The following is a 139679-nucleotide window of genomic DNA, read 5'->3' on the forward strand; positions in this document are numbered from 1 at the left end:
GGAGACAAGAGGTTGAAAAAATGCTGCCGTCTTGTGGTCGTTCCGGGTAACAACAGCCTGAAACCGGTGCTTACCTTCCTGTTCTCAAGGTCAGCTGCATTCTACGTAACCCCTATGCTTAAGAAACGACGTGCTGTAGATCATTGCAAAAGAATTCAGAACAGCGATCCGTTTCGAAAGTCAGTTTTAACATTTCCATACCTAAGGCGCTGCTTTTTTAAAACAATTATAACAAAAATATTTACAAATTGGTTAAATCACGAGCTCTACTTTTTGCCATACACTGTCTCCTCAGGACGTCTAAAATGCCTAGATGTTGCAAAGCAAACGATGAACCTTGTCCAAAGTAAACACAGGTACTTTTAAAAAATGAACAGACAGACAGACAGTTATAACTTAAACTGTCCTCTAGATGTCAGCCAAGCCTCCCTCTCCTCCCCCTTTCTCACATCCCTCCTCCAGCATTTCAGGGATCAGGTCCCGGACTACACGAGACCTAGAAGGACACGTCAAATGGTAAATTGCTTGTGATTATGAATGGGTTATTTTTTGCTTCATATGCTTTTTGGTTTGCTTTTATGCACATGTTAAGTTTTTTTTTAAATGTTGTTTTAAAGACTTTAAAAAGCCAACTTTAAGAGGTAAATTTTACGCATCCTTAAAATAGAAAGATGTACATGAAAAGATATTCACACTCTTAATTCTTAGAGAAATGCAAATCAAAACGACAATGAGGTATCTTCTGACAGCAGTCAGCACAAAGTCTACAAACAGTACATGCTGGAGAAGCCCTGGAGAAAGAGGAAGCCTCCTACGCCGCCGCTGCTGGGAATGTAAGTTGCTAACAGCTTCAATACAGAGGCTCAAAGGTGGATTCAAGAACTCAAACAAGAGTGACCAAACTGTCTGGAAATCCTCCTCGTAGGCATATATCCGGAGAAAACCATCCTTCAAAAGGACACGTGTGCCCCAACGTTCACGGTGGCACTATTTACAATAGCCAAAACATGCAAGCATCCAAAATGTCCATCTACTCACAAAAATGGAACAGAAGGTCAGCTGCGTACAAACAGTGGACTATAACTCACCCACAAAAAAACAAAATAAAATCATGCCATCTGTGGCAACATGCACGGATGTGGAGGTGATCACACTAAGTCTGACACAGACAAATATCCATTGATGTCACTGACAGATGAAACTGAAATATGGCTACAAATGAACTAATTTACCAAACAGAAATAGACTCATCAGCTTCAGAAACAAATTTAGACTCACCAAAGGGAATTGGGGGAAATATAAGTGAAAAGTTTGAAATTAAAGCATACACGGAAATATATCATCTGCATATATATATATATATATAAATCATATGTATGTATATATATAAAATTCTAGTTATATGATGTGTTAGTTGCTCAGCCGTGTTCAGCTCTTTGCAATCTCTTGGGATGTAGCCGGCCAGGCTCCTCTGTCCCTAGCTTTCTCCAGGCAAGAATACTGGAGTGTATAGCCAATCCCTTCTCTAGGGGATCTTCCTGACCTAGGAACTGAACCCGGGTCTCTTGCATTGGAGGCAGATTCTTTACCATCTGAGCCACCAGGGAAGCCCCCTAGTTATATAAACATATTCTTTATATATGATACATATATATAATATCTATGTAAAAATGTTAAGCAACAAGGACCGACTGCATTGTATATGGAAATCTCCTCAACACTCTGTAATGACCTATATGAAAACAGAATCCGAAAAAGAATCGATGTATGTCTATGTATAACTAGATCATGTTCCCTATCTCCCAAACACATACACATTGTAAAGCAACTCTACTGTAATAGAGAACAGAAATTCCTTTAAAAGAAAATAGATGGAAACAAATGCCTAGTCCACCTCCCTCAGGCCACAGTGACCTGGACTGCTGTCACATCCTCACATGAGCAGGCTAGGGTCCCAGGGCTGGACTGCTGGGGGGCTGAGGGAGCTGGGATATATGTGGCAGCCAGCGAGCCCCCCAATGATACTGAAGTGCCTGGTCCTGTCTTCATGGGACCCCAAACTCCAGATCCAATCTGGCACTCCACAGCTCCTGCACCAAACTGGGTGAGCAGAGTGGGCTTGAAGAGCTGTGAAAACTCACCCTTTTATCCGTCCCTGGACGGGGCTCCCAGTCTCAGTCTCCTTCCTTGTAGCCCCTTCACCCAACTATGGCAGCACCCCCAGCAAAGCACCTTTTTGGGGTTAAGATTTGCCTGGCGGATCAAGGGTAAGGACAGGAAATAGTGAGACACAAATCCATGGTTGTTTCTTTGAGCAATCTGCACTCTGATTTACAACCCAGGAACCCAATTTCTTTCACGAAGGCTCTGATTGCCCCAGGGACCTCTGCAGGGTCTGAAGAAATGCTGCCATCTCGTGGCCATTTCTGCTAACGACATCTTGATAACTGGTCCTTAAAAAACAATGCTCTCAAGGCCTGAGGAGCTCAAAAGGACCCGCTCGCTTGAGAACTACCTGCGGTGGTAATAGTGAGAGAATTCCAGAACAGTGATGACTTTCAAAGCCAATTTCAAGAAGTACATTTTGGCATCCTTAAAATATAAAAACGAACATGAGAATTCTTCTTCACCATTTCTAATATTTAAAGAATTGCAAATCAATGAGGAGGTATCATCTGACAGCAGTCAGCATAAAGTCTACAATCAATAAATGCTGGAGAGTCCCTGGAGGAAAGGGAACCGTACCACATTGCTGCTGGGAAAGTAAAGTGCTAACAGCCACTATAAAAAGGCAACAACAACAAAAAGGCAACAGATGTGGCTTCAAGGACTAAAACAAGAGTGACGATATGATCTGGCAATCCGAATCCTAGGCGAACATCCAGGGGAAATCATCCTTCAGAAAGACAGGTGCACCCCACTTTTCACCAGGGCATTGTTTACAACAGCCAAGGCATGCAAATATCAAAAATGTCCATCCACACACCAACGGATACAGAAGGTGTGCTACGTACATACAATGTATGTAGCAATACATACGTAGAAAAGAATGAATCTGTGACAACCTATTTGCATCGGGAGATGATCACACTGAGTAAGTCAGACTGAGAAACGCAAATATCCTGTGATAGGGCATAGAGGTGAAACGGAATAATGGATACAAATGAACTAATTTACCAAACAGAAACTGAATCCCTGACTTAGGAAACAAATTTAGACCCACCAAAGGGAAAGTTGAGGCAGGAGGACATATAAATGTGCAGGTTGAGATTAAAACATACACAGTAACATATCATGTATCTGTATATATGTACATACTGTATCTATATAAACATATTCTTATATATAAGATATGTATACTGAGGGCTTCCCAGGTGGCACTAGTGGTAAAGAGCCTACCTGCCAATGCAGGAGACATAAGAGATGCAGGTTCGATCTTGGGTTGGGAAGATCACCTGCAGGAGGGCATGGCAGCCCTCTCCAGCATTCTTGCCTGGAGAATCCCATAGACAGAGGAGCCTAGCAGGCTACCGTCCACAGGGTGGCAGAGTTGGACATGACTGAAGGGATTTAGCACACACACATATGTGTAATACCCATGTATAAATGATAAGCCACAAGGACCGACTGGGGAGCACATGGAAATCTCAACACTACGACCTATGTGAAAACAGAAGGTGAAAAGAATCTGTATATGTATATGTGAATAGCTGGATCATGTTGCTGTAAATCTCAAACACACACAACATCGTTAAGCATTTCTACTCTAACAGAAAATGGAAATTCCTTTAAAAGAAAATAAATAGAAACACGTGCCTACTCTATTCCCCTCAGGCCTCAGTGACCTGTGCCACTCTCACATCCGTGCAGCCTGAGCAGGTTTGGGTCCCAGGGCTGGAGTGTCGTGGGGCTGAGGGAGCCGGGGTGCATATGGCAGCCAGTGAGCCCCCCATGATACTGCAGTGCCTGGGCCTGTTCCCATGGCACCCCAGACTGCAGATGCAATCCAACCCTCCCACGGCCACTGCAAGCCCACAGCACCCCAAAACTGGTGGACACTCTGGGCTTGAAGAGCTGTGAAAAGTCACCTCTTTTGGACATCTCCTGGGGGTGGGATTCCCGCTTTCAGCCTCCTTTTTGGAGTCTGTCCACCAAGTTATGGCAGCACCCCCAGCAAAGCGCCTTTCTGGAGTTAAGGTTTGGCTGGTGAGTGAAGCTTAAAAGAGAAGTAGTGAGACACAGCCCTTGGGTGTTTCTTCCAGCAATTTGTACCGTAAATTACAACCCAGAAACCCGCCTTTCATTCACTAAGGCTCTGATTGCCCCAGGGACCAGAGCTGGGCCTGGGGAAATGCTGCCATCTTGTGGCTATTTCTGGTAACGACAACTTGAAATCAGTGCTTAAAAATACTTAATACTCTCAAGGCCTGTTGGGCTCAAAATGACCCCTGAGCTTGAGAAATAGCCTGTGGTAGGTAATAATAACAGAATTGCAATCAGTGATGACTTTCAAAAGGCCATTTCAAGAATTAAATTCTAGCATTCTTAAAAAGTAAAAAAACGAACATGAGAAGTCGTCACCATACCTAATATGTAAAGAAATGCAAATCAAAATGATGATGAGGTATCACCCGACAGCAGTCACCACAAAGTACAAGCGGAATGCTGCAGGGTCCGTGGACAAGAGGAACCTCCTATGGTGTTTCTGGGAATATAAACTACTAACATTCACTATACAGAAGGCTACAGAGGTGGCATCAAGAACTAAAACAGGAGTCACCATACGATCTGGCGATCCCACGCTTAGGCAACCTCCAGAGAAAACTATCCGTCAAAGGCATGTGCACTCCAACGTCCCCTGCAGCACTGTTTACAACAGTCCAGGCATGCAAGCACCCAAAGTGTCCACCCACACACCAACAGATACGGAAGGTATGCTGCATACATACAATGGACCATCACTCAGCCATAGAAACAATAAAATCATGCCATCTGTGGCAAACTGGATGGATCTGAAGATCACATTAAGTTAGACAAAGAAAGACACATATCCTTTGATATCACTGATAGAAGAGATTGAAAAATGGATACAAATGAACTAGTTCCCAAACAGAAATAGACTCACTGACTCAGGAAACAAATTTAGACTCACCAAAGGGAAGGAGGGCAAGGGGTGATACAAATGAAAGGTTTTGATTAAAACATACTCAGAAATACATCTTATATATGTGTGTGTGTGTGTGTGTGTGTACACACACACATAGTCTATCTATATAAGATATATAGACATAGTATTAAAGATAAGCGACAACCAGATCAATACCACATGGAAATCTCTTCAACACTCTGTAATAACCTGTATGAAAGCATAATACGAAAAACAATGGATGTATGTGTAGTTTTAACTGTATCACATTGCTGTAGATCTCACATACATATAACATTGTAAACCAACTCTAGTAGAAAACAGAAATTCCTTTAAAAGAAAATAAATAGAATCGCACGCCTACTCTATTCCCCTCAGGCCTCGGTGACCTGGGCTGCTGTAACATCCTTGTAGCCTGAGCAGCCTCGGGTCCCAGGGCTGGAGTGTCATGGGGCTGAGGGAGCCGGGGTGCATATGGCAGCCAGTGAGCCCCCCATGATACTGCAGTGCCTGGGCCTGTTCCCATGGCACCCCAGACTGCAGATGCAATCCAACCCTCCCACGGCCACTGCAAGCCCACAGCACCCCAAAACTGGTGGACACTCTGGGCTTGAAGAGCTGTGAAAAGTCACCTCTTTTGGACATCTCCTGGGGGTGGGATTCCCGCTTTCAGCCTCCTTTTTGGAGTCCGTCCACCAAGTTATGGCAGCACCCCCAGCAAAGCACCTTTCTGGAGTTAAGGTTTGGCTGGCGGGTGAAGCTTAAAAGAGAAGTAGTGAGACACAAGCGCTTGGGTGTTTCTTCCAGCAATTTGCACCGTAAATTACAACCCAGAAACCCGCCTTTCATTCACTAAGGCTCTGATTGCCCCAGGGACCAGAGCTGGGCCTGGGGAAATGCTGCCATCTTGTGGCCATTTCTGGTAACGACAACTTGAAAATCAGCGCTTCACGTGTTAAGTCCCTCAGTCTATTCTACTCTCTGTGACCCCGTGGACTGTAGCCCACCAGGTTCCTCTGTCCATGGAACTCTCCCATCAAGAATACTGGAGTAGGTAGCCATTCCCTTCTCCCAGGGGTCTTCCCTACCCAGGGATCAAACCCGGGTCTCTTGCATTGCAGGCAGATTCTTTACCATTTGAGCCAAAGACAACTTGAAAACCAGTGCTGAAAGGACAGTTAGTATTCACAGGGACTTGGGAGCGCCCAGTGAGCCCCATGCTTGAGAAATAGCCTGACGGAGGTAAGAGTCAGAGAATTCCAATCAGAGATGACTTTCAAAAGCCAATTTCAAGTTAATTTTAGCATCCTTAAAAAGTAATAACACACGAGAAGGTCTTCACTGATCCTAATCCTTAAATAAACGCAAAGCTAAACGACAATCAGGTTATCATCTGACAGCAGTCAGCACAAAGCCTACAAATAATAAATGCTGGCAAGGCCATGGGGAAAAGGGAACCCTTCCTATGCTGCCGATGGAATGTAGATTGCTAACAGCCACTATAAAAAATGCTACAGAGGTGGCATCAAGAACTAAAACATCAACGACCATACCACCCAGTAACCCCACTCTTAAGCGCACAGAGAAACCCATCTTTCAAAAAGATACGTGCACCCCAACATCCACTGTGACACTATTAACGACAGTCAAGGCATGCAAGCATCCAAAATGTTCATCCATCCACCAGTGGATAAAGAAGATGGACTACATACACACAGATGGACGAGTGCTCAGTGACGAAGAAGAACGGTACCATGCCACCTGTGGCAACCTGGATGGATCTGGAGATGATCACTCTAAGTAAGTCAGACTGAAAAAGGCAAATATCCCATGACATCATGTCAAAGTGAAATGGAATAAAGGACATAAATGGACCAGTTTACCAAATAGAAACAGACACTCTCCTTAGAGACTTAAGGTTACCAAAGGGGAAAGCTTGGGTGGAGGGATAAAAGTAGCCTGGGGTTAACATACACACACTACTATATACAAAGCAGATAACCAACAATGACCTTCTGTATATTACAGGAACCTCTACTCAGTATTCTGCGATACGCTATAAGTGAAAAAAATCTGAAATAGAATGCATCTACCTATATATGTAATCAGTCCTTTACCGTATACCTGAAACTAGCAGAAAATTGTATAACTATACTGCAATAAAAATTTAACATTAAGTATGTAAGTAAGCTTACTCCTTGGAAGGAAAGTTATGACCAACCTAGACAGCATATTGAAAAGCAGAGACATTACTTTGTCAACAAAGGTCTGTCTAGTCAAGGCTATGGTTTTTCCAGTAGTCATGTATGGATGTGAGAGTTGGACTATAAAGAAAGCTGAGCACAGAGGAATTGATGCTTTTGAACTGTGGCGTTGGAGAAGACTCTTGAGAGTCCCTTGGACTGCAAGGAGATCCAACCAGTCCATCCTAAAGGAGGTCAGTCCTGAATATTCATTGGAAGGACTGATGCTGAAGCTGAAACTCCAATACTCTGGCCACCTGATGCAAAGAGCTGACTCATTGGAAAAGACCCTGATGCTGGGAAAGATTGAAGGCGGGAGGAGAAGGGGACGACAGGGGATGAAATGGCTGGATGGCATCACTGACTCAATGGACATGGGTTTGGATGAACTCCGGGAGTTGGTGATGGACAGGGAGGCCTGGCATGCTGCGGTTCGTGGGGTTGCAAAGAGTCGGACATGACTGAGCGACTGAACTGAACTGATGTAAGTAAATAAATAAGTCAGCTTACAAACAAACTTCTTTGTACAGCAAAGGCATCCATACATACACTATAGGCAATCTATGGTATAAGGAAAGTATTTGCAAAAGCTGTAACCTACGAAGCATTAATTTCCAAAATATACAAAGATCTCATACAGCTCAACATCAGAAAAAGAATGCAATCAAAAAGTGGGCAGAAGAGGAAGACATCCAGATTACCAACAGGCACATGAAAAGATGGCCAATATTGCTAATTATTAGAGATATGCAAATCAAAACAACTGACATATCACTTCACAGTGATCAGAATGACCAACATCAAAAAGTCTATCAACAATAAAGACGCATATATCCCATTGTTCATTGCAGCACTATTTACAATGGCTAGAACATGGAAGCAACCTAGATGTCCATCGACAGATGAATGGAGAAAGAAGTTGTGGTATATATACACAATGGAATACTACTCAGCCATAAAAAGGAATAGATTTGAGTCGGTTCTGATGAGGTGGATGAACCTAGAACCTATTATACAGAGTGAAGTGAGTCAGAAAGAGAAGAGATAAATATTGTATTCTAACACATATATATGGAATCTAGAAAAATGGTACTGAAGAATTTATTTACAGGGCAGCAGTGGAGAAACAGACATAGAGAATAGACTTATGGACATGGGGAGAGGGGAGGAGAGGGTGAGATGTATAGAAAGAGTAACATGGAAACATACATTACCATATGTAAAATAGATAGCCAACGGGAATTTGCTGTGTGGCTCAGGACACTCAAATAGGGGCTCTGTATCAACCTAGAGGGGTGGGATGGGGAGGCAGACGGGAGGGGAGGCAGGTTCAAAGGGGATATATGAATACCTATGGCTGATTCATGTTCAGGTTTGACAGGAAACAGCAAAATTCTGTAACGCAATTATCCTTCAATTAAAAAATAAATAATATTTTAAAAGTCTATCAACAATAAATGCTGGAGAGGTAATGAGGAAATGGGAACATACCCACCTCATGGGTGGAAATAGAAACTGGCACAGTCACTACAGAGAATGTTATGGAGGTCGATCAAAAAATGAAAAATAAAGTTACCATATGGTCCATCAATCACACTCCTGGGCATTGATCCAGAAAAAATGAAAAATCTAATTCTAAAAGATACACTCACCCTAATGTGCATATGTTCATAACAGCCCAATATACAGTAACCAGCAGTGTAAATGTTCCCGAATGTATGGATGAATGTATACAGAAAATGTGGTGTGTGCACATGTGTGTGTATATATATATACACGTATATATACACATACATACATACACACGGGCTTCCCTGATAGCTCAGTTGGTAAAGAATCCGCCTGCAATGCAAGAGACCCCAGTTCAATTCCTGGGTCAGGAAGATCTGCTGGAAAAGGGATAGGCTACCCACTCCAGTATTCTTGGGCTTCCCTTGTTGCTCAGCCTGCAATGTGGGAGACCTGGGTTGAGAAGATCCCCTGGAGAAGGGAACAGCTACCCTCTCTAGTATTCTGGCCTGGAGAATTCCATGGACTGTATAGTCCATGCGGTGGCAAAGAGATGGACACGAATGAGTGACTTTCACTTTCATACATGCACACACACACTGGAGTATTACTCAGCCATGAAGAATAAAATAATGTCATTTCTAGCAACATGGATGGACCTTGAGATTATCATCCTGAGAAAAGTGAATCAAAGACAAATATCATATGATATCACTTATATGAGGAATTTTTAAGTCATGGAAATGACCCTATTTATAAAATCAAAACAGATTCATAGACATAGAAAACAAAGTTATGGTCACCCAAAGGGAAAGGAGGAAGGGATAAATTAAGACTTGGGGATTAAAAGATACATATTCCTATATATAAAATAAAAAAAGACTTACTGTATAGCATGGGGAACTATATCCTGTATCTCATAAAAACCTATAATGGAAAGAATCTGAATATATATACTCATATATATATCACCTTGCTGTACATATGAAACATTACAAATCAACTATACTTCAACAAAAGAAACACAGTACTCCTGGGCCTTCTAACTGGACAGTTACTCCAATATTTAAGTTGGGGCAAGTTCTTTTAATAAAGTAAGTCACTCCCTAGGCTCCTTAAGGTGTCCCCAGTGATGAGAAATGAAGGTCTCTTACATGCTAACATGTTTGTGGGAAATGTGACATGTGAGGGTAAATGTGTTATCATCCTTTCACAATTTACAAAATAAAAAATACTTAAATGTAATATGTGAGCGCACTTTTGTGAGCTTGATCAGAAAACAACTAGGGAAAGACTGATCAACCTGAATGACGAGTGTCTTACACGGACACTGTGGCCAAGACTCAAGTGGAAATCCTTAAGGTGTGTCAGGTTTAGAATGTCTACCTGCAGCCGTGGTGTTTGAATGAAGGCTTGGAAGCTCCTGTCTTACTGCATAGGTTTTGCGTCCTCTGGATCCTTTATTAGAACATTCCATGAGGGCCGAGACGTCAAAGCATTCCGCGTGCAGGACGTGTTCCTACTTACGGGCTTCCAGGTGTGCAGTTAATGGTTTTCTCCTCCCCACAGCCCTCATCTACCTCGTTGCAGGCCTCCTGGAACCTGCAGAGGTCGGAGCCCCTGACAGAGACACGAGTCTATCGTGGCACCCAAGACGCCTTGACTCAGAAGACAATCCAGTGACCAGGAGCCCCAGAGAATATCATAGGCTACAGGGGTTCAGGGAGTCTAGAAACAACCGAGGCAAGGAACCCTCAGACCCACTCCGCCTGGAGTTCATGACATTGATGCCATCCTCTCCCAGTTCCTTTCAAAACAAACCAACAGGCACAGAGAAGTGTGAACACGCAGACTGCAGACGAGGCAGGTCTGTGTCGAGCCCACAGACCCCTCCACCCGGGGCTTCAGGCCCCCCCAGGCCCATCCTGGGTGGGACCTCACTTCCTTCACAGCAGCTTTGACCCCAGCCACCCAGCCCGCCCTGCAGTCCAGAGCCTTCCACGGGGCCAGAGGCTGCAGACCCCACCTCCCCCTGGCTCCTGCCAGGCATGGGCGCCACCGTCCAACAAAGGGAGGCTGGACCGAGCCCACATCTCAGACACCAGACAGTGTGTTATCCTTTAATGAAGAACCGGGTGAGTGGGGCCCCCATTCTCCTGCAGGCCCCCGCTGCAGCAGACACCGCTCACTCCTGGCGGCCTCGGTGGCAGGGTGGCCCTGAGGCAGCCAGCCCTGCTGAGGGGTGAGTCGGCGGTGGCCTCGAAAGGCTTTCGTCTCTCGGACCCAGGAACGTGGCAGCAGCAAGGCCGGAGGCGGCTGACGAGGTCAGGGCTGATGGAGCGGGAGGGCGGGAGGGGAAGTGGGGCCTCTCCTCCTCTCTCTCTGGATCTCCCTGGGACGGAGGCCAGCGCTCTCAACAGTCCAGTCTCTCCAGGGGCTGGAGGCCCTTCCGGCCCGGCCCTGGAAGCCCTGAGTCCCCGACTCCCTGCAGACTGACGTCACACAGGCCACAGCCCACAGGGTCGCCGGGCGCGGGCGGCCGAGCGGGCACCACGCCGCCAGCCTCAAGGCCCCCGGCCTGCGAGGTGAGTCCAGCGGGGCCCGGGCCAAAGCCACCAGGAGCCCGGGAGGCACCTTCCACTAACTCTGCTGCTCAGGCACTACGGGATCTAAGAAGGCGGTCTCTCCCGCGCGGTCCCGGGGCTGTCCAGGCGGGGCTGGGGCGCTGCTGGTCCGCGCTCTCACAGAGCCTACAGATCCGTGACCTTGTTTTCCACGGCCGCCGCGATCTGCTGGAGCCGATAGCCCAGCTGCATCTTCTGCGCCGTGCCGTCCTCCTCCAGGGCAGTGATGATCTGAAATGCAGAGACCAGCTCGACAGGGGGAGGCAGCCTCCTCAGCTGCTGCAGCAGGTGAGGGCAGGGGCCTGAGAAACCCTGGGCGCTGCCTCACTCACTTCCTCGGGGCCCGGCTGGAGGGAGGGCAGGGAAAATGACGGAAGCGTGGCTGCAGGGTTTTAAGGATTCCCGAGGTGGGCAATGCAGTGCCTGACTCAAGGCCAAGCACTCAGGGCCGAGACGCATCGCCTCCCCTGGTAAAATCGTTCTCAGTGGAGGCCAGCCTCGCCCACCATGCTGGTTCTCCCCGACAAGGCCCCTGGAAGCCCAGCTCCACCCATCCTGGCTCCCCATCCACCAGCCAACTAGCAAATCTGAGTTCCCACGTGCCAGGCGTAGGGCAAGGAGCGGAGACGCGGTGGTGACGACAGATACGATCCCTGGTGTCGTGGGGCTCGTTGGAGGGGAGACAGCTACTGACCAAACACGGACGGGGTGGGCTGGCGGGGGCAGGGACAGGAGGGCTTGCTGGCCACGCCTCCATGGGGGGGGGCGGTCGTGACACAGGCCCGTCTCCCCCACACAAGGCCGCAGCCCTGGAAGTCACGCTTGCACACCACAACTTTGCTCACTGCCTGTCTCCACTCCAGGCCTGGGCCAGGAGGCAGGATCCTCATCTCTCAAGAGCAGCGAGGCCTAGCCCAGAATCCCCCCTAGAGCCCCCTCACTGGCTCCATCGTGCCCTCACCTGCCCCAGACCCTACGTCTGGACCCTCTTCTCTGCATGCACCTGCAGCCCAGACAGGCCCACGCCCACAGAGGTGGCCTACAGAGCACACGGCCACGTGAAGCCTCATGTAGGGGTCTGAGCGGGTACAAGTCAATCAGTTTTAGTCTCTCTGTTGTGTCCAACTTTTTGCAACCCCATGGACTGTAGCCCACCAAGCTCCTCTGTCTGAGGGATTCTGCAGGCAAGAATGCTGGAGCACGTAGCCATTCCCTTCTCCAAGGGATCTTCCCCACCCAGGGTTCAAACCCAGGTCTCCTGCATTGCAGGCAGATTCTTTACTGTCTGAGTCAGCAGGGAATCCTGAACTGAGTGAGTGGTCCATCAGTTGGATTTTTCAATCCTGCAGGGTATGTGAATTCACTTTATATTCATGGGGGAGTCGGGGAGAGGGACTGAGTCCGTGCAGGGTTGGGGCTGACGTGGCTGCAGTGTGTCCCACCCCAGCACGTCCTGCACACCATCTCCAGGCCCTGGAAGACCCCCAGCCACCCCCGTCACCAGGCCCAGGAGCCCTGCCAAGGGGCCCGGATGCGGAGGATGGTAGCAGGTAAGAGTCAGGCCGATACCAGGAAGCGCATGGCAAGAACAAACACTGCCCGAGCCCACTGCTCTGTGCCTGGGGGAGACACGGAGGCCCCACACTTGAGCCACAGAGCCAGTCACCCACTCACATCATTCTGAGCATGCCCAGGTTCTGCTCACCTGGTCGTAGTATTTGTTGATGTACTTGTAGAGCTCATGCAGGGCCACTCGGGCCCCCAGGTCTCCGGAGTAGTTCTAGGAGGAGGAGAGACAAGAGGTTTCAGGGCTCAGCAGTGCTGCTGGCCCCTTGAGGAGGCGCAGGACCCCAGGGACGGGGAGTGGGGAAGAGGGGGTCAGGACGTAGAGGAAGGAACAGAGCCTGGTATCGGGGAACCGGAGCCCCTCTCTCGATGAGGGGATGCCATGCTCAGCTGGGCACAGGATAGAACCAAAAAGGGCCTCCTTGGTGGAGAGACCCCGGCTCTGCAGTTCCACCAGGCCCTGGGGTCTCCACTGGGGCCCTGCATCTCTTTCCCTCCAGGCTCCAGCTGGGACCCTCTGCACCCCAGGGGACCACAGAGCCCAGCAGGATGGACGCTGCTCACAGCTGTGACCCAGCCCCACTCTGCTCCGACCCCACTCGAGTCTGTCCTGAGGTCACACCCGGGGCCCTCCCTGGGGACCTCGCGGAGCCTCAGCCTCCTCTTCAGGACGATGGAATCGATGTCTCCTAACTTGTAGAGCTCTTCTACGAGTGCAGTGAGGGGGAATCGAAGCACCCCACCCACAGCAACACCCCCAACTGTAGCTGCTATTGTTACTGTGGTTGTGATCTTCATCATCTTGGTTTCAGATTTAACATCCTTTATAAATTCCCCAGAGTACATGTCTGGGGGCTCTTTTAGGAGTAGGTGGGGGCACGTCTACGCCCAGGAAGCAGAGCAATAGGATGTGGACAGGCTGGGCCAGACGGTCCTGAGGTTCGATCCCCGCCTCCTCACTGCCTGGGAACCGTGGTCCACAGACCCTGAAGGGCTGCAGACATCTTAACACCCAGCTGGGTCCAGTCAGGTGGTAGCTGCTGGGACAAGACCCTGCCGCTCTCTGATGAGATGCTGGGAGCCCTGGTATTTTACAGAGGCAGCGGGAACACTCTTTGGAGGCCCCAGGACTTCCCTTCAAGGGAGCAGTGTGAAGCAGGCAGGCCCCTTGGGGCAGAAGGCCTGTATTCAACCCAAGAAGCAGAAGGAGGGCCATACCCGAGACAGCTCAGCCAGGATGGAGTTCATTTCTTGATCACTGGCGGGGATGGTCTGTCTGATGTCTGCGTAGTACCTACCAGAGATTACCGGTCCAGAAGTCACTAGGGAAACAAACCCTTCCTCACCCCACCAGGCCCACCCGGGGGGCCTCCATTGTAAACACCCACCCATCCACCCACTGGTTATCTTCCAGACCCAACTCCTTTCCCTCGTACCTTTCCACCATCCGTTTGTACCGGGGAATATCGCGAGCATACAGAAGTTTGTTGATGGGGGAGTCCTGGGTGCCAGCAGGCGAGCAGCGAAAGCAAAGGATGAGAGCCCTGTTAGGGTGACCAGCTGTCCCACTGTTCCCAGCACTGCTTCAGTTTTAAAATTAAGTCCCCCGCCTCCCCTGGTGGTTCAGTGGTAAGGACTCCGCCTGCCAATGCAGGAGACACGGGTTCCATCCCTGATCTGGGAAGATCCCATGTGCCTCCGGGCAACGAAGCCCGTGCTCCACAAGAGAAGCCACCGCAACGAGAGGCCCACACGCTGCACCCCACTCGCTGCAACCAGGGAAAAGCCTGCACAGTGAGGAAGACCCAGCACAGCCGAAAATAAATAAATAAAATGAACACAAATTAAAAGAAAACTAAGTCTTGAATCACAGGAAACCTCCTCCGTCCCAGGCAAGCCAGACGGTTGGTCACCCCAGCTCCTTCCTTCCGTCACCCCTCCCCCGATGTCCCACCTCTGCCGTCATCACCTTGAGCTTCTCCCCCTCTCTCTCCAAGGTCATCTCAGCTCCACGTGCCCCCACCCAGACCCGGCAGGGAACCGGCAAGTCGCATGGAGCCCTAACACTGCTTCTCCATGTGCTGTCCATTCTCCACGGACTCATTTTAAAACTCAGGAAACTAACCCGGAAATTTAATTATATTGCCCCAGACCATCTCACTTGTGCGTGGCTGAGCTGGGATTTGAAGCAGGTCTCTCTCTGACCAGGGCCCACAATCTAACAAGACCAGACACATCCTCTACCACCGCACTGGGCTCCAGTCCCAGTTCTGTCCCGGGGGCCGCGGACAGCATACTTCCGTTCTCGGGACCTGCTGCCTCATCCTACAGCTGCAGGGAGGGCAGGTCAAGACTGCACTGCCCGCTGAGAGCCAGGGTCTGAGACCAGATGCCTGCTTCTCAGCTGCTCTCCGCAGGGGGCCACTTGGCATCCTGGTTTGCACGATTCCTGACTCACCCAGGAAGCACCTGCAGGACTGCCAGGAAGCGGGGGCTGTGTGAAGATCAGACGTCAGAACCCGGACACCAGAGAGGACACAGCCTGGAGGGGACCCCTGGGTCCCGGTGTGGCCCTGTGGGTCTCAGCTCATCGTGGTCAGAGTCATGAGAGCTCACAGACCAAAAAATGGCTCCCAACAGACAACTCTACGGATTGGAGCCTTCCATCTCGTTTCTTCATTCAGGGCTAGAGACAGATCTCTCAAGAGGTCCCAGGCCAACTGCGGCCCAGGGGACCAGGCTAAGCAGAGTCCAATCACAGGCCTGAGGAGCCACGAGGGTCCTCCCCGCTGGGTACCTGTGCAGTCCCAGTGGGGACCCTGTATCAGTCACGGACTCTCTGGGTTCTGACAACTGTGACAACTTGTCTGCACCCTTTGTGGCCCCAGGCAGCCGTGGTCGCCTCCCGCTCCGTGCTTCCCGGCTCCCCTATCCGCACACCCCTGCTCGCCTGGCCCTCCCCGGACTCTCCCCCTGGTACTGCCCTGGTTGGTGGAAACCTCCTCCGCTGCCCTTGGAATCCAGCACCCCAGGCAGCCTGGAGATGCTCGCGATTACAGAATCCACGTCTCCGCCTAGAAACCACCTGATGGCCCCTTCTCCAAGTCTGAGCTCACGACAGCCAGAGGCCCAGGGGTTGGAAGGCACCCCTCCTTCTTCCTCATCCCCCACATCCAACCCACAGCTCCTGCCCACCCTGTACCCTCTCGTTCCAACTTGAACACAGCCACTGCTCGTCCCAGGGACAGCACAGCTTCTGCTGGACGCCAGCTCCAGTCCGTCCACTGGCGACTACCAGAAGGCTCCGCCTAACTCTCAGGTCTGACCCCCCACCCCTGTCCCCAGGCCCTCAGTGGCTCCCCCTCACCCTCAGGGTGACCCTCGCCAAGTGGCCCTGGGCTCCTGCCACACCCACCAGCACCTGCTGCCTTGTCTTGACCTTGTGAATCAGCACACATGGCCCCGGCCCTCGCTACATCACAAGGCTGAGGCACGGCCACCTCCCAGGGAGCCCAGGGACAAAGCCCGGCCTGGAGCCGGGGTCAAAGGCCTCCCATATCCTCCTCCCTGACATCCTCCAGAAAGCCCAGAATCTGAGAGCGCGTACAGCACGGTCCATCCCCGGCCAGGCCGCCCCACCCCCCCCATGCCCTCCTAGCCCACCCCGACCGGCTCACCCGGCCCAGCTTATGGTCAGCCAGGGTGCAGGCGTCCATGAAGGTCTGGGCGATGACCAGGAGCACCGCATCCATGTTGTCGGATGTCTGCACGTCGAAGACAAACTGCGGGTTTTTGATTATGTTGATCCAGAACCTCAGGGGCAAGCTGCAAGGGGCGGGGTGGGGGGGAATGTGAGGGTGGCCGATGAGCAGCATGCCGGGAGGCAGGAGGGGACCCCACCCTGAGCAGGCCCACCCGGCCCGCCCCGCCCCCACCTGTTGGTCTTCCAGATGTGGACGGTGTCCTGGTCCGAGATGCCGTGCTGCTGGGCCTGCTCGTCCAGCAGGTCGAAGAAGTACTTTATGGCGAGCGGCACCGGGCGGCTGGTGCTGAGAATCACCTGGAACAGGTCATCCACGAACTTCTGCAGGGTCCCCTGTGGGGCGGGTGGGGGGACCACAGGAGGTGCGGTCAGCAGGGGACCTCGGCCCAGCCCGGCCTCAGCCGCCCAGTGACACCACGTGAGCCCCGCACAGCCCACCCCCATCCCACTGCCGGTCCCGTCTGCGCCCTGAGCGCCACCTTCATGGACAGCAGGCGTGTCAGGTAGATCTCCGGGATGGCCTTGGCCCGCTCCCGCTCCCCGCCCCGGAGGCTGCCCCTCCGAGGCCTGGGCGGCTCCGGCTCCTCGCTGGGCTTCACCAGGTGCCAGGGCCGGATGCCCCCCTCGTCCACATCCTCCAGCATCGGGGTCCCTGTGCCGAGACCTTACAGCTTGTCACCCCTTGTCTGTGCCCCCTGCCCTAGGCCCCCGGGGTCCTGCCAACACCCAGCACTGCGGGGGCACCAGCCCCCCATCGGGTGGAAGGGAAGTCCACCCTGAGACCCAGAGGACCTCCTCCCATTACTGGACACCGGGCAAACCAAGGGCAGAGGACTGTGATGCGGGGAGGCGGGGCCGGGGGATGGGTACTCACTCTCTCCTGGGACGTAATCCTGGCTTTCCCGGAGGACATGCTTGGTGAGGCAGGGTACCAGGGCTACAGTTGCTCCGTCGGGGACCTGCTGACCACAGTTGGTGACCCCGCCGCCAGCCCGCCCCACCGTGCTCCCCTCCCCCGCTCAGCTCCCGCCCCTCCCACCTTGTAATGCTGCAAAGTGTTCAGGCGCCTCCACAGACCCTGGATCTCAGAGGTCACGTCCTCGTCGGAAAGAATGAGATGCCCGGCCACCCCAGACCGCCACTCTGCAGGGACAAGGCAGGCTCGGTCCAGGGCTTTCAGAACACCCTCCCTGTAGTGGAAGCTGTCCCCTCTTCTGAGAGGCACTGGCCCCTCTGTGAGGAGCAACCTCACCCAACTTCTCGGAAGAGCAGAAACAGGGGTTCCTTACCAGGCAATAGGTCATCCCTGCAGAGATGCTGCAGAGTCACCCTCCCACCCCCGCCCCGGTGATAGAATGACCCTGCAGAGCGGATCGAGGGCCAGCCCTAGCCTTGGGGTACCCAGACCACCCTTCCCCTCCACCCTCACCAACATCCAGGGTGCGGGGATCTGGCCGCTGGGCAAGGGGCACTCCTTTATAAAGCTGATCCAGCATTTTCTCCTTGGCCTGGGAGATGGTGTCACAGTCCAGGACCTTCACGGGCACGCCCTGGGCTTCTCCCGCTCCATGCCCCACAGCCAACAGCGCGTTCAAGGTCTGCGCATGACACGTAGGAACAGTCAGGGCTCACGGCACACACAGGACGACCAAGATGTCAAGGCCAAGGACGGGGACAACCCGTGAGGAAGCCACTGCCTCTGACCGCCGGGCACCACACAGTCATCCACTCATGTCTCTTCACCTGCCTGCCTCCCCACAGACAGCGGCACCCTCCACCCTGCACTCAGCACGCTAGTGTCTGTTGCGTGAATGGCAGAAAAAAAATGGACAGCACCAGTCCCTCTGCACTCGGATCCCCAGGCTCCTCGGCTCAGCCGGTTAGGCCTAAGAAAACCTAAGAAAACTTGCATAAGTGGAGTCCCTGCCAGCTGGCCAGAGGAGCAGGTAGGAGGTGGAGTCTGAATGGGATTTTCCCCAAAGCAACTCCACACAGGGCCCGGAGGGGAAAGCAAACCCAGAGGGAAAGGATGGGCACTTCTGCCAGGGTGACTCCCAGCCTGATGGGCTCAACCGCACCCTTGGCTGAGACATGGGCTGGGCAGATACTCAGGCCCCGACACAGCAAGGACCTGGGCTGACGGCTCCCGAGACCCTGGTTGTGGGTACCCTGACTCCGTTCCAACCCTGGGGAACCTCTGAGCCCCGAATCTTCAAGGTCTGGCCCTTAAGCCTCTATCCTGTAGCCAGCCGGAAGTTAGGCTGGCTCCAATCAGATGCAGACAATCACACGTGGTCGCCCTGCTCATCCTCACGGGAGACTGACTCACCAGCAGGCATGCACGCGCACGCGCGTGCATGTACAAACACACACACACATACCCCACACTCTCTCTCTCACCAGGGGCCGGTACTCCACATCCTCTCGGAGCAGGCGGTTGTCATTCAGGGTGTATTTGGCTTTGCCGGTCACACTGTCTACTGGCCCTTTGTCCACTTGATGTTTAATTCCACGGAAAAGCATGTACAAAGGCTCCCCTACTGCGTCCTGGGGAAGCAGCAGGCAGTTAGGGTTCCCGGGGCGGATGACAAGCACGAGGGAGGGACAGGATGCAGGCCACAGAAGGCTAAAGGTGACTTGGGACGGGCTGGGCAGGGGCGTGCGGGTCAGAGTCCCGACCCTCCCTGGAGGGGACTCCCATCCGCCTCTGCCTCGCTCACCCTCACGAAAGTGTAGAGGCAGATGGACATCCAATTGGTGAGCAGCTTCTCCACTACAGTCTCTGTCCTGGGATGACAAGGAGGGGAAGGCAGTCAGCAGGTGGGAGAGGAGGCCCAGGGTTGTCTATTTGGCAGACCCCAGACCCGGAAGGCCTGACTCAGGTCTTGGCTCCCGCTGTCCCCGGCCGCCCGGCCCCATGGCTGCTGGCGGACACACGGACCTGCGCAGCATCAACTTGGGATTCTTGGCCACGTACTGGGCCACCAGGTCACTGAGCAGGGTGCGTAGGATGTCGGTGAAGTACTCAAGCTTTCCATGCAGCGCCACGGTGAGCAGAGACGCCACGTAGGCGCGGTCCCGGGCTGAGAAAGTGCGCTGGCTCTCCAGGGTGTGGATGAACTGGCGCCAGGGAGAGGGGACAACGGGTGGGCAGGGAGGGCAGATTCAGAAACGGAGGGACTGAGAAGGGGCAGGACCGGAGGGCTTGGGGGCTCCCTCCCCACCCCTGGAGGGTCGGGATGGAGGGGCCAGAGGGGCTGGCACCTTGGTCAAGAAGAGCTTGCTGTTGAGCAGGTTGGACAGCTGCCCCAGCCCCTGCTCCACGGTGGGGCGCCTGCTCTCAGGCACGCCCAGGTCCCGATGCAAGGGTGACTCCTGGTGCCCAGGGAAGAAGACCCTCTCGGCATACACCTTGTAGTCGAGGAAGGGGATGCCGCTGCCCAGAAGGTCACTGGTGAGGTCGGTCATCTCGGTCATCAGGTCTGTGGGGCAGAAGAGGCAGGTGTGGGCGCAGATCCCAGGAGACGGGAGCAGGCTGGGCGCGGAGCCCTGGGGCGCGGGGCCTAGGCAGCCTCACCTGTGAACTCCTTCTTGCAGCGGTCCCGCACGCTGCTCTCCAGGTTCTCCAGTTGGATCTGCACTTTCTTATAGTCCCTCAGGGCCTGCTTGCTCTTCCTCCTGCTCAGCACCAAGGTCAAGGCAGGGAAGGCCAGGGGAGGCCTGACCCCTTGCAGGGTCCCACCAGGCCCGGGCCCACCCCAGTCTAACCCAACCACACCCAGCAAGCCAGGGTCTAGTTAGAATAATTCAGCCTGTCCCATCCCAGGCAAGTCACTCCCACCCGTGACCTAGCTGAACCCAGGGACCAGTAAACTGTAACAGGGCCAAATCTGGCCCCATGGCCGGCTTTTGTAAATAAAGATTTGTTGGAACACAGCCACGCTCGTGTGTTTGTAGACTGTCTATAGCTGCTGCCAGGCTGGAATGGCAGAGCTGAGCCACTGCTTCTGAGACCGCCTGGCCCACAAAGCCCAGAACAGTCTCCTGCCCTTTCCAGGAGGCGTTTGCCACCTCCTAGACCCCTAGGAGGGGTCTAGAGAGGGTTTTGCCTAGAAAGGGGTCTAGTGTGCCCCTTCCCAATCCAACCACCCTGCTACCTGCCCAGCCAGCCACACCTGGCTATACTCACCTGTACATAAGGACAATGATGATGACACCCAGAGCCAGGAGAGAGGTGCCCACTCCCAAGCCCACCTGGGCTGCCATGGGAAAAGCCACGGGGCTCTCGCCATCATACTGCACGTGGCCCAGGGAGAAACGAAGGTTCCCCATCTGCACCTGCAAGGGGAGCCCCCTGTGAGCGCGAATTCAGCGCACGCCCAGGGCCCGCCCCAGCCCAGCGCTTTGCCCACTGACCGTGAACTCGGGCAGGGCGTCAGGCGCCTCCCAGAGGGCACGGTGCCGGGGGAGGGGCTGCTCCATGGGGGGTTCACAGTACAGGTGGTGCCGGGTCAGCGTCTTCACCACGCACAGGCCATCCCCAATCATGGCCACCACCTCCTCCTTGGACATCGCGAGGTCCAGATTCTCCCCCTGGAACACGGGGTCACCGATCGATCACTCAGAACTCTTCCCTAAAGGGAGGAGCTGATGGTCACTCAGATCCTATCTCCCCGAATGCGGGAAGGACGGTCCCGAGACCCACCCGCAGGAGCAGGGTTCACGGTGTCTCGGCGCTTCTTGCCCTGCACATGGGGTGATAACCCCATGATGTTTTCCAAGCTGCCTCCTGACCTTTTCTGCCCCTCCCTAGCCTTCCTTCTTCCTGGAAAAGTCTTAAACTTTTCCAGAGCTAAAAATCTGGAGAATAGGACTTCCCTGGTGGTCCAGAGGATGGGAACCTGCCTGCCAATGCAGGAGACATGGATTTAATCCCTGGTCCAGGAAGATTCCACATGCAGCGGAGCAACTAAAGCCTGTGGACCACAACTACCAAACCCCTGTGCCCCAACTACTGGGGCCCACGTGCCATGCAACAGGGGCCCATGTGCTATGCAACAGGCGTGGGGGGAGCTTGTGATGAGAGGCCTGAGCCCCGCAACCACAAAGAGTGGCCCCCACTATCTGCAACTGGGGGGAGCCTGCACAGAATATAGAAGACCCAGCACAGAAAACTGGTCAACCACTTGTAAAAGAATGAAACTGGAACACTTTCTAACACCATACACAAATATAAACTCAAAATGGATTAAAGATCTAAATGTAAGACCAGAAACTATTAAACTCCTAGAGGAGAACATAGGCAAAACACTCTCCGATATAAATCACAGCAGGATCCTCTATGACCCACCTCCCAGAATATTGGAAATAAAGGCAAAAATAAACAAATGGGACCTAATGAAACTTAAAAGCTTTTGCACAACAAAGGAAACTACAAGCAAGGTGAAAAGACAGCCTTCAGAATGGGAGAAAATAATAGCAAACGAAGCAACAAAGAATTAATCTCAACAATATACAAGCAACTCCTGAAGCTCAATTCCAGAAAAATAAATGACCCAATCAAAAAATGGGCCAAAGAACTAAACAGACATTTCTCCAAAGACATACAGATGGCTAACAAACACATGAAAAGATGCTCAACATCACTCATTATCAGAGAAATGCAAATCAAAAACCACAATGAGGTACCATTACACGCCAGTCAGGATGGCTGCTATCCAAAAGTCTACAAGCAATAAATGCTGGAGAGGGTGTGGAGAAAAGGGAACCCTCTTACACTGTTGGTGGGAATGCAAACTAGTACAGCCACTATGGAGAACAGTGTGGAGATTCCTTAAAAAACTGGAAATAGAACTGCCATATGACCCAGCAAACCCACTGTGGGGCATACACACTGAGGAAACCAGAACTGAAAGAGACGTGTGCACCCCAATGTTCATCGCAGCACTGTTTATAATAGCCAGGACAGGGAAGCAACCTAGATGCCCATCAGCAGACAAATGGATAAGAAAGCTGTGGTACATACACACAATGGAATATTACTCAGCCATTAAAAAGAATACATTTGAATCAGTTCTAATGAGATGGATGAAACTGGAGCCCATAATACAGAGTGAAGTAAGCCAGAAAGAAAAACACCAATACAGTATACTAATGCATATATATGGAATTTAGAAAGATGGTAATGATAACCCTATATGCAAAACAGAAAAAGAGACACAGATGTACAGAACAGACTTTTGGACTCTGTGGGAGAAGGCAAGGGTGGGATGATCTGAGAGAATAGCATTGAAACATGTATATTATCAACTGTGAAACAGATCACCAGTCCAGGTTTGATGCATGAGACAAGTGCTCAGGGCTGGTGCACTGGGGTGACCCAGAGGGATGGGATGGGGAGGGAGGTGGGAGGGGGGTTCAGGATGGGGAACACATGTAAATCCATGACTGATTCACATCAATGTATGGCAAAAACCACTACAATATTGTAAAGTAATTAGCCTCCACTAATATAAATAAATAAATGAAAATAAAATAAAACAAAATATCATTCATGGAATGCCTTGAAAAAAAAAAAAAAGAAAACCCAGCACAATCAAAATAAATATAGGGACTTCCATGATGGTCCAGTGACTGAGATTCCATGCTCCCAATGCCAGGGGCCCGGGTTCCATCCCTGATCAGGGAACTAGATCCCACATACCACAACTAAGAATTCACATGTCGCAACTAAAGAATCTGAATGCTGCAACAAAGACTGAAGATCCTGCCATGCCGCAACTAAGACCAGGTGCAGTCAAATAATTCATAAATATTTTTTAAAAATAAATAAATATAAATGTTTTTAAAAAGGATGCAATGATCTGTGGGGGAAAAAAAAAAAAGAGGAATCCACCTGCCAATGCAGGGGACATGAGTTCAATCCCTGGTCTGGAAAGATTCCACATGCCGTGGAGCAACTAAGCCCATGTGCCACAACTTCTGAGCCCATGAGACCCAGAGTCCGTGCTCTGCAACAAGAGAAGCTACCGCAATGAGAAGCCCACGGACTCCAACTAGACTTGTTGCAACTAGAGAAATCCCAGGAAGCAACGAAGACCCAGCACAACCAAAAAAAAAAAAAAACCACACATTTAAAAAGTCTGGAGAACATAAAGTTGGGCCCAAATCCTGCCCAGGGACCTAAAGAAGCAGAGCCCCTGCTGGCTCACTGGGTGGGCAATGATGGGCTGTCGACCTATGGCTTTTCAGGGTCCCCACCTACTGCATGTGTCAGAACAGGCACCAGGTATCTGTCCGCTCGAGACAGGCTGCCAAATGGCAATCAGCCCAGGCACCTGTTGTGTACCTGGCCGCCACAGCATGCGCCAAGCCATTTACATAATGTCATTTTAATGTCATTCAGACACCTGCCACCGAGCGTGTCGGGACCCAGGCCACGGGACCCAAGCCCCGGCCAGGTGTGTCAACCCAGGCACCCCACCAGCAGTCCCCTCAGCAGCCGCCGGGTCCACGCCCCGGCCCCTGCTCTGCGGTTGTGCCGTCTCTGCCACACACAGCAGTACCGCCCAGCAAAGTGAAGGGTCTTGGAGCCCCACCCAGCCCCATCTGAAGCAGTACCTCCACAGACAGCACACTCCCAGGCTTGTGCCGGAACGGTGCGCTGGGGTCCTCGGGGTTGAGGGGCTGCAGGGTGGGGTCGGCCTCATAGGAGAAGGGTGTGGGGTTCAGGGTCGCAAAGTCAAAGACCAGGTTGTCAAGGATAAATTCCACACGAACCCAGGGCTCCTCGGGCAGGCCTGGGAGGGCCGGTGTGCGGCACGTGATGAGCTGGGAGGAGTTCACATGGCAAGGCTCCTCAAACTAGGGCAGAGGGAGGAAGGATATGTGCTGAGGGCACACGCGAGGGGGGCCAGCAAAGAGGGGGCCACAGCCTCTACTGGTACCCACCCCCCACAGCCATCCGGGGCTGAGCTGGGTGATGGCGAGCCCGGTGCAGGCGGGAGACGCCCATGGAGGTCTTACATGAAGGCCGCCACAGGAGACGCCGGGGGAGCACGCTGTCTCTGGGACCACTCGACGCCTCCGCTCAAGCCCCGGGCCCGGCCTTGATGCTCTTGTGGCCACGGTCACGCGGATTCTTGGTGTCTGTACCACATCTAAATTCTGGCCACAGACCCGGATCTCACGGCCTCCACTGAAAACACAGCCCAGGAACCACTCATGGCTCATGTGAGCCTCGGGCGCAGCCAAGGCCCCGATGTTAGGTCAGCCCCAACCCAAACCCAAAGAAGGGAGTGACCAAGGACCAGATGGTTGGATGGCACCACCAACCCAGTGGACATGAGTTCGAGCAAGCTCTGAGAGATGGCGAAGGACAGGGAAGCCTGGCGTGCTGCAGTCCATAGGGTTGCAAAGAGTCCGACACAACTAAGCAACTGAACGATACACCCAAAGCCCCATGACCCCTCTCCCCACCAGCACCAGGGGAGATGAAGCCCGTACTAGAGCCCTGCAAAGCCCCGAGGACTGGAGCTGCAAAGACCTCGCTGCCACATGCTATGCAGCCGTGCCCTTGGCCCAGCACCTGAGGAAGCTCTTGGTGGGACTGGCAGACGTGACATTGGGGTCCGACGTGTACTCGAACTGGCTGTGCTGAAGCCTCCGCTCGGCGGCCCCAAACCACACAGCCACGGGGAGCGTGGCAGGCGTGGGGTGTGGGCTGGTCTCACATCGCAGCTGCTCGGGCTGCTGCTCCAGCAGCCTGGGGAAGGGAGGGGGCAGGGGTAAGCAGGCCGGGCCAAAGCGGGCACCGGAGTGGGGTGGGGGATTGCAGGACAGACCCGCTTGGGCCTCAGCTCACTCCCCTTCGGAGCTGACTGCCGTCTCCATGGGTGACTCTGGAGACTGCACACCACCACCCCCTGCCCCCCAGCAAGGCTGCATCAGGAGGGGCTGGCTGCCTCCTGACTCAGTCCCCGTCCCCCTTTTTCCTCTCCCCAGCAGGCCACCCCCTCCATCTTCTCCCCGGGGCACAAGGACGGTTGCAGGATGAGGAACCGGCCCTCACAGGTGACAAGGCTGGTCGCCCACCACCACTCGGATGTCCTCCAGCCGCCCGGTCAGAAGCTTGGAGCCGTGCAGGGTGAGGCTGGTGCCCCCAGCTCTGGGCCCTCGGGCCGGGAAGACGGACTGCACCTTGGGGTCCTGTGGGAAGGGGAAAGGGAGAGACAGTCAGGCCAGAGGCCAGAAACGGGGAGGCAGAGGGAGCCGGACATAGACCAGAAGGCCATGGGGTGGGGCGCCCCAGGAAGGCAAACCAGGCGGCAGGGAGGAGCCACGTGAAGGGGTGGCCTGTCAGCAGCGAGTGGGTGGGGACTGGGCAGCCGGGCACCTGGTAGGCAAAGTCGTGCTCTGAGACACCACGTCCTCTTCCTGGTACCTCCACCGTCACAGCACCTGCCACCTCCTCCCTGCTGGCCCCGGTGATACACACGAGGCTGTGGGCACAGGGCAAGCTGAGGTGTTGGGCCACACTGAGGACCCCTCAAGCCGACCCGGCTGCCCCCTCCCTGCCCCACTACATCAGGTGGTCCCCCTGCTCCCGATACTGACAGATTCTTCTCCTGGTTTGGAACAAATTCCTTAACAGCTTGCCAGGAGGCTCTGCCATTAAATCTGAGAATTAATATTCATGGTTCGATCCTTCAAGTTCAACCCCAGACCCCTCTGAGGAGGAGAATTTCTCTTTCCGTGGGGCACAGATTTACCAAGGGACCCTGTAATGCTGGGGGCAGGGGTGAGCTGAGCGTTGAGCGGGCCTGACTGGCGGCCTTCACCGCGGGACACAGCATCAGTTACAAGGTGGTGATACCTTCGGACTTCACTGGTGGTCGAGAGGTAAAAAATCTGTCTTGCAACGGAGGGGATGCCGGTTCAATCCCTGGTTGGGGAACTGAGATCTCACAGGTCTCAGAGCAACTAAACTCGTGCAATGCAACTTCTGAGCCTGCACACCACAACTAAAGAGTCCAAGAGTCCATGAACCACAATGGAAGATTCCAAACACAGCTAAATAAGTGTGTGTGTGTGTGTGTGTGTGGGAGTGTTAGTCATTCAGTCATGGCCAACTCTTTGCAACCCCATGGACCATAGCCCACCAGGCTCCTCTGACCATGGAATTCTCTAGGCAAGAACACTGGAGTGGGTTGCCATGATCCTCCTCCAGGGGATCTTCCAAACCCAGGGCTCGAACCCACAGTTCCAGCATTGCAGGCAGATTCTTTACCATCTGAGCCACTAGGGAAGCCTGTAATATGTATGTATATATATATATATACACATATATTTTAAAAAAAACAAAAAACACCAAGGTAATATAAACTTGACTCCCCCCTAAAAAACTTCCGAATGCCTCTAGTCAGGTCTGGGGTTGGACGTGAAGGGAAAGTGAACAATCTAAGAAATGTAAGTTCTCAGCCAGGAAACAGAAGTAATTGGGCCCAATTACTCTCCAGAATGTGAAGCCTGCAGTGGCTGGACTCTGACATCATCACGGTCACTGCAAACACCCCCAGGGAACAAAACAACTGAAGTGTGAACTCCCCAGGAGAGGCTGGAATGCATTTTGATCACTTTGTACATCAGTTCAGAAACGACTTTAGTCTCGTGGTCCTAGGATCATTAACAGTCACCCCAAGCTGTTAGTCATGGTACATTTAGTACGTTCCGGTGGCAAGGACAAGCTCTAGGAAAGTCTTGTTGAAAATCAGACCACGGGGCCTACAGATGCAGACCTCTGCAGGAAGTGGGGGAGGTGGTCTGAGGATCTGCCCTGGGGGTTTTGGACCCACTCGCCAGGAAACCCTGACATCCGGTGGGCTGGGGACCTGCGGCTTAGAGATGTCTCCTTGGCCTCGTTCTGGGTACCTCTGGGACCCTGTAACTACCAGCCTGTAAGCCACAAGCTCCGGGAAGGTGGCAGGGGTCCTGGAGCCCGGCACTCAGAAGATGTGTCACAAGTCAACCTTCCCACTGAGGAGCCCGCCCGGGGCAGTGCTTGGGGAAGAAGAGCCAGAGGGCGGGAAGGTCAGCCCCGGAGCAGAGCTGTCTGGGATCCGAGGTGCCTGCTGCCACAGCTATGTCCATAGTCACTTGGAAAGCCAGCTAAGAACACCGAGGCTGAGCCGGGAAGCAGAGCCGCCTGTCAGCTCTGGGCAGGGACTGGGCTGCAGGCCAGGAGGCTGCAGGTTCGTGCGCCAAGCCGAGGCCTCCACAGCAACCCCAGCCCTGAGACACTGTGAGCAGAGCCAAGGGAAGCGGGGAGCGGGGAGGGCAGACGCGCTGCGGGTGGACGGCGCTCAGCCGGAAAGCCAGCCGTGGCGCCCACGGGGTGCCCCCTGCCCCTCTTGGTGCAGCCCGCTCACCTGCTGGACACCTCGTACTCCTGGGCGTCCACAGCACAGGGCACTCCAGCCACTCTGACCGTGTCCTGCACGTCCAGCACGTGCTGACCCAGGTTGGAGCCCCTGATGGTGACCCGGGTGCCGCCGTCGACAGGCCCAGTCAGTGGCTCCACCTGTTCCAGGACAGGGACTGGTCACCTCCACGCACCTGGTGACCCCTGGCAGCCTGGAGAGACAGCCCCAGCCTCTCCCACCTTTCCGCCCCCTGAACCCACAGAAGCCCCATCCCCTTGAAGGGATGCACCGGTATTTCAACTCACTGAGTGGATGACGGGTGCTGGGCACTGGGTGACCACAGCCTCGGCCTTGCCACAGGCCTCCCGGGCCATGCACTGGGGACGCTCCCCCTTGCACCACACGCAGCCGTACTGGGGCAGGGCGGTTTGGCAGCGGCTGCAGTCCTCGTGGCCCACGGAACAGTCATAAAGCACCACTGCGGGGTGGAGAGACGAGAGTGACAGGCAGGCCGGGAACAGCCCTGTTGCCTCCAGCCGGCCCCCGCAGCCCCAGGTGTCTCACCGTGCAGCCCGTCCACGCTGTCCACGCGCAGACGGCCGGCCCGGCGCAGGAAGAGCCCCACGCGGAGCTCTGGCTGCAGAGCCTCGTAGCTGAGCTGGAGAAACGGGAGTGGGGTCACAGCTCGGGGTCAGGGGAGCCACCGGGCCCGAGGAGAGGGTGGCCAGAGAAAGGACCAAAGTGTGTGTTCCCTTTGTGGGAACACGAAGGCGGAAGTCAGAGGCGGGGTACAGGATCCCCTGGGGCACAGGGTCAGAGAGCAGAGCTGGGGTACCAGGACTCCCTCGGGGTCACGTGGTCAGAGTGAGCTGGGGTGAGCGTGGCGCAGCCAGCGAGCTCAGTAGCCGGCCTGTGGCCCACGTGCCCTTGCCCACCCAGGACTCGGGGTATGCACCTGGTGAGGCTGGCACGTGACGTGGCACCGGGTATCTGGAGGCGGCTCACACTCGACCCGGGCCTCCACCACCACCTCCCGGCCCTCCAGCTCCATCACACACTCGTGGTCTCCCGGGCTGTCCTGGGGGCAGAGGACACAGCGGCGGGGGCAGCCTCAGGAGCTGGGCCTGGTGAGCCCCGCAGGGCCCCCAGCACGGTCCCTGGGCTGGGATCGAGACTTGAGGTCACGCCTCCCCCTCCTCCCCGGGACTTGTGTTCAGTTCGCCGACAGCCAAGGCGGCCACTGCTTCCTTCTCTGGCGGCTCAGACGGTAAAGAATCTGCCTGCACTCCCGCCACGGCAGCCACTGAAGGACAACAGCCACGGCTCTGCGCTACCCCGTGGCCGTGGGCCGCCAACAAGGGCCACAAGGCGGCCAATGACGTGAGCGAGCCGAGGCACGCTGCTGCCACCGCACGCGCCTCAACAAACACACCCAGTTCACGCAGGACACAGCCCGGGAGGCATGCGGCTGTGCCCCTTATGAGCAGCGGGCCAGGGAGCTGCTCACGGTCTCCAAGGACAAGCGGGCCCTCAAGTTGATCAAGAAAAGGGTGGGGACATGCATCCATGCTACGATGAAGAGAGGGGCTGAGCAACGTCCCAGCCGCGATGAGGATAGCGGCAGCCAGGAAGGACTGAGCCCTGCCTCTCTGTGCGCAGTAAACCGTTCCAAAATAAAAAAAGGATCTGACTGCAACAGCGTAGACCTGGGTTCGATCCCTGGGTGGGGAAGATCCCCTGGAGGATGAAATGACAACCCACTCCTGTATTCTCGCCTGGGAAATGCCATGGACAGAGGAGGGTGGAGGGATGCAGTCCACAGGGTTGCAAAGAGTTGGACACGACGGAGCAACTCACACACACACACACAGGAGGCCATGGCGACACCTGCACACGGGCCACACACACCTGAAAGAGGCGGAGGTTCCGGCCCAGCAGTCGCACTTCTCGCTGCACGTGGACCGGCATCAGGCTGGAGCCCTGCACGCTCTCCACACAAGGGCAGGAGGCTGCCCCCCAGGTCACTTCCTCCTGCGGCCCCAAGCACAAGGCGGTCTATGGCGCCCACCCGCCGTCACAGCACCCCCTCCCCAGGCAGAACCCCGGGGAACCTGGGCCAGCGCGAGGCGGCGGACCCCACCCTCCGCCCCATCCCTGGCCGGCAGAATCACGAGGTGGGCCCCCATCCCCTCCCCTGAGGCCTCCTTCCCGGGCCGGGTCTCACCAGCTCCCAGAGCCCAGGGGAGTCGTACTGGTAGTCAAGGCTGGACGGGAGGATGAGCGGGGCGGGAGGGCCCTCGTGCTCAGCAGAGTCTCCATCACCTGAGAGGAGGCTGGAAGTGGAGAAGGCGGGCATATCACCCCCCGTCCACTCGTCCGCCTCGGGCAGCTCGCCGCCTTCTCTCATGAGCCAGTCCAGAGCGGGCTTCGTGGAGCCAGCGGCCCCTGGGAAAGTGGTGGCGGGGGCAGAGCCGGGGGGGTGGTCCCAGGGGCCCGTCGAGGGGAGGGCCTCGGGGCCAGGCTCCGCGAGGGCAGGGGGCAGGGCCGCTGCCTCAGAGGGTGGTGGGTGCGAGGCCGGCAGGTCCTCGGGGGTGGCCAGGGGTCCTAAGGCCGAGGGAGCGGGCACGGTGGATCCAGGCGTGCTCTGGGGGCTGGATGGGGCAGGAGGAGGGTCCCCGGGGAGAGGCGACTCCATGGGAGCCGAGGCAGGGGTGGGGCCGGTTCCTGCCCATGGCCCCCAGGGGCTGAGCGGGGAAGGCCTGGCCCCGGGGGGGACATCAGAGGCTACGGAAGGAGTGTCCACAGGCAAGGTGTCAGGGGCAGGGGTGACCATGGCCTGGGGGGCTGTGGGTGGGAAGGAGAAGGAGGTGGGTGCATCTCGGGCAGGAGGGGCCGGGGAGAGAAGCGGGCCCTGGACAGGGAGGCAGAGAGGGACAGGAAGGGACAGGAAGGGCCACTCAGCAGGCAGGCGCGGGAGCAGGCAGCAGGCAGGCAAAGGGTGTGTTAAGAGGAAAGGAGACCAAGGAGAAGAGAGACAAAAACAGCCCATTAATTCTCCAGAGGGGATGGGAGGGGGCGGGGGCAGGCTCTGGGGGTGTCTGTGCCGAGGTGGGGCGCGAGGCCCAGACCTCTCCTGCCTCTTAGCCGCTAACGGCCTCTCCCGAAACGGGTGGGATGCTGACAGCCATCCTCCGGGGAGCACCACACAGCCGCTCAGGTGCTCATAACGGAGCACCTGGGGCAGGCAGACACACAGGGAAACCCTCACAACGGGGACCCCCATGCCCCGCCCCACCCCCACCCCCGCACCCAGCACGGCGATGGGCTCACCTGTCTGCCGACCACCATGGGCCCAGCATCACACGAGGCCTTGTGCGTGCAGAGGTGCTGCCAGACACACCAGTTACACCCCCAGTGGCTGCTCACGCAGGCCTGGCACCTGAACAGAGCACAGCCATGGGGGCGCGGGGGCGCCACGGGGCGGCCCAGGGTCGGGGGGAGGCTGGGGGTCGGGCTGAGGGACTCACGGTGCCGACGGGCGGAGCAAGGTGATGGCCACGCAGTCGTAGAAGGAGAGGGCAGCCTCGGCGATCACGACGGCGCCAAACCTAAGCTCCATGCTCACGGACACGTGGTCTGCAGAGAGAGGAGCGGCTGGGCTGAGGGCGGGCGAGGGGCACCCGGACCCCAAGACCACACCAGGTTTGGGATCAGCACTCCAAAGGGGCACCCAGGATCGGGAACACAGTCCACAGGGTAGGAAAGAGGGACTTGAGGGGACCCGGGAGCAGACGGAGGACGCAGAGAAAGGCACCGCCTCAGGGGGTTTTGCCTACATTCACACCTCATCCCCATCACACCCCTTGGAGCAAGATGGGAAGACGGCGGGGCTCCTTCTCTCACCCACCGGCTCCTCTTGGCAGCTCTGGGGCCTCGCTCGGGTCTGGGGAGGGGCACATCACCCCAGAATTGGTCAGCAGGGCAGGAGTCTGGGATTCCCCGAAGTGGCAGGAATAAGACTCCCCCGGCCACAGCAGGGGCAGGTCAGGTACCGACAAGAAAACCTGCCGAGAGAGGCCGGGACACCGTTGGAGCCCCCGGGCAGCAGATCAGGCTCCGTGTACAGGTGCTTGGTGTGGGCAGGCACCTGCGGCCACCAGCCCCCAGGGGTCACAAGCACCGCCCCCCCAGCCTGGGTTAGTAACAGGGCCCCGCGTGCTCTGGTCTTCACCTCCCTCCTCTCCTCACGGCTGATGTTGGCAGGACTCAAGGCTGCCACGCGCAGACATCCCGGCTCAGGCTGGAAACTCCACAGCCACCGCTCTGACCCCCGACCCCGAGAGCACTCGGAACGGCGACTGCACCTGGACGAGAAGGACCAGTGTCCACCCGTGACCCTCATGGGGCCACTGGCAGTTCACGGGGCAGGGACACCTATAATCCTAGGGACCTGGGCAAGATCCTCAAAGGGGCCATGGCATGCCTGGCAAATCAGGGTGGAGGATGGGATTGGCACATCCAAGGGTCAAAGGTGGAGAGTCAACGGCCAAGGACAGGGAACCCTGGAGACAGAGCAAGAGACTAGGAGCATTGCGGGCGGGAGGCTGGGGCTGGGGTGGGGATGGTGGGGGGCACTGACCTCCCGAGGAGCACACACCACCCACAGTATGGGTCCCTGTGAGCAAGGCAGGATGCACAGTCCAGGTGCTGAGCACAGGAGGCCACGGGAACCTTGAGAAGCTACAGCAGCAAAGAAGACTTGAGGCCAGCAATCCAAGTGTCGGCGGCTCCCCCACATACAGGGCCCCAGTTCCCTAAAGGGCCCTCCCAGCAGCCACGCCCTCCCTGACTGGTGCCAGGCACTCACCGTGCTCTGGGTCATGACATACAGGTGCTCGAAGGCCCCATCAAAGATGAGGTCTCTGCTCACCGCAGACCCCTGCTGGACGATCTGCGTGGAGTACGGTTGGCCATCGCTCCCTGGGCCCAAGTAGACCTGAGATCAGAGACCACAGGGTCTGAGGCCCAAGACCCGCCCTGCTCTCCCCAGTAAAGTAATTCACAGGTAGAATTTCCTCCTAGGCAGTACAGGTCATTACCACCCAACCCCGGGGTGGGAGTGGGGGTATCTCGGGTAAACGCCATCCGGCCCCAGAAAGAGGAACACAGGTCATCTCCCTCAGCCTGGGGCCAGAGACACACAATAGATCTCACGTTGTAGCCCCAGGGGGTCCCATGCATAGCTCTGCCCAGGCTGGGTCCCCAGCAGTCCATCCCTTCCAGATCTGAGGCAGGGCCCAGTACCTCCTGTGGACTCACCCTGTGTAGCTGCCCTTGACTGTCACCCAGGAAAGCAATGGTGTGTCCATCTTCTACGGTGATCGCCACGGCTGTCAGCTGGACCCCTGGCCACTCCAGAACCGGCGTGGCTTCCAGGGGGACACGGCTGGCCATGGGGCTGGGCGTGTGGTCTGAGCCACAAGGATATGCATCCAGAGTGTCCTGCAGGCAGCCAGAAGCCCAAGTTAGGCCCTCCCCAGATCCCCTCCATCCTCCCTAAACAACCCCATCCCCTCTCCCAGCATCTCTGCCAGTTCTGGGCTCTCCCACAGCCGCATCCTTGGTCCTGCCCCAGTGGCTTCCCTCCACAGTCTGCAGCAGCTCCATCACCTCTTGTGATCCCCACATGTCTGGGGGCCCCACTTTCTCCCGTCCCTGGCCTGGGAGCTGCTTCCTCCAGTTCATTCACAAGCCTTCCCCCGGACCATTCTTCCAAAACTTCTTCCAGCCTGCATCCTTCTCTCCACGTCCACTAACCTGGGTCCCCTCCCCCCTCTCACTGAGTCAGTCTCCCTATATGCAGCTTCTACCCTTTTCATCCAACCTGCATGCGTGCTAAGTCGCTTCGGTCAGGTCTGTCTCTTTGCAACCCCATGGACTGTAGTCCACCAGGCTCCTCTGTCCATGGGACTTCCCAGGCAAGAATACTGGAGTGGGTCACCATACCTCCTCTAGGACATCTTCCCCACCCAAGGATTGAACCTGCATCTCTTATGTCTCCTGCACTGGCAGGCAGATTCTTTACCACTAACGCCATCTGGGAAGTGTTCACCCATCCTGAGACGAGAGTCAAACAAGTCTCAACAAGTCTGAACCTCACTTGCCTCTCTCTCTCAAGAAACTTTAAACAATAGAGTCCAACCTCGCCACATTCTGGGTCCCTGCCCCATACCCTTGACCCTCAAACACACTTTTAGTCCACCTACACAAATGCCATCCCTTCGGTGCCAGGTCCAAGCACAGCCCTGCACAGTTGGTCTCTGTCCCCGCTGAATGCCACTCTTACCGTAAGGTACCCCTCCATCGCCCAGACACAAAGGAATCACTTAACATCCACCGACCTGACCAGTACATGCCTGCCCAGTGGCCTCAGACAGGGAAGGGCTGGCCAGCTCCAGGACTTACCACGGGCAGCTGAGCACAGTCGGAGTTGACGTCATACTCGATGTAGGCCACCTCAGCCCCATCCTCCGCACGGCCCTCCCGGGTGTAGCAGGCGTCACGGGTGCGATTAGCAAGGTGATCCACCTCATCCAGGGGGAAGGCGCAGAGTGCCGATGCGCCAGTTGTCCCGGCAGCTGCCAATGGGGGTCGGCCCACAGTCGGGGGAGCGGCCGAGGAGAAGGCCACGAAGAGCACCTCGCCCTGGGCCACCTCCGCGGACACGGCCACGGCCGCAGCCTGGATGAGCCCGTAGCGGCCCCCCTGACAGGCCAGGGGCAGCTCCACGTAGGAGTAGTAGTGCTGATCCCGGAGGCACACGCGGGACACGTAGGCGCGGAAGGCTCGAGACTGAGCCTGCAGGTCCCGCCGAAGGAACAGGAAGTAGGCACTGGCCCCGTGCGCGAAGGCGCTCACGAAGTGATGGCTGTACTCCGAGAGGCGGCCCACGGCGAGCTTGGCCGTCTCCTCGTAAGAGAAGGCGGCCTGGGGGTCCGGGGGCTGTAAGGCCCGGGTGGTGATGGGCGGGATGCCGCCCCCCACGCCTCGGCTAGTGTAGCCTCGCCCCACAAACAGGAGGGGCTCCCCAGACGGGCCCTGGGCCACCAGTCCCACTGTGCTGACGGTGGGGTCGTTGGCGGCCACATACTGGGTGTCCCCTGGCCGCTCCGGCCGCAGCAGCAGCTGCCCGAGCTGCCCCAGGCGCCGCTGCTCACAGACCCCCTGGTGCACGCTGCCACACACCACCAGGGCGCCTGGGCTCACCAGGAGCAGCTGGTTCAGGTTGCTGGTGGGCTGCGCCTGGGGGCACTCGTCTGGCATCACAGGGGGCAGGCAGTCCCTGCTGTCCAGCACTGGGCCAGTGGACACGTTGGCCTCCAGCTGCAGTTCGGGGCTCAGCTGGAACAAGAAGTTGGTGGCTCCGAGGTAGAGGGTGCCTGAGGTGGGGTCTCGAGCCAGGTGCTGCAGACGCGTACCGTTGGGGGTGAAAGCCGTCGGTGGTGGGGGCTGGAGGGCGAGGACCCACCCGGCCCAGAGCGCCTGGAGGAGAGCTAGGCCGAGGGCAGGCATGGTCACCTGGCAGGGAGACAGAGAGCTTGAGCAGGGCTTGGGTGGCCGCCTGAGCACCGTGGGACCACTGGTGAGAAAGAGGGCTGTGCCACTGCCAAGATGCCCCTCCCAACCCAGCGAGGACCAGGCTGAGACGGCACCACGGTTACAAGGACCGCAGGACCACACACTAGCAAGGGCTCAGCAGACGCTGTCCTGGAAACGTCAACATTGCCCGTTCTCTGTGTCACTCTCTCAGGAGACCGGCAACCCCCACCCCTCACCTAGCCTGCCCATTGTCAACACAGGGTCCAAGGATGAGGAGCTAGAGAGGCAGAGATGCGGGAAACATCCTGCTCCTGGGGACCAGGGCCTGGAAGCGGCAGGAGAGCCAGGGGATGGGAGGAAGGGACCCAGAAAGCCCCTCTGCATGGATGTCAGTTTCCTGGGCAGGAAATGAGAGGGTGAGATCCCATGGGCCACCTGCATGTTACAGCAGGGCAAGAATTGGGTATTTCAGGAATCCAGAAGGGTAATAAGCAGAGAACCAACAGACCAGTGAGATGAGGGGGTCAAGGCTGCCATGGACAGGGCCTAAATGGCTGGACCCCAGCTTGGAGAGCCCCCAGTAGAGGTGGGAGTCCCACACCTGGGTGAGAGGCCAGGCTCACCTGGCAGGGCCAGCTGGATCAGGAGACAACGGCATGCCCCGAGTGCGAGTCACCTAGCCGGGGAGAGAGCAGAGCATGGAGCTGGGGGCTGGGCGGCAGGCACGTGGGCCCCCCACCATGGAGCCAGCACAAAGGTACCCCTCCCCGCTGCCCAGTCTGCGAGTGGAGCTGGGCCCAGCCTGGCCCTCGGCCACCAAACACATTCCACAGGGGACGCCTCCTCAGAGCCCATGGGAGGGGGAGGGCAGCGGAACCAGGCATTCTCGGGGCCTGGGAAAGGGCAGCTAAGGAGAAGCTGCGTGGCTGGTAAGACCCAGTCCGGCCCCCACTTTGGTCCTGTCCCCCCCTACAGCCCGCCCTCAGCATCTCCCATTCTTGCCCTCTGCCCAAACTCTGCCCTCTCAGGGCGCCCAGGTACATGCCCTGACCACAGGCCTGGGCCGAGCCTCGCCCCAGGCTGCCACCAGCACATAAGCACACTCATGCTCCCACACACCAAGAAGCATACACACCACCCAACCTGCATGCCCACACCGACACCCAAAGACATGGGCGCGAGCACACACCTAGATGCATGCACACACCGCCTGTACATACGAGCCAGAGACACATACCCGGAAGCACACCCCACAAAGACACACTTACCCACCCACCCAAGACATACACACCACCACCCACATCCAGACCCCACACAGACAGACTCACACACACTTCCCTGGTTCGAGCCCTAAGTCCTCGAGGGCTCTGGAAGCCAGGCCATCATCTCTTGCTATTTCCTCTCCTGCAGGTCAGAGCAGAGTGGGAGGTGGAGGGGGCAGGGGGGTGGTCCTAGAGGAAGTCACCAGACGTGTACCCCACATCCCCTGAAACTTCCCAGACCTTAAGGGCCTGCTCTCCTCACAATCCCCCTCCCTGCAGGCTCCATCTGAAGCCTGGGGAGACCAGGAAACCATGACACCACCTTGCTAAAACCTGGCTGGTCTCCAGCCTGGAGCACCAGGGTGGGTAAAGCGCTGGGGACCGGCAAGCTGTGAGACGCTATTCCTGCTTGTTTGTGTCCAGGCCACATGGCCCGGCCCCTCCTGCCACCCGGCTGCCAGTCTGCTGGTGCTCCTCTGAGAGCTTCCCAGGGTCCAGGTTGGCTCCTCCCAGCTGAGGCCCCCCCAGCGGGGTGCTCCTGAGGGTGGCCCAGAGGGAGCAGGGCTGGGCGTAAGGCTTGGAGGAAGGTCCAGCGAGGAGCTGTGGCCACAGCCCGGCTGGGCACTGCTCCCAAAATAGCTTGGGGGTTTCCATTTTTAGTGTGCAGAGAACAGGGCAGCTCTATGGGACCGGGAACAAGGCAGCCACTGTTTGCCACCGAGGGGGCAGGGGGAGGGGGGCGGCAGGGAGAGTCGTGAACCCGGCGAGAAGCCCAGGACTATGGCAAGGCCAGGCTTCCCAGGAGCCCCCCACTTGTTTCCAAGGCATGGAGGGGAAAGTTTCTTCCCCCGGGAAGACGGGGTCTGCCTGAGGATGGGCAAAGGCCGGCTGCTACGCTCAGCTACTGCTCGGTCCCTCCCATCGCCTCCCGCCAAGGGACGCGCCTTGGGCAGAGGGTCTGTCCCACCATTCGCTTACAAACATTTGCTCAGCGCTGACTTCATGCCAGAGTTCTCCAGCCCTCAAGGGGCAGCCACCAAGGCACTCCCTACATGTAAAATCACAACTGGGTCGAGTGGCCCACAGGAAGCCGATGGGCAGGACCCAAACAGCTTCTGACAAAGTCACATCACAGGCTGGAGGCTGACCCCCGCTGGGAAAAGTGTCAGCCTTCTTCAATCACTGCCACGGGGCCGAGCCACCCTCACCCTTCCCTACATACCATGGGTGGGAAGAAAAGAAGGGCGGTGACATTTTTCTCCTTATCGGCCACATATTTCACTTCACCTCGGCCACAGAGCAGCCTCCGGCCCCTTGGGTGCACCTCTCCCCACCTCAGGGGGACTTCAAGCAGAATCTGAGGCTGTCCCTCTCTCCAGTGTCTTTGGAGGCACCCCCCGAGGCCCGGAGGATAAAGGTCAAGCCCTTCCGTCCACACTCTCCTGTGCGATCCTTGCCAGGGCTCCCCCACACATGCTCTTCGTTCCTGCCAGGCAGAACTGCTCATCACACTCCTCCACGCTCACTCCCTATTACATGAGGTGCCCAACCGTCACCTCCCATCAAAGGCCTCGCTGTCCCCCAGGCTCCTGAGAAGCCCACCACGTGTGGTCGGCGGGCATCCCCAGCCACCACCCTGGTGTACATTGCAGCTCTGCCTTGGGTTCTCTAAGCCTCAGATTTCCCATCTGGAGAATGGGAGGCAGGACTGCTCTGATCATTCAACATGATATGGTGTGTGCCTGGCACGCGAGGCACCAAAGGCCACTTTTCTCCCTGTTTCACTCTCCTACTCCTGCAATTCCTTAAAGGCAGAGAATGTGACTTCTAATTCCGAGGCCCCGGTAAGCAGGACAGACAGCATTGAGCAGGTGCTCCTTGAATGTTGGAAAGAACCATCATTTTACAGCCAAGAAAACTCAGCCAGCAGGGGAGATACGGAGCCCACAACCCACTCCAAGCCACTCAGCTTCTCGAAGGACACAGTTGTCAGCCCCACTTTTATTAATGACTACCCCAGAGCAGACTGAAAAGGCTGCTTTGGAGCTCGGCCTTCAGTCCCCAATTTATACAACCAAGAACTCTTCCCCCTCCCCTTCCCCCCACATCTCAAGCTCCAGCTAGAGTCAAAGCCTAGCTCTTCTGGGCCCCCATCTCTGGACCGATTCAGCAGGGCCCAAGGCCGCCTAACTTCTGCCTGCAAAGAACAAGCACAGCCTCCTGGACCTGGGGCTGTCCTCGCCAACCAAAAGGGCATATAAACTCAGCCCTTGAAACTGGGAGAGTGTTCATATCCCAGCCCTCTTCACCGGAGTCGCCGGGATTGGTGCAAAATCGGCCTTTCCTTTCGGCCCTCTCGCTGGGCTCCCAGGGTGCTCCCAGAAGTTATTCATTGACAGCATCAGAGTGCAGAGTGCCTGCCCTGTTGTCCGTGTTGAGCCAGGGTAGGGGCGGGGTGGGGGGCACCATTTACCAGTGAGGACTCAGCGAGCGCTCATCAATCACCCACCGTCTGGGTGCGGGGTGGGGGGCTCCCCCTCTGGGGGTGCGTGGCAGGGGGAATCCCAGTCTGCCTTTTGTCAGTCGCGCCGAGTACCGCCTGGAAGGGCTGTTACTGCGGAGGGGAAGCCTGGACCTCCCCGTTGCTCTTCCCCGACCCTCCTCCCTCCTCCCTGACCAGGGCAAGGACCCCCCCAGTGGTCCTGGGAGGGCGGGGAAGAGGCCGGCCGGTCCCCGGCTGAGGCGGCGGCGGCGAGGAGGGGGCGCGGAGGAGCGGCTCCACCTCCTCTGTCTCCCAATCGCGTTACAGGCGGAGCCGCCAGAGTTTCCCTTCGCGCGGAGAAGTGTGGTCCCAACTCTCCGGATCGAAGCCGCCCACCACTCACCCCGGGCCGACTCGGCCCGGCGGCATCGCGGCTCCAGGCCCGTCCACCCCGGGGACGCGTCGCCCCGGCCCCACCGCCCAGGCCCCGGGCCCCGCACTCACCACCCGGCCGGGCCCCGCGGGACGAGCGCGCCGAGGCGGGCGCCGGCCGCTCCGGGTTCGGGATCTGCGCGCGCGGCGGCCTCCCCGCGTCCCCGGCTGCACCCCCCCCCTGCCCCGCCACCCCCCGGAGGTGGGTCTGGCGGAGCCGCAGCTGTTACCCGGAGACCGAGGGGCGGAAAACTGCGCCCGCCGCCCGCCCCGCCCGCCGCGGCGCTGCCACCGCCGGGAACAAAGGAGACAAAGCTGCGTCGGCCGGGCCCGGCTCCGCTCCTTCCCCCCCCCGCGCCCGCCGGGCCGCCCTCCCCCCGCCCGCCGCCCAGGCCAGGCCGGAAGCAGCCGGGAGAGCCGGGCGCGCGGCCCCGAGCCGCCCGGGACCCCGCATTCCAGCCCTCCCGGCTCTGCACTAGCCGAGGGCGGGGGACTCGACCCCTCGCTCGCTAGGGGGGCGGACGGTGGGGGGAGGGGAGGGAGAAGGCTGGCTGCACCCCGGCGGTTGCCAAGGCAACGTGGATGGCGGCGGGAGGAGCGCGCAGAGCCGAGCCGCGGGACCGGCTGCCCCACCCCGCCCAGTCCCCGCCGGGCCTCACCTGCGCGCCGCGCTGGAGCCGAATTGGGAGCCCTCCGGCACGGGAGGGGCCGGACGGCGGGGGCTGGGGGGTTGGGGTCCCGCTCTGCACCCCGACGTGTGGCGGTGCTTCGCCCGGGCCTCCGCCTGCCTGCATGCCAGCGCCCGGTGGGACCCACGCCCGTCACCTGCCCCACCAACCTCCGCCAGCCACCACCCCCGCTCTCCGGGGCCCCCGAGCTCCCTCTTAACCTGTCCAGTACCTGGCTCCTGTGGTCATCCTGCTCCAACTTTCTTTACCTGAACTCCGGGGCGCCTGGTTTCTGCCCACCGGTCCTACTCCCGGGACTCTCAAACGGCCAAGCTCTCCTTCCGGCCCCCACCTCTGGCTGTGCGGGAAGAGCGCCGGCTTTGGGGTTGGGCCTGGGTTTGAGCCATCACTGAGCCAAGAAACCTGACCCCTGCCCCCCAAACACACATGCTTGTTTGCTCACCGCCAAGCGGAGGTGATGCCACACCTAGCCGCGCTGAGAGAGGAGGGCCCACCGCTGCAAACTTGCACAAGCTAGGGCGCATTTCCTCCCTTTCCTCCCAAACCTGTACCCGGACCCGCCCCAAGCTGAGGTGCCCTGGGCAAGTCTAGACTCCCTCACCTGTAAATACGTCACCCTTCCAGAGGCACACCTGGGTTCTCTCCTGAGGCCCAGGTGTGCCCTCTGCAGGGCCCTTCAGGCTTGGCTCCCTGCAAACTCAGGAGCCAGCACTTAGTCCATCCTCTTAGGACTTCCGGTGGGTTTTGGCTCTCAGCCACTGGGACAGCCGCCTGGGAGGCAAAATTTGTCACACACCCTGAAAGTTCTCAGAGCCTCTGCAGGCTTGGCGGGAGCCTCAATCAGGTTTACATCATCCACACTGGCTACTGTGGAAAGAGCTAAACGTCAGGCACCCTCTCCCCACCCGCCGCCCATGAGTGTGCCTTCACTCTCACATACCTGGCTCTGCCTTCCGAGTTGTCCCTCCCCAGCTCCTCGGCTTGCTCCCCGGACCTCCAACCTCTCTTCCAACATCTGGGTCCAGGATTCAGCACTCTGTCTGCACCAGAATGACACCCTTTCCCCAGTTCCCTCGTCTCTGGACATCACAGACCCCAGGTGCTATCTGGCCTTCTGGGTCGCCCACTCCATTCTCTAACATTATGCTCCACACCCATCACCACCTCAGTCAAACTGGTGTGCCCCAAGGCCCTCAGCCACCTTGCCTCGCCTTCCTGTGCAGCTTGTGGGGGTATTGGGTGGCCCTTCCATGTGCCTGGAATCCTCCCCTCCCCAGACCCATTCACTCAAGTGCACACCCCTTAGGACCCACCTCACCTACCTAGGTTTAGGACCTAGGATTTCCAAACCCCACAACACCCCTCATCTATAGACAGATAGGGTGTCTCCTACCCCACGAGGAGGATGAACATCCCAAGTGCAGAGGTCATTTTATTCCACGCCCTCCGAAGGAATCATTACAAAAAGAAAACAAGGCCACAGATGGAGTGACCAGACGATCAGAGGTTCACTGCATCCATGGGGCCACTGGCCAGGGCTGAGCACAGGCTCCCAAGAAGGGCAGGATCTCATGGAAGCATTTCTGCTTCCACAGGCCTCTGCCGTGCGTCAGCTCTGCTCAACCTGCTGACCCACCTCGTTGCGTCCTGAAAGGAGGGCGGGTTCTTCAGACTCACCGTGCGAGCAGAGCGCCTCCTCGCTGCTCCTGTTTACTCAAGGACACACAAGGCCACCCATGGCCATTCGGCCCAGGAGGTCAAAGGCTGCTGTTCTCCACTGAGAAGGAAGAGGTCAAGGGTTCTCAGTTCAGTACGCCTCCGTGCCCCCCGAGCTGTACCTCCCACCTCTGGGAGGTCCCTCCCCATCACTGCCTTACCGCTCACACTGCTGATGGGCTGAGCTCTGCCCAGGGGTGGAGAGGCCATCCCTAGGCTGTGTGTGAGATGACACCCCGCCTAAGTGGCGCTCCAGCAGGGAACCAGATTGGTCACCAAATCCCTGTAATTCTGTCCCCAGCAGTATTTACCAACCATTCCCCCAATCCCTGTTCCCTGCTCTCCTCTGATCAATCCTCCAGTGTTAGAACCAGGAAGTTCTCTCCAACATGGCAGAGAAAGTGATTCAAAAGACAGGCCGTGACCATGGTCACCAGTGAGTGGCGGCAAGCCAAGTTTTATTCACTGGAAATCATGAGCCATCTGACACAGGTGGGTTGGACAAGTGGAGGACAGGCCCAGAAATCCGAAATGAAAATCAAGGCCTGGGACGGGGGGTGGGGGGGCCAGTGTATCCAAAATGGTCTCGAACCAAGGGCCAGATCAAGAGATGAGAGAGGAACTGTAAGGGGGGTGATTATTATCTTACTTTCAGGCCCAATCCTCGAGTTCCAAATCTGAATGTTCAATGGACAAAACTCAGTCTCACATACACTACTTTAAATAAGACAAAATGAAAGACTTTTAATAAGACAAAATTGAAAGACGTGAGCACAAATATTTGCTAGTTAACGTCAATTAGTGTTGCCTAAAAAGCAAAGGATGTCTGCCGGTGAGGTCAGACTCAGGCCGAGTACACCCCCGGAAGTTCACTTCATTGCTTCATTCTCTAACTAAATCCACATCCATACCCCCTCCCTCTGGAGGAGGGTCCAGGGGGCTAGCTGGCCCTGAACAGCATATAAAGTACAGGCAGGATGGCCACAAACGTCGCACAGGTGACCAGCGTGCCACAGACGGTGTTCCTATTGACCTGGGCTTCCAGCCTCTGCTCCGTGTCCGACAGCGCCATGATCACGCTCCCCTGTTCCAGCAGGGAAACAGGCAGAGCCCCGTCTGCAGACTCCACCAGGCCCGGGTGTGCTGCAGCCTTTGCGAGCTGAACCACCCCAGCCACTTGGCTCATGGTCTTTTCCAGGCCATCAAGCTGCTCTCGTAAACCCTCTAGACGTGAACGGACCTGCCTAGAATGGCTGAGCTGCTCTCTCAAGGCAGCTGAAAGGACATCTGTGTCTCTGTCTCGGGTTGGGGAAGAACCTGCCTGGGACAAAGAGCTCTGCGCGGTCCCAGCTTGCACCAGGCCCTTCAGGTCTGCCACGAGGTCACGGAGGTCCCTCTGCTGGAGCGAGTAGCTGGATGCCTGTTCGCGGATGGCTTCCTGGAGGCTCACAGGCCCCTTCTGGGCCTCCAGGAGCAAAGCCTTCAACTCCTGGAGCCGCACGCGGTTCACGTAGGTGGATCCAGCCACACCGATCAAGGCCCCCAGGACTGACCCGATGAGCGACCAGTTCTTGGTCCTCTCCGCCCGAGTGCGCTCCTTCTCATGGCTTTCCCGCACAGCTGCAGAGAAGAGGGAGAACTTCTCTCGCTCAGAGTCTTCCGCGCGCAGGTAGGTCATACGAAGCCGCTTCTCCTCCTGCGGAAGCAAAACTGTCATGTAGCAGCGACCTGGACCAGCAGCCTCCAGCGGAAGTCCCACGACCACATCCCTGGAGCTTGGCTTCAGGCCTGGCACGGATTACATGCTCCATAAACACACTGAGTGAGGGCAGCGTTAAGTCTGGATGGGTAGGGGGAGCCAAGGAACCGGGGATGGTCCAGGTGAGCGGTGCTATCCTCCCCGGGCAGTCGTGGGTCTGACCGGACATGCAAGGGGGTCTCCAGACTGTGTCGATCAGAAGGGAAGTGTCTGGCGCTCTCCGGGAGGCCCTCTCCATGGTGCTCCCTCCCAATAATCTGGGGCCCAGAGTATACTAGACGGCTGGTCCCAGTTCTCCAGGAGTGGAGAGGGTGGAAGGCACTGGAGCCCTGGAGCCCGGTCTCTCCCCAGGGTCTTCTGGTTTACCTCCTCACCAGGTCTCTGACCCCCAGGCCCATCAGAGCGCCCACCTCGCCCCTCCACACCCTGCAGCCCAGGGTCCCCATCCAGGCGAGGAAGGAGCTACCTGCAGCATCCTGTGCTCCAGAGTGGCCAGCTCCAGGTACTGGTTATCGTCTCTGGAGATGCGGTCCAGGCGGTCCCTCACCTCCTTCAGCTTGGTCTGCTGACCCTCCAAGTCCTCGCGAGCCTCCCGGACAAGCCCTCGAGCCACCATGAACACTTTTTCTGCCTGCAGTGAGAACAACAGAAGTCGCCTGCCCCTTTCTCCACACCCACAACAGGGTCCTCTCCACTCCCAACCAGACGCGGCTGAGAAGAGGTCAGGAGGGGATGTCAGTGCAGAGGCTGGAAAGAGAGTCCCTCGGACACACAATCCTGGTTCACCCAGTGGTCCTCAGGGTGCAGGCCCGGGCCTTTAATTGGCTTCCTGGGTGTTACCTTAGCTACACCTCCCAACATCACCGAACGCCGTGACAGGCATCGCCAGGCCTCCAGTCAACAGGCTGAGAAACCCTGGCTCAGCCAAAGTCATGGCCTCCGAGGGGAGAGACAGCACTGCACCTCAATACCTCCGGCTGAACCCCAGGTTTTTCCCACCCCACTACAGTGGTCTGTGCCAGGGTGGAAAACAAGATTGTTGTTCAGTCGCTCAGTCGTGTCTGACTCTTTGCGACCCCATGGACTGCAGCATGCCAGGCTTCCCTGTTCTTCACTATCTTCTAGAGTTTGCTCAAACTCATGTCCATTGAGTCTATGATGCCAGAGGTGGCGGAACGCAATTCCCCTGCCACAGAGGATTGGACAACCAGAGGCAGTTCTCCCCACCTCACAGTCTGATTAATTCCCAGGGCCTCCACCTTCACGAGGGATGCTTTAATCACAGTCAGGACTCTGAGGACCTTGTAACCCTCCAGGCAACTCTCACCACCAACCCCCAAAACAGTCAACGAAGGAAGTATTTGCTGGCCCAAGATGTTAATGGCCCAGAACCCCCTGGTACACAGCATACACAGCAATTTGTTTCAATGAGGAACAGGGGGCCCTTCACCCTGGTAGTATCAAACCCGGCCGTAATGTGAGAAACAACTCAGCTCCCCCTCCTAGTGGTATGTGTTCAAGGACAGACCAATCTGGACGTGGCTGTGGCTGGTCATTTATTTGGCAGTAGCCTCCAGGCCACACTGCCTGGGTCAGAGGGCAGGGCCAAACCCCAGCTCCCGTCCTCACCTCGGTGACGTTTCCCTGGGCCTCTCGAACCTCATTGAGTCCCACAAACTCTTCATATCTGTCCCACCAAGTCTTGGCCGTGGAGGACGCCCGCTGCCGAATGCTGTGGCCCAGGGCTGCTCCTAGTGCGGTGAGGCGGTGGTACAGCCCCAGGGCTACCTCCTCGGGCCTCTTCTCTCTGGGCTGGCTGGGGCCGTGGCTGCAGAGAGTCCTGGCCAGAAAGAGGTCCCTCCGCACCAGTACGGGAGACACACCCCCGACATGCTGCATGGCCAACACACGGCTGCGCCCTGTCATCCGGAGATCTGTGGGGAGAGGCCAGATAAAGGCAGGGCTCAAGTCGGGTCTCATGCCTGAGAGACAGTTCTGAACTGAAGACTCTCCATTAAAAAGTCCAAACTGGGGACTTCCTGGGTGGTGGCGCTGTGGCTAAGAATCCAACTGCCAATGCAGAAGACACGGGTTCGATCCCTGATTGGGGAAGATTCCACGTGCCATGGAGCAACTAAGCCCGTGTGCCACACAAGTACATGTACACGTGTGCAGCAAATACTGAAGCCCGTGAGCCTAGAGCCTGTGCTCTGCAACAAGAGGAGCCACTGCAATGAGAAGCCCCCAAACTGCAGCAAAGAGTAGCCCTGGCTCTCTGCAACTAGAAAAAGCCTGTGCAAAGCAACAGAGACCCAGGGTGGCCAAAATAAATAAATAAATAAATAAATAAATATATATATATATATATATATATATATTTTTAAAGCCCAAACTGTTGGGCCCGGAGAGGACAGCCACTAGGGTCAGGGTTTGCCAGGTGCTCTCCTGGACGATGGAGCACGTCAGGGAAGAACATACTTAGGAACCCAAGCCTCCCATCTCCCTCCAGGATGCCACGAGCCAGACCCTCCCATCCACCCACCTGCCTGCATCCCCAGGTCTGCAGGAGAAGACTGGTGGCCAGTTTTCAGATAACCTCAAAGATTCTTTTTTTTTTTTTTTCCTGATATGGGCCATTTTAAAGTCTTTATTGAATTTGTGACAATATTCCTTATGCTTTGGTTTTTTGGCCTACTGAATTTGTTACAATATTGCTTCTGTTTTCTGTTTTGCTTTTTTGGCCATGAGGTATGTGGCATCTCAGCTCTGGACCAGGGATCCAACCTGCACCCTGTGCATTGGAAAGCGAGGTCTTAGCCACTGGGCCACCAGGGAAGTCCCTCACAGAAAATTCTGAAACCTGTGTTGTGTCCATGCTAACAGAGCCCCGCAAGGATTCACAAAGACTGCCAGGGAAACTGTGGAATCAACTGAGGGGATTTGGGGAAAGATTTCTGTAAATGACTATCAAAACCAGCTTCCCGAACTCCCTGAGGACTGTCTCCAAACAGGGAAGCAGTTTCATTTCTGTTCCAGGGCACAGGTCATTTATGTCCCAGGGCAGAAAACTCCCCCCTCAAGAGACAATTCCGGGGTAAAAACAAAGCAAAACCAAACCGCTCGGATTGCTTCATAGAGGACAGACAGCTCTTCTGAGGTTCCCAGCAAACCCTCCTGCCCTCCAAGCCCAGACATTCCAGGTGACCAACTCCCAGTCTCACATGTCTCACTTTCCATAAGCTTTCTTCCTCCTCCCCAACCCCGGGAACTGCCCAACAGGTTAGGTTTCTTTAATCTTTCCCTTTTCAGCCTTGCTCTGATGTTTGGGCCCCCCACAACGCCTACTCGTCTGGTACCTGAACGGCACAAGGAGTCTCCCATCAGCCAGGCAGGCCTGGCCTGGGCCCTAGGGCAGGAATGATGCTGAGGACCCAGAAGAGAGAGCCAGGGGACCCTCGCTCTCAGCAAACCCTGCCCCCAGAGCACCCTGCCCCCAAGTACTGACTGTGGCTGTCCGAGTGACACCTGAGACTCAAAGGACCGGACCAGAGAGAGGAGAGCTGAGGGAGCGGGGGACATGAAGACAAACTAGCAGAGCTCCGATTACAGAGAAAAGTGCTTCCGGATGTAAGGTGATCTCAGCCTCTCACCCCAGGGCCCCCTCCCCACGGTGCCATAGAGAAGCTCAGAGCCTCTTGGAAACACAGTTGGTTGGGTCGGGGCGTGTGTCCTGGCAAAAGCCCGAGCTGAGAGCCACAGAAAGGGAACATCCCTATGACAGTGGCTCCAAGCTGGTGCTGCACCCGAACCCCAAATGCCCCAGGGAGTACAGGCCATCCATGCCCCAGGGGTCGGGCAAGCCTCCAGGGCCTCAAGGCCAGCGCTCACTGCTCACAAACTGTGGCCCACAACATTCCTGCAGGTGCGCCCCCATCAAAACAAAGCGTGCAGCCTTGTGGACCTGGCCACTGCCGCACTGGCTGTCGCTACTTCCTAGCCCTCTTCTCTCTTGATCCCACCTGACCAACAAGCCTGCTCTCCTGAAAGCCTGCAGAACCTCCCCCTTGTTGCATCCAGCAGCTGCTACTCAGATTTCTCCTCCAGCACCTCTGCAGCTTTCAGCACCTTCTCAATCTGAAATCACTGCCCCATCTCCTCAGATCCCTCCAACCTTCTCAACCTCCCCTCCTGGCTCCTCTTCTATCAGCAGCACATTCCTGGATCCCAGGAAGGTCACTCATCCCGGGCAGAGAAGACAGCTCCAGCCTCCTACGCGGTCTTGGCTTCCTTCCCTGCCCCTCACAGCTGACTTCACAGGGGAGGCTCTGTTAACTTGTAAGTCAGATCACACCCCTCGGGTAAAAACCCTGAGAGTTCCCCAGTCAGCTGGCGTGAATGCCAGTCCTGCCAATGGCCAACAAGGCCCGGTCCTCTCAGCCCGATCCCCTTTCTTCTCTCCATCACTGTAAGAACCCCACCACACTGAACGTGATCCCGCCCCAGGGTCTGTTCCCCGCCACTTCCTCTGCCTGGACCACTTCTCCTCCACCAGTCCAGCCCCTTCACGCCTACATCTGCTCAAACATCACCTCTTGATAAGGCCTTTCCTGACAACTCCCTCCTTCACCACCATCAGACTCCTTCGTTTTCTCCATCAGACACACACGTTGCCTTCTTCCTGTGTGCCTCGCCCCTCACCCGAACAGAACCCTGGAGAGAGCAGGGACGCGGCTTCAGGAGGGGACACACCAATGACTCCCAAGTGGCTCCCCGACGCCAGGCCTCCTCTCAGCCTCCCACCACCACCCCCGCCCCTGTCTCCCAGCTCCTCCCCACTGAGATGTCTCATAGGCCCCTCGACCAGCAAAGGGAAGACATTCCTGGCAGAGAGAAAAAGTGGAACAGGGCTTGACGTCGTCTAAAATCTGCAGGGCTACCTGTGCAGCCGGAAAGCAGTAGAGGAGAGGAGAGTGGGGAAAGCTGGACAGGCAGACAGAGGCCAAAGCAAGCAGGGTCTGGGTCAGGTTCAGAAACTTGCCTCTCCAAATCCATTCTCCTGCTCCATCCAGACGACTGTCTCCTACCAACTGCCCTCTCCTCAAACCTCCATCAGCAGCACCTCATGCTCACCTGCAGCTGATGGTTGGTTTCACTTCTCACCCAGAAAATGTTTTAAAATTGGAAGAGAATGTCCATTAACTCCTACCGCATCTTCGCACCTGCCCGTGTCTGTCTCATCCCCACCTTCTCTTACTCCTCAGGATGAAAACTTCCTGCTTAGGGAAGGCCATGCCGTGCTCCAGGTCCCATATCCTCTCCCCTCCTCAGACACAGCTCGGCTCGGGAATTGATGCGACCACCCCACCCCCACCCCAGCAACTGCCCCGCTTCTCTGCTCCTCTTTACTCTCTGACAGAGCGCCTGCACCAGCTCTCTGCAGGTCCTCTTCTCTTGTTCTCACTTAACCCCCTCTCTGATCTGGCCTTCACTCCCACCGGGCCAGTGGCACTGCTCTTGTTCCGGTCATTCCCACATGCCTAAAACCAATGATCAGTTTCCTCCTCATCTCACTTGCCCTGTGCCTTATGATAGCTTCCTCCTTCTTAAACCACCTTCTCTTCTTGGCTTCCAGTCCCCACTCATTTCCACAACCTCTCCACATGGTGTCCCAGGGCTCTGTCCTCAGTCTCCTCTTTCATCCAGTCTTGTGACTTGAAAAACCAGCTACAAAAATATTCTCTGATTGTAGGGATGGTTGCGCAAGACTGTAAATACACTAAAACCACTGAACTGTAAGCATTAGGTAGGTGAATTGTACGGCTGCATGCCTGCTGAGTCACTTCGGTCCTGTCCTACTCTTTGTGACCCCATGGACTGTAGCCCGCCAGGCTCCTCTGTCCATGAGATTCTCTAGTCAAGAAAACTGGAGTGGGTTGCCATGCCCTTCTCCAGGAGATCTTCCCAACCTCAGGATCAAGCCTGCGGCTCCTGCACTGCAGGCAGATTCTTTACCACTGAGCCACCGGGGAAGCCGGAAGTATAGGGTTATGTAAATCTTATCTCAATAAAGCTGTCACTGGAAAACAAACAGGGCTTTCCTGGTGGCTCAGTGGTGAGGAATCCGCCTGCCGATGCAGGAGACACAAGTTTGATCCCTAGTCCGGGAAGATCCCGAGGCGCAAGTAGGCCTACACACCACAACTACTAAGCCAGTGCTCTAGAGCCCCGGAGCCACAACTACTGAAACCCACAAACCCGCTGGCACTAGAGCCCACACACTGCAACTAGAGAGTAGCCCCCACTCGCCTCAACAGAGAAAAGCCCACGCAGCAAGGAAGATCCAGCACAGCCAAAAAAAACACAGAACTCCCTGTTAGACCAGTGCTTAGGACTTGGAAGCTTTCACTGTCAGGGCCTGTGTTCAATCCCTGGCTGGGGAACCTCAATCCAAAAAGCTACATGGTGTGGCCAAAAATAAATTAAAAAAAAACATACAAGCAAACTGTATTCAGGCCTCTCTAGTCCACATCTCTCTTTTGAATCCCAGGCTCATTTACTAAACTGCCCAATCCAGCTCTCTGCTAGGAAGGCTGATGGGAATCTTCCTCTCCCAAAGCTGCCTTTACCACAGCTCAGAGATGGAAACTCCAAGTCCCATTCAGGCTCAAACTCTCACGTCATTGCTCACTTTGCTTTCTCTCCCTCCTCACAGCCAGTCCGTTAGCAAATGTCACCTCCACCTCTGAAACTAAATTCAGATTCCCTCTTCCTCTTGCCCCTGCCCCTGCCCCCCCAAGTGCCCAAGTGAAAGTTGCTCAGTCATGCCCAACTCTTTGCGACCCCATGGACTATACAGTCCATGGAATTCTCCAGGCCAGAATACTGGAGTGGGTAGCCTTTCCCTTCTCCAGGGGATCTTCCCAACCAGGGATCGAACCCAGGTCTCCCGCATTGCAGGTGGATTCTTTACCAGCTGAGCCACAAGGGAAGCCCTAGTCCCAAAGGTCAACGTCTTTTGCCTGGGTTATCCTAAGAGCCTCTGACAGATGCCTGTGCTTCTACTCTGGCCCCTACTGTCAGAGCAGGCAGTGGTCCTTTCAAAACACAGGTCAGACCATCTCTCTCTCTGCTCAAGTCCTGCAGTGGTTTCCCCCTTTCTCTCAAGGTAAAAGCCAAAATCCTTTCCAAGGCCTACATGGCATCCACCTCCTGGCCCTCATCATTCTGTCCTCTCACCTCATCTCCAATCAGTCTCCCTTTCCCCACTCTGTTCCAGTTACGTGGACCTTTTCTCCCAGTTTTTGTGAGATAAAACTGACATACACCATCACATAAATTTAAGATATACAATGTGATGACGTGACAAATGTACAGATAGCTAGATGTCTACCACATTAAGCTTAGCTGACACATCTTTCACTTCACAAAGTTCCCATATAATTCCAGGCTTTCTGACGCTGCTCCTACACACTAAGCTACTCCCACCTCAGGACCCTGACGCCTCCTGGTCGCTATCTGCGCGCTTGCTCTCTTCTCTTTTTTCAAGTCCTGCTCAAATGTCACAGCCGTGCACTCCCACTCCAGGACGCCTTACCCACTCTGTTTTATTTTTCCCCAGACAACTATCACAGGATCCGTGCTTTGCATTTCACGTATTCACCGATAGTCTGTCTTACTCAACAGAATGGCAGCTCTGCCAGGGCAGGCACTGTTTTGTTCATTAATGCAGCTTAAGTGCCTAAAGTACTACCTGCGTCTGCTACACGCTCAACAAAAAAAAGTACTGGATGAATAAACAGAATTTGCAAAATGTCGCACTCCGAGCTATATTATAAAACTCCTTCTGGGAGCCTCCAAAGCTCTAGAACCGGTGATCTAGCCGCCCCCACCCCCCACCTACTTCCCTCACATCTCCCTCCACTGTGCTTTCCTAGGTTCCAGCGATGCACCTAGCTTCAAGGCCTTTGCACAAGCCCATCCCTCTACCTGCAGTGCTTTCCCTGTGCTTTTCCAGGCTTAGCGCTTGCAACTTAAGCATCCCTCGCGGCTTCCGGACTCTCCCCGGGAAGGACATCCCCCGGCCCCAGTACCTGACGCGCTTTGCGCCGCTACCCCCAAGAAGCGCCCGCCACTCAGTTGATCGCCGACCCTTTAGGGCCCGCCTCCCGGAGGACCGCTTCCGGCAGGAGCTCAACTTCCGCGTCAGGAGCCAATCAGCGAGCCCGCGTGGAGGTATAGGCGCAGGCGGCTGGAACGGGGAGCTCCGCTTCCGGTGGCAGGGTCTGGGGAAGGGGCGGCAGGCGCCATGTCGGGCCGCGAAGGTAAGTATGTAGGGACGATGGAGTGGGTCAGGGCGCAGAGGGTCGAGAGCCGGCGGGGGGCAGGTTGAGCGGGCTTGTGTCTCACGCAGGTGGCAAGAAGAAGCCCCTGAAGCAGCCCAAGAAGCAAGCCAAGGAGATGGACGAGGTGAGGGCGGGCGCAGAGGCGTGGGCGGGCGCGGAGGGACTGGGTAATCCGCTTGCAATGAACCCGCTTTGCCCTCTCCCTAGGAAGATAAGGCATTCAAGCAGAAGCAGAAGGAGGAGCAGAAGAAACTCGAGGAGCTAAAAGCAAAGGCCGCGGGGAAAGGCCCCCTGGGTAAGTGAGGGCGGGATAGACATCAAACCGGACAAACGCGTGAGCATCAGTCTGGATACGGTCCCGAGCAGAGCAGGTCAGTGTCCTGCCTCGTGGATGAGCTGCAAGTTCTCTGCTCCTGTCCACTGCGGTGGATGGTCCCAGCCAGGCTTGGATTCGCAGCAGCGGGACGGGCTGAGAGCCAGACCCAGTATGGGCTTCTCTTGCTTAGGGAAGTGGCAGAAATGGAAATACAGAAATATACCTCACACAAGTTAGTGTAGTTGAGTTTCCAGATATTCTCTACAGTTTCTTGCTCCAAATCCGTACTTCATTACTACTTTGTTGCTTATAACATTTCTTGACTACTCATATAATTAAAAGTCTAGCAAATACTTTTGCACCCTGAGTTTTCACTGCTGGATGTGCCTAGGCTAATGGATAAAGTCCAGGCTTCTTGGCGTGCTGTTGGTGTGGTTTTTTTTTTGTTTTTTGTTTTTAATTTTTTATTAGTTGGAGGCTAATTACTTCACAACATTTCAGTGGGTTTTGTCATACATTGATATGAATCAGCCATAGATTTACACGTATTCCCCATCCCGATTCCCCCTCCCTGTTGGTGTGTTTTTAAACTTAATTCTCTACCATTCTGTCTCTTCTCCCTTTGTGTAAGAGGAGTTGATTACATATCAAAATATTTTTCCAAACTCATCAGTCGTTGTATTTTATGCTTTTTAAATCCTGTTTACACTCATCAAAATAGGGATTGTTTTCTCAGCAGTTGTCTATACCCTACAGCATCATTGGGGTTCCCTAGATGGCCCAGTGGTAAAGAATCCTCTTACCAATACAGGTGATGAAAGAGAGGAGAATTCAATCCTTGGGCCAGGAATATCCCCTGGAGTAGGAAATGGCAACCCACTCCAGTATTCTTGCCTGGAAAATCCCATGGACAGAGGAAACTGTCGGGCTACAGTCCATGGGGTCGCAGAGTGTGACAGGACTAAACACGAGCAGCATGCACATTTAAAGTTTATTGTGAAAAAAAAAAAATAAAGTTTATTTTGTCACAGCCCATTGGACTTTCATTCCTATATTAGGTATGCTTAATTCTATAACTGTTTGTTAAATTACCTACCGTGTGTTACTTGTAAATTGGGTAAAATAAAGGTATTGAGTAAATCACATCCCAGGATCATAATATATATGGTAGTGTGGTATGTGACAGGTAACAATATGGACTTAGGAAGTCACGCTTCCTAGGTTGGAATCTTGGCTTTGTTGCATACCAGTTTATAACTTTGAACAGTATCTAACACTGAGACTTTGTTATCTGTAAAATGGGTTGAGGGGATGCGGATTAAGTGAGCCAGTCTGAAATACCCAACACAGTTGAGATTCAGATCAGTGCACAGCCATTACTTGTGCTCTGTCTTTATTCTCATTCACCACCTTATTCATTTTTGCTCGGAAATAACTGGTAAAGCCCTGTGCATGCTTGTGTCACAAAAATGCCCAGTACAAGAGCTGGTCCTTATTATTTAATAGGATCCATGGTAGGCCCCTGAGGCTTCAACCATAGAGATTGTGTTTTTCATTGGTTGAGACTTTTTTTTCCTTTTGCAGCCACTGGTGGAATTAAGAAATCTGGCAAAAAGTAAGCTGTTCCCTTGCGCCTGAGGCAGTGATGACCCTTAGTTCCATTCCTGTTTAAACACCTGGATTCCCTACCATGATATCTGTTGCCGCCTATAGCTAGAATGATGTGTTGTCTTGGAACCTATTGTACATTTAACAATAAACTTTTGTAAAAAAAAAACAAAACACTTGGTTCATCTTGTCTTTAGATCTTCTCAGCCATTTCTACCTTAGCTATGAGATCTATATAAGCCCAGTCCAGAGTCCTGCCAAAGTGTGTTCTTAAGTCTGTGTTCTCTCCTGATTTCTCTACCACCTTAATAAGGTTGTGCATCTGTTCATGTAAGGAACCTGCTGTGTGCAAGCTGGACATCCGCCAGTGAACAGTTCCTCTTGTCAAGGCACTTCTCTGTTGTTAGAGGGGAGTGAATCTGTAAGGACTAAGCTTACTCTGAAGCACCCAGGTCTGCATTTCCACTAGGGCTTTAAAAGATCCTTGTTAGATTCCCATCTCTTATCTCCCCCACCCCTAACTCAATCCATCGGCAAAATTAAATCTGGACTCTTCATACTTAATACTAATGCCACCACATCTTCCTTCTAACCCTAAAATCCCTCACCTGAATATTATAGTCACATCAAAGTTTGTCTTTCTCTCCCTACCCTTGCTTCCCAACAGCTAGTGCTTACTCAGAACCTAGAGTAATCTCTGAACCGTAAAGTTATACTTTGTTTCTCCTTGACTGAGAATTCCTCTGTAGCTTCTTAGAGCCAAAAAAAAAAAAAAAAAAAGTCCCCACAATGACCAGAGAGGCATTAAGGGGTCTGGGTGCAGCTCTCTACCCTCTGTTATCTACTAGATTAATCCCTGTGATCCATCTTGAGCCATGGAGACCTACATTCCAAGCAAGTTTTCTCTTTACTGTTTTCACCTATTAGAAACTCTTCCTTAGTCCTCCTGTCTCTCAACCCTGTTTCCTTTTTTTACTCCTGACACTTGTTGATTATCTACCACTTTTGACTCCCAAGAAGGGTAGATTGCTGGAGGACAGAGACCATAATGTGCTAAATGCATATGTATTGAAACAGTTTAGATGCACAAGTCTAGACTTCACTTCTAGGATCTAGACACAACTATGGGAATAATGCTAATATCACTAATGTGTTTTCCAGAAGGGCCCTGAGATTTTGCTGAGTCAAAACTGGAGAAGATTTTCATAGATTGAAACTTGTATTACAGCTCTAATGTACTTGATACTAGTCGTAAAAGAGAAACGTCCCCCTTTGGTTGTCTCCCGGAAAGGTACACGGCCAGCAGCGTCCTCTTTGGACTTCAGGGATTCCCTGTGGGACTTGCCAGCTGGAACCCCTCCCTGTGCTGCTGCGAATAACGCTTCGGAGAGCCAGAACTAGGACACTGCTGCTGAGATGAGGCTACTGCTCTTTTATTTGGTGGAACTCAGTCTGCACTTAACGAAGTATAATCTTGTGTTTTTACGAGACCAGAGACTTGGAGCAATTAAGATAAGCATCCAATATTTGGGTGACTATCTGAGGGAACCTACCAGTTACCTCAAAAAAATTAAAGCCAGGTACTGAAGACCCTCTAGGCCCTGACAACTATCTCCCTTTCATTTACTGCCCTCCCAAACATTCATAGGATACTCATAGGTTAAGTTAGAATTCCATGGACAGAGGAGCCTAACAGGATACAGTCCATGGGACTGCAAAGTGTCGGACACGATTGAGCGACACACACGGATGAAAAATCTTGCCCCTGTTACTTTGCAACACCTTGTTCCTGCTAAATGTCCTGCACATCACAGTGCCATGCTTAGTCGTCCAGTCGTGTCCAGCACTTTGTGACCCCATGGACTGCAGCCTGCCAGTAAAATCCTATCAGCCACTCAAGCCCAGCATGAATCCCTGCTCCTCTCTAAAACCTTACCTTCCTATTTTGCCATTGATAACGCCTACCTGGCAATTATGTGGCCTCCATTTCAGTATTGTATTCTTGTCTGAGTAATCTTGATGCCATCCTCCTTAGCACTTCTTGATAACTCCCACTTAACCTGTAGGACAGCCCAGTTGCTACTTCCATGGGACCTTCGTTGACTTCTTGAGTCTCATTCATTTCCATATGATCAGCGCTTGGAACAAAAACACTTAAGAGCTCCCAGAGAAATGAACGAATAAATATTAACAGCCTGAGCAGTTCCTAAGCCCTTCAACACAAGCACACCCTTCTCAGACTTTCACCAAATGTACACATTCAAAACATTTACTGTACTCAAAGATGTGTGCTCATAACAGTTCTATTCTTAACTCCTAGCCCAACCCCATTCTTCCACACTCCTCCTTAAGAGCCTGGGGTATTTGAGAAGTGGGTCTGGCTGGACAGCGAGGTCACAAAAACCAAAAGTCTGAATGCTGCTGCCTACCCTAGATTACAATGCACGGGTGAATACCTATCTGGGCGAACTCCAGCAAGCGCTGCCCCAGGGCATGTCAAGAAGCGGGCACACTACTTGCGTGGTGGGGCTGGTGAGTTTGCCTAGGTAACTCAGTTCGCTGCGCTTAGACCACCGCAGTGGCCTACCGAGTCCTAACAGTCGGTACCAAAGCGCCGGGTGAGGTTGGGCCCAAGAAGGGCGGGAAGCAACAGGTCTCAGCGGGCAGTCAGTGGAGCACAGAGGCGCGCTCTGATGATGTCATTCTTCCGCGCCCGGCAGCTGGCAGGTGATTGGCTCGTTGGTTCGGGGGCGTGTCCCAGCGGCTGAGGCGAGCAGCGGCGCGCGGGCGGTTGGTCCATTCCGCCTTCCTCGCGAGTATAGGCCGGGCTCAGTGTCTTTAGAGATCATCGGGCAGCAGGCATGGCTGGAATCTCCGCGTCAGGCAGCAGGAGGCGGAGCGGGCCCCCGGCACCTAGTCCTGGCCCTCCGCCCAACACCGGGCACCCTCCGAGCAAGCGGGCCCGGGGCATCCCCGCCGCCCCGGACCCCGAAGACCCATTCGGCCTGCATGAGGATTTCACCGCCGACGACCTGGAGGAGCTCGACACGCTAGCGTCCCAGGCCCTGAGCCAGTGCCCGACCACGGCTCGGGACGTGTCCAGTGAGTTCGCCTTTTCCCCTTAAGAGTGGTGCAGACTTCCCTCGACCCCTTAGATGGTTCTGCCTTCGGAACCCCGCGGCGACCGTTCCGGTGTCTTGCACCCACACTGCCCCTTCATAGGAACAGTTTGATTTAAGCAGCGATTGTATCCAAGAGGTCCTTTGATTTGAGGGGAGAAATGTATCAGAAATGTCGAACAGCCGTTTTGAAATATAGAAAGCTAGGTTAACATTTTACTTGGGTTTCTATACTTTGGACCACTGGGTTCTTAGTTCTCAGCAGAGATCCTTGCAACACAACTACTACAGCCATAAGAACCATCATTACCTACACATGGGGACCCATCCTTATAACATGTTTGGGAGGCTTTAGATCGAATGAAGACCACCTTTTCCTTTGGACCGCCTGAGCACAAGAGGGATCTGGCAGAGGCAAGAGATAAGATAGACTTATTGTTTTTATACAACCAATAAATTGTACTAGGTGCCCAAACTTTAGAAGCTGCAGACACTTAGCAACAAACAAAAGCCCCCACCTTCTTAGAGCTTACACTCATTCTAGTGACGTCTTATGGGGCTCCCTGGAAGAGAAAGGTTTTGAGGGTACCTTGAATCTCTACTTGGATGTGTTATAGACATGTTAAATTCCACACAGTCATTTCCTGGAAATCCAGTCATCTGCCAGCATCTCCAGCATGGTGCTTGGCAAAGCAGACATTCAGAAAAGACACGTTGATGAACACATTTTGCATGGCAGAGATTAGCACCACTCTCCATCATGTAGCACAAGCCAGCATCCCCCTTGCTCCTTTCCAAATCCTGTACCTTTACCTTTTTCTTCCATCTCAAGAATCCATCCTCTCTGCATCATCTCTGCCATCTCCCTGATCTGTGTTACCATCACCCCTCCCCTGGACAAAAGTCCACTAAATTGTGTCCACATTTCCAGTTGTGACTGCTACAAGTCAGACTTCACACCACAGCCAGAGTGATCATTTTAAAACTAAAATCTGTCACACACAGAACACAATGAACATCCCTGCTGAAAGCCTTTAATGACTTCACACTTCTTCTAGTATAAAGATTCATTCCTTGAATTCTCCCTGCTTCCCTACAATACAGAAACTGCACATCACTGTCTTTTTTTTTTTTTGGCTGCACTGCATGTGGGATTTTAGTTCCCAAGGATCAAACCCACACTCCCTGCAGTGCAAGTGTGAAGTTTTAACCACTGGACCACCAGGGAAGTCCATATTGCTGTTTCTTACACATTGAGTGTTCTTTCCATCCATTCCCCATTGCCACTCCTCTGGTTAATTCCTGCTTGTTCTTCAGCTCTCCATTCAGTTATCACTTACCTGGGGAAGGCTTCCAGTCATCCATGTGGATTAAATCCCCTGTTACAGGCATTCCTCTATTTGTTCTTCTCTGCAGCTCTTGTAACAGTTGTAATTTTATGTTTATTCTTATATTTTTTATTGCCATGTAAGCTCCATGAGCGTAAGGACTGTATCCATTTTGCTCACCACTGTAGCTTTCTTTAGAGGCTAAATTGTGCCTGACATATTATAGGTGCTGAGTAAATATTATTGAATAATGGATCACTAGATTCGAACAGTGAGATTCCCACAGCACCTTTCAGCCTTTAGCTGAGACCCTTAAAACTGGGTGCAGGGGGAAAAAAAAAAACAAGAAACTGAGTGCGGAATGGGGAGAGGGAGGCAGAATTTGTTATTTCATAAGGATTGAATCGTGTTCTTATGTTGGAAATACCTATTCTACTTAGTAGATCTTTCTTTAATTTGCTTTCAAAAGTGATTGTTTTCAGCACTGGCTGGTGAAAGTGGGAAAATACTGAGTCCTAAAAAGTATATGGGAACTGGTTTTTTTTGGTTGTTGTGTTTTACAGATGTTCATAAGGTCACCATATTAGATGGGATGTCAAAATATCCTGCAGGGAAAAACAGAGAAAGTGTTGCAGTTAAAGATAATTTTGAATTAGAGGTACTTCAGGCACAATACAAAGAACTTAAAGAAAAGGTAAGGGATTTAACTTGTGGGTTTTGTAGTTAATTCATTCACTTATGCATGTGTTAGAAAGCATTATACAATAAAATATAGAAAAGTTTTAAAACAAGAGTCCAGATTCATCCCCATGAATTGGGAGAAAACTGGGGAAAGAAAGCCAGAAAATTTTGGTTGCAACTAAATCCTGAGATTCCTAACAGCCAAGGCAAGAAAAGAGACACTTTGTAAACCCTATACAAAAAGAGATACAAACTTTCTGTTATAGTACTGAGATAAATTTATAGCATGTGTCTTATAGAAGAAACACATCATCATAATGGTTGCTATTTTCATTAACAGTTTTGCAAAAAGCAGACATCTTTCATATGACTATCTGTAGGTTCGTAGGACCTTTGGAATGTACATGCAGAAGTGACAAGTATGTCTTTAAGCTATTTGCTGAAAACCTGCTGTCCCAGGAATGGACCTAGCAGGTCATGATCTGGTTGGCATGGATGTATTCTGAGCACTTATTGATCCTTTGGACATGTTTTAAATGTGTTTCTTCATCTCCCCAGCTACATGTTGAAATAAGTGCATATATAATTTTCCCTTACAAACTTTTCACAAGATGAATTTGGAATTTCCAGATGAAGGCAATGGAAGAAGAAGTGCTCATTAAAAATGGAGAAATTAAAATTTTGCGGGACTCACTGCATCAGACAGAATCCATTCTAGAGGAACAAAGAAGATCTCATTTCCTTCTTGAACAAGAGAAAACTCAAGCACTCAGTGAAAAAGAAAAGGAATTCTCCAAAAAGGTGACCCAGAGATATGTTTTGCTTGTATGGACATCAGCTTTGCCTGCTTAATGAGTTCCTTTAGAAGCAATGCCTAAAGTTGATTATAAATCTCCCAGGAAGATTTCAGCAGTTGTTTGTTGGAAATACTTTTGCTACCAACAAATTACATGTACTTTTCTTTGAGGCTCTGTGGTTTGGAAAAGGACGTAGATGAAATTCTGCTTTGCTGTGGTTGCCTAAGTCACTGGCTAACACTTTGCAGAAACAGGCTTAAATTATGCTGGGTTTTGTTTTTTTTTTTTGGCAGATCAGAAACTCAACTGGTCTAGCTTAGGCCAAACAAACAAACAAAAAAACGTATTGCCTTCCGTAACTAAGTCTGGGGAAAGCAGATGTACTGCAGTCTCAAATGACTTGAGATTTGCCAGGACTCATCTTTATTCTCTATACTGTTGATAAGTTCCATCCTTATGGCTGAGGATGTTTTCTCCAGGGCTCATATTTCACAGCTCCGAAACAGACTGAAGTCTTAGGGGTCCTCATCTCAAGTTTTAAAATTCTGGGGAAGGCTCTAATTGGTCTAACCTGAGTCAGGTGCCTTCCCCGGAACTAGTCACTGGAACCAAAGAGATAATAGCTCCCATTCAAATCATATATTCAGAGGCAGGAAAATGATGTTTCTTAGGGGAGGGAGACACTGTTGTGGGGAGAAAAACTGGGTGCCAGGTAGATGTTACTTTCCTTCACTTCCCAAATAAGGACATGGGTTTTACTCCGCTATTACTTCATTCAGCAAACTTGGCAATCTTTGAAGAAGTGCTGACCTGCGCCTAACACTAGCAGCAGTAGTTGCTTTTCCATATGCATAGTGAGGACCAAGGGATGTACCGACAAGCCAGAGATTGAAGCCAGGCTTTATCACATTCAAGCAGTGACCTCAGGGCGATCAGTCATGCTCTATGACTCATCTCCTTTATCTGTTCCCGAAAATAACCAGAAGGGTTGTTGTGAGACTTAAATGGTCCTGCACTTGTGTCTGGTGCTATGCCTGGCATGGACTGTGCTTAGGGAATGGCAGCAGTTACTGTTGGCCAGAGCAGCAGGTCTCCCCACACTGCTCAGGGTTTTGGTAAAACTATTCCAGATCCTCAGCCCAGACCTTCAGGAAGACCTGGAGTGTGCACCACTGTGTTCCCTGGTGGCTCAAGGGTAAAGAACCCACCTGCCAATGCAGGAGCCGTGAGTTCGATCCCTGGATCGGGAAGATCCCCGGAGGAGGAAATGGCAACCCATTTCAGTATTCTTGCCTGGGAAATCCCATGGACAGAGGAGCCTGGGGGGCTCCAGTCCATGGGGTTGCAAAGAGTCAGACACAACTGAGTGACTAAACAACAACATGTTCACTACAAGGTCTACATGTTACTGTGAGATATTGCACCTTGTCAAGCTTTGTGCTGGGCATTTTACATTTACCATTCTTACTTAATCCCCCCAATCAGGAAGACAGGTATTTATCTTACACATAAGCTGAAGTTCAGAGAGGCCGAGTAAATGGTGTTTGAATCCTCACAAACTACTTAGCAATAAGCAGGTCAAAATATCTTTCTAGAATACCATGCCATCTTTCGGTAAGAAAGCTAAAACTTGATATTTTAAGACAATTATGTCACAGCAGACTTTTATACTATTTCTCATTGTTTGTTTTTCTTTTACTAGCTTGAGATTTTTGAAACCCAGAACTATTTTTGATTGTTGGTGGTGGGATCTTTGTTCCCAGACCAGGGATCAAACCTGGACCACTTGCACTGGAAACATGGAATCTTAACCACTGGGCTGCCAGGGTAGTCCCCCAGAGCTATTTCTGCATATGTGATGAGACCTCTATAAGTATATTTCTTTTGCCTTCCAGCTCCAGTCCTTGCAGTCTGAACTCCAGTTTAAAGATGCAGAGATGAATGAATTAAGAACGAAGCTTCAGAACAGTGAACGAGCTAATAAACTAGCTGTACCCACCGTTTCCCATGTCAGGTAATGATGGCGCTAGAGGGAGGGAACTGTTTTGTTATCGTTTCATAAAAAGTCTGAATGACAGTGTCAGACTAGTTGTAAACGAAGGTCGTTTAGACTCTGCCACTGGGGCACAGATCCTCTTTTCCGGAGACCTCAAAGGTGGTTCAGATGAGGCTGCAATGGTTTGGGGGATCATAGCATAAAGGCCCCACACTCTCTGAAAGTGCCTTCTTCCTGTAGGACTTTATAAACACAGCTCCTCAGGATGAGAAAAGGCTGGAAGGATGATCTCTAGAGTTTTAGAGTTGACCAGTCTTCACTTTTATGTAATTTTTTTCAAATAAGTGATTTTGTCCCAACTGTATGTCAGTCCCAACTGCTTAGAACATTTTTTCTCATTTGCTGCCCAGCGGCCCCCACCTTTGCCGCAGACGTAATCAGTTAATGGTCTGTCCTGTGAGAAGTCTGTCAGTATCAGCCTTGAAACTTGAACAGTGTGGGTCAGGTCATCTTTTTCTGGTATTCAGCATTCTGCTGCCTTTGCTTATAATGGACAGGGTATGAAACTGAACTCTTCAGGCCTTGCATAGTCCAGGTAAGACAGGGGACAGCAGAAGGAATCCATCCTTTCCTCTTCACACTCCTCACAGGATGGCCTCAGCATTGTGTAATCTAATCAGAGGGTTAATTAAGACTGCTTCTCTAACATAAAAACTCTGACACCAAGGAACCGGCCGTTTCCTAGTTGCAAGAAACAACATACCTCTTACTAGATGCTCTTTCTACTGAAAATCTTTTGACTCAGGCCCTGGCTATTAAAAAAGAGGTTGTTGTAAACTAGTGGTTGTCAGTGGCGAGAGGGAAAGGGAGAGGGACAATATAAGGATAGGGGAGTAAGAGGTACAAACTAGTAGGTATAAAATAAGCTACAAGTATATACTGCAAAACAAGGGGATGTAGCCATTATTTTATACTAGCTATAAATGGAGTATAACTTTTAAAAATTATGAATCACTATATATCATATGCTTATAACTTAGATAATATTGTATAGAACTATATTTCAATTTAAAAAAGAGGTTGCTGCAAATCAAAACTACAATGAGGTATCACCTAACACCAGTCAGAATGGCCATCATCAAAAAAATCTACAAATAATAAATGCTGGAGAGGGTGTGGAGAAAAGGGAAACCTCTCACACTGTTGGTGGGAATATAAACTGATACAGCCACTATGGAGAGCAGTGTGGCGAGTCCTTAAAAAACCAGGAATAAAACCACCACATGACCCAGCAATGCCATTACGAGGCATATACCCTCAGAAAACCATAACTGAAGCAGACACAAGTACCCCAGTGTTCACTGCAGCTATTTACAATAGCCAAGATACGGAAGTAACCTAGATGTCCATCCACCGATGAATGGATAAAGAAGTTGTGGTCCATATATACAATGGAATATTACTCAGCCATAAAAAGGGATGAATTTGAGTCAGTTCTAGTGAGGTGGATGAACTAGAGCCTGTTATACAGAGTGAAGTAATTCATGGGCAAACAAGTATCGTGTGTGTATGTATATACACACACACACATATATATATACATATATATGGAATTTTGAAAAATAGTACTGATGAACCTATTTGCAGGGCAACAGTAGAGACATGGACATGGAGAACAGATTTGTGGACACAGGGAAGGAGAGCGTGGGGCAAATTGAGAGGGGCACTGAGACATACCACCAGTGCTACATAACACAGGGAGCTCAACCCAGGGCTCTGTGACAACCTAGAAGGGTGGGATGGGGCGGGCGGTGGGAGGCAGGTTCAAGAGGGAGGGGGCATATGTATACTTATGGCTGATTTGCATTGTATGGCAGAAACCAATACAACATTGTAAAGCAATTATTCTCCAATTAAAAGTAAATTTTCTTAAAAAGGTTGCAAATTGAAAATATGTTTTGGTGGAATTGGAAATAGTACTTGAATTCTGCCCAATACTTTTGAAGGTGGAAACAAATGAAAGATTTTTTTCCTACCATTTGGATGAAGGTGCCTTGAATTTTACACTGCTATCCTGCCAAAGACTAACAAATGTGGAGTAGATGAATCTTTTGGTCAAATCACCTAGACATGAAAAGTTTAAAGCCTGTTAGAAGTTTTTTTTTTTTTTTTTTGGATTTTTTTTTTTGGTTTATTATTTTTTTTTATTTTGATTATTTATTTTATTTATTAGTTGTGAGGCTAATTACTTCACAACATTTCAGTGGGTTTTGTCATACATTGATATGAATCAGCCATAGATTTACATGTATTCCCCATCCCGATCCCCCCTCCCACCTCCCTCTCCACCCGATTCCTCTGGGTCTTCCCAGTGCACCAGGCCCGAGCACTTGTCTCATGCATCCCACCTGGGCTGGTGATCTGTTTCACCATAGATAGTATACATGCTGTTCTTTGAAACATCCCACCCTCACCTTCTCCCACAGAGTTCAAAAGTCTGTTCTGTATTTCTGTGTCTCTTTTTCTGTTTTGCATATAGGGTTATCGTTACCATCTTTCTAAATTCCATATATATGTGTTAGTATGCTGTAATGTTCTTTATCTTTCTGGCTTACTTCACTCTGTATAAGGGGCTCCAGGTTCATCCATCTCATTAGGACTGGTTCAAATGAATTCTTTTTAACGGCTGAGTAATATTCCATGGTGTATATGTACCACAGCTTCCTTATCCATTCATCTGCTGATGGGCATCTAGGTTGCTTCCATGTCCTGGCTATTATAAACAGTGCTGCGATGAACATTGGGGTGCACGTGTCTCTTTCAGATCTGGTTTCCTCAGTGTGTATGCCCAGAAGTGGGATTGCTGGGTCATATGGCAGTTCTATTTCCAGTTTTTTAAGAAATCTCCACACTGTTTTCCATAGCGGCTGTACTAGTTTGCATTCCCACCAACAGTGTAAGAGGGTTCCCTTTTCTCCACACCCTCTCCAGCATTTATTGCTTGTAGACTTTTGGATAGCAGCCATCCTGACTGGCGTGTTGTTAGAAGTTTTATAACCAGGTATTTAACATGGGGTTAGAATCATTACTCTGCTTTCATAGTTAATTTTTTTCAGTCCTAGGAAAAGCCCTTCTGTGGTTATAAAGCCAGAAGCATGTTCTCCACAATTTGGAAAACCATCTTTCCCTACAAAGGAGTCTTTTAGTGCTAACAAGTCCCTTCCCCAGCCCTGCCAGACAGAGCCAGCATACAAGTCCCCGATGGGCAGGGAGGGTAAGTCCATCTCTCTATCATCTACAACTCAATATCAGACTACTTGACCTTGAGCTTTGAAACAATTGAGTGTTTATTTTCTCCTCCTTTCTGTGGGTCCACAGTTCTGACAGCATAGTGGGGATGGTTTGTCTCTAAGGGCGCTGGAATCACTGAAGTCTTGTCAGGGGCTGGAGGATCTATTTCAAGGTGGTGCGTTCACATGTCTAACAGTGGAATTTCTTTTCACATGTGGACCTCTCCCCAGGGCTACTTGGCCGACCTCCTCACCCCATACATGGCTTCCTAAAGAGCTAGCAAACCCAGAGAGCCTGGTGGAAGCAGAATCTATCCTTTCTGTGTCTGAACCTTTAAGTCACATGGCATCAGTTCTGTCACTCAGCCTAAGTTCTGTTCATTAGAACTGAGTCCCTGAGTCTGGGCTGTGTTCAAGGGGAGGGAGACAAGGCTGCACCCTTTGAGTGCAAGCGTGTCAAAGAACTTGCAGGCGTATTTTAAAACCTCCACAGTCAGCATCCATCGACAGGCCAGAAGCACAACTAGGATGCAGGAATATGTGCTCCTTTCATAGCCAGGCTGAGTCCAGACTGAGGCAATGCTACTGCTTTCTAGAGAGAAGCAATCAGCATTAGTAGGTTTTCACTGTGCTGTGCCAGTTTATCCTGCCATTCAGATACCCTGCCTCTGTCCTACCGCCATCAGCTCTTTCAAATCATTAGCATCACGGCACCCCTGAGAACTGCAGCTACTCACATTTTGGGAGCAAGTTCAGAAGTGGTTATAGTTGAGAAGACTTCCCTGGAGAAGGAAATGGCAACCTGCTCCAGTATCCTTACCTGGAAAATTCCATGGACAGAGGAGCCTCGTGCGGGCTACAGTCCATGGGGTTGCAAAGAGTCAGACATGACTGAGCGACTAAGCACACACACACACTGAACACACACACACACACACACTGAACACACACACTGAACACACACATACACACACACTGAACACACACACACACTGAACACATACACATACACACAGAACACACACACACTGAACACATACACACAGAACACACACACTGAACACACACACACACACAACCCAAACCTCTGTGCTTCAGTTTTCCTATATATAGAACAAAGCCACTGATAACACCTCCTGGGAGGGCTGGTGTGAAGAACAAGAGAGTTGACAGGTGTAAAGCTCTTAGAACAGAGTCTGGCATGTAATAAGAATCACATAAATGTTAAGGTTACAGCTTTTATGTTATTGCCTGACTTTGGAGTGGGACACACAATTTAATTTTCTTTTCTTTTCTTTATGCAAATTCCTATTTTATATGAGGAAGGCAAAGATGCGAAAGTTCTTGAGATGCTTTGGCTCTTGATTTGATCCAGAGTTGAAAAAAATAGAACAATGTATGTTTGAAACTCATCACGTTTAAAGAGTTTCTGATACACGTGTGCTTTCATATTCTAATTTTTATTAACATTTTATCTAGTTGCAGAGAATAAGGCTCACAGTCTGGGAGGTGGCCCCATAAAGCAGGAAGAGCCCCAGAAAGGTCTTGTTGACAGCTGGATGCAAAGATCAAACAATCAAGGTACCAGAACGCATGCTTCTTCTGCCAGATGCCTGCCTGGGTCTGATCGTGCTCTGTGATGCTGCACTGGAATTGCCTAACTGTCCTGGGCTGTGGGAACCAGGCAGTGCTTTAGAGGGTCAGTGGGAATAGGAGTCTGTGATTGAAGTATGTGACTATAAACTGGGAGAGGCCAAGAGCAAGTATGCCCCCGAGCCTTCAGTACCCACAGGTGTCTCAGGGGGCCTCAGTGACCGTTGAGAGCAGAGTTGGCATCATAGAAAAGCACTCTCATGTCACCTTGTCTTTCCGCAGGCTCCATTTTGATAAACCTTCTCCTGAAGCAGCCTTTGATCCCCGGGTCGCCCCTGGGTCTGTGCCACCTCCTGAGCAGTTGTCCTGAGGCTCCTGCCGGCACCCAGTTCCAGCTACCAGGGCTTGGCAGGTAAGCACAAGACTCCTAAAAAGCTTGTCTGGAAGGAGTTTTCAGGAAGCAAGTCCCCATCTGGTCCTGACCAGCCTCAGACATCTGCTCTGGGCAGGGAGATGAGAGAATTTGCCAGCAGGTTTTCTGGGTTCCTTGACCATATCTGCCTCTCACACTTGTGTCTTTTCTTTTGTGTTTGTTGCTAGTACCTTGCCTGGGATTTCAAGCCTGAGGACCACAGGTCCTCGCGATGGGTCCTGCCCCCTCTCGGCCCTGAGAGAAGCACAGCACCTGGCACTCACTGGACTGAACCTGGTGGCCAGGAATGAAGAAGGCGCCAGTGACAGAGACCCAGCAGAGGGAGGCAGGAGGGCCTTCCCGCTCCGCAGGCTCCCTGGGGCTGTGCATCTCCTCCCCCTGGTACAGTTCTTCATCGGCTTACACTGCCAGGCTCTGCAGGACTTGGCAGCAGCCAAGAGAAGCGGCGCGCCTGCGGACTCACCGACACGCCCCTCCCGTGTGAGCCCTGGGGCAGAGGCCAGCCCCGAGGACCCCCTCTGTAACCTGGAAGGCTTCTCGGTGGCGGCACTCAGCGTCCTCCAGCACCTGGTGTGCCACAGCGGAGCGGTCGTCCGCCTGTTACTGTCGGGAGCGAGCGCTGAGTCTGCTGCGGGGGAAGGAGGCCAGAGCCAGGTTCGCGGACATTGTCATGGGGATGCGACCTCAGCCCCAGAGGGGCTTGCCGAGGACCAAGGCCAGCATCCACTCTTGAAGATGCTCCTTCACCTTCTGGCTTCCTCTTCTGCAGCAACAGGTCACCTTCAAGCCAGTGTCCTCAGCCAGTGCCTTAAGGTTTTGGTGAAACTAGCTGAAAATGCTTCCTTTGATTTCCTGCCCAGGTATCCTGCAGCGTGGGAGTCATGATTCCTTGTGGGTCTTACCTGACCTCTTGAGGTCTGTCCTGTGGCCCCTGAGCTTGCTCCCATCTTGACGCGTTCATACTGCTCAGCTCTAAGCCTTGGTTTAGGTTCTTAGCTCAGGGAGTTCTGAAGTCATGGGAAATGGGGCCAGGTGTTAGAAGAACCAAGGAAGTGGCTTATTTGGCTTAGTTCTGCCTCTAGGCAGTAGGTAAGCAAAACACACATGTTAAAAGAAGGCTGCTAGTCACTATGGAAGAGCGTCCTGACCCCAAGACAGAGACCAAACCCAGAGGCCTTTGGACCTGGGACATGCATCAGGTGAAGACTGCATATCACAGGCATGTTGAGGTTGAGTTTGCTGGGGTTCCCTGAGGAAGCAGGGGGTGTGCAGGTACAAGCTGATTGCTGGGAATCTGCCCATCTTCAAGGTGCCCACCACTGGCATGAGCCACAGGTTACTTGTTCCTCTTATAGTTTGTTGCGAAACAGCATTGTCAGAAATTCCTAGCTTGGGATTCCAGACCTTGAACACTTGGGAAGGTAAACCTCACCAAGCCAGTCCTCTAGTTAGTCCTAGAATCTCATCACCCCCTCAGCACTCCACCCAGAGGCCAGTTCCTGTATTGGAATGACTCCACTGGCTGCACAGATCTTAAGTCTTTTGTCTCTGAGCCCAGAATACCTGTTTACTAAACACATTTCTGGATCCTGGTCACCATATGAATATATTCCCGCCTGTCTGGTCCATCCTAGAGGTGGTGCTCAGAGCTCGACACAGTGTAGTGCAGAGAAGTGTGGACAGCAAGGTGGGCTCAGCACCCCTGCCCAGGTCACAGTGGCTGGTTGCTTGGATTTTGTTTTGAGTCTTCTCTTTCCTTTTTTTCCTTTAAAATTCCATAGTGCTTTACAATTTTCAGAAGTTTCACACGCATGATTTCATATAATCCCATAACAATGCTTTTTTAATCTTCTACTCCTATTTTGCCCCTCCCTCCTTCCTTCTCTGTCCCCAAAGGTAACCACTAGTTGGTTGTGTGTGAGTCTTTATCTTTTTTTAATTCACTAGTTTCCTGTAATACTTAGATTCTAAGTATACATGATATCATACAGTTTTTGCCTTTCTCTGTCTTATTTCATTTATCATAATGCCCTCCAAGGCCATCCATGTTGTTGCAGATGGCAAAATTTTGTTCTTTTTTATGGCTGAGTAATATTCCATTGAAGATTGAAGGCAAAAGGAGAAGGGGGTGGCATTGGATGAGATGGTTATTAGATAGCATCACTGACTCAATGGACATGAATTTGAGCAAACTCCAGGAGATAGTGAAGGATAGGGAAGCCTGGCATGCTGCAGTCCACAGGGTTGCAAAGAGTCAGACATGACTTAGCGACTGAACAACAACAGTATTCCATTGTGTGTGTGTATGCACCACAACTTCTTTATCCATTCATCTGTTGATGGACAGTTGCTTCAGTACCTTGGCAATTGTAGATAATAATGCTTCTATGAACATCAGGGTGCATGTTTCCAAATTAGTGTTTTGGTTTTTTTTTTTTTTTAGTGTTTTGGTTTTTTATTCTTCCCAGATATAACCCAGAAGTAGAATTGCTGGATCATATGGTACTCCCATTTTATTTTTTTGAGAAACTCCCATACTGTTTGCCACAGTGGCTGCACTAATTTACATTCCCACTGATAGCATAGGAGGATTCCCTTTTCTTCACATCCTTGCCAACATTTGTTGTTGGTGTTCTTGATGGTGGTAGCCATTCGACTAGTTTGAGGTGATATTTCATTGCGGTTTTGATTTGCGTTTCCGTGGTGATGAGTGATAACTGAGCATCTTTTCATGTGTCTGTTGGCCATCTGGCTATCCTCTTTAGAAAAATGTCTATTCAGTTCTGCTCATCTTTTGATTGGGTTGTTTGTTTGATGTTGAGTTGTATGAGCTGTTTATATATGCTGAATATATGACCCCCTTATCGGTCATATCACTTGCAGTTATCTTCTCCCACAATAATGGGTTCTCTTTTCACTCTGTCCACCATTTCCTTTGTTGTGCAAAAGCTTTTAAATTATATTAGGTAGATCCCATTGGCATTTTTTTCTTCCACTTTTGTTTACTTTTGCTTTAAGAAATGGATCCAAAAAACAGCTGCTGTAATTTTATGTCAAAGAGTGTTCTGCCTGTTTAAATTTTTTTCTTCTAGTTCTGTGAAAAATGCCATTGGTAATTTGATAATGACTGCGCTGAGTCTGTAGATTGCCTTGGGTAGTCACTTGGACAATATCGATTCTTCCAAGAACAGAGTCTATCATTTCATCTGTTTGTGTCATGTTATTTCATCAGCATCTTACAGTTATTGGAGTATAGGCCTTTTTGCCTGCTTAGGTAGGCATATTCTTAGGTGTTTTATTCTTTTTGATGCAATGGTAAGTGGGATTGTTTCCTTAATTTCTCTGATAGCTCATTGTTAGTGTATAGAAATCCAACAGACTTCCATGTATTAATTTTGTATCCTGCAACTTTACCAGATGGGTTCTAGTCATTTTCTGGTGGCATCTTAGATTTTCTGTGTACAGTATGTCATCTGCAAACAGTGAAATTTTTCTCTTCCTTGCCAGTTTGGATTCCTTTTTACTTTTTTCTTCTCTGATTGCTGTGGTTAGGACTTCAAAAACTATCTGAATAAAAATGGTGAGAGTGGGCATCCTTGTCTTGTTCCTGATCTTAGAGAAAATGCTTTCAGCTTTTCACCAATGCATCTGATGTCAGCTGTAGGTTTTTCACATGTGGCCTTTATTATTAATATGTTGACCTAAGTTTCCTCTATGCCTACTTTCCGAAGTTTTTATCATAAATGGATGCTGAACTTTAGCAGAAGTTCTGCATCTGTTGAGATGATCATATGGTTTTTAGTCACTTTGTTAATGCAGCTTGTCACATTGATCTGTGGATAACTGAAAAATCCTTGCATCTTGGTTTCTTATTTTTTAAATGAATGAATTCCAGGAAGCACATTTTTACCAGTTATCTTGGTAGACAGATCACCATTCTATTCCTGTTGACCTTATCTGTGACATGAAAAAACAGCCGTTTCATGGGTGCTTACTGCAGGCCAGACAAGTGCCTTCTGTTCACAAGCCCAGGTGGCACCCTCAGAGCCCTGCGTCCTCCCGCCCAGCACAGAGCCTGGCTCACTCTGAGCCCTCAGTGTTTGCTGAGTGAATAAACTCCGTGTTGAGTTAGGGAGTCTTGTTTGAAACGCCAGAGGGAGTGTATTAGATGGTTTCAAGCCAGTTAGGCTCCTGAGTGACTATTTTTTTTTTCTTTCAAACGTTTATTTAGTATCAAGCAAGAGGAGACTTTGCTTAACACTACAGAACATTTCAAGACTTGAGTTACAAAAGAATACCACATTATTTGCACTTGTAATTGACTTCCCTTTTTACGCATGTTGGCAAGAGAAAAAAAAAATAGCACATGGCTGAAAGATAAAATAACTAAATTTCTATGGAAACCTTTAAAATGAAAGGTGAGGCTTATGTTAAAAGGATAGATTAACATATTTAGTAAACCTCTTTTTTGTTTAACACTAGTTAATCGAAGTTATTTTTTTTCCTTTAGATGACCTATTTTTCATATACAGACTGGAAATAACAAAATTTTACATGTCTTTTTTTTTTTTTTTTTTCTGCCCAGCTTGCTGTTTCAACAAAGTACTTTTAAATTCCATCCATTCAGATTTTAAGCATTTTGATTTATTTAAAATGGGATTGTTCATAGAAAAAAATTACTTTGAGCAGCATACAGGACTGGTGGAGACTGGCTATGTCACAACAGCAGACAGTACAATCAGTATCTGCCACATGGCTGGTCTCTGTAGACGCCCTTCGCTGATGCCACTTCCCCGCAGCACTTCCCTTCCGAATTCCTTCATGCTGACAAGCTGAACCCCATTACCACACAGCTTCCTGTTCATCTTGGAGTAAAAGCAAAAGCCAGGGCCAGGTGCTGTGCTGTACTTAGCCGCTCAGTCCGACTCTTTGTGACCCCATGGACTGTAGCCTGCCAGGCTCCTCTGTTCATGGGGATTCTCCAGGCAAGAATACTGGAGTGGATTGCCATGCCCACGCCAACCCGGGGATCAAACCACACTGCGGGTGGGTTCTTTACCATCTGAGCCAGGGAGGCCTAGGACAGGTGGTACCAAGGCTCTAAAGCACATGTACGGCACGAGTGGCCAGGCAGGCTGTGGCCTCTTACGAAGCGTACCACTGCCCACTAGGCTTGGGAGCACGTCTTCCCGAGTTTTATCTTCCTACCCCGTCTGGTGTAGCAGTTAGGTCGTCCAGGGTTGCTCTCCACGTACTGGCATGGCAGGGGCTTTTTTCTTTTTTTTTTCTGGCAGGTGCTTTTGAACAAAAAGACTCATCCCCAACTCAAGCAGAGTAGCACGACTGTTATTTACTGTGCATTTGGGGGGCTCTGGAGAAAAAAACATTTAAAATAAGTAGGCTCTGATGCCATCAAAAACTAATTTGGAAATAACTGTGTTGTATATATAGACAGGTTTTTTTTGTTTCAGTTTCAGTGGGCCACTTCTAGCCTAATAATGAAATTAGGTGACTCGTTAGTGGATACTTGGGAATTCCAGTTTTCCACCAAGTTCCATACTCCCTGGTGACTAGAAACATTCAGCTTGTCTGTCGTACAGGATTTGCTCTCAAATGAGTTTGCCCCAAATAGACCTTGCTCCTTAATGGTACACAGGGAATATTCTTAAACCTCCTTGTATGAAAGGGGACACACCCATAGAACTCCCCCGCCACCTAGGAGGTTGTGTGGGTTGAGCCAACAGTAGTGCTTATCTTGGGACTTGGTTCCCTGGTAATGAATGGGCCAGCTCTTTGCCCCTGAGACTGGGGGGAAGAGTGCCCGAGCCTCAAGTGCCCGAGCCATGCACACCTCAAGTGAATACCTTCACATACGTGGCTGCAGAGGAGCTAGTGTTTCCTGACAAGCGGAGAAAATGAAGTCTTCCTTGCTTGGCAAGTGATGTCAGGAGATCGGACCAGAGTCTAGCCAGTCCTTTGGTGGTGGGTTCAGGACTCTCCTCTCACACTCAGCTCAAGACCTGGCTCCCTATTTGGGAGCAAAGGCAGGAAGGAGCTGGGAGCAGTGTGGAGGCTGGCTTGCCAGGTCCAGGGAGGCGTCTCGTATTTTCGAGGTGGCACTGGGCCAGGCAAGGACCTGTCCTCTTTCAGCCACAGCAGCCCCGCAGTGAAGGGTAACCCACTTGTTCCCAGGCTAGCATTTGAAGCCAGGTCTATCTGAATCCAGTCTCCTCTTCCCTGGCCTCTTCAATTTCCTTTTACCGACAGTGAAAAAGAAGGGTGAGTTACAGAGTTGGGTTGGAGGCATCACGTCTTTCTGGGCCCCTGTGTTTCAGGTTCCAGTGCGTGTTCAGGGTGCTGCCGCAATGCCTGTGCCCAGAGACGCCCCTGCCCAGCGTGCTGCTGACGATTGAGCTCCTGTCCCTCCTGGTGGACCATGAGAAGCTCGCACCTCAGCTCTGCTCCCACTCAGGTAAAGCAGGCCAGGGGGCGGGGGGCCCGCACCCGGACAGCTCCGGCTGGTTGAGGGGAAGGAGGTGGCAGGGACGGGCCAGGCACCTCCTGAGGGCTCCCGCAGCTTGTACCTCAGGCGGTGGGTGGGAGGGCAGAGCCTGAGCGTGAGCTGGGGCGTCCCTTCCAGAAGGCTGCCTCCTGCTGCTGCTGTACACGTACATCACGTCAAGACCTAACAGAGCCGCCTCCGAGGCGCAGTGGCTGCAGCTGGAGCAAGAGGTAGAAGCACCAGAGCCCTTTGTGGACGGCTCGCCTCCCCACCCCACCCCGCCCCACCGGAGGGGCGCCTTTCCTCCTTCTCAGGGGACAAAGGGGGCTTTCATTCACATCGGTGACGCGTTTAGAGACTAACAAGGAAGACTCGTTTTTGGGGGCCCCCACTATACAGATATAACACACGTGGACCCAGGGTATCCTGGGACTTGGCAGGGTAGCCTGGTAGCTGGAGGTGGGCCTGGAGGCAGGGGTCATTGGTGAGACACAGGTCTTGGTCCTGAGCATCTCCTGGGAAGGCCCAGGATGCCATCACCTCTTGGATTCCATCAATGCAGACAGTTTGGTTTAGTTGCTCAGTCGTGTCCGACTCTCTGCGACCCCAAGTTCTGTAGCATGCCAGGCTTCCCTGTCCATCACCAACTCTGGGAGTATACTCAAACTCATGTCCATCGAGTCAGTGATGCCATCCAACCATCTCATCCTCTGTCGTCCCCTTCTCCTCCTGCCTCCAATCTTTCCCAGCATCAGGGTCTTTTTTCAGGAGTCAGCTCTTCGAATCAGTGACCAAAGTATTGGAGTTTCAGCTTCGGCATCAGTCCTTCCAGTGAATATCCAGGACTGATTTCCTGTAAGAACTCCTTGCAGTCCAAGGGCCTCTCCAGACAGGCAGTTGCTTAGGCAACTGGAGCTCTGCAAGAAGCCTGAGAAAGCCCTCGCCGTGACTGGAACTGGGGTGGCGTTCTGGCGCGGATGGAACCAAGTCTGTTCTTGTTCTAGGCTGTGTGGCTCCTGGCCAAGCTGAGTGTGCAGAGCCCCTCCTCCCCAGTCACTGGCTCCAGCTGCCAGTGCAACGTGGAGGTGAGTGCTGGGCGCAGAAGGGGGCTGGCGGCGGGCAGCCCTGCTGGTGGCTGACAGGGCCGTCTGAGAGCATCCCATGCTCCTTCATCAGGGCTGGACCCTGGTGCCACCGCTCAGAACCCTCCTCACCCCGGGGGGAGGCTAGGACTGGGGCCGCCCCGCCCAGCCGGTGGTCCAGGTGCAGAGAGCACATGCCCTGACCTCCGCCCGCGCCCTCCCGCAGGTGGTCAGAGCACTCACGGTGATGCTGCACAGACAGTGGCTGACGGTGCGGCGGGCAGGGGGGCCCCCGCGGACCGAGCGGCAGAGGCGGACGGTGCGGTGTCTGCGGGACACGGTGCTCCTGCTGCACGGCCTGTCCCAGAAGGACAAGCTCTTCACGGTGCACTGCGTGGAGGTCCTGCACCAGTATGACCAGGTCATGCCTGGCGTCAGCACGCTGATTCGAGGGCTTCCAGACGTGACCGACTGTGAAGGTGAGCCCGCAGGAGGGCCCCACCCGCCCGCCCCAGCCCCGACGCGGGGTCGGCCCTGAAGTCCCCGGGCCAGTCAGACCCCCTGGCCTTAAGTCCACACAGCCTTTGCCAGCACTGGGCCACCCTTTCCTTCCTGCTCTGGCTCCTCGCTCAGTATATCAGCCTGCCTTTGGCTCGTATCTACTGAGTCAGCCTGGCAGAGCCGTGGCTTTTCCAGAAGCATCCCTGTCTGAACTGCCTTTGTATCACTTTGCTTGCAGTAGCTGAGGGAGCGAGGCCTGGGCGTGGAAGGGACTGGTTAGTTCCTGTGGGCCTGGGGGGCGGGCGGAGTGGTGGGGCCACCCCCAGTCCCGGCGCCTTTGGGCCGTCACCACAGAACCTTCTGGTTTTTGCCTCAGAGGCGGCCCTGGAGGATCTCTGTGCCGTGGAGACCGATGTGGATGAGCCTGAGATGGACTGTGGCTGAGGCCTGTGAGCACCGGGCCACACGGTGGCACCAGAGCCACTCTCGCCCGCCCTTCCCTCCGCTGATTAAAAGCACTGACTGGCTGAGAACGCGCCAGCCTTCTGTTTCCTGAGTTTGCTCAGTGTCGGCAGAGCGGGAAGGACAGAGGAGCGGGACCCGGGAAAGGCTGAGATCCCTGCTGGGCCTTGCCGGAGCTGAGCTCCAGCCCCACGGGGATGAATCTGCCCTGGGGAAGGAGCCCTGCCCGCTTGTGGATTTGCCCTGAGTCATCCCTCTCTCCTGAGGCCACAGGAAGAAACCATTGTGCGCAGGGGTGGAGGCGGCCCTCAGCCCAGGCCTAAACCAGGGAGGCCTGGGAAAGTGGGGCCATGGACTGGGTGCAAAATGGCCACGGCAGGGGGGCTCCCGGCAGGCTGAGTCATGGAGCCAGCCTCCCCCCATAGCCTGGTCCTCCCACCATGAGCGTGCGAGGGCCCGGTACACCGTGCTAGCCAGTGGGCCTACAGCCAGAGATCTGAGGCCTTTGGGGCAGCCCTGCGGGTGCCTGGGGAGGGACGGGTGCTGGTAGGAGGGACAGCCCAGGCCAGCTGACAAGCGGGGCGGGCCATGCTCACACCAGCCCTTGGGCGGGCTCAGACCAAGTTTCACTTCCCGCCACTGCTGCTGCCGGCAGCAAGAACCAGGCAGAGTGTGCACCCTGAGTCATTGCTGCCTGCCGGCTCCTCGGTAAGTGAGAACCCCCAGGGGAATGAGGCAGGGTGGGAGGGCCGTGGGCACCCCCCCACACTAAGAGGCCACCAGGGGAGGAGCTGAGCCTGCACCTGAACAGACAGCCGAGTGAGCGGGTCCCACTAAGGAAGCCACCCTGCCTTCTGTCCTCCTGCCTGAAAGTGGGTGCTGGAGCTCAGCAACAGGCCCGAATGGGGCAGGGAAGGCCAGAGAGGCGTTCCCACCCCACCCGCCCTACCGCCCGTCAGCGGGCACTCACCCTCCCACCCCGACCCCCTGCTCCTCCGCAGGCTCAGCAGCGGACACCCACCATGGGCTCGCGGGCCCTGCCCCCAGGGCCTGTGCAGACCCTCATCTTCCTGGACCTGGAGGCCACCGGCCTGCCCTTCTCCCAGCCCAAGATCACTGAGCTGTGCCTGCTGGCCGTCCACAGATCCGCCCTGGCGGGCCTTTCCGCCCCTCAGGGGCCTGCGCCGACAGCGCCCCCGCCGCCCCGGGTGCTGGACAAGCTCTCCCTGTGCGTGGCTCCAGGGAAGGCGTGCAGCCCCGCGGCCAGTGAGATCACGGGCCTGAGCACCGCCGTGCTGGCTGCCCACGGGCGTCGGGCCTTTGACGCCGACCTGGTCAACCTGATCCGTGCCTTCCTGCAGCGCCAGCCACAGCCCTGGTGCCTCGTGGCCCACAATGGTGACCGCTACGACTTCCCCCTGCTCCGGGCCGAGCTGGCGCTGCTGGGCCTGGCCAGTGCTCTGGACGACGCCTTCTGTGTGGACAGCATCGCTGCCCTGAAGGCCCTGGAGCCGGCTGGCAGCTCCTCGGAGCACGGCCCAAGGAAGAGCTACAGCCTGGGCAGCATCTACACACGCCTGTACGGGCAGGCCCCGCCAGACTCGCACACGGCCGAGGGGGACGTGCTCGCCCTGCTGAGCATCTGTCAGTGGAGGCCGCGGGCCCTGCTACGGTGGGTGGATGCTCATGCCAAGCCCTTCAGCACCGTCAAGCCAATGTACGTGGTCACAACCTCTACTGGAACCGACCCAAGGCCATCTGCTGTCACAGCCACAGTGCCCCTGGCCAGAGCCAGCGACACCGGCCCCAACCTTCGTGGAGACAGGAGCCCCAAGCCAACCCCTTCCCCAGTGAAGCATCCTGGAGCGCCACCCGGGGAGGGGCTGCTGGCCCCCCTGGGCCTGCTGGCCTTCCTGACTTTGGCGGTAGCCACGCTGTATGGGCTGTCACTGGCCATACCCGGGCAGTAGGCCAGGAAGGGAAGTCTGACTAATAAAAAACCCCCACAGCACTGAGTGATCACTCACCTCTACCCTCCGTGGTGGCCTTACAGCCTCTTGCCCACACTCAAGAGACCTGGGGCCAGGGGCACAGAAAATGACAGTCTTTGTCCAGCACCATTCCTACCAGGACGGTCAGACTTCTGAGTCCAAGAGAAGTAGGAGACCATGAACTTCAAATATTGGAGGGAAAAGATAGCTAGCCTCACCCCCAATCCCAGCAGCCAGGGCTACAGTGAAAGGAGGCAACAGCTCGAAATATCTGCATTTATTACAAACAAGGGTGCAGACCCGAGACTCCAAAACACATTAAGAGGTCCCGACCTACGACGTGGTAAGACACGAACAGAGGGGTGGGGAACACCGAGGTATGTGTCTAGGTCACAGGAGCCCCCTCAGGGTCCCCTCCACCTTTGGTCCAGACGACACCTTGGCCCAGGTGTCCCCGCTGCCAGGACATACCTAGGCCTGGGGTCCAGCAGCCGGGTAGTCTGTGAGGCTGGTGATGGGGAAGCAGGGACTCTGAGTCCCTCTCCTCTCTGGGGAAGTCTCCCTCTAGGACCCAACGGTTTCAGCCTCGCAGCAACCATTACACACATTTTGAAACAGAAAACAAGGTAAAATATTTAGCTAAAAGTAAAATAAAAACACTGCAGGGAGGACACCTGAGTGGATAAGTGGTCAGAGGCTGCCCTGTCCACCTGTGAAAGGGGCCAGGGCCAACCAGGGCAACCAGAACCATGGGTAAGTGTGGGCCTCCAGGTGGTCCCAGGAAGGGTGCAAGAAGGATCCAGGAAGATAGTTTTCAGGAAGGGTGGGGCTCCACCTGAGGCGTTCAGATAATCAGGCGGCCACCCACCCTCCACGGGGCACAGCCCAGGCTGTAGGAGCCACGGGAAAGGTCGAGACCCACCTGTAGCCAGGTCCTCGGCCTCACCCACTAGCCCGCACCGTGGCTCTGGTGCTTCAAAGACAAACCTGGGGACAAGCCCCGGCCTCGTGCCATGGCTAGTCATGCCACAGAAACCGGAGGACGGGGGCATCCTGCCCGCACAAAAGCTGTGCTGTCCCAGCACGACAAGCATCCCTGCTCCGGCCCCAGGTCTCGCTGGGGTGGCTGGAAAAGAACCGTTCTTTGGGGTTCCAGGCAGCATAATCTCAAGTGAGGAGGGGAGCACAGCATGGTCCCGGCAACTCTGACATGGACTGCTTCCCGCACCCCTCGTCACCATCACCAGAAGCCTCAGGTACAAACGGGACACACACACCACGTCCGGGGAGAAGAGGCCCGCACCCGCACACCCATTCACACACACAGGACAGATGAGCTGGTAGCCAGAGATGCCAGGGCGTGCTCAGGGGACTGCCTTCGGGGGCTCCATGTAGGCTGGATTATAAGGAGGCTGGCTGGCAGGGTAGGGCAGGGCTGCACCTCCTGAAAACGGAGAGGACACCAGTTAGCTGTGGTCATGGCTGCAGGCGGTCAGGCACGGCGGGAGTCGGCAGGCATACTCACCAGCCATCGTCTCGTGGTAGGCGGGGGGGCCCATGGGCTGGGTCGGGTAGGGTGCTGTTGGCATCCCCGGCTGGGGGACCACAGAGTGGTAGCCCTGGTATGTTGGTCCAGGGTAGCTGGGCGGTTGCAAGTAAGGGGCGTGCATCACCGTGGTGGCCGTGGTGGTGGTCACAACCGCTGCAAAGAAAGCCCCAGTCAGGACCGCCAGGCTGGCCACCGCTCCCTCCATCCCAGGCCAGTCAGGGCCCTGGTAAACCCATCACCACCACCCGGGGTCTGTACCTGACCCCAAGGGGTCACCGTGGGGCAGAGGGGAGATGCTTACGACTCGGTCGGCGGCACATCTTGTACAAACAGCAGCAGGAGCAGGTGCAGCAGACGATGACGGTGACCACGGCGATCACAAAGAGGGTCACCCCAATGGCGATCACTGTGCCAAACCTGACAGAAAGCCAGTCAATGCTCCAGTGGCTGAGACTCCACACTTCCGCTACCGGAGGCATGGGTTCGATCCCTAGTCAGGGAACGAAGATCCCACATGCCGCACACGGCCAAAAAAAGAGAACCTAAATAAAGCCAGTCAAGATCCAGGGCCTCTCGCCCCTACCCAGGACCAGCAGCCCACACCACACCCACTCCCAGACAGCACCCCTCTAGCCGGAGGAGACTGGGCAACACAGATAAAGCCACTTCTGGGGTGTGGAGCTTGAACCTGTTTCACCCTCAAGTGTTTCCTCAAGTATATGGGGTTGACCGTGGCTGCCCCTGGGATGCCCCTCAGGAGCTTGGGAAAGGGCTCTTCAGGTGTCTTCCCCCATACACACGTCTTGTCCGCCGCCACCGAGCCAGCAGCACATGCACACCCAGTACCCACCACCAGCCAGGCCTTATGTGGCTTGAATGCAAAACGCAGACGTGGGCGAGACAGACCAACTCATGGCCTCTGGGAGCCCACAGACCATTACAGGAGGCAAGGGTTGAAGGGAAAATGACTCAGGAAGCACAGGTAATGAATCACAGGGAGAAGTTTCCAGGATCAGGGAGGCCAGTATGGCCAGGACGGTGGGGAGTGGTATGGCTGCAGGCCCCCGGAGTGACGGTGAGCCTGCAGGATGCCAATCACCGTGCCAGATGTCCTCATACACCCTCGCTCCAACCAGAGGGGCAGGCAGGTGGGTCAACCAAGAGCCAGGCGAGAGGAGGCCTCCCTGCCTACGCAAGGCCCAGGCCTGAGTGGAGAGTCTGCCACCTGAGAAGGCTGGCCCTGGGCGGGAAGTTCACCGAAGCCGACTCTCAAGAGCAGTCACAGCCCCCTGGTGTCCTCCCTTGTTCCCAGAGGCCAAGCAGTATTCCTTCCAGTAAAAGGGAGCTGCACCAACCAGTTGTTCCATTAAAACATGGAAGGGGCTTGGTGAGCTGTGAGCTGTAGGCTCCCCTGAGGCCTGGGGGAAAGGCTGAGGGGAAGGTCCCCCCACTTCCCCGCCCTGCGTGGAGGGCCTTCCATCTCATAGGCCAGCTGACGTCACAGCTTTGGGATGGACTAAGACCCTCCACACCCCAGACTCAAAATACCCAACTGCATTCATAAAACAGGAGCCACTGACCACCGTGAGACCCAGACCAAGGCCCCAAGACAGGAACCGTGGGAGTCAGGAGGTGCCGCCTGCCTAAGCAGAGGGGCCTGTAACTGCCCTTCACCGCAAGCTCCTCCCAGGCCCTCTGCTGACCAAGGATGCAGACGCAGACACAGACACACACGCAGAAGCGCAATCAATGGCACATGACTGCAGAGCCACCACCACCAATCTCTAATCTCTCTCTCTCCCACTCTCTGCCTCTCTTTAGTCTGTCTCTGATGCACAGTACAGCACCCAAGCTCACCCCATGTTAGTCTCCGCCTTCAATCAGGGGCCTCCAGCACCCCGGGGGCTTCCCCATTCCATCCTGAGGCCACTCAGTTTCAATCTCCTCCCCTTTCCAGGAAAAGTAAAGCGAATCTCCTCGGCACTCCCTGGCCCTGACGTCAGAGGCAGGAAGGACAGACGCGGAGCCTCTTAAAGACACAGTGCGGTGGATGCCCCAGCTGCTCTCCAAACTGGGGCCAGGACTGGGGAGGGAAGAGCTCGGCTGTCTCCCGGAGCAGCCTCCCCACCCCACTGTCCACGGGGTCCCCAACCACACTCCTGCTCCGCCTGGCTCAGCCCACCAGCCCCGTTCCAGCCGTCCACTCAGTGGGTACCTTCAGCCGTCAGCCCATCAGCAGACCCAGAGCCTGCTGGCCAGTCCCCTCAGCTCCTCTTCTCCCACCAGTGCGTGCTCCAGGCCTCAAATCTGCCAGAACCTGAACCTACCTACCCAGGTCCCCTTGGCCAGCCTGTCATGTCTGATCTTGTCGTTCCTGCTCAAGAGACTAATATGGCTCCTGGAGCTCCTGGGATCATGCAGCAATTTGCTTTATAATTTCTTTGTAAACTCTGTGTAATGTGTGTGTATGTATACATACATATACATATATATATAATGGACTTCCCTGGTGAATCAGATGGTAAAGAATCTGCCTGCAATGCAGGAGACCTGGGTTCGATCCCTGGGTCAGGAAGATCCCCCGGAGGCGGGTATGGCAACCCACTCCAGTATTTTTGCCTGGCGAACCCCATGGACAGAGGAGCCTGGTGGGCTACAGTCCACGGGGTCACAAAGAGTCAGACACGACTGAGCGACTAACCCTAATAACTAATATATAAAATAGTGTGATAAGAGAGGAAAAAAAATCTAGCATTTGTCTCATCAGAGAGTAACACAATAAAGCAAATGTGAATCTTTAAAAGTCTAAATAAAGGGCTTTCCTGGTGGCTCAGTGGTAAAGAATCTGCCTGCCGATGCAGGAGACACAGGTTGGATCCCTGATCCAGGAAGACCCCACATGCCGTGGAGCAACGAAGCCCATGCACCACAACTATTGAGCCTGTGCCCTAGAGCCCAGGAGCCACTACTGAAGCCCATGTGCCCCAGAGCCCGTGCTCCACAACAAGAGAAGCCACTGCGATGAGAAGCCTGTGCACCGCAACTAGAGAAAAGCCTGAGCAGCAACGAAGACCAGGCACAGCCAGAAATAAATAAATAAATAAAATTAATTTTTTAAAAATCTAAATAAAATGCAACTCCCTGTGTGGCCCGGGGGACTCCCACCCTCCCTCCTGTATGCTCCAGCCACATCACTCTCCTTTTAGCTTTTTCTTTTTGGCTGTGCCACATAGCAGGTGGGATCTTAGTTCCCTGATGAGGGATTGAACCTGTGCCCCCTGCACTGGACGCGCAGTCTTTACCACTAGGCTGCCAGGAAGTCCTCCTGTTAGCTTTTGGAAGCACTGTGGGCTCTGTCCTCCCTCAGGGCCTTCATACAGGCAGTTCCTCCTACAAAACCACCCCGTCTGCTCTTCTCTTCCTCCCACCCCTATACAATTCATTCTTGGCCACTTTTCACATCTCAGATCAAAACATCACTGCCTCCAGGACACCGCCCCTGACCATGCAGAAAAGGTCAGACTCCTTGATAAATGCTCTTCTAGAATCAATTGCCTGTCTACTTCAGTTTATCAACACACACTTCTTTGTGTGAGCACTGGATTACCGTGCAACTTGTCCCCAGCCTATGGATTCATGGAGGCACAGACTGCACCAGCCCTGGACCATCACTGTGTCTCCAGTGCCTGGCCGAGACAGCAGGTGCTCAGAAAGTATCTGACAAGTGAGTCAACTCACTCAGGGATCCCGTGGGCAGCACCGAGTAGGACAGCAGGCCGGATGCCGGGAGGAACAGCAATATATGAGGGGCGGCTGCACAGTGGGGCAGGGATCTGTGGCCCCAACAGGCCACCATTCAAACAGAATCACACCTCCAAAAGGCTGGGGCTACCCCCCAGGTCAAGGAGTCCAAAGGTCAAGTTCAGAAGGCAAGAGTCGGCCTAGGCAGGAGGGACAGAAGGTCAGAGAAGCAACAGCCCAGGCAAGGAGCTTGCAGCAGGGCTGAACAGGACGGTCCCTAGGAGGCCAAAGACCCCCATCGTCCCGGCAGCGAAAGGGCCGTCTCTGGAGCGGGACGCCAGCATTCCCACCGCCACACTGGCCAGGCAGCACGTGGCCGTGACCCGGTGGGTGGAAGAACTGCAGGGACGGTGCGCTGAGGGCCAAGAACTAACACAGGCTGGCCATGCCCACGCCTCAGCGACCAGACCTCCCTGCCTTCCCGCTGCATTGTCACGGCAGAGCCGGCATGGAGGGTCAGCAGTGAACCAGGCCTGGGGCCGCAGCCAAAGTTTCCACCGCTCCGGTGCTTCAAAACACACCATTCCTGCCGGATGATGCTGTGAGTGAAAGGAGCTGGGAAGTGACAATGACATCGGGACCCAAAAGGACCGTGGCGGGGAACCAAGAAAGCTCAGGGGTCGGGGGGACCATATGGACCAGCCACCGAGCATCAGCAGGGCAGGATGGGAGTCACCTGCTAAAGTGGCAGGAAGACCCGCTGATAACGTCCGCTCTGTGGGGAACACCAAGAGCCTAGGTTCTGAAGGCAGATGGAGTCCCAAACGCTCTGCTGTGCTCTGACCTGCTGCCTTGTTCTTGGGGAACCCAGGAAGTCACCCAGAGGAAGAGCCGGGGTGGGGACAGTCCAAGAATGAAGAAGGAGGGGGCAGAGGTGGGGAGAGGGTGGAGTTGGCCCAGAACCCCTCAGCACATCGGATCCTTCCACTATGGAGCATTCGCGGAAGCTTCCAAACAGGGCTGGACCCCAGCAAGGAACCATCGCGCCAGTGGATGATCAACGGTGTCCCCAGCCGAGGAGGCAGCACACCAATGCTCACCCGAGAGGGTGGCCCCCTGGGGCCCTGATGGGTGGTCAAGGGGACACCCAAAGGAGACGTGACTCCATCCCTCCATCTCCCAGTACCCGCTCCTAGAGCCTCAACCCTATAAGGCAGGCGCTGGACGCCACGCTGGGGCTCCGCTCAGAAGCAGAGGAGAGACAGGGCAGGATGGAAGAAGGCCCACAGAGGGGAGAAGGGTCCACACTCCCAGCGGACGGGCAAGATGGCCCAGTGGGGAGGCTGCAGGGCTCCGGCACCTCGAGGAGGGCAGGGAGGGTGCCCCCAAGCTGCCCCCAGGAACCTACATCTCCTCTGCTCCCGGGGAGACCTTGACTTGCAATGTGGAATCCACGTTTCTCACACAGAGCCCAGTGCTCACTCACCAACCAGGCCACCTTAGTCTCTACTGCCCTTCTCTGAACCCGCTCTCTCAGCGCCTCCTATAGCCATTCCTCAAATGTCACTGACCCTCAACACACTCGATCCCACCCAAACCCGAGCCCTTCATGCGAACCCCATTCGTGCTCTGTGCTGGATCCCCGAGCAGGGCAGAGAGCAGGGCCCATCCTGGTCCCTCCCCCAGCTGCTCCCCCCAGCAGGCAGCCTCACCCCACCCCGCCAGCCCAGCCTCCCTCTGGCCAGACCAGGAAACCACGGCTGCCTCCCACACTGCCTGCCACACCCGCCCCACCTGTTCCTGCTGTCCTCCAGGAAGTGATGGTCTTCATCGTGAAACGCCATTCAGACCCCAGCACTGCCCGGAGCCCTCCCTGGTGCCCCCCCAGGAAGAGGCCCACACTGGCTGGATGTCAGACCGAGACGTGACGTGGCGCACTACCCGTTATCGCAGCATCTTCACCAAACTTTATCACCCCATTGCTATGCACCCTGCACCATCACTGCCCCTCACCATCACCACTGCCACCATGACGCCAACACCTCCCTGCCACTGTCCCCCATCACCACCATCATGTCCAACTATCATACATCTGCCTGTCACCCCACTACACGCCACCATAGCGCCCATTACCGTCAACCTCTCCACCATCAACACGAACACGCACGCCTGCCCCAGTACCACATGGCCACCATCGTTCATCATCACTCTATCCCCACCACCACGGTACCATTACCACACACTCAGCCTTGTAGCCCCCAACACCTCTTCCCTGCCGCCACCACCTGATCACTATCACCTTTTGCCACTATCATCCCCATCACAGTCACCCCCTTCCCATCACTTACACCTACAGCCCAAACTATCACCAAGGTCAATGTGAACCTCCACCCTCAGCATTTCAATTGTCAACCAGTCACCCCAATCCCCAGCACAATGATGAAGACAACTTCCCGACACAAGGATCAAAGGTCCTGGAGCTCAGACATGGCGACAGCTTCTCCGGGGCCATAACCCAACGACTCTGTGCCACCCCAGTCCCCGCAGCCCTCTTGAGCCCCCCACCCCGTCACCTCTGCCAGGAAGATGTACCGAGCCTGCAGGTTACGTACTTGGGCATGGGGTCGTTGTTGAAGCTGGAGTCGAACTCATTGGTGAGGACACTGCAAAGAGGAAATCTCACAATTAACCACCTGCACCCCACCCAACACATCAGGAACAAACACAACCTTAGCACACACACAGAACATGCACGAAAGCCAACCCCATAATGGGCCAGAAAGGTGGGGCCCTGGTGGCCTCCAGAGGACAGATACCACACATACCAGGATTTCAGGCTACAAAGCCACACATCCCTCTAAAGCACACATGGGACATTCTCTAGGAGAGACCACCCAAGTGGCTCAGACAGTAAAAACATCCGTCCTGCAATCCAGGAGACCCAGGTTCAATCCCCGGGTTGGGAAGAACCCCTGGAGAAGGAAATGCCAACCCACTCTAGTATTCTTGCCTGGAGAATCCCCATGGACAGAGGAGCCTGGTGGGCTACCGCCCATGGGATCCCAAAGAGTTGGACATCACTGAGTGACTAAATACTAACACATTAAAGGCCACAAAACCAGTCTCAAGAGATCTGAAAAGATAGCTATCATACAAATTATTTTCTCCAACTACAATGGGATGAAGTTATAAATCAGTAACAAAAGACCCACGTCATAAAGTTAAAAACAAAATGCTAAAAATAAAACAAAAACTCTCATACCTTGAGAAACCAACACATTACAACAGAAGAGCTGTAGCTTAAATAAGAAATCATAGACGATATTGAGAAATCTGTAAAACCAAATGAAAATAAAAACACCACTGATCAAAATTGGTGAAACACAGATAAAGAATTCTTAGAAGGAAGTGTATAGCTTTGATAGTGATATAGTAGGAAACTAAAGAAGACAGGGAAAACGTAACAGAACAAACTCCCAAAATAAGGAAGGAATTAATAAAGATAAGTGCGAAATCAAAGAGAATAGTAGCCACAGAAAATAACAGAGAAGATGAACAGAACCAAAGCTGGTGGACCTCTGGCAAGACTAAGAAAAGGAGAAAAGATGCAAGAAGACAAAAGTACAGAATGAAAAGAGGTAAATAACAAAAAGGACAACAGAGCTTTTAAAAAGTAGTAACTGGAAATTTCCTGGTTACGACTTGGCATTTCCACTGCTGTGGCCCAGGGTTCAATCCTTACTAGAGGAACTAAGATCCATCCCCCCCAAAAAATAATAGTAACTTTGTTTTTTGTTGTTTTTTTTTTCTCACTCCTGACACAAGTCTTTTTATTTTTTTTTTTATTTTTATTTTTTTTTATTATTATTATTTTTTTATTAGTTGGAGGCTAATTACTTCACAACATTTCAATAATAGTAACTTTGAACTGAACAAACCATCTGCAAAAAAAGCATTTGGGAAACAAGTGGAGGCAAATGAAGACTAGTATTAAAAGCTATTAATGAACTGCTGGTAATTGTGCCAAGTGTATTCTAGATATACGATCATATTTCTTTTTAAAGGACTCATTTGGGACTTCCCTGGTGGCCCAGTGGTTAAGAATCTGCCTGGCAATGCACAGGACATGGGTTTGATCCCTGGGCGGGGAACTAGGATCCCATATGCCGTGGTGGGCAACTAAGCCTGAGTACACACGACAACTACAGAGCCCACACACCACAACAAAAGATCATGCATGATGGCACTAAAACCCAACACTATCAAATAAATAATTATTTTAAAAAAACAATAGTAATAAAGGATTCACTTGTACTGATAAAAAAAAAACTAACATTTAATGAGACGTTTTCATGTCTGGGATTAGTTTTAAAAGCACCCAGGAAATAAAAGTAGTAGGAGGTATGTGGAACATTAGCAGCAGAGTATTGCTAACCATGGGGGCAAGCAATGGATATATGGGGTTATTATTCTCTCTGCTTTTGTATGTTTTTGAAAATTCTCAAAAAAAAAAGTCAAGAAACAAACAGAAAAATTCAAGAGAATTAGGAACAACTATATACTACTAAATTTAAAGGACAAGTAAAGCTAAGGAAAAATATTTTCAAAAAAATCAGTGTGCAGGCTTTGGCCAGCAATAACAGAGTAAGGCACACCAAGGTGGGGTGGGGGGAGGGGCAGAGTGGGAAGAGACTCCATGGAGGTGGGCCTGGCATCTAAAGCCCCCTTTCTCCTAGGGGCACCAGCCTATTTCATAAGGGCAATTCTCTAGGCAAGAAGACTGGAGTGGGTTGCCATTTCCTACTCTTGGGGATCCTCCTGGGATTGCATTCTCATGTCCTGCAGGGGCAGGCAGATTCTCTTTTTTCTTTTTATTTGTCTTTTAAAAAAACTATTTTATTGAGGTCTAACATACTTACAGTTTAAATTTGTTTAATTACTAATTCAAATTTTATTTTAGATGCCTTTAAGATAATTTTATATTTTAGATCGTAAGTCAAGATTTTTCTCTGTTCCATATAAATTCTGTATCTGGCCCAAAGTTTCACATTTTTACTCATTCTATTCTGCCTTTCTTTTTTTTTTTTTTTTTTTTTTCAGTTTATTTATTTTAATTGGAGGCTAATCACTTTATAACATTGTGGTGGTTTTGGCCATACATTGACATGAATCAGTGGCTGGCAGATTCTTAACCACTGAGGTCCTGAACACCAAGGAGAAACTCAGCAAGGAGCTCAGCTTCTACTCATCTCAGTCTCTGCAACCTGGCCAAGATGACCTTAGAGTGCTCGTGTCCCTGGCAAAAGCAGTTATCAGTCCTTGCTGGAGGAAGTCCTGAGCTCCAAATGACTATAATTCATTCTCCAAATACAATGTCTGGCACACAACTGGTGATTTCCAGGAACACTAGAATACTAGACAACATGAAACAACAGAAACAACTGACAGCAAAAATACCCACAGGGGTTCCGAATATGGACGCTGTCAGACTCTGACCTTTGTTCAAGATCAAAGGAAACAAAAATGCAGCAGTTTAGGAGAACTGGAAACAAAAATGAAATAAAAACTCCAGAACTAAAAAATCATGCAAAAATCAGTAATTTATTAGACAGCTCAAAATATAATTAATCAACTAGAAGACAGGCCCAAACAAATATATATATACACTAAATCCTAGAGACACAAAAAGATGGTAAATGTACATAGAGAAGACAGTAGGTGAAATACGGAAAACAGCGGTAGAAAACGTCTTACATATGTGTAACTAAAGTCCCAGAGGGAGAAATGTGAAAATGGAGTAGAAGCAATCTTTAAAAAGAGGGATGCATGCTATTAAAATTATTTTTCTCCTAGCAAAAATGATACAACAAAAAAAGACAAAAAAAAAAAAAAAAGACAATGGCTGCATATTTTCCAAAACTGGGGGAAAACAAACACAAAACCAAGCCAGATTTCAGAAATATCTTAAGCCCCAAGCAGCAAAAATTCAAAGAAAAACACACCTAGGTATAGCACAGTAAAACGTGAAAACCAAACATGAAGAGAAAAACTTAAAAATTAGAGAAAAGACATGCCACTGGCAAAGGAGCAATAATAAACCACTATCTGATTTCTCAACAGAAACAACAGACGTTAGAAGACAATGGAATGAAAGTTTCAAAATGCTGAACTTTGCTGAAAGTTTATACCTTCCAACCTAGTAATCCATACCAGGAAAAATATCCTTTAAGAAGGAATGTAAAACAAAGACATTTTCAAACAAACAAAAGCCGAGAAAATTTGACACCAGTCTACCTGTATGAAAGGTAGAAGGAATATGTCTCAGATGAAACTTAAACATGAAGGAAGAGAAAATAAATATACTGATAAAGGCAAAAAAGACAATTAAAATACTGTCTTTGGGAGATGCAAATCAAAACCACAATGACATATTGCCTCATACCAGTCCAGACAGCTATCATCAAAAAGAACACAAATAAAAAAAAAAAAAAAGAACACAAATAAAAAATGTTGGCAAGGATACGGAGAAAAGGGAACTCTTTGGCCCTATTGCTGGGAATGTGAATTGGTGTAACCACTGTGGTAAACAGTATGGAGGTTTCTCACAAAATTAAAAATAGGGAATTCCCTGGCAGTCTAGACGTTACGACTTGAGGCTCTCACTGCTAAGGACTGGGGTTCTACCCCTGGTTGGGGAACTAAGATCTTGCATGCTAGTCGGCATAGACAAAACAAACAAACAAAAACCCTGAAAACAGAACTAACATATGACTCAGCAATTCTACTCCTGGGTATACATTAAAAAAAAAAGGAGAAGGCAATGGCAACCCACTCCAGTACTCTTGCCTGGAGAATCCCATGGACGGAGGAGCCTGGTAGGCTACAGTCCATGGAGTCGCTAAGAGTCGGACATGACTGAGCGACTTCACTTTCACTTTCATGCATTGGAGAAGGAAATGGCAACCCATTCCAGTATTCTTGCCTGGAGAATCCCAGTGATGGGGGAGCCTGGTGGGCTGCCATCTATGGGGTCGTACAGAGTTGGACATGACTGACATGCCTTACCAGCATCAATGACAAATTTACTGAGAATTCCCTGGTAGTCCAGTGGTTCGGACTCTGCATTTCTACTGCAGGGGACCTGGATTGGAACCCTGGTGAGGGAACTATGATCTGCATGGCGTGGCCAAAAATAAGTAATAAGAACTTTGTCCATTAAAAAAAAACAACCCAAAACACTAATTTAAAAAGATACATGCACCCCAATATTCATAGCAGCATTATTTACAATTGCTAAGGTATAGAAGCAACCAGTCTCCATCCACAGATGAATGGATGAAGATGTGGTGTATATACATGTGTGCGCGTATGGGTATACATACACACACACATACATGTAGACAATGGAATACTACTCAGCCATAACAGAATGAAATTTTGCCATTTACAGTACCATGGATGGACTTGGACAGCATTATGCTAAGTGAAATAAGTCAAAGAAAGTCAAATACTATAGGATATCACTTACATGCAGAATCTAAAAAAATACAACAAACTAGTGGATACAGCAAAAGAGCATCAGACTCACAGATACAAAGAACAAAGTAGGAATTACCAGCGGGGAGAGGGATGAGGGGCACCTTAGGGGTGAAAGTGTGGGAGTACAAGCTACTGCATGTAAGATAGGCTCAAGGTTGTATTGTACAACATGGGGAATATAACCAATATTTTGTAATAACTATTAATGGAAAGTAACCTTTAAAAATTGTATAAAAAAATTAGATAACCATGAAAAAAATTCTACATTTCTCCAAAGAAGACATACAGATAGCCAAAAAGCACATGAGAAGATGCTCAACATCAAAGAGAAATGCAAATCAAAACTACAAGGCATCACCTCACACCAGTCAGAATGGGCATCATCAAAAGGTCTAGGGACTTCCCTGGTGTTCTAGTAGTTGACTGCAGGCTTCCACGGGAGAGGTCATAGGTTCTATCCCTGGGTAGGGAAGTTCCACATGCTGTGTAGTATGGCCAAAAACAACATGGAATTAATAATTTGGGGGACTCTCTTGACGGTCTAGGGGTGAGGGCTCTGCATTTCCACTGCAGGGGCACAGGTTCAATCTCTGGTCAGGAAACTAAGATCTCACATGCCCCATGGCCAAAAAAATAGTCTACCAACAATAAATGCTGGAGACGGTGTGATGAAAAGGGAACCCTCCTACACTGTTGATGGGAATGTAAACTGGGACAACCACTATGGAGAACAGTACGGAGGTTCCCTAAAAAACTAAAAACAGAACTACTATATGATCCAGCAATCCCACTCGTGGGTATATATCTGGAAAAACCCATAATTCGAAAAAATACATGGACCCCAATGCTCACTGCAGCACTATTTATTAATACCAAGACATGGAAACAACCTAAATGAACTTTTATACAAAACAAACAGACTCACAGATTTCAAAAACAAACTTATGGTACCAAAGGGGAAATCAGGGTGGGAAGAACAAATTAGGAGCTCGAGATTAACATATACACATTACTACATATAAAACAGATAACCAGGACTTCCCTGGTGGTCCAGTGGTTAAGAATCTGCCTGCCAATGCAGGGGACTCCGGTTCAATCCCTGGTCCGGGAAGATCCCACATACCATGGAGCAACAAAACTGGTGCGCTATCAATACTGAGCCAGCACTCCAGAGCCTGTGAGCCATGACTAGAGAAAGCCCGTGCACAGCAATGAAGGCCAAGCGTAGCAAAAAAAAAAAAAAAAACAGATAACCAACAAGGACCGACTGTTTAGTACATGCAACTCTACTCAATATTCTGTAATAACCCATATGGGTAAAGAATCTGGAAAAGAATGTACATATGTATATGTATAACTGAATCACTTTGCTGAATACCTGAAACTAACACAACACTGTAAATCTATTATAATAAAATTTTAAAAAGAAAGGGAATAAAATACTGTCTTTGAGGTTTATAGTATTCCAAGAGATAAAGGGAGTATCACACATAATAAAATGAACAATTCATCAGAAAGTGAAAACAATCTTAGATAAGTATGCACCTAATAACAAAGTCTTAGACCTTGAAGCAAATACTCATAGAACTAAAAGAATAAACACATCTGTAGTCTCTTGGTAATCAACAAAACAAGAATAACAAAACGTGATAAGGATAAAAAAGATCTAAACACTATTATCAACAACTTGACCTAACTGACACTTATAAAGAGTACAGTTAACAACTGCAGAATATATCTGAAACACTCAGGATATGAAGCCATAAAATGAGTCTCAGTAAATTTCAAAAGGCTGAAATCTTTTTAAAAAGTTTTCATTTATATGGCCACGTCAGGTCCTAGTTGTAGCACACAGGCTTAGTCGCCCGCAACGTGGGGGATCTTAGTTTCCCAACCAGGGATCAAGGCTGCACCCCCAGTATTGGAAGGCAGATTCTTAACCACTGGACCACCAGGGAAGTCCCAAAAAACCAAAATCTTAAAAGAAAACAACACAATGAAATATGAGTGCCCAGTCATCAAAACTACAGAAATTGAACCTTTCTAGGAATCAGCAATAATCTGTATCTTATTGCCTGGTGCCCTGGTGGCTCAGTGGTAAAGAATCCGCCTGCCAATGCAGGAGATGCAGGTTTGATCCCTGGGTTGGGAAGATCTCCTGGAAAAGGAAATGGTAACCTATTCCAATATTCTTGCCTGGGGAATCCCACGGACATGGGCTACTGTCCATGGGGTCGCAAAGAGTCAGACATGACTTAGCAACTAAACAGTATCTTAACTAAAGTGTCAAATATAAGAAGTATACATTTACTAAAACTTAATTCAAATAAAGCATTTATGTACTTATACCTCAATTTTTAAAGAAACATTTACAGTACTAAGTTTGGAGAGAGTGTGGAGCAAATCTGACCACTCTCATCTGGCTGGTAGGAGTGTAAATGGTAACAAGTGCTGGATGTATCTGTCAAAACTGAACACATGTACCCAGTGCCTCAGGATTTCTCCTCCTAGATATTTCCCCAGAAGAAAGATATTCCTTTTAAAAGGCACCAGAGATGTATAAAAGAAGGTTCTTAGCATCACTATCAAAACAGCAGAAACCAGGAATTCCCTGACATGCCAGTGGTTAGGACTCCATGCTTTCAACTGCCAAGGACTTGGGTTCAATCGCTGGTTGGGAACTATGATCTCACAAGTCACACTGAGCTGCCAAACCAAAAAAGAAAAAATGAATAAACAAAAAAAAAAACCTAAATACATGGACAGATATGCTATGCTGATGGACTGGAAAACTCAATCAAGTAAAAAGTCAATTCACAAAAACAGTCTATAAATCAATGCAATCTAAGCTGGTTTTCTTGAGAAGCTGATTCTAAAATTTACATGGAAATACAAAAGACTAAAAATAACTAAGACAATATTGAAGAATATCAAAGCGTAATATAAAGACACAGTAATTAGAAGTCTGCTTTAGCCCAAGGACAGTCAACATAATGTAATAGAGAGCCTAGAGACATCTACACATGTGGATACTCAATCTGTAGCAAACCTGTCATTGTAGAGTGACAGAACTATCATTTTCTGAGACACTATAGTATATATGTTGCTCGGACAATCAGAGAAAGTATCTTTATAAAATTCACTGAAAAATTCTTCTTCACTGAAAATTTCATGATGTGTCAGTTTTGAAAATTTCACAGTAATAACTTTGTGTTTATAATATACACAGGTTGGAACAAAAACAAAGTGAAATGTGAATGGTAACAACAGTCCTAAGTCATATAATAAACCCTTGATCAATTTTAAGCTCCAACAACTTCACATAGTGATTGTATCATTTTCTAAAAACACATTGATACGTCTCTAGTCAATAATGTATTAGAAAATGAAACGATCTCTACTTACTTATACAACTACTACTATGCATACTTAAAGCATACAAGGGCTTCTGTGGTGGCTCAGTGGCAAAGAATTTACCTGCCAAATCGAAAGTCCACACAGCAAGGAAGACCCAGCACAGCGAAAAAAATTAATGAAAAAATAAAAATTATTTTAAAAATAACAGAAATGCATATATGTGCACCAAAAGATATGTACAAAGATACTCACAGCTGCATTATTTGCAACACCCCTCCCCAAAAAAGAAACAATCCAGATGTCCACCAACATTACAATGGATCAACTGTGACATAAAAACTTCACATATACCAATGGAAATGAACAAACAACACAGTATGGATGAAACTCACATGGTGAAAGAAACCAGATAAGAAATAGATGTATGATGTCACGTGTATGTCTGTGTGTGTTGAGTAACAGAGCAGTTAAATGGTTACGCTTGGGGATAACAGAGGGCATACTGATTAGGAAGTAATCTGAGGGGGTTTCCAAGATGCCATGATGTGTTAATTCTTGCCCCAGACAGGTGGTGGTTTCATGGAGTTGAATGTGTTTAAATTTCAATAATTTGTGCTCGCTTCGGCAGCACATATACTAAAATTGGAACGATACAGAGAAGATTAGCATGGAAGAATGAAACTAGAACACTTTCTAACACCATACAAAAAAATAAACTCAAAATGGATTAAAGATCTAAATGTAAGACCAGAAACTATAAAACTCCTAGAGGAGAACATAGGCAAAACACTCTCCGACATAAATCACAGCAGGATCCTCTATGACCCACCTCCCAGAATGTTGGAAATAAAAGCAAAAAAAACAAATGGGACCTAATGAAACTTAAAAGCTTTTGCACAACAAAGGAAACTACAATCAAGGTGAAAAGACAGCCCTCAGACTGGGAGAAAATAATAGCAAATGAAGCAACAGACAAAGGATTAATCTCAAAAATATACAAGCAACTCCTGCAGCTCAATTCCAGAAAAATAAATGACCCAATCAAAAAATGGGCCAGAGAACTAAACAGACATATCTCCAAAAAAGACATACAGATGGCTAACAAACACATGAGAAGATGCTCAACATCACTCATTATCAGAGAAATGCAAATCAAAACCACAATGAGGTACCATTACATGCCAGTCAGGATGGCTGCTATCCAAAAGTCTACAAGCAATAAATGCTGGAGAGGGTGTGGAGAAAAGGGAACCCTCTTACACTGTTGGTGGGAATGCAAACTAGTACAGCCACTATGGAGAACAGTGTGGAGATTCCTTAAAAAACTGGAAATAGAACTGCCATATGACCCAGCAATCCCACTCCTGGGCATACACACCAAGGAAACCAGATCTGAAAGAGACACGTGCACCCCAATGTTCATCGCAGCACTGTTTATAATAGCCAGGACATGGAAGCAACCTAGATGCCCATCAGCAGATGAATGGATAAGGAAGCCGTGGTACATATACACCATGGAATATTACTCAGCCATTAAAAAGAATTCATTTGAATCCGTTCTAATGAGGTGGATGAAACTGGAGCCCATTATACAGAGTGAAGTAAGCCAGAAAGATAAAGACCAATACAGTATACTAACACATATATATGGAATTTAGAAAGATGATAATGATAACCCTATATGCAAAACAGAAAAAGAGACACAGATGTACAGAACAGACTTTTGGACTCTGTGGGAGAAGGCGAGGGTGGGATGTTTCGAGAGAACAGCATCAAAACATGTATATTATCTAGGGTGAAACAGATCACCAGCCCAGGTTGGATGCATGAGACAAGTGCTCGGGCCTGGTACAATGGGAAGACCCAGAGGGATCGGGTAGAGAGGGAGGTGGGAGTGGGGATCGGGATGGGGAATACATGTAAATCCATGACTGATTCATGTCAATGTATGACAAAACCCACTTCAATACTGTAAAGTAATTAGCCTCCAACTAATAAAAAAAAATGGAAAAAAAAATTTCAATAATTCACTGAGCTGTATGCTTTCTATTTGTGTACGTTTATGAATGTATGATATATACTGCCTCCAACCCCAATTAAAAAACTAAACTATAGGGACTTCCCTGGTGGTCCAGTAGCTAAGACTCCACGCTCCTAACGCAGGAAGCCTGCGTGTGATCCCTGGTCAGGGAATCAGATCCCACATGCCGCAACTAAGAGTTTGCAAGTCGCATAAAAAGATCCCTTGTGGTGCAACTAAGATCCAGCCAACGAAGACCTGATGCAGACAAATAAATAAAATAAAAATAAACATTAAAAAAAACCTAAAAAAAACTAAGCTGTAGAACTTAGAGATGCATATTTGGGTATTATAACTCTAAAGAAAAGCAAGGCTATATAACAGTTAGAATCAACACAATCTTAGAGGGATGAGAGACAGTGATTGAGAGTGAGCTCAGGGGGGCTTCTGCTGTCTTAACCTGAATAGTGGTTATGCAGATATTTGCTTTATGATAAATCATTGAGCTGTACGTTTATTTTAATGCACTTTTCTACATGTGAATTTTATGTTACAACACAACAGAATAAAAAAAACCTCAAGGAATGAGTTTAATAGCAGATTAAACATATATGAAGAATTAAATTAACTAAAAGGTTAGAAGATATAATCTGGAATGCAGCACAGAAACAAAAATATGGAAGAGACAGACTAGGTGATGTGAACACTGGAGTAGAAGATGCAGCATGTCTAAATGGAGTTCCAGAAGGAAAGGAGAAGAAGGAAGGCTAATATTGAAGAGTAGCAGAGAATTTTCTAGAACTAATGAAAGACACTAAACCACAGATTTAAAAAGCTCACCAAATCCACAATAGCATAAATAAAAAGAAATCTAGGGACTTCCCTAGCAGTCCAGTGGTTAAGACTTCACCTACCAACGCAGAGGGAGCAGGTTAGATCCCTGGTTGGGAAGGCAAGATATCATAATGGAAGCCAGAGAAAATAACCATCAACTTAAATCCAGCTCCGAGAAAATACTTCTTAAGAATGAGATGAATGTAATTTACCATATTAACAGAATAAAAATAGAAAACTCATCTAATTATCTCTAAAGATGCAGGAAAATATTTAATGAAATTCAAACTCACTTTATGATTAAAACTCCAAGGAAACTAGGAACAGAAAGGAACCTCCTCAACCTGACAAAGGGCAGGTATGGAAAGACTACAGCTAACATACCTAATAATGAATGCTTTCTCCCTAAAATTGAGAACAAGACAAGGATGTCTGTTATTACTTTTTGTTGTTGTTCTCACTTTTTTCATCATTGTACTGGAGATTCTGACCAGTGTGATAAGGCAAGAAAAAAACAATGAAAGCATACAAATTGAAAAAGAAGTAAACAGTAGAAGAAAAAAGGGAATTTAAAAAAAAAAAAAAAAGGCAATACCGTAAGTGAGAAAGAAGGAAATTTAGAACAGAGGAGACAAATATAAAGCACAAAATAAGATAGCAAATATTGAATACAATCCCAGAAATCCAATGATTACCTTAAACTTTAATGGAATAAATCTTCCTGTTTTTTAAAGCTATCAGAATAGATTTTGCAGTCCTCTTCCCTGGTGGTGCAGTGGATAAGAATTCACCTGCCAATGCAGGGGACACAGGTTCGATCCCTGGTCTGGGAAGATTCCCCATGCCTCAGAGCAACTAAGCCTGTGTACCACAACTATTGGGTCTTTGCTCTAGAGCCCAGGAATCCCAACTACTGAAGCCCCCATGCCCTAGAGCCCATGCTCTGCAACAAGAGAAGCCACCAGACTGGGAAGCCTTCACACTGCAACTAGAGAGTAGCCCCCACTCACCGCAGCTAAAAAAAAAGGCCCATGCACAGCAACGAAAGCCCAGCACAGCCAAAAATAAAAAAATAAAAATTTGGAATAAAAAGTAAGGGGGTTCATTTTGCCCACAGAATATAAACTTTGCAACACACACAAACGAAAGAACACAACAGACTGACTGGTTGCCTACGGAATAAGAAGGGAGTGCAATGGTCATGGATGATTAAAATAAGATGTGCAAGATGGTGGGGGTTTGGACCTGCCCAAACCAATGATGATCATTTGCCATGAGATGAGGAGTGTGACCACCTCAACTCTCTGGGGCCAAATACAAGAAACACACAGAATGGCAAAGGAAGACACACATGGGACCCCTTGGTTCCAGCCTACAAAACAGTTTAAACCCCAGATGCTTAAACCCATGGGCCACGGCAAGTGGACCCAGGTATGGCCCACAGTGGGATACACACCCGTGCACAGTGCCCTCCAGGGTCCACAAGGGGAGACCTGCACAGATCACATACAACCCCCGCCAGGTGCATGCACACACTGCGCGGTACACTCGCGCCAAGGGGCCCACCCTGAGGACATGTTGGTACACACCCAGGGGTAAGCCACAGGGCTGGCTGAGGCCACCGCCCCCTGAGAAACCGGCTCAGCACTCGAGGCTGGGGGAGAGGCGCAAGGGATCACAGGAACAGAAGGTCCGGGGGAGTCCAGCGAGTGCTCCACCATCATCCCGAGAGCACTGAAAGGCTGGAGGGGCAGGCTCAGGCCGCCCACCTCGTGACCTCAGGTGCACTCACCTGGCCTCCGGAGAACGGCAATCTTCCCCCATCCACACAACCTGCTTCAGCACGTCCGAGCAACAGTACTGGTCGTAACAGCTGCCGCAGCAGAAAACAGGACAGACCCAAGGGTCGACCTTGCGCCCACGAGAAGTCATACACAGCTGACTATGGGCTGGAATACATAAAAACACTGTTCGCCCGTGGCCACGGGGCCAGCCTTCAGCCCTGTCCTAGCCCACACCGCCCCTTCCCCAGCAAGGCCAGCAGGCCTGGGCAGCCGGGCCGCCTCCACAGCATCCTCTGGCCAATGCCCCAACCAGCCTCGCCCTCTCCTGTGGACCACAGCAGAGGTGTCCACCTGGGCCCTCTCCCTCTCCCATCAGTGCACTGGCCCTCCAGATGGGATGGTGAACTTTCTACATTCGGGTCCGACTCGGCCACTCCTCAGCCTCAAGCCAGGGAATCAAGCCCAGGCTCCACAAAGCAGCATCCAGACTGCAAAGGACCTTGAAGGTCACCCCATCCTCCCCCTTCAAATCAACTTACCCTTCGAGGTCTTCCTCCAGGTCCCCTTCTACGGGAGCCACCCAAGCCCAGAAGTCACACCCCCACACAGCAGTCCCTCCCATGTACTTGGGGACCAGGCACTAGACTGACCCATTTTCTTCTTCCTCTTCTTTTTGGCCGTGCCACATGGCATGTGGGATCTTACTTCCCCGACCAGGGTTCGAACCCATGCCCCCTGCCCTGGAAGCACAGAGTGGGCTGAGTTGTTTCTAATCCTCACGTCCTGTCCCCACCGCTCAGCCGTGGCAGCCTCGGCCCCGGCTAGACACTCCGACTGCAGGGGCCAGCCCTCACAGACCATCGCCTTACAGCAGGCTGTCTCCCAACCAGTTCACCATCGGCCACAGTCACTCCCACCACAGAAGTGTCCGGGTCGTGTCCCAGTACTGCTGCTGGGCCTGCAGCAGGCAGCTAGGAAACATCCGTGCCCCCAGCAGCCAGAGCTCTGAGGCGAAGGCACCATGTGGAGCCCCAGAACCATCACACGGCTCTTAGCCAGAGGTGGGATATAAGTACACCTGGCTGACAGGTGTGGAAACAGACCACAAAGTTTGCAGACTTCCAGGAAGCTGCTACAGCCAAATGTTCCCACGTACCCTTAGGCTACTTCAGCACAGATCTGGTGTCCACTAGCAGGAGAGAACGGTCCTGGATGCTTCCCTGACAGACCCTAAATGGAACACCCAGCCCAGCAAGGCCCAGACAACTATGGTAGACTGGGGATGGTCCTGATGATAAGCCCTAAGGTAGAAAGCAATGGAACTCTAAGAACCCTGTCTGACCACACCCCCAGGGCAGCGGGCAGCATCTGGAGACCCAGCCTGGTTGGTGTATTTGTCACTCCCAAACATTCCTCCTTGGGCTAAGGATGATTTTCCACAGTTTATTTTTAAGAAATTGTAGACAAAGGAGAAGCTCTGAAAACTGAGTAGGAGTTACGCTTTTGTAATAGATATTTGCAAGTATAAAGGAAATCTCCATTTGTAAGGGAGATTACCCTGTGGCTCAGTGGTAAAGAATCCACCTGCAATTGCAGGGAAGCTCCTCTGGAGAAGGAAATGGCAACCCACTCCAGTATTCTTGCCTGGGAAATCCCATGGACAGAGGGGCCTGGCGGGCCACAGTCCATGGGAGTCACAAAGAAACTAAGCAATAACTCACTGCCATACTAGGAAGAGGGTACTGACCCTATCAAGGCTGCAGGCATAGATTTAAATCTGTGTAACAATTTTACCCTTCTTTACTGGGTTTTTCCTCATGACTCCCAATATCCACTTTGGCCTTTAGTTCAAGACAGCATTCAAGGTGAGGGCTTCTACCATTTGGGCAAGTTACTGTTTCCTTGGGTCTCCCATGCATACCGGAGGTACACTGGTAGTGTCAGTCACTCAGTTATGTCCGACTCTTTGTGACCCCATGGACTGTAGCCCGCCAGGCTCCTTCCTCCGTCCATTGGATTCTCCAGGCAACAATACGGAGTGGATCACCATTCCCTTCTCCAGAGGATCTTCCCAACCAGGAATCGAACCTGGGTCTCCTGCATTGCAGGCAGACTCTACCGTTTGAGCTACAGGGAAGACCTAGTCCACCATTTGAGTGAGTTACTCAGTTTCCTTGGGAATCAAACCTGGGTCTCCTGCATTGCAGGCAGACTCTTTACCATTTGAGCGACAGGGAAGACCTATTCCACCATTTGAGCGAGTTACTCAGTCTCCTTGGGTCTCTCATGCATACCAGAGGTATACATGTAGTTCAACTTTTGTTTTTCTCCTGTTCATCTGTCTTAACATCAATGTAATTATTAAACCAGCCAAAGAACCTACAGGGCAAAAAGAGGAATTCTTTCCATTCCAACAGTATCAAGCACCCTGGGGCCACTGGTGGAGCAAGGTCCAAAGACAGAGGCATTGACTGACCTCCTTGAGAAGGCACAACTACATAGTAGGTGGTGCTCTGGGCAAAGCTGCAGGGCAGAGGGTGGGACCACCAACAGGCCCAACCTAGCCAGCCTTCCACCTGGCAGCAGGTATGGCCAGCACAGCCCAACCTACTGGGTAGCTCAGGAGACCTACCTCCTTTTATAGACTTTACAGCCACAGCCCAGCCCAAGCTTCTAAGCTGGGCCTGAAGACACAGACAGGTTGAGTGTTTGAGCCAAAAGTCCATGACACAAATGTTCTCCTGATCCCCAGACACTCTGAACCAGAGTCTCCAGTCCTCACTGGAACTTCTCACCCCAAGCCCTCCAGATTCATCCCAGTCCCCAGGAAATAAAGTCCTTCCCTTGGAGAACAACACCCACCCCAGAAGGATCTTAAGCCTCCTAGGAAGACGGGTGGGGCAGAAGGAGGGCCCTCTTCTATTTCCCTACCCTTAAAAGTCCCCCAGCTGGGCCTCCACCGGCCAGGATTCATCAGTCTACAATCAACCTACAAGAGCTAAGTGTCTCATCCAACCTTGGGGGCCAGCCTGAGCGGTCTCCAGGACCGCCAGGCCAATGGAGGCAGAAGGTGGAGGCTCCCAACGAATAAACCGAGGCCAAGGAAGGCCTCAGATGCAGGGGCCAAGCCTCCCTGCGGCCACCAACCCTCCCTAAGGCCAAGCAGGAAATCCCACCCCAGCCTCTGAGAACGCAAGCCCTTGGGACCCTAGAGGACAGACCTCCCCCCCAGCCACCACCACCACCACCACGCCAGGGCAGAACAATGACGGCAGATGCCCAGATGTCTAGGCAATGTCAGTGCAGACGGGAGGGAGGCTGGGGTGGGGAGAGACCAGTCGTGGGGTCCGCACACTGCCTCGGGGTTATGAGGCTCCGTTGGGGTCACTGGGGGGACGGCGCCGCCTGGGCTTGCAACCAGGGACGGCGCGGACATGGCCGCCTCCCCTGCCTGCCCGGGACGAACTCCCCGCCACCCGCCAACACTCACCTCCCTCAGGCGCCGGGAGCAACAATAGCAAGAGCAGCAGGATGCGGGGCGCGGGGGCCGGCGCGGCCATGGCTGGGAGCGCAGGGGGCGGACGGACGGGCCAACAGACGTCCCGGTGTAGCCGCAAATCTCTGCGACCCGCGCGGCCGCAGGCTTCCTCGCCCCGCCCCGGCCGTTCCGGGAACCCCGCCCGGGGGGGAGAGGAGGGACGGGAGGAGGGGAAGCGGACGCGCCTCCCAGCCTCGGGGCCAGGGATGCGTCCGGTGTCGGCCCCTCTGGGGACAGGCTCCCGGACGCAGGCGACCACCCAAGTTGCCTTCGATTCTCTCGGGGGCCCTTGTGCGCTCCCATCCCGGCCCCCGCCCTCGGGTCCGGAGAGGGGTCTTCGCGGGGATCAGCTTACTAACACTTGAGCGCCCATTGGGTGCTGCAGGCTAAGCCGGGATGGAGCCCCTCCCCGCCCCTCCGGTTCCCCACCTGCCCGGACATCCTCGGTCCTCGGGAGGTACCTGAGGACCGAGTGGGACCGCGACAGCGCCCGGAGCAGACCTCCGCACACAGTAGGCGCCTAACAGACACAGGTTCCCTTCTGAAAGCCTAGTTCGGAGGCTTCTGGGGGACCCCATCTCCGAGGATACTCCATCGCCCTGCCTCCTGGGGTGACACGCCTATCCCTGAGGTCTCCTTACCCTGATGCCAGGCAGGCTCACCCCTGCCTCAGGGCAAGCCTGGCTAGGCCTAAGGGAAAGGAACTAGATGCTTCCAGACACACCTGGCTTGGGGTTGGGCCAGCTGGCCCAAATCCTTGGGGGCTGCCAGAGCACTGGGCTCTCATAGGGCACCCTGAGGTGGGGCCCCGGCTGACCGCCCCCTCATTGTGGGTTAGGATGGAAAGGAACAGGACCCTAAGGGGACTTCCCAAGACAGACCTCTTCCCCATGTCCTCTGCTGCGTCGCTCCTCTCAGAAGTTCCTAGATAATACTATCTGATCCACATTTCCTGAGTTGTTTTATAGTTGTTAAAACTACCACCAAATGGGAAAAAGTAACTACTTGATGATCAGGCCCAGGTAGCCCCAGGATGGTTAACACCTGTGATGCCACCCTGTTATCTCACCATCCATCAATCCGAACTGCACATGTGCTGATGACATGTCCTGCGATCCTGTCCTTCACCTGGCCTTTGAAAACACTTTGCTGAGGGTCTTCCCTGGTGGCTCAGCAGGAAAGAAGCCACCCGCGATGCAGGAGGCACCAGATTGATCCCTGATCTGGGAAGATCTCACAGGCTGCGGAGCAACTAAGCCCGTGCCCTACAGCTACTGAGCCTGTGCTCTAGAGCCCAGGCTCCACAAGTGAAAAGTGTTGGTCGCTCAGTCGTGCCCGACTTGTTTGTGACCCTGGCAGGCTCCTCTGTCCATAGAATTCTCCAAGCAAGAACACTGGAGTGGGTTGTCAAGCCCTCCTCCAGGGGAACTTTCCAACGCTGGGATCCAACCTGGGTCCACCTGCATTGCAGGCAGATTCTTTCCAGTCTGAGCCACCAGGGAAGCCCACTCCACAACAGTGAGAACCGGAACTAGCAAGCAGCCCCTTCTCTCCACAAGAGAAAATCCCGCACGGCAACGAAGACCCAGAACAGCCAAAAAAAAAAAAACCACACTAATTTGTGGACCTAGCTTGACCATGTGAAAGTGTTAGTCACTCAGTCGTGTCTTGACTCTGTGACCCCATAGATTGTAGCCCGTCAGGCTATCGATGGGATTTCCCAGGATAGGATACTGGAGTGGGTTGCCATTTTATTCTCTAGGGGATCTTCCCAACCCAGGGATCGAACCCAGGTCTCCTGCATTGGCAGGTGGATTCTTTACCACTGAGCCACCTGGGAAGCCCACAGCTCCTAAGACAGAGTCCCGATTTCAGTTCCTGCACTGACTGGGGCTCCGTGTGCCTCCCTGCTCTCTGCATCCACCACGCACATTCCCCCACCCTCCCTGGCTCCCAGCTTAAACAGCTCCTCCTCTAAGAAGCCTCTGGAGATGCCAAGTCTGAGTTAGGACTCCCCTAGGTGTTCCCACAGTCCTTGTGACCCCCAGCCCAGCACCACACCTTGGGGTTATGTGGGTGTCTTCTGCTACTTTGGGGGCTAAGTGAGGCTGGGACTATGTCTTGTTATCCAGCACAGGGCCGTGCACACAGCGGGTGCTTGATAACAACTGGAAAAGGAAATAAAGGATCTCCTCTAGCCCATGGACCACTTTCCCCTGAGAACCAGCCCAGAAATCACTACCCCCAGGGGATGGGCTGACAGCACCCACAGTTCTGTCTGTGGTTTGCGCTCACCCTGCCCTCACTGCCCCAGCACTGACCATGCTGGACTACAGCTGCTGGTGCATCTACCTCTGCCAGGAGCATACTCGAGGGTGTTCCAGCCTGTCTTCTACTCTTCCCTGTACATCCTTCCTCTACCCTACCCCGTCCTGGGGCTCCCTCTTTCTCTCTCTCCCTTCCTCTAAAGAGTCAACAGAAGGCAGCTGCAGGAGGTCAGAAGGTGGGAGGAGAGTACATGGGTGGGGCTCTTCCTTCCCTAATCCTTCCTGAAAGCTCCTGGGGGCAATCAGACACACACACCCCCACCCCACTCCCTCAGCTACAGCTCCCTGCCTCCTTCCATTCAGAGCCACATGCTGAGAAACTGAGATTTTTATCTTGAGAGCCCCAGGGAGGGACTGATTGAAGAGACCCCTCTGTAACTCAGTTACAGCTCATAGCAACTGAATAGGTTGCTGCAACTGAGTTGTGGCTCACAGCAACTGAATAGGAGGTCAGGGGCCAGTGGGAAAGGGGGGTTCCCACCAGGTTCCAGTAACCCTTCCCCTCCTGAGCCTTGACCCTGCAGGCTGTAGACAGGAAACATTACCCAACACTCCTGTGAAGAATGTTGCGCACTATCTCAGTTCTCTTTCTTTCTTCCCTGGTGGCTCAGATGGTAAAGAACCCGCCTGTAATGCAGGAGACCAGGGTTTGATCCCTGGATCGGGAAGATCCCCTGGAGAAGGGAATGGCAACCCACTACAGTATCTTTGTCTGGAGAATCCCATGGACAAGGTGGGGCTAAGGTCCTTGGGGTCACAAAGAGTTGGACACAACCGAGCAACTAACACTTTCACTTTCATCCCAGTTCTACAAGAATCTAGCCATTAACTATCGCAGCAGACCTTGGACGGTGCACCTGAGGGGAATTCGGGATGAGAAAATCAGGAAGCCTTCTGCAGTCTGGACACTGACCCTGGACAGTGAAGATGCATATCTAAGGAATAATTCCAATGAACCCAGTCCTTGCATCTTCCCTTACATAGAAAAACCAGGGCTGGAATCATTCATTTGAGGTGTCGGTTCTTTGTGATAGTAATCTACATGTTTTTGTTTTTGCTAGCAAAATATGCCTGTATATCCTGGCTCCTCCCTTACATCTTCAGAGCAACTCCTCAGTGCTTTCTGAGATGCTGTCTTATGGGCTTTTGTCTTCATTAAGGTCCCTGAATAAAACTTAACTCACAACTTTCAGGTTTTGCATTTTTCTTCAGTCCACGAGGCCTAGGGATGATGCTAGCCCTGGGTGCTTCACCCAGATCCACCCACAGATCTGTAAAGGGCCCTTTTAGTGAGGTCTCCTCTAATAAGCATTGTTAAGAATGACTATTTCCTGAGATCTTCCCTGGTGGTCCTATGGCTGGGACCCCATGCTCACAATCCAGGGGGGTGGGTTTGATCCCTGGTCAGGGAACTAGATCCCACGTGCTGCAACTCAGACCCAGCACAGCCTAAAATAAGTAACTAAGCATTTTAAAGAAAAAAAGAATGACTATTTTCTGCTGGAACCTTTACACACAGAGTGTGGCAGCCACGCTATAGATGGGAACTCTGCCTGGGGCCAGAGCAATACCCAGTGACGCCCAGAAAGCCTGTGCTCTCCAGGACTTCCACGCCAGGAGCATGAGAGCTAAGCGGAGCACAGCGCAGGCCCCATGCTCTTCCTCTTCACCAGCGCCTGCCCACCCCACCCCCCGCTCCCCCGCCACTCCCCGCCATCAGCTTCCTCCATATCAGAAGGCAGAAACGCTTGATGCACTTTTCAGCTTCCTTTGTCCAGTCAATCAGACGTACCCTCCTGGGGTCAGAGGTCCCTTCCCTGAGGCATGCTCAGGGGGCTGGTGACCAGTGGCAGGACAGCAGAGCCTCTGCTGTGGTGGGGGTCCTGGCAGCTGGGCAGCAGCCCGCAGTGTCCGCCAGAGAAGAACTGTGATGTGGGCATGACCTCTCTGTCTTGTCCTCCTGCGCCCTCGGTGGTTCTGGGAGGAACACACGTTCCTTTTCATAAATCCCACTTCTGATTAGAGTCAGTTTCTTCCACCTGATAAAACTGTCAGCAGGTGACCAGGGAAATGGGGGTGCATCCGGACTGGACGTTTGCCTGGTTGGAGCCAGAGGCAGTGGAAATCCAGCCAAGATGAAGAGAGAGGTTTTGGCAGCCCTGGTAGGCTGAGACAAAACTAGAACAGCCATCACTGCCAGCGTGGGACAGGTCTTCCCCGACTTACAATGGGTCTACATCCTGATAAGCCCCCTGTAAGTTGAAAATGTCATAAGGCGAAAATGTACTTAATACATTCAGGACATTGACTGCCTTCTCAGTGAGGCCTTCTTACATTCTTACAACCCTGTCCCAAGCCCTCTGCTCTGTCCCAGCACCCTCTACTACACTACATCTTTTTCTTTTTTAATCTTTTCACTGCACCCCGTGTTATGCGGGATCCTAGTTCACCGACCTGGGATCAAACCCCCACCCCTTGCATTGGCAGCTTGGATCCTTAACCATTGAACTGCCAGGGACCTCCTAATGCACTACATCCTTACTCATCTCTCTGCTGTGTCTCCCAACACCAGAAAGTCAGCATTGTGAGGCAGGGAGTTTGCTCCTGTGGGGCTTCCCTCGTGGCTCAGATGGTAAAAAATCTGTCTGTGATGCAGGAGACCCAGGTTGGGAAGATTCCCTGGAGAAGGCAATGGCAACCCACTCCAGTATTCTTGCCTGGAGAATCCCATGGACTGAGGAGCCTGGCGGGCTACAGTTCATGGGGTCGCAGAGTCGAACATGACTGATGACTAACACTTTCACTTACTGCTGTATTCCTACTGCTTAGCACATGGCAGGCACTTTATGTGCCAAGTTGATGAATTAAGTGAGATGAAGATGCATATGAAAGAATCAGGGGAATCAGATTGCCACCAACTTCCACCCCTTCTCCATGTCTCCCTTGCCCATCTAACCAAGGTGTCCTCCCCTCATACCTCATGAAGACGTTTCTTTGCAAGGGGAGTCAAGTCTTCTCAAGCCCCTCTCCCTGACTCCTTCTTAAATTAGAGATGGATTCCAGCATGTGTGGAGACCTTATTACAAAGTTAAACCCAGGGGATGGCTTACGTATCAAAGGAAACTTAAGACTTTGGTATTTTACATTAGCTAAAATATACAGACTTTATGTGGGTAGAGACTTCATGTAGGCATCTTAGGGCAGAATTTATCAATATAGGCGATCTTACCCAAAACTTGGGATTCAATGTGCTAGCGTTAAGCTACTGGGGGTTGTTCTGCAAGTCTGGCTGCTTGACTGAAATGAAAACTGGGTCTCACTAAATGCAGTTGAGATGTCAGTTGCTTCCTGGTATAATGTAAAGAATCCAAAGCTTTGGAAAGATTCACACATTCATTCAAAATAAATGTTGGGCTAAATTGATCCAGGACAACTCACCTTTTCCCTGAGTCCCTGGAGAGGACCCAAGAGATACTCCCTTCACCGAGGCTTTGGGAAGTCCATTGCTGAGAAGTTTCCATTTGCTAGGGCAGCTATAACAAAGTACCAGACTCTGAGTGGCTCCAAACACAGAAACTTACTGTCTCATAGTTGTGGAGGCTGGACGTTTGAAGCCATGCTGTCTCTGAAGGTGCTAGGGAATTTTGGATTAGGGTCACACCCTGCTCCAGTATGACTTCATCTTAATTTACGACACCTGCCTTTGGCCAGGATCAACAGGCCCCTAGGACCAAAACTGATGGGAAGCCAGTAGAATCCTACCAGATGAGTACGACAAGAGAAACAGAAGTCTGATGACCAGAGACCTAACTGCAGAGGACAGGATCTCTCACTAGTTTTCCAGATCAGATCAGTTCACAATCCCAGAGATCATTGAAGGAAGCAGGGTGGGTGCCCGTTAAGGTGGCCCTGTGAAAACAGCCCAGCTTCATGCCAGCACTTTCCTCACAAGCCTTCCCAAAGGGACCTGTGGCCATTAGCCAGGGTTTGGCAGACACCACTTTTGGTCTACCACAAAGCCATTTTCCACTTTTAATGGAACAATTTTTGCTTAAACAACAATGTGCCCAGCCTCAGGGGATGAATAGTGATTGGTCTAAACCAAACATGGCAACACTCACCTTAAAGGTGATAATTATATATTATTAACGTGTAATATACAAGCCGATTATAAAGATAATTCAAATGTTGTTGAAACCTGTCTTTGTAACATTTCTATCCAAATATCCTCTGATCCTATCTTAAAATTCTTCAGCATAACCATATATCATCGCTCTTTCTAGATTGTGTGTGTGTGTGTGTTAGAATAGTGGACCTGAATTAAAATTCTGGTAGTGTTATATTTCAGTTCTTCTGTGGTTGCTTTGCTCTTAAAAACTTCAAAACCTTCAAAAAGGACTAGGAAGGGGACTTCCCTGGTGGCCCAGTGGTTAAGACTTCGCCTTCCAACATAGGGGATGCAGGTTCGATCCCTGGTCTGGGAGCTAAGATCCCACATACCTTGCGGCCAAAAAAACAAAGCATAAAACAAAAGCAATATTGTAACAAATTCAATAAAAACTTGGAAAAAAAAAAAAAGAGTGCTAGGAACCCTTCAAGGAGGTCAGGTATCCACTCCAGGAACTCTACGCCCAGGGACAAGGTGGGGACAGTAACCTCACATATCAGGAAGATGGTCATAGCTGACATCACTCAGAGCCTAGTTCCCGTCATCTGCTGTAACACAGGCACCCTCTGCCCTGACACACTAGGAGAGGCACGTGCGGGCACCAAGCCACGCCCAGCTTCATCACGTCCCTGGAGGAACCATGCTGCCAATACCCCAGCCCCGGGGCAGAAGGTGTATAAATAAATAAAATGAAAGTCACTTAGTCGTGTCTGGACCCCACTCATGGACTATAGTCCATGGAATTCTCCAGGCCAGAATACTGGAGTGGGTAGCCTTTCCCTTCTCTAGGGGATCTTCCCAACCCAGGAATCGAACTGGATTCTTTACCAACTGAGGTACCAGGGAAGCCCTGTCAGGGAAGAAGGTATATGAAGTCCAACAAAATCCTAAGGCGTGGGAGGGAGGGATAAATTAGAAACTTGGGATTAACATGCACCACATATAAAATAGGTAACGAGGACCTACTGTAGAACACAGGGAACTGTTCTCAATACTCTGTAATAACCTACATGGGAGAAGAACATGAGAAGAATGAATATATGCACAAGTGAATCACCATGTTGTACACCTGAAACACATAAATCAACTACACCCCCATGAAAAAAATATTTTTCCCTACTCTGCCCAAAATCTTAAAAAAAATTTTTTTATTGCACAAGGGAAAAAAATTCTGAGGCAGAGGAAAGGGTACCCCTTGTCACCATCTTCCCCAGGCCAGAAGCAACAAACACCAGAGAACCAGCCAACACGCTCCACCCACAGCCTTGTGTACCCCCTCCATCCTCAACCCCTCCCAAAGGATGCCAGTATTAAGGACCCACATTTCTAGGGACCCCAGATCCCCGCCATGTCTGTTTCTCACCCAGTGGTAAGGGCCCAGCAACCTGGGTTGGCCCAGAGAAAACTCGGGCCCTGCCCAGGGCTCACTCCAGGGCAGAACAGTTTCTGCTCCCAGGATGGGCAGGCATGGCAGTGGGAGCTAGACGAAGGGTCCCACCCAGACTTTCTGGGAGAGAGCGCAGCATGGGGGTCTGTAAGCTGCTGGAAAGAATACCTCACCAAGGGAGACCTGGCCACAAGACACAACATTAGGGTGTTCTTTCTTTTTTAAGTATTTATTGCAGAGAATGTTGGACACAGTGTGACGAGTGGCTGAGTTCCAACAACATCCATTCCAGGACGAGGAGGAAAAATGTCTGTAATAGGACCACATGGACCGTCCCGGCTGGAAGCGGGCAGCTGGCCAGGTGGATGCTGCCCAGACAGAGAGCCGGCTCAGGGTGAGCCCCTGCTGGGATCCCAGACCTCCCTCCGCCCCCTCCCAGTCCTGTGACACACCTGGCCCTGGCAGCCCTCTGAACAGAGAGAAGAGGCCTCGCTGGTTTCACCTCAGTGAGCCTGAGGTCCCGGAGAGGTGGTGACATCTAGATGGACATGCCACTGAAAAGGGACCCACTATGGGCAATAAGTAAGCATGGCCGGAAGTCACCAAGACCAAGGCGGCCACAGAAGCAAAGGCTGCAGTCCCCAAGTCCCAAAGGCAGCAGGTGGCCCACTGGCCCCAGGTCTAAGGAGCTTGGGGCTCCAATGGAGTGTCCCACCACAGCCCTGTCCTGGGCATCTCCCCACCCTGACTTGCCAGAGCTGCTGCGGCACTTGAGGCCATCAGCCCAGGCCAGGGTCACGGGATCCTGGGGCCTGACTTCACCCAGGACCACCACCCATGGACAGCAGCAGCACATCCAACTACAAATCCACACACTTTCTCACCCAGCCTCACAAGATGCTGGCCAGTCTGTTCTCCCAGCTACAAAATGGAGCTGGAATCTACTGCCCAGCCCACCTCTCTGGGCTCCAGAGAACTCAGGGGCATGATGGCAGGCTTCCCAAGATCGTTTTCATCAGGCTCTTTTGTACAAGAATCAAAAGTGATGACGTGGCTGGGAAAATCCTCCCAGACCAGGGGCTGACTCAGGCTCCCACCATTCCCAGGCTTCATCCCCCAGGTAGAAGTCAATGAACGCCAGGACAGGCTTTCCAAATCCTTCACAGCAAATGCAGGTGTGGCCACTGGTGTATACTCATGCGTGGACACCAGCAGCTGCACTCGAGGTAGCTGGTGGCACAGCTGGGAGCGGAAGAGGGCAGCCTCTCCCTCGAGCACTGGGAAGGGGGACGCGTACAACAGCTCTGTCCTTATGTCTTTATGTGTTGCACCATCTTACACGTTGCACCATGAGAGCATTTGGGGCAGGGGTGGCCTTGGCCACCGGGTCCCACAAGTATTCCAGTGTAGGCATCATTGGGAAAGGGTGACCACCAATGCCCCCCTCCCTGTGTGTTTCTGGGTATCCCCACGTGCAGAAGTGAACACACTGCTTTCCCAAGCGTCTGCTGATGCAGACGCACGGACCCCAGGGTCTAGCCCATGGAGGGGGCTGCCTGCCGTGGTGGAGGCTCTTCAGCTCCTGGCGGGGTGGGCTGGAGAGGGTTTACTTCCGCTGACGGAGGGAGAAGCAGCTCAGGATTCCCTGAAGATCTTGCCTCTGGCTCCAGAAGTGGCTGCAGAAAGGTCAGCAGAACCCAGGCAGGGTCCCCAGGTCCACCCAGGCAGCATAGCCTTGGTGGCTGAAAACATCACAGCAAGTGCTTCCCGTTTCACATTTTTGGGGTTTCATGCTTCACAAGCCCCCGCCCCGGCCGGTGAGAGAGAACAGGAGGAGCAGGTGCGGGAGCCCTCTCACCGGCCAGGGGGGCAGACTCGTTCAGGCCGAGGGATGCTCAGCAGCAGGTCAGACACCACGTATACAGCCCTGTGGCTGCCAACAAGGAAACAGGTGGGCTGGGGCGGGGCTTCTGGGTGCCACCAGCCAATCATGGCTCTGAGGGCGTTTCCTGGGCGGTGACTGACACACAGACCAGTGGGCCTGGGATGACTGCCCTCCACAGGGATCGATGCCCGCCTGGGGGTCACAGTGGACAAGATGCGGTCACTGGTGAGCCGGGACCGTGACGAGGGCTTCCTCCGGAGGCCGAGAGATGTCTACATTCTGCACAAAAATAGACACACAGAACACTGACCCTGTGCCAAGAAGAGACAGACACTGCTGTCTGCTCTGCTCATCACTGCGGCTGCTGGACTCACATTCTCACCCTGAGGAGCCCCAGCTGCAGGACTTACAGCCCGGCCTTCCCTAAGAGTCAGGGGTCAAGAGTCGCTTGGCACGTGGTGGGTGGACAGACACCAGAATAAAGGTGGGAGGGGGAGGGCCCCTCCAGTTACTGCTTGCTCCTTGCAGGCAGGTCAGGGGTTACCCAGAGTGAGGCCATCCCCTCTTCCTGCCTCAGGTCTGGGTCAGGTGGGGAGACACACCTAGCTGGGATTATATCCTCATTAGGGGGGCGGGAAGGGGACCAGCTCCTGGGTGTCAGTGGGCAGGTGTCAGATATGGGCCCAGCAGCCTGTGGGCATCTCTTGGTCTGCAGCTGGTCTGTTCCCTGAGAGCCGGGGCCCTGGGCCCCCGGCATGTCCTGAAACCACCACCACCCCCGCCGAAACCAACAGAGAACTCAAGTTCACTCAGGAGGCCCCCAGCTGGGCTGGCCGTGGCGCTGGCTGTGTCTGGACCCCCAGGAACATGCCCACCACCCCAGCAGTGACCCCGCTGCTACCTGAGGCCTGTCTCGGTGTGTGTTCACGGCTGCCACATTCAGGAATATGGACTCCACTTTACAACCTGCCAAAGGGAAGACGCACATCCATTTCCCCTCCTGAAAGGCAGTTGGGCCACAGGTAGAAGCTTCTCCCAGGAGACATCTTGGGGTGCTGGGGACCGAGCATAGCCTCAGCCTTACCCCAGACCTCCCACCTTATGCATTTCTGGGGGCCCCCTGGGGAAGGATGAGGCACCTTGTCAGGCCCAAGCCTCCATGCCACTGCCCAGAGCAGGCTCAGCAAGGAGCCCAGGCACCAGGCAGAGCCACGCTGAGGACAAGAGGCCTACCTCGGGGGCGGAGGGTGGTCTGTGGAGCAACAAGCCAAGCTCAGTGAGGGGTCGTTATGCACAGTCCTCAGGGCCCCCAAACCACCATGCCCAGCCCTGTCGCACACACGAGGCCGAATCACCGTGATACCAGACGCTCAGTGCAAAGGGGGGACGAGGGGATTAACATACATTATAATGACATCAGCTACCACTGAACTTCGCAATTATTGCCCCAAGGACCCAACCATGTATGGGGGTGCCTCTCCCAGTGCTGAAGGGGAGGAATCAAGACCAAGGAGGTTAGGAAGCTGCCCAAGGCCTCCGCTGGCAGAGCCCAAGGCAGAAGTACATATTCTAAGGTTCAGGTACTGGGTGCCATGGGGCTTTGTGGGGGAGTCTAGAAAAACCAGTAGAAAAGTCCTTCCTGTGGGTTGGTGATGGTTAAGGAAATATCACCAGGGAGGCCTCCTGTGGCCACAGGAATTAAAACAAAAAAATTAAAAAGCAAACTGGGGTGTTATCCTTCCAAGGGGAAAAAAAAAAGCACACTGGATCTTGCCTGGGAAATCCCATGGACAGCGGAGCCTGGTGGGCTACAGTCCATGGGATCACAAGAGTCAGACAGAGTTAGCGACTAAACAAAAACATGGATTTGGCAGTTTCTGTTATGTCAGTGCTGTGAGAATTGAAATAATTAAAAGCATTATTTGTGATATATAGAAAAGAAAAAGCAAACCAGGAAAAGGTGGTGGGTGGCAGCAGGAGGAATGAGCTTCTAATAGAATTTTCAAGGGAGGGGTTTGCAGTCAAGGAACCGTGTAGAGAGCCAGGCTGGCCACCAGGTCAGCGTGCGGAAAGCTCCCTTACCGTAAGCCACGGGGGTCAGCTTCAGGACCGTGTGCAGCGGACACTTGAGGTAGGGCAGCTGCTCTGTGGACACAGGCAGGAAGGGCTGGCACCGGGGAGGAGCAGGTGACAGTCCCCCGTGATCTCTCACACACACCCCACCTCCCCCAGTGGGGGCCGTGTCCACACCTGCCGCCTTGTCAAGGAAGTAGGCCAGGAGGCAGCGCATCACAGCTTGGTGGCAGATGACCAGCACATTCTCTTGCCGCTCCAGCTCCATGATGACAGGCTCGAGTCGCTGGACTAGGTCCTCGTAGGACTGTAAGAGCAAGTGGGAGGCATCTCTTAGCCCAGCTCCGGGCGTAGGCATGGACACGATCTAGGGAGGGGGCTACATTCTCCTGGAATGCCTCGCCCTTCTGGGAGGTTGGGGAGGACTAGCAGTCCGACAAAGGGATCACCTCCCCCATCCCAGGGCCAGCTCCCAGTAGGATCAAGAGGGCAGGACTGGGGTTCAGGCTGCATCCAAGGGACCACCTCCCTGCCGACTCTGGGCCGTTCGCTGAACCCTCAGCTGCTGGAATTCACATGCTGTCCACTGATGATTGGTGGAAAAGACACTGCTCCCTGACTTCCCACAGCACACAAAGTGCAAAGAATGAGCCTTGGGGGGGCGGGGAAAGAAAGCCCCCAAACGTCCCACAGTGCAGCCTGTCAGAATACCTGAGCTCCCAGGAAAGACCCTCACAGTCCAGTACACCTCCCAGGTGCCATGAGGGAGCCCATGGACCAACCTTGGGGCCTAGCACGTTCAGAGCTTTACACTAGGAGACCCAGCCCTGGGGGTTCACCCCTCTTTGCACAGACTGAGCAGTCCTATCAGAGGGAAAAAAAATAAAGATCTCAAGCTTGGAGCTGCATTGGGCTTGCACTTTGATTGGGAATAACACCAACCTGATGTGTGTGGGTGCCTGGGGTTTCTGGGGGAAATCCTAGATTGATTCTTTTGGCAACTAACTGTCCTACCAGTTCCTGCCACCCTCCCCCACCCCCACCCCAGACCCAGCCCTATCCTCTGAGCAGTCAGCTACTCTGTTTCTTTTCACTGTTATCTGGGCTGCTTCTAAATTTCCTCACAGTAAGATGTGGGGAAACATTGATGCTACCCGGAGCTGTCCTGTCCCCAAGGATAGCACAGTCTGGCATTTGGGCCAGAGGCTCCTGCGTGGGTACGCGGATGCGTGTACACCCAGGGGCTCCTGCGTGGGTACGCGGATGCGTGTACACCCAGGGGCTCCTGCGTGGGTATGTGGATGCGTGTACACCCAGGGGCTCCTGCGTGGGTACGCAGATGTGTTTACACCCAGGGGCTCCTGCATGGGTACATGGATGTGTGTACACCCAGGGGCTCCTGCGTGGATACACGGATGCGTGTACACACAGAGAGCTATGTCTGTGGGAGGTGCTTTTGTTTGGCCACTGCCCCAGGTCACCTCCGAGCCGCAGAAGACACACAAGTCCCAGGTGACGCCATGTCTACCCAGGACCTGGGCTGAGGCAAGAGCCAGTCTGAGGGGAGGTGACAGGGCAGGTGACTTGTGGTGGCCACGACTCATCTGGGGAAGCGGAATCCCTAGGTCTGGATTCAGGGCTGGGGGTGGTGTCTGGAGCGGCAGGGAGGATGGAGTCAGCCCAAGAAGGGAGAGTAAAGATGGGGGCAGCACTGGCCATCCCCCACCCAAGGAGGGGCCTGCAGCCTGGGCCACGGCCGGGAAGTACGGAGACCACACACACCCAGGTGGCCGACCTCTGAGGCCAGGCCCCTCCTGCTGCCCATGCAGCTGCAGAGCCCCTCAGGGCCCTCAGCCATCGACAGGCAGCCGGTGGCAGGGAGTAAGCCCCCAAATCCCACCTACCTCCCCCTTGGGGTACCGGTACCGGTACTTGTCTTGGTCTCGCAGGGCAAACTCCAGTGGATAATGGTCCTGAATCTCCTCGTAGGTCATTTCCTCACAGACGCCCTAGGGAGATACCACAGTCATCACAGCGCCCACTCCAGGCCTGGGGGTCGGGGAAGGGCGTTTCCTGGGCCACGGGGGCCTTCCTGGCCTGGAGGTTAGAACCCAGCTGGGAAGAGTAGGCGCCCTGCGAACACTAAGCGGGGGACAGTCTTGCACTTGGAAATAGCTGTCCCGAGTCTTTTCTACCCCCCCATCATCCAGCCAGCCAGCCAGTTTATGCCATAAAAATACACACAGAAATGTTAACTCGGTGTCTTTTCTAAAGTGTCTTTTGTTTTCTGTGCTCTAGAAATGCTACAGCAGCGCATGGACTACTGTACAAGTTACAAAGTAAGAGTTCATTCATGTCACTCAGGCTGCACACAGGGGCAGCATAGAGTCCCCTATACAAATGCCATTTTAAAACAAAGCCAAAGAGCCCAGGAAAATGTGTGGTCTGACTGGTGTCACTCCTTCCAAGGCTCAAGCCAAGACCCAGCACACAGGCCATGTCTAGAGAGGAAGCAATTAAACGCCCATAATAAAAAGCAGATGTTTTATGGTGTTTGTTTGTTTTCCCTAGACAAAGTCTTGGGCAAAGTTGTCTATCACAAAGGAAATATAAAGGGGAACATTTGTGTCTGTAAATGTCTATATCAAAATAGAAAGATCTCATATCACTAATCTAAATCTTCCACCCTAAGATACTGGAAAAATAGCAAACTAAGCCCAAAGCAGGCAGGAGAAAACAGTACAAATTCAAACAGAAATTCATGAAATAGAAAACAGAGAATAGAGAAAAGCAACAAAATCAAAAGTTGGTTCTTTGAAAAGATAAAACTCTTACTAGGATGACAGGAAAAAAGATACTGCAAATTATTAAACCAGGAATGAAACAGGGATATTATTAAAAAGCTTATAGAGACAAAAAAGATTATAAGGGAATGTTATGAACACTTCTGACTCAACAGACATGAGTTTGAGCAAACTCCGGGATATAGTGGAGGACAGAGGAGCCTGCGTGCTGCAGTCCAGGGGCTCACAAAGGGTTGGACATGACTTAGTGACTGAACAACAATAAAATGCCAAGAAATAAGAAAACTCAGATCAAATAGGAAAATTCTTACAAAGATACAAACTACCCATTGTGAGATGAATGTGTTCTTCCAAAAGACATGCTGAAGTCCTCGACCCTGGGAACTGTGAATGTGACCTTATTTGGAAATTGTCTTTGCAGATATAATCAAGTAGATGAGGTCCAATGACTGGTGTCCTTTTAAGAAGACCATGTGAAGACACAGGGAGACACACACAGGGAAGAAGGCCACATGATGAGGGGGACAGGGACTAGAGTGATGCACCAATAAGCCAAGGAATGTCAAGGATTGCTGGCAGTTACTAGAAATTTGGTAAAAAGATGGGCATTATTAGGAGGAATTCCCTGGCTGTTTAATGGTTAGGGCTCTGTACTCTCAATGCTGAGGGCCTGGGATCAGTCCCTGATCAGGGAACTAAGAAATTATTAGGGTGATGGCTCAGAAAGAAATGAAGGACAGTAGAGAAGACTCTATCATCCTAGGGAATACATATATCATCATGAACAGAATGTTGCTAGAAATATGAATGTTTAGGCATTTCCTTGGAGGTTCAGTTGGTAGGACTCTGCTTTAATTGCCATGGCCCTAAAGAGGAACTAAAGAGCCTCTTGATGAAGGTGAAAGAGGAGAGTGAAAAAGCTGACTTAACATTCAACAAGCAAAACAACAAAGATCATGGCATCTGGTCCCATCACTTCATGGCAAATAGATAGGGAACCAATGGAAACAGTGACAGACTTTATTTTCTTGGAAGAAAAGCTATGACAAACCTAGACAACGTATTAAAAAGCAGAGACATCACTTTGCTGACAAAGGTCAGTCCAGTCAAAGCTGTGTTTTTTCCAGTAGTCCTGTACGGGTGTGAGAGCTGGACCATAAAGAAGGCTGAACGTGGAAGCATTGATAATTTGTAATGTGGTGCTGGAGAAGACTCTTCAGAATCCCTTGGACTGCAAGGAGATCAAACCAGTCAATCCTAAAGGAAATCAATCCTGAATATTCATTAGAAGGACCGAAGCAGAAACTAAAGTTCCAATACTTTGGCCACCTGGTGCGAACAGCCGACTCATTAGAAAAGACCCTGATGCTGGGAAAGATTGAAGGCAGGAGGAGAAGGGGACGACACAGGATGAGATGGTTGAATGGCATCAACCACTCAATGGACATGAGTTTGAGTAAGCTCTGGCAGATGAAGGAGGACAGGGAAGCCTGGCGTGCTGCAATCCATGGGGTCGCAAAGAGTCGGACATGACTGAGCAACTGAACAACCATGAAAAGATGACTAACAGGTCATAGATATTATCAGTAGACTAGTTTCCAAACTACAGATAAAGAAGGGGATCCACAGCATCTAAGAAAATAATCAGATTAACTTCAAAGAAAAAAGAAAAATCAAGGGTTCTCTGCAACACCAAGTGTTACAGCCACACGCTTGTCCCTGAAAGGTACATATCAGATCTCTCACCTGAGTCAGGGAGCTGTTATCTGCATGAGAAAAAAGTCGGGGCTGGCAACTTCCCAAAACTCCCACCAACCACAACTGATGAAAGCCCACAGAATGGGTTAAAGGACCTATAAAATGGGTCCAAAAAATTGCTGACTCTTTTGAAAGAGTTCATCAACTTTAAAGAGCTAAAACATGGAGAAGGGAATGGCAACCCACTCCAGCATTCTTGCCTGAAGAATCCCATGGACAGAGGAGCCTGGAAGGCTACAGTCCATAGGGTCACAAAGAGTCAGACGTGACTGAAGTGACAGTACACACGCACATATGTATACTCTACATGTTAAAAACAATTTAAAAAAAAGAAGAGCTAAAACAGATTAAAAAAATAAAACCATGATGCTATACTCTGCCCAATGACAGTAATGGAAAAAAAATAAGCAGATGGAAACAAACAGAAATAATACGTCCTCATAATTCCCAATAGAGTCAAGAATTGTTTTCCTGTTCCTAATTTTGATAAGTATATTTTAGTTATTCCTTTATTTACAAGAATTCTACTTAAGAATATCTTTGAAAAACTGTAAGTAATGAACATTGGAATAATAAAAAACAATGCTTGCCTTCCAAATCACAGAAAAGATAATGTTTATACAGGGGAAAAAATGAAATGAAGAGAAATTTGCAAGCCATCGGGTAAAAAAAGGACAAAGACAGCAACTGTAATAATAAATATAAATGGGTTTAAATCCCTAAATGAAAAAAGTTCTCAGGTCAAAAAATAAACCAAAGATATGGTCCTTTCATCTAAAGAAATGACACAAAAGAGGTTAAAAATAAAAGAGAGTGGGGCTTCCCTGGTGGTTCAGTGGTAAAGAATCGCCTGCCAATGCAGGAGACACAAGTTCAATTTCTGATCTGAGACGATCACACATGCCGCAGAGCAACTAAGCTACCAGCAACTAAGGCACCACAACTATTGATCCTGTGCTCCAGAGCCTGGGAACTGTAACTACGGTCCATGTGCTGCAACTACTGAAGTCCGTGCACCCTAGAGCCTGTGCTCAGCAACAAGAGAAGCCACCGCAGTGAGAAGCTCGAGAATTGCAACAAAGAGGAACCCCCACTCACTGCAACTAGAGAAAGCTGGCACAGCAACAAAGACACAGAGCAGACAAAAATACATAGATTTTTAAAAATAATAAAAGGGAGTAAGTATAGCCAAAAAATATGGACGAAAAGCAAGGATGGCAAATTAAAACCAAAATGAGATATCACCTCATACTCATCAGAACTGTCTGTCAAAAAAAAAACCCAGAAAAATAACAAGTGTTGGTACAGATATGGAGAAATTAGAACCCTCGTACACTGATGGTAGAAATTAATAAAGGTGGAGTTGCTGTGGAAAAAAATACAGCAGTTCCTCAACAAAATAAAAATAGAATTACCATATGATCCAGCAATTCCACTTTTACATATGTACCAAAAAGAAATGAAAGCAGTGTCTCAAAGGGATATTTACACACCCATGTTCTTAGCAGCCCTATTCACAATAGCTAAAAGGTGGAAACCACCCAAATGTTCATAGATAAAATGAATGGATAAGCAAAATGTGGTATGCACATACAGTGGAACCATAATCATACTTTAAAATGTGATCCTGACATATGCTACAACATGGATGAACCTTGAGGACACTATGACAAGTGAAAGAAGCCAGTCACAAAAAGACAAATACTATATGATTCCACTTATGTGACAGATCACTCAGAGACAGAAAAATCATACAGACAGAATCGAAGAGACAGAAAAGGGAATGGTAGTTGTTAGAGGCTGAGTGGGGAGGAAAAATGGGGGTTATTGCTTAATGGGTACAGAGTTTCCATTTTTCAAGATGAAGAGTTCTGGAGGGGACTTTCCTGGTGATCTGGTGACTGGGACTCTGTGCTCCCAATGCAGGGGGCCTGGGTTCAAGCCCTGGTCAGAGAATTAAATCCCAAATGCTGCAACTAAAGATTTCACATGCTGCAACTGAGAACTGGCACAGCCAAACTAAATAAAAATAAAATAAATATATATTTTTTAAAGTTCTGGAGATGGACAGTGGTGATGATTGAATACTATGAATGTACTTAATACCACTGCACTGTGTGTTTAAAAATGGTGACTGGGACTTTCCAGGTTATCCAGTGGTTAAGACTTCCACTGCATGGGGCACAGGTTTGATCCCTGGTCAGGGAACTAAGATTTGGCATGCCACATGGCACAACCAAAATAAATTTTAAAAGGTGGTTAAGATGATAAGTTTTATGTTATTTGTATTTTACAAAAAAAAAAAAAGGAAAAAGAACATCAGAATGATAATATTCAAATTGCTCAAAGTATAAATCCATGCAAAAAGTATTTTATAGTAGACAGTAACTATCCAAAATGAAGGCTGAGCCACAATGGAGTAACTGGTACCACATTTGCTCTGGGTCTAACATGAACAATTCAAAAAAAATGAAAATGGACAAAATAATGCAACAATCATTTGTAGACTTGAGACAACAGGCAGAGCAGGGCTATGATCCTCCAGAAGGGCCACAAGGAGCCTACAACTGCTGCAACTTACTGCACCAGCACTTCCTGGACTGCAGAGCAGAACATCACAAGGAAAGAAATAGAAGACACGCAAGCAAGAACAAAACTGAAGTCTAAAATGTAAAGTTCACTGGATGAGTTTAATAAAAACAGAAGTAAAGATAAGTGAACCTGAAGACACAGCAGTAGAAACCACCCAAATGGAAGTTCGGAAAGAACAAAAGACTGAGAAACAATGAACAGAAGCTGGATGACCTGTGCGACTATCCCAGAGGTTGTATATATTATACCGAGTGGTCTAACAAACATGTTGTTGGAGTCCAGAGTAGGAGACAGGGTGGCAGAAAATGTATTGGAAGACAAAATGGCTTAATTTTTTTTTTCAAATTTCATATTTAGAAACCCAGAAATCCAAGAATCTCAATGGATTCCAGCAGGATAAACATGAAGTAAAACATACCAAAGCATATCATAACCCAATTACTTAAAATCAATAATAAACAGAAAATAGAGTAAAAGAAGATACATTATATATAAAATAAGGATGAGAATGACAGCAAACTTCTTGCTAGAAACAACATGACCCAGAAGACAATGGAACAGCATTTTTAAATGCTCAAACAGAAGGAAGGCTCTGCTGGTTCCTCTCATTTGCCACGCCACATCTTTTGACTTTTCTACTTGCTCTCTGCTCCAGGAGACCGACCTCTGTGCACACACTGACAAGGTTCCCATGGCCACTAGTTTCTCTTTGAGCTAGGCCATGGGGAACGTTGGTAGGAGGTCACAGGAGGGAGGAGTGAGGCTGAGGTGTTTATTCTGACTCCCTCTTGCAGAAGTTGCTTTCAGCAGGCTGGGCCCTCACCCAAGGCCCATCCCACCAGGTGGCCCTTTCCTCACTGCTCCCTGCCCCCAGGATCCTGTACCTTCTCTCTCCTCTGCCCAAGGGAAGCAATGGTCCCTGCTGTTTCAAGGCTTCTATATCCTGCCCATTATCTTTGCAAAACGGTATATATAAATTTTTTTATAAATATATAAATTCTTTTATAAATCTTCCCTGAATTAACCTAATTGGAGTGGCCATCTGCTTCTCTTTATGTCCCACAAATTCTTAAGTCATGAACTCTAAATTACTTTATATACAGAAAAAGGGTAAAATAAAATTGTTGAAAATGCAAGAAAAATCAGCAAAATTATAATGAGTATATTTAACAACTATTGATTTATGGTGATCAAATAGACCAAACAATGACAGAAAATTTGAATGATATAATGAAAGAAGCTGAAATGAATACACCCACACATGCATCTCTTAGCTATAAATGTTAATACCACAAAGCTAATCTTGTTTCAACTAAACTTATACTTGTTTCCTTCTCTCTAGTCAATTTTGAAGAAATGGCTTTGAAAGAAATTACTTTCAAGAAAATGCCAGACATAATTTCATTTCTTCTGGAATACTTCAATTTAAGACGCTAAAAGTTAGAAAGTTTCATTATCTCTCTTTCACACACACACACACACATACACACACACACACCCTGTTATTCTTCCATATAATTGGATAATGGACATTTATTGGATACTATATCCAACTAACAGGCAACAGACCTTCCTTTCAAATGAGATATTTATAAAAATTTACCATATTCTAGGCAACAAAGAAAGCCTCTAAAAATTCCCAAAGGTTGAATTACAGGTCACCTCCTTGGATTGCAACATAGTAAAGTCAACCATGGCAATTCCTAGGTGGTCCACTAGTGAGGACCTCACACTTTCACTGCACAGGGCCGGGTTCAAACCCCCTGGTCAGGGAACTAATATCCTGCAAGCCACGTGGCATGGCCCAATAAATAAATAAATCAACCAAAAAATCACTTTAAATGCTTTCATCATTGGAGAAGAAAGAACGACCATAAACGCCTCAGTCAATAAACTTTAAAACTTACTTGAAGGAAAGTAAGTAAAAGGAAAATAACATAAAAGCAAGATATAAATGAACTAAAAAATAGAAAAAGGATAGAACTGATACAATTTGAGATCTGGTTCTTTGGAAATAAAAATTTTAATAAGTGACTAATCTCTGACATACCTAATTAAGAATAAAAACTGTGCAATATCAAAGAATGGGAACAGAGGTAATAACACCTGACACTGAGATGACTCTACCATTAGGTTCTAATATATAACTTACTCTGATGAAGAAATAAAGTTTGAATAAAATAAACTGTCCAGATGACTCAGGGGTGGAGAGATAAATAGGAAGTGATAAAATAGCTACTACAGGTATACCTTGGAAATACTCTGGGTGTGGTTCCAGATCACTGCAACAAAGTGAGTCAGAAGAATTTTTTGGTTTCCGAATGTATATAAAAGTTACATTTACACTATACACTGTTAAGTGTGCAATAGCATTCTGTTTTAAACAATGTACATACCTTAACTAAAAATTAAATTATCTCTAAAAAAAATGCTAAGCATCATCCAAGACTTCAGCAAGTCACAGTACTAACATCAGAGATCACTGGTCACAGATCACCATAACAAATATAATAATGAAGGGCTTGAAATACTGCAAGAATTACCAAAGTGTGACCCAGAGACACAAAGTGAACAAATGCTTTTGGAAAAATGGAGCCGATAGACTTGCTGGATAAAGGGTTACCATCAACCTTCAACTTGTAAAAACCACAGTATCTGCAAAGTGCAATAAAGCAAAGTACAATATAACGAGGCCTGCCTGTACCCAAAAGCTTGATGGTAGATACGAGGGGGTGGGGACACGACACACCCTAAGATGACTCCCAGTGAGTCAAGCTCTTATTTAATCCCCTTCCCTGGAGTAGAGAACAGGCAGAATCAGTGACTGGCTTCTACACTTTTTTTTTTTTTGACCATGCTGTGCAGCGTGCAGGATCTTAGTTCCCTCACCAGGGACTGAACCCGTGTCCCCCTGCAGTGACAGTTGGCAGTCATACGCACTGGACCTCCATGGAATTCTGGGAGCTGTCCCTTGTTAACAGCCCAGCGTCAGCCTCCCTGGCCCGGCACCCCATAGGAATGCTGGGCCTACGGCCTCTCCCATCTCACAATGCCACGGATGCCCCCATTCCCGTCCCCCATCTTTTCCAGCAGGGAGGGATTCCGGGGCATGCGGCTTCATTACCTTCCTCCCTACTCCTCACCTTCTCTGTCCCACGTGCTTCCATCTCAGCCACGAGGACACAATGGAACAAGCTCGCATGCTGAGCTTGCGAAAAGTTCTGCCTTTTCCACAACTGCATCCACCTGCTGGGGGCTGGAGGACCACCTCCGGGACACAGACGACAGCACCACAGAAACTCTCCGGACCAGCCACCTGGTCCCCTTGGCTAACTCCCCTGGGAAACTTCTCCTTCCTTTCACTCTTGAGTGAAACCTCCAGGAGGTTCTGAGACAGGACTCTGACCATCTGCACCCCTCTCCCTTCCTGATATCCTAGAAACTGGGCCTCTTCTGATAGCTTACGGTGAACGGTGTTGGATTTGTGATCTCTGAAGATTTAGCTTCGGGACCAGGCACCAAGCTTGATCCTTCAAAAGCTTTTGTGTAGCAGGGTTTTATTAAAGTAAGAAAAGGGATTGAGAAAGCTTCTAACTTGGACATCAGAAGGGGGACGGAGAATAGTGTTAGTTGCTAGTGTTAGCAAGGGAGTTATATACTTTTTAAATTAATTATTACAGTAAAGCAAAAGAATGTCTCAAGGTTAAAAAATTTTACCAGACCCACTCCCACAATTTACATTTTAGGATAAGGATTTAACAATAGAAAGATCCTACCAGACCCACTCCCATAATATACATTCGAAAATATCAGGATTAGTCAGGAGGTTTTCAGGAAGGAGAAACTGTCCTCAAACAGGATACACTGTTGTCATATAATCCCTAGTAAAGAGTTTAAACTGAGTTGTGTAATCATCAGTTTCCGGCTTAAAGGAAAAAAAAGTTTTATGTGACTAAGACTAAGGAATGTAGAGAAAAAAAAAGTCTGTCCTTTCCTCCTCCTTGAGAACCCCAGACCCCTCTCTCCTCCGGGACCCCGGACTTCTTATCAACTGCCTAGGCATGGACTCTCTCACTGCCGTCTCTCAGGGTCTCCTGTCCTCATTCCCTCCTTTTCTACCAGCCTCTCACCATCAGCTTACACATGGCCAAGTATCCCTTGACTCTGAGCCTCTTGCCTCCCACTCATTTCCCCATCCTGTCCCATTGGGCAACAGCCCACTAGGCTCATGCCAAGAGTCCCAGTGGTCTTGTTACGACATCCCAACGGTCAGCTTGGAGATTCGCCTCATTGCCCTTTCCTATGGCATCTCACCCCAGTGACCATGGCCTCCTCCTCTCTGCCTTGACTCCCATGACCCTCATCGGCCTGGTTTGCCTTCCACCTCATCGGACACCTATCCATAGCTTCCTCCACAGCCCCTTACACACCAAGGCTCCCTTGGGCTCTGTCCTGGGTCCCACTTCAGCTCCCTCAGCCACCTGATCCATTCCACAGTCTCAAGCACCATGTCTGTGGCGGATATACCCAAGCCCCACCTCTCCTTGGAGATCAGATTGCCTTCTGGGTATCTGCCATGGAACATCTCCCAAGACCATAACATCTTCCTCTCTTTACCGAGGCCTCTACGAAGTGGTGAATAAAGTAGACATGGTTCGTGCCTTCAGGTGAGCTCACCTTCCCTGCCCTAGAACCCGTCCCAGTGGCTGGAAATCTGGAGCCATCCTGGATGCGTTTTTCCTTTTACATCCCTGGTGGGGCATCATCAGCCTCCATCTCTTCACCCATATCTAGGTCCCCGGCATCTGGCCCAGTTCCTACCATAGGGTATGTGTGTGTGCTAAGTCGCTTCAGTCATGTCTAACTCTTTGCAACCCCATGGACTGTAGCCCGCCAGGCTCCTCTGTCTACAGGATTCTCTAGGAAAGAATACTGGAGTGGATTGCCATGCCCTCCTCCAGGGTATCTTCCCAACTCAAGGATTGAACTTGCGCCTCTTATTTCTCCTGCATTGGCAGGCAGATTCTTTACCACTAGCGCCACCTGGAAAACCCTAGCATAGCATAGGCTCACATAAATATGTGATAAATAAATGAACAAAAACACTCCCCAGTCCTCTCCTCCTCTTTCACTGCCACCACCCAAATTCCAGATTCTTCACCTAATCAGGACACATCAAGCACCTCTCACTAGTCTCCCTCCTCCAGTTTTCCTCCCACCTCATCCCAACAAAACAATTCTATCATGTGGGGTGATCTCTGTAAGATTCAAATTTGATCTCAGAGACTTCCACATCAGGCAATGGTAGACTAGCTTGTTTTAGACTAACCCTCCCCCTGAGAACTACTGGAAAAGCCAAACAGAAACAAATAGATACATCTGTTTGATACCATCACAGAGCCTTGAGGCAAAGAAGACCTGAGAGGGACTTCCCTGGTGGTCCAGTGGTTGAGAATCCACCCGGCAACGCAGGGGGACACCAGCTAGATCCCTGGTCCAGAATGATCCCACATGCTCCAGAGCAACTAAGCCTGTGAGCCACAGCTATTGAGCCCACGTGCCACAACTACTGAAGCCTGAGTGCCCTGGAGCCCATGATCCTCAAGAAAACAAGCAACTGCAATGAGAAGCCTGAGCCCTTCAGCTAGGGAAGAGCCCCCACTCTCCATAAACAGAGAAAACCCACAAGCCCAACGAAGACCCAGTGCAGACAAAAATACAAAAATCAAAGAAAAAAGGAAATATCTTTTTTAAAAAAAAAAAAAGAAAGAAAATCACTTATCTAAAAAAAGACCCAAGGGGCCAAAATCCTGAAGTGAAGGGAAATCCGAAGAGATGAACCTGATATATGGCATCATTTTTCCCTTGGAGGTTTTGTTGATTTGAAAGTGAAGTTAAAGGGATGAGAAGCCAGCTGATAGGCAAAGTGGGTGAAGGTGTAAACTTCCAGTTATAAGATAAATAAGTCCTGGGAATGTAATGTACAGCATGGTGACTATAATTAACAATATGTATCATATATTTGAAAACTGCTAAGAGAGTATGTCTTGAAAGTTCTCATCACCAGAGAAAGAAAGTTTGTAACTATGTGGTGATGGATGTTAACTGAACTTACTGTGACAGTTATTTCACAACATATGCATACATCATATCTTCACCATGTACGTCTAAATAGTTACATGCAAAAGAAGGGAAGGAGGGAGGGAGGGATGAATCAAAACCATAATCAATGATGACACGCTAAACAAAAAATTCTTTCTGACCCTCAACACCGTCATTCTGACCCTCAACATTGTCACCCGGGGTGAACACAGCTGTGCCCAGACCCGGGCAGGGGAGGGAAGAGACGTCAGTTACCGCATCAATCTCGTTGAGAACTTTCCACTGCTCGTAAGGCACACCCAGGGCCTCGGCCGTCTGGATTGTCCTCTTCATCTGGCTTGTCCAGACCTTTAGGTCCTTGATGTTCTGATCCCTGATGAACTGGGCCAGACTCTTAGCAAACTGAAACACACCAGAAGCAAATTCAGATGGACAGGTCCTGCGCTGCCCTCAAAGAGTCCACGGGGCCCAGCCTCAGAGAAAACTGGTGTGGTAAAAAAATAAACACCACGAAAATCATGAATTAATTCTCAATGACACCCACACCCATAAGTGCTGTCTTTGTGCATTCTTCCCAGACCCTGAATGTAGTTCCAGCTGAGGCTCATCAGGCCCCCTGCCAGTGCTGGCCCCCCCCGAACCACGTGCCTAGGCCGGACCATCTTCCCAGCAAGGCTTCGATTTCTTCCCTGAACTGCGGCAGAGGATCACCTGCACTGCGGGCACTCAGCTCACTCCCATGGTGTCCCACTCCAGGGACAGGCGCTTAGCTGGCAACAGCTATTATGGAAGCCAGAGATCCAGGCATCTGCCTGGTGACCTTCGCTATGTAACAGGAACATTCCAGACTGGATTGTGCATTAGCTGGAGTCCCTCACCAACATGTGCACATGCACGTGAGCACGCATGCATGCATGCATACACACACACACACACACACACACACACACACACACACGAGCATGTACACTGACCTCCCTGCCCCGGGGGGACAGCCCTGGGTCCCCGCCGATCCGGCCCTTGAGGTTGAGCTCACTCTCCCCATGCCGGCAGAGGTAGATGGAGCGGGGTGTCACGTGGATGTTCATGAGGTAATACACGATGCGGCTCTGGATGTGGTCAGCCACGCGGTTCACGACGTAGCTCTGCCCCACGTCCATGATCTTAATGTAGGACAGATCCCTTTCCAGAGAAGGCAGGGAGAGGTGAGTGAGACCCGGGTCCTCCAGGGTCCGCCCTGCCCGCTCCAGAGCCCTTCCTCTCTGACCCCGCCAGGCTTGAGACCACAACACGCCGGACCATCAGCTGGTGTGCGAGCAACAGGTGGGAGCAACAGGACACTCGTGACATACAGACGAAGCCGGTGAGAGGTGCCCCACGCTCAGCATGCTCCCAAGAGGTGACAGCCAGAGAGAGGGGTCGGTCCTACCACATCCGGACTTTCATCGCTGCTCTACGTCCCCGGGGCCCCTCTTGCCTACCTCTGAGCTCTCAACGCACTGTCTGCAGGGTGAACAGGAGACAGTTTTTTCCATGATTGACCTGATGGTAGTAGCTGGCAAACACACTTCCCCTCCAGTCTTCTTGATCAGCCATCCATGGGCCTGGCCTGGCCTTTCCTTCCCCCAGTGAACCCTCCCCCTAGAATCCAGCCCAGGTCATCTGTGTGTGCCCAGTGCCCGTGCCATCCCACGCCAGGCAGCAGGTAGACGGGACAAGCAGCACGGGCGGATGGTACTAAAGGCAGCAGCTGGTAAGCCCAGCTCCGGCATATTCCCTGCTTTGGACCAGCGCAGCCCTGCAGCGTGGAGAGCAGGGCCACGAGGAATAACGCTGTGCTGGGGAGACCAGCAGAACCACAGAGGCGGGGCACAGCACCGAAACAGTGCCAGGCACGCCAACAGCCAGGCCAGGGACTGTCCCGCAAACACCCCAGGTACCCTCTCTCCAACAGTCACTTGACCTCCTCGGTGTGTAGCTAAAGATTCACACGTAACCACAAGTGACCCAAGTACAAGCTCATATCCCAGCCTTTTTACTTAATGCTACATAACGTGTGGCGAAAGGAGAAGGAGCGACAGAGGATGAGATGGTTGGATGGCATCAGTGACTCAATGGACATGAACTTGAGCAAACTCTGGGAGATAGTGAAGGACAGGGAAGCCTGGTGTGCTGCAGTCCATGGGGTGGCAAAGAGTCAGAAGGGGCTTAGCGACTGAACAACAACAACATAACATGCACTTTTCCATGTCTCTTTGGCACGACTTATAAGGACTGTGTAATACTTTATTCAGTTATTAACTTAATTACTTAGGGGTTAATTACTTAAGTGTTATTCACTTCAACATCCTCCCCCTCACTTCTGCTATAAGGAGTTGTTGGCAAACTATGGCCAGTTAGTCAAACTCAGTTTGGTTTTGCAAATAAAATTTTACTGGGACACAGTCATGTCCATTTCTTAATATGTTCCTTTCGTACTAGATGGCTAGTTAAGAGTTAAGAGACTGTATGCCCCCAAAGCCTAAAATATCTACCATCTGAGCCTTTTTAGAGAGACCCTGCCGATGGCTGGCTGCTGTCCCTACTCAGAACTCACTCCTATGAAGCATTGGCCACTGTCAGCTCTTCATGGGTAGGAACTGGGCACCCCGTCCCCCTTCGCAAAACACAGACCACCCACCGAAAGAAGAGCATGTACTGTTTGCAAATGGCTCATGGGAAGACCCTCTGTACAGAAAACAGGCTTGATTTTATGATGGTATAGTAGAAAATTCTGACTTTCAGAGCTCCAGATAAAGCAACTGCAGTTTTATGGAGTTGCCTCTGGGCCACGACCTCCACCCCGAGGAAAGAAAGAAAAAAGGGCAGAGCATCTCTGCCTGCTGGGGTGGGCCCTCAGCCACCACCTCGGGGAGCCACAGGAGGGAGCCCAGCGGTCCAAACCCACCCCCACCACAGCCGAGGACACGGTGCTGCCCCGGCTCACCTGTCCAGGTCCTCATCCAGTGTCTCATATGAATTCTCATAGCACTCAATGCGCCTCATGAAGTCCTCCGTGGCCTCGTCACTATCGCGGTTGATGTAGTCAGGGCTGCCCAGCTTCACTTGCTGCCGGAGCCAGGCACAGAGCAAGGACACATCAGCTCCAGAGGCCAGGCAGGGGGGAGACCGAGGACAACGCTGGGCAGGGGGCTAGGGGAGGAGGCTGGAGGCCAGTCCCAGGGGGCTGGCTGGTCCCATTAGGAAGAGGCCAGCGGCTCCCTGGTCCAAGCTCCCACACCAGTGCTAAGAGAGTATTACTGGGCATCCTGAGATCACAGTCCCTCATTTTTGTGGTAATGGGGGAGGTGAGGCCAGAAGGATAAGGGGCCCTGAAGCCCCTCCCCACCTGAACTATCTCCCCAGACACTGATGTTCATTTCTCAGATAAAAAGGGAATATGGGTGAGGGGTCAAATCTCTTTACCCTTCAAAATACTAACACCCCCTCCCCACCCTGCCCCTCCCTCTAGGGGCTGAAGCTCGTCTCCTACCATCCAGGGGAGGAGGAAGGGGAAGGGAGGGAGGGGAAGAGAAGGGAAGAAGAAGGAATGCACAGCCCTCCAGACGAGTGGTACTCAGGGATCCAGGACCATCCAGCCCAGAGATCTACTGCTTCCCCACCCCCCACCAACCAAGCTAAGGTTGGCCCAGGCCACAGCCCAACCTGCAGAGGGACCTCACTGTCACAGGCCGTCTCGGGTGTATTCCTGTCCCCCACAAGGTCAGACGCACCACACCACTCACCACAATGTTGGCAGCTATGACCTCAGGATCCACACAGATGGACTCGACAAAAAAGGTCTGCGGCAAAGACCACGGCAGGCAGGAGGGAAGGAACCAGAGACGCATTTAGGGCCCTGGGCCTGGCTCCCTGGAGCTCCCTACCCACTGAGGGTCCTACTGATCAGCAACCAGGGCCCTGAGGCCCTCCTTCAGGGGAGAGGGCCTGGACAAGGGGCACGGAACCGCCCCATCCAGGACTCTCCCACCAGGAACCCCACTTCCCCAGAAAGAAACCTCCAGGTGGAGAGAAAAGCATTATCGCAAATCCACTCAGGAGCCCACCTGCCTGCCCCCATCAGGAGGCCGACAAAGGGGTCCCAGGGGGCCTGAAGGTGCCACAGCCCAACCGAGGAGGTAAGCCCGGGGACCTCACCTTGTAGCCATTCTGTTCCCCAAAATTAAAGATGGTGGCTCTCCGTTCCCGGGTGGTATTTGTTGCATCAAAAACCTAGGATCAAATTGGGGTTAACTCAGCCTCTGGCCCTGGAAAAGGTGGGAGGCCACCCGACAGCTGGAGCACAGGGGCTGGGTTTCTCACTGAGACCAGCTGATGCCTGGCCATCCGCCTGGCCAGCGTCCTTCAGACCTGCAAAGGCTGGGCTGGTCCTCCAGTTCCTTGGCAAGTGCCCCGAGGAAGCTAGAAGGAGCAGGTGCCCATACTCACAGCAGGAAAGCAAGCACTCAGCTCATGTCTGACCAACAAGACTTCCAGTGAAATTAGCTAAACCTGGAGAACTAAACCCACATTTATTTCTACTCCGTCCTGAGACCCCAGTAAGATGGGAACAGGACAGGAGATGGGCGATGTCACCATAGTTTTTTTTTCTTTAAGACAGACACTTGGTGAGTGGCTCAGAGAAAAGCAAACACAAGCTATGGCCAACCAGAGCACAGCTGTTTTGCAGACCTGGGAGAGTCAGGAACTGGGCACAGGCATCTTGGCAAAAAGGGGCAAGGGCGTAGAGGAAAGGGGAGGACTGGAAAGTGGAGGACCGGCCCCACTGGGAGTGCAAGTGGAGCCCCAGGACCCCTCCCTGCCTCCTCCAGGCAGGTTCTGAACTGCCTGGTGCCTGCCCAGCATCCTCAGGTGCAGCCCACCCAAACAGAGTTTAGAACACCACTTTTTATAAAGGGATACATCATTAGACCAGGGTCACTGAAACAGCAAAACCTCTAACATGGAAAATGAAGACCTGGAAATTCCCTGGTGGTCTACTGATTAGGACTCCATGCTTCCACTGAAGGGGCCACAAATTCAATCCCCGGTCAAAGAACTAAGACCCCACAAGCTGTATGGTCCAGGCGAAAAAAAAAAGAAGAAGACTAAATCAAACACGATAAAAGGAACTTTAAGAAATGAGTACAGGGCATAGCACAGAAGGAAATGTCAAAAACTTACAATTATTGTCTAAAGAGACGCGAAATGCCATATAGTAAGCACAAAACAAGAACAGGGTTCGAAAAAATTGAAACACTCAGAAAATAAGACATTTTAAATTTGGAAATTGTACCATAAAAGTATAAAAACTTCAGCCAAACACTTCTCAGATAATGTTAAGGAAGTCTCCCTGAAAGTGGAACCAAAAGAGACAAAGGGAAAGTAAGGGGGGGAAAAGACAAAGTTAGGGATTAGGTCTAACATACAGCCACCAGGAGTTCCAGAAACAGCATCTCAGAAAGTGGGAGAGGAGTGAGGACTTGATGGTGAGATAGTGGTGGGGGTGGTATAACAAAGTAGCATATATGACAGTTTCTCTGACCTGCTGGAGAAGAGTTTCCTGATGAAATCCCCCAGCCCAAGGACCCAGCATTGTGGAGAAGGCCACTGTAAGGCACATCACTTTGAAGACCCTAAAAGCTTCTCCAGAGAAAGGGCCTGAGAAGCCCCCAGCTCCTCTAGGAGATAAAATCTTTTTTTTTTTTTAATCTTAACTTTTTTTTGGCTGCACTGCACGGTTCATGGGATCTTAGTTCCCCGACCACGGATCAAACCAGAGTCTCAACCAGAGAGTGAAGAGTCTTAACCACTGGATCGCCAGAGAATTCCCTAGGAAATACAACTTGTAAGGAGGATCAACAAATCAGAATGACAACAGACTTTCCCACAGCCATAAAACAATGGAGCAATGTCATGAAATTTTTAAAGGAAATGTTCTTTCCACCTAGAATTCTATACCCACCCAGCAAAGGTGAGGATTAAAAAAAAAAAAAAAGATATTTCTGGACATGCAAGGTCTCACAAAATTTACTTCCCAAATACCTTTCTGAGAAAGCTACTTGTTTGCGCTCCAACAAAACAAGTCAGTAAACCAAGTAAAAGGAAGACATGGAGTTTAAGGGCCAGGGATTCAACTCAGGAGGGAAGGGAAGGAAATTGCCAGGGTGACGGCTGTGCCACAGACCTAGGGGGCAGCTGATCTAGATGGAGCTGGGGACAGAGCTTCAGGCTGCATGCCTTCAAGAGGAGGAAGGAAGGAAAATTCAAGAGGAAGAAGGAAGGAAAAATGGCCACGATGTTTCACAGCAGAGGGTTGGGGTGGGGCCCTTTCCTGAAGACACCCTTGCTCAGCTTTGTGGATCTCACGGGAGGGGCCAACACATAGATGGAATTCCCTTACCCAGCATTCAGCTGATTTCAGAATGGTCACCCAAGGCTGGGCAGGATGCTCTCCACATTGGGAGAAATCACATTTGCTAAAGACTCAAGTAACATGACACGCCTAACTTGTGGAGTAGCCAACCATGTGAGTATTCAGAGGGAAGTCCTGCAGGGTCAAACACAACCACAAGCCCAGAGGGAAATTCTTGGCCCCCGTCCAGCCTCTGGCTTCCTACTGCAGAGCAGCTGCAGGCTTCCTCCCGGGGGCTGGCACCCAGGAGTGTCTAGGGTTGCACGTCCCCTACCTTCCCCTCCAGACGCCTGGTAAGTAAAGGGGTAGAAGTAGGTGGGCTCCCACATGTCACTCCCAGATGCTGCCAGCGTGTTATACTTACCGCCACATGTCCCCCCTCCTCACTAAGGAACCGCCGAACGTCTCGGAGGGCTGTCAGCGCACACTGCCTTCAGAAAAGAACACATAGGTCAGCCAAGAACCTGATTGGCTGCTGCAGGGCAGTAGGCCAGGGAAATATGCTATGCTGACCAGGAGAGGCGGCAGCCCCTGGGGCCCCTTCTGTCAAGATTTCTCTTTCCTTGGGAAGATTGCCAGTATTTGGTAACCCTGCTCCTGTAGGTAGAAGGCTATGTGCTCCTGCCCATCAGGAATACTTTTTAAAATATACATATTTATTTATTTTTGGCTGTGCTGGGTCTTTGTTACTGCTCAGGCTTTTCTCTAGTTGTGGTGATCAAAGGCTACTCTCTTGTTGCAGAGCACAGGCTAAATAGTTGTGGTACACCAGCTTAATTTCTCCATGGCATGTGGAATCTTCTCAGACCAGGAATCAAACCTGGGTCCCCTGCATTGGAAGGTAGAGTCTTAACCACTGGACCACCAGGGAAGTCCAGGAACACTTTTTGAGATATCATGTTTCTCTACTTTCTTCTTTCATCTCATCAGATACAAATCCAGGCTGCCATTTTGCCAACTTCAGAACTTCTAAGTGTCTTCCATTTCCCCTTATTATCAACAAAGCACTTTGAAAACCAGATACTTCCTTGTGTGTGTGTTGGGCGAGGAAGCTAGCTGTGGGAGCAGAGACAATATTGCTGCCCTCTAGCTTAAAAGGCAGGATTAAGCTTCAGGTTCAATTTTCTTTCCTAGAAGGGAAATGTGGACCAAGGAGGCCACCTGCCTTATCACCAAACAAAGGATGTTGCAGGCATCAAGGCTCAGCTGTCCTAGCAGCCCCCAAATATATACCTTGAGGGGGACTCAAGAAGGGAAAACAGGAAACTGGCCACAGATAGCTGAAATGCATATCAAAAGGATGACTTCAATGAGCCCAGGCTCTTGCCTCTTTCCATTCAAACAAAAGCTCTAGGTTCCTTAACTTGAGATGTCTGTGTTCTTTAATTAACAGACTCTTTTGATGTTGCGGCCTACCTGGTTTTTGTCCCCCAAAACTCCTATATGTCCTGGAACCTTCCTTACTTCTGGGAGCAGTCCCTCAGAGCTATCTGAGAGGCTGTCTTCTGGGCTTAAGTCCTCAGTTTGTTTGGCAATGCTGTGCAGCCTGTGAGATTTACTTCCCTGACCAGAGACTGAACCTGGGCCCTCAGCAGTGAGACCGCAGGGTCCTAACCACTGGACTGCCAGGGAATTCCCAAGTCCTCAGTGTTGCTCACCGAATAAAACACAACTCTCAAATTTTAAGTTGTGCATTTCTTTCAGTGGACCGAGAACTCCCCAAATGACCCCTTCTGGAGGAGGGTACTGTGTCTCTGCCTCTTGGACCCATGCCCACAGATGCTCTGAAAGGCAAAACCCTCACCACAACTGACCACTGACTACACTCTCTGTCCTCAGAACACCTCAGCCTTTTTGTTCATTGCTCCAAAGTGGATTGCCACATATAAGGATCTTTCTAACTTTATCCATTTCTCCTACAAGGTCCAAAGATAGATAAATCACTTTGACCTTTTATCTATGCAGTGGAGCAGAATGTGCCGCCCCAAAATAAATCTCTTTGGCAGAAGGATTATTTCAGGCTGATTATTTTTAAGAAACTGCAGACGCAGTAAAAGCTCAGAAAACATGAGTCAGTTATCCTTTTTTTACATGTATATGTATGGCTGAGTCCCTTTGGCGTTCACCTGAAACTATCACAACATTGTATGTTAATTGTCTATATCCCAATACAAAATAAAAAGTTAAAAAGAACAGCTTACCCCCCACCCCCTTTTTTTTCTTTTTCTTTTTAGAGCTTCCATAGTGGCTCAGATGATAAGAATCTGCCTAAAATGCAGGTGACCTGGGTTCAATCCCTGGGTCAGGAAGATCCCTTTTTTTTGTTGTTTTTTAGTTCTACCACTTTATTGCTACCAACCCATCTCCCTCCACCCTCGTGCATACATGCTCAGTCATGTAACCCCATGGACTGCAGCCCGCCAGGCTCCTCTGTCCATGGACTTTTCCAGGCAAGAATACTGGAGTGGGTTGCCATTTCCTTCTCCTGGAAGATCCCTTTTTTAAGAGACATTTACAAACATAAAGGAAACCTCCATTTGTAAGGGAGTCTCCCTTGCTGAACCAGGAGGAAGATGACCTTATCTCTCTGGAAACTCTTTATCAATGCTAAAGGCATACATTGATTGATTTGTTTAGGCAGCGCCATGTAGCTTGTGGAATCTTAGTTCCCTGGTGGATCAGGGATCAAATTGGCCCCGACAAGGGTCCCACAGTGGTCCTGTGGTCGGAAGCTTAACCACTGGACCACCAGGGAATTCCCTGAAGGTATAGATTTAAATCTGAGTAACAACCTTACCCTTGTTCAGTGAGCTGTTCCTGGTAACTTCCCCTGACTCCTCACCCTCAATGTCTTCCCTTCTCTTTAGCCGAAGAAGGTTTTTAAGGTGAGGGCTTCCCTGAAGGCATAGATTCAAATCTGCATAAAAACCTTACCCTAATTCACTGGGCCTTTCCTGATAACATCCTCTGACTCCTCGCCCCCCAGCACCTTCTTTTCTCTTTAGCTGAAGATGGTATTTAAGGTGAGGGCTTCTTAGGCCTCTCCCATGTATGCAGGAGACATAGGTGCTATTAAACTTTTTTCTGCCTTGTTAATCTATGTCATTGTCGATTTAATTACTAGACCAGCCAAAGAACCTAGAAGGCAAGAAGGAAAAATTTTTCCTCCCAAACACTATTACCTATACTTTTTTTGATGTAAGAGTAAAATTAGATCTCCTGTTTGTTCAATCTTGGAATTTTGTATGTAAACCCCAAGTGCACCAATACACTGACTGTGCGGTGTGCCCAAGCGTGGCCGCAGAGGCTGACCAGAATGCTGGGGTCACGAGAAAAGTGGGGACAGAACTGAGTCCAGGTCATTGGAAGGAGCTCTGCTCTCATGCTGGCTTGCGACCTTTCTGGGTCCTCAGATATCCTTCATCCACTAAATTCTGGGAGCAGACCCTCCTGCCTACCTGCCCACCAAGCCTCACAAGTGTCCTATTCTAACAAATCACAGAATTCTTTCTGTGCTGAGACATAAAGAACCGGAGCTCCTTGAAGCCCTCTGAGACACATTTCTGCAGTCTCGGCATGGCTAGGGCCATTTCTTGCTACCCACACGCAGAGCCCCATGTCCGGGCTATGGTCTCTGGGGACTCCTCTGGCTGAGGCTACATGTAGTAGGAGGGATCAAGGGGCCCAGGTGGAGATGCGGGGGGGAACAGCCTGGGACTCCCTGTGGGTGTGAGTGTGGATGGGCACACATGTGCATGTGGGTGGGTATGTAATGGGTGAGTCATTAGTGAGTGCCTGTGAGCATTCCCTAGGGGTGCAGTTGTGCACATGCAGATGGGGTCTCTCTGGTATGATAAATATATCTGGTCTCTGTCCAGGGTTCTTGGCAGAGCTCCTAAAACCCTTGGAATTCCCTAAGTGACAGGAGTGATTTTTGTCATTCACAAGGAGCCTCTTCCAATCACACCTGAGTTGATGCTAATGAAGTGATTCAGGGTGGGGCCCCTAGACAGCCTCAGCGCTGGGCTGGTCACAGAAAGTGATGAGGAACCTTAAGTCCTAACCTCCACCCTCCAGGAAAGGAGGTGGGTGCTGAAGATGAATGATGAGAGTCAAAGCACTTCCAGGTTGAAAAGATGAGGTGCTGGTAGGGTGTGATGGTGCTGGGCCCTGGGACTTGTTACTGGTGTGTGAAGTGGGGTCAATTTTGAGGGACTGAGCCCTTACCTTGTGGGAACTGACAATGCTAATGCCATTTAGAAAGGGTCAGAATTGAACTGAACTGGTGGACATGTCAGTGTCAGAGAGAACATCCTGGTGTCCCTAAGCCCATATGACTGAAAAGGTAAAGTTAAAAAAAAAAGAAAAGGTATAGTTATGATTAAACGTATTCATGTGCACATGGGGTATGTCTGTGCACACACTAGTGTGCACAATTATAGGTTTTTATATGTCCAAGCATGCACACAGAGGATATGCATGTGTCTGAACACTTACGTGCATTGTACATAAGGTGTGTGCACACACCTTCCTGCAGTATGTGACTCTGTGCACATATACGAGTGCGCTTGGTGTGTATTTAAGCACACACCGACGTGTAGATAAAGAGGGAGCACATGCACACACACACATGGATACGCATGCCCTCCTCTAGACCTTCCACTGTGCCCAGCGTCAGGTTCAGACCTCCACATTGTGTAGTTCAAGGAACCTCAACAATGTGTACAAACGTGTGTCTCTGGGAAATGTAGGCTTCTCTTCCTAGGTTTCCCATTTTTAAAAAGTCTGATCCTTCTATTTTGCCAATTATCCGTGGGACATCTGGGGCTGGTTAATGGGAAATGGGGCCCTGGTGCAGGGGCCAGACCCAGGCTTTGGAAACACAAGGGAGAGTTCCTAGAAATAGCCAGAGGCTGTGCCTACAGAGAGACACATGTGAACCTGCCCCCAGCTTCTACTGCTAGGTCCTCTGTTCCCACTGGGTGATCTTGGACTAACTCCCTAACTTCTTCTGAGTCTGGGTTTCGCCATGAGAATTAATCCCAATTCCTACCTTCAATAGGCAGTCTGAGCAGAATGCCCAATAAGCTCTGGGAATGTGCTAGCTTCCTTATTCTGCCCACAAACACTCTGGATCAGATAGGCCTGGCTTCAAATCAAACCCTGAGTGATCCCAGACAATACCACCACTTCTGACCTCAGTCTCAGCATCTGGGGGAGGGAGGCACCACAACCCACTGTAGGGAGGATCAAAGCAACTAATGAGTGCCCACAACTTGAGATGAGTATAGAATTTGCACTTGATGCAACCTTTGATCTACAAATTGGGTAATGTGAATTGGGAATGATGGACAGGACAGTTTATAGTGAAACAGGGGCTTAGACCTAATTCTGGGCTCTGTGAAGTTACTTGGTATCTTGTATGAGACCCCCTGAGCCTCAATTTCCTCATCTGTAAAATGGGCAGGGGGTGGCAATGGGCATCACACACCCAGCACACCATAGGTTCAAGCATA

The 139679-nt window shown here is 51.3% G+C and overlaps 6 protein-coding genes, 1 long non-coding RNA gene and 2 pseudogenes across 23 annotated transcripts in view; 5 read left to right on the forward strand and 4 right to left on the reverse strand.

The window, feature by feature from the left end:
* Window positions 1–11004: 11004 nt before the first annotated feature.
* PLXNB1 (plexin B1) lies at window positions 11005–41078 on the reverse strand. 9 transcript variants are annotated; one of them, XM_043442186.1, is made up of 39 exons: window positions 40119–40195; window positions 37199–37274; window positions 36494–36546; window positions 34737–35849; window positions 33591–33773; window positions 33139–33267; window positions 32911–33011; window positions 32503–32635; window positions 32179–32335; window positions 31799–31907; window positions 31602–31710; window positions 30496–31182; window positions 30180–30302; window positions 29227–29349; window positions 28836–28929; window positions 28577–28749; window positions 28278–28429; window positions 26246–26351; window positions 25922–26058; window positions 25439–25615; window positions 24877–25048; window positions 24472–24714; window positions 21268–21444; window positions 21041–21189; window positions 20429–20529; window positions 20116–20333; window positions 19793–19971; window positions 19572–19638; window positions 19252–19398; window positions 18281–18449; window positions 17891–17994; window positions 17726–17810; window positions 17331–17515; window positions 17024–17184; window positions 16766–16913; window positions 14525–14589; window positions 14307–14382; window positions 13228–13302; window positions 11005–11753 (listed from the first exon to the last, which is right to left on the reverse strand). In XM_043442186.1, the coding sequence occupies exons 4-39, from the start codon at window positions 35841–35843 to the stop codon at window positions 11649–11651; spliced, it is 6426 nt and encodes a 2141-aa protein (XP_043298121.1). In that variant the 5' UTR covers window positions 35844–35849; window positions 36494–36546; window positions 37199–37274; window positions 40119–40195; the 3' UTR covers window positions 11005–11648. The 9 variants fall into 9 exon arrangements, with proteins under 9 accessions (XP_043298121.1, XP_043298120.1, XP_043298122.1 ...); XM_043442185.1 differs by lacking the exons at window positions 37199–37274; window positions 40119–40195 and adding an exon at window positions 40984–41078; XM_043442187.1 differs by lacking the exons at window positions 37199–37274; window positions 40119–40195 and adding an exon at window positions 40947–41036.
* LOC122424976 lies at window positions 29585–29909 on the forward strand (annotated as a pseudogene).
* Window positions 41079–43166: 2088 nt separating the features above from the next.
* On the reverse strand, window positions 43167–52436 carry CCDC51 (coiled-coil domain containing 51). 4 transcript variants are annotated; one of them, XM_043442194.1, is made up of 5 exons: window positions 52197–52299; window positions 49249–49362; window positions 45840–46144; window positions 44677–44841; window positions 43167–44147 (listed from the first exon to the last, which is right to left on the reverse strand). In XM_043442194.1, the coding sequence occupies exons 3-5, from the start codon at window positions 46134–46136 to the stop codon at window positions 43392–43394; spliced, it is 1218 nt and encodes a 405-aa protein (XP_043298129.1). In that variant the 5' UTR covers window positions 46137–46144; window positions 49249–49362; window positions 52197–52299; the 3' UTR covers window positions 43167–43391. The 4 variants fall into 4 exon arrangements, with proteins under 4 accessions (XP_043298129.1, XP_043298128.1, XP_043298127.1 ...); XM_043442193.1 differs by lacking the exons at window positions 49249–49362; window positions 52197–52299 and adding an exon at window positions 52301–52436; XM_043442192.1 differs by lacking the exon at window positions 49249–49362 and having other exon boundaries at window positions 52197–52354.
* Window positions 52437–52445: 9 nt separating this feature from the next.
* On the forward strand, window positions 52446–54650 carry LOC122424442. The gene is made up of 4 exons (XR_006264421.1): window positions 52446–52531; window positions 52621–52676; window positions 52760–52847; window positions 54453–54650. It is a non-coding gene; the product is annotated as an uncharacterized LOC122424442 (long non-coding RNA).
* Window positions 54651–57234: 2584 nt separating this feature from the next.
* Window positions 57235–76347, forward strand: LOC122424523 (ATR interacting protein). Of its 5 annotated transcripts, XM_043442388.1 has the most exons (14): window positions 57235–57578; window positions 59487–59617; window positions 60235–60405; window positions 62297–62415; window positions 65514–65671; window positions 67167–67268; window positions 67563–67692; window positions 67881–68573; window positions 74049–74185; window positions 74354–74445; window positions 75220–75300; window positions 75524–75776; window positions 76037–76073; window positions 76175–76347. In XM_043442388.1, coding segments are annotated over exons 1-14 (2346 nt in total). In that variant the 5' UTR covers window positions 57235–57337; the 3' UTR covers window positions 76176–76347. The 5 variants fall into 5 exon arrangements, 3 of the variants coding, with proteins under 3 accessions (XP_043298323.1, XP_043298322.1, XP_043298321.1); XR_006264461.1 differs by lacking the exon at window positions 74354–74445; XM_043442387.1 differs by lacking the exon at window positions 76037–76073 and having other exon boundaries at window positions 74357–74445.
* TREX1 (three prime repair exonuclease 1) lies at window positions 76343–78271 on the forward strand. The gene is made up of 2 exons (XM_043442389.1): window positions 76343–76968; window positions 77262–78271. Exons 1-2 carry the CDS (start codon window positions 76849–76851, stop codon window positions 78228–78230), a joined length of 1089 nt encoding a protein of 362 aa, XP_043298324.1. The 5' UTR covers window positions 76343–76848; the 3' UTR covers window positions 78231–78271.
* A 242-nt stretch (window positions 78272–78513) lies between these two features.
* On the reverse strand, window positions 78514–102743 carry SHISA5 (shisa family member 5). 2 transcript variants are annotated; one of them, XM_043442390.1, is made up of 6 exons: window positions 102566–102743; window positions 99084–99240; window positions 86154–86204; window positions 80102–80217; window positions 79777–79953; window positions 78514–79695 (listed from the first exon to the last, which is right to left on the reverse strand). In XM_043442390.1, the coding sequence occupies exons 1-6, from the start codon at window positions 102633–102635 to the stop codon at window positions 79616–79618; spliced, it is 651 nt and encodes a 216-aa protein (XP_043298325.1). In that variant the 5' UTR covers window positions 102636–102743; the 3' UTR covers window positions 78514–79615. The 2 variants fall into 2 exon arrangements, with proteins under 2 accessions (XP_043298325.1, XP_043298326.1); XM_043442391.1 differs by lacking the exon at window positions 86154–86204.
* Window positions 95050–95150, forward strand: LOC122425215 (annotated as a pseudogene).
* A 7962-nt stretch (window positions 102744–110705) lies between the features above and the next one.
* The window catches only part of PFKFB4 (6-phosphofructo-2-kinase/fructose-2,6-biphosphatase 4), a 64987-nt gene continuing 36013 nt past the window's right edge, over window positions 110706–139679 (reverse strand). Inside the window, exons 6-14 of the mRNA XM_043443205.1 lie at window positions 131495–131551; window positions 130696–130817; window positions 128684–128891; window positions 127965–128111; window positions 116358–116462; window positions 114631–114760; window positions 114463–114525; window positions 113282–113346; window positions 110706–112659 (exon numbers count right to left, since the gene is read on the reverse strand). Of these exons, the coding sequence (XP_043299140.1) occupies window positions 112600–112659; window positions 113282–113346; window positions 114463–114525; window positions 114631–114760; window positions 116358–116462; window positions 127965–128111; window positions 128684–128891; window positions 130696–130817; window positions 131495–131551 (957 nt within the window). The 3' untranslated portion in view covers window positions 110706–112599. The remainder of the gene's footprint in view (window positions 112660–113281; window positions 113347–114462; window positions 114526–114630; window positions 114761–116357; window positions 116463–127964; window positions 128112–128683; window positions 128892–130695; window positions 130818–131494; window positions 131552–139679) is intronic.

This window comes from Cervus canadensis, chromosome 22, assembly GCF_019320065.1.
Source record: "Cervus canadensis isolate Bull #8, Minnesota chromosome 22, ASM1932006v1, whole genome shotgun sequence".
NCBI lineage: Eukaryota > Metazoa > Chordata > Mammalia > Artiodactyla > Cervidae > Cervus > Cervus canadensis.

What these genes read in the sequence shown, in the direction of transcription:
- PLXNB1 (XM_043442185.1), bottom strand. Translation starts at nt 35,843, where the DNA reads ATGCCTGCCCTCGGCCTAGCTCTCCTCCAGGCGCTCTGGGCCGGGTGG. An exon ending in GCCGTGAGGAGAGGAGGGAG is followed by an intron (nt 32,336 to 32,502) that starts GTGAAGACCAGA and finishes CTCTCTCGGCAG; the next exon opens with GTTTTCTTGTCGGTACCTGA. An exon ending in GGATTACGTCCCAGGAGAGA is followed by an intron (nt 17,516 to 17,725) that starts GTGAGTACCCAT and finishes ACAAGCTGTAAG; the next exon opens with GTCTCGGCACAGGGACCCCG.
- CCDC51 (XM_043442192.1), bottom strand. Translation starts at nt 52,284, where the DNA reads ATGTCCTTCCCGGGGAGAGTCCGGAAGCCGCGAGGGATGCTTAAGTTG. An exon ending in GCACAGGGAAAGCACTGCAG is followed by an intron (nt 46,145 to 52,196) that starts GTAGAGGGATGG and finishes CTCTCCCCACAG; the next exon opens with ATCTCCGGATGACAGGGCGC. An exon ending in TGGAGCACAGGATGCTGCAG is followed by an intron (nt 44,148 to 44,676) that starts GTAGCTCCTTCC and finishes TTGCTTCCGCAG; the next exon opens with GAGGAGAAGCGGCTTCGTAT.
- LOC122424523 (XM_043442386.1), top strand. Translation starts at nt 57,338, where the DNA reads ATGGCTGGAATCTCCGCGTCAGGCAGCAGGAGGCGGAGCGGGCCCCCG. An exon ending in AAAAGGAATTCTCCAAAAAG is followed by an intron (nt 60,406 to 62,296) that starts GTGACCCAGAGA and finishes TTTGCCTTCCAG; the next exon opens with CTCCAGTCCTTGCAGTCTGA. An exon ending in GGCTGCAGCTGGAGCAAGAG is followed by an intron (nt 74,446 to 75,219) that starts GTAGAAGCACCA and finishes TTCTTGTTCTAG; the next exon opens with GCTGTGTGGCTCCTGGCCAA.
- TREX1 (XM_043442389.1), top strand. Translation starts at nt 76,849, where the DNA reads ATGCTCACACCAGCCCTTGGGCGGGCTCAGACCAAGTTTCACTTCCCG. An exon ending in TGCTGCCTGCCGGCTCCTCG is followed by an intron (nt 76,969 to 77,261) that starts GTAAGTGAGAAC and finishes GCTCCTCCGCAG; the next exon opens with GCTCAGCAGCGGACACCCAC.
- SHISA5 (XM_043442390.1), bottom strand. Translation starts at nt 102,635, where the DNA reads ATGGCCGCGCCGGCCCCCGCGCCCCGCATCCTGCTGCTCTTGCTATTG. An exon ending in GCTCCCGGCGCCTGAGGGAG is followed by an intron (nt 99,241 to 102,565) that starts GTGAGTGTTGGC and finishes TATGTATTCCAG; the next exon opens with CCCATAGTCAGCTGTGTATG. An exon ending in GATGTGCCGCCGACCGAGTC is followed by an intron (nt 79,954 to 80,101) that starts GTAAGCATCTCC and finishes CTTTCTTTGCAG; the next exon opens with CGGTTGTGACCACCACCACG.